The sequence below is a fragment of the Lupinus angustifolius genome, chromosome LG19 (genome assembly GCF_001865875.1).
Source record: "Lupinus angustifolius cultivar Tanjil chromosome LG19, LupAngTanjil_v1.0, whole genome shotgun sequence".
NCBI classification, from domain to species: Eukaryota; Viridiplantae; Streptophyta; class Magnoliopsida; order Fabales; family Fabaceae; genus Lupinus; species Lupinus angustifolius.
This window is the reverse complement of record NC_032027.1, coordinates 14,817,117-14,961,295: the sequence shown is the minus strand read 5'-3', so window position 1 is coordinate 14,961,295 and position 144,179 is coordinate 14,817,117. Positions and strand designations below refer to the sequence as shown.

General features: G+C 32.9%; 7 protein-coding genes and 1 long non-coding RNA gene across 12 annotated transcripts; 3 read left to right on the top strand and 5 right to left on the bottom strand.

Annotated features, from left to right (window-relative positions):
* On the bottom strand, positions 26,653–38,264 carry LOC109334875 (allantoate deiminase). 3 transcript variants are annotated; one of them, XM_019570862.1, is made up of 13 exons: positions 38,044–38,264; positions 37,111–37,202; positions 36,683–36,786; positions 36,526–36,610; positions 36,297–36,413; positions 35,744–35,853; positions 35,560–35,665; positions 35,370–35,456; positions 34,450–34,692; positions 34,199–34,324; positions 33,793–33,954; positions 33,678–33,710; positions 26,653–26,777 (listed from the first exon to the last, which is right to left on the bottom strand). In XM_019570862.1, the coding sequence occupies exons 1-13, from the start codon at positions 38,159–38,161 to the stop codon at positions 26,688–26,690; spliced, it is 1,473 nt and encodes a 490-aa protein (XP_019426407.1). In that variant the 5' UTR covers positions 38,162–38,264; the 3' UTR covers positions 26,653–26,687. The 3 variants fall into 3 exon arrangements, with proteins under 3 accessions (XP_019426407.1, XP_019426406.1, XP_019426408.1); XM_019570861.1 differs by lacking the exon at positions 26,653–26,777 and having other exon boundaries at positions 33,502–33,710; positions 38,044–38,262; XM_019570863.1 differs by lacking the exon at positions 26,653–26,777 and having other exon boundaries at positions 33,502–33,710; positions 37,111–37,155; positions 38,044–38,125.
* LOC109334129 (polygalacturonase QRT3-like) lies at positions 64,249–66,366 on the top strand. The gene is made up of 3 exons (XM_019569701.1): positions 64,249–64,422; positions 64,806–65,033; positions 65,335–66,366. The coding sequence occupies exons 1-3, from the start codon at positions 64,249–64,251 to the stop codon at positions 66,364–66,366; spliced, it is 1,434 nt and encodes a 477-aa protein (XP_019425246.1).
* LOC109333645 (choline-phosphate cytidylyltransferase 1-like) lies at positions 79,523–84,815 on the bottom strand. 2 transcript variants are annotated; one of them, XM_019569173.1, is made up of 8 exons: positions 84,578–84,815; positions 83,700–83,813; positions 82,831–82,926; positions 81,982–82,024; positions 81,454–81,609; positions 81,277–81,357; positions 79,977–80,087; positions 79,523–79,832 (listed from the first exon to the last, which is right to left on the bottom strand). In XM_019569173.1, exons 1-8 carry the CDS (start codon positions 84,715–84,717, stop codon positions 79,677–79,679), a joined length of 897 nt encoding a protein of 298 aa, XP_019424718.1. In that variant the 5' UTR covers positions 84,718–84,815; the 3' UTR covers positions 79,523–79,676. The 2 variants fall into 2 exon arrangements, with proteins under 2 accessions (XP_019424718.1, XP_019424719.1); XM_019569174.1 differs by lacking the exon at positions 84,578–84,815 and adding an exon at positions 83,966–84,054.
* On the bottom strand, positions 87,386–92,918 carry LOC109334770 (protein TRIGALACTOSYLDIACYLGLYCEROL 4, chloroplastic). The gene is made up of 5 exons (XM_019570700.1): positions 92,502–92,918; positions 91,005–91,251; positions 89,819–90,182; positions 89,066–89,400; positions 87,386–87,716 (listed from the first exon to the last, which is right to left on the bottom strand). Exons 1-5 carry the CDS (start codon positions 92,759–92,761, stop codon positions 87,519–87,521), a joined length of 1,404 nt encoding a protein of 467 aa, XP_019426245.1. The 5' UTR covers positions 92,762–92,918; the 3' UTR covers positions 87,386–87,518.
* LOC109333818 lies at positions 94,351–96,944 on the bottom strand. The gene is made up of 4 exons (XM_019569395.1): positions 96,729–96,944; positions 95,541–95,608; positions 95,284–95,434; positions 94,351–95,115 (listed from the first exon to the last, which is right to left on the bottom strand). The coding sequence occupies exons 1-4, from the start codon at positions 96,832–96,834 to the stop codon at positions 94,409–94,411; spliced, it is 1,032 nt and encodes a 343-aa protein (XP_019424940.1). The 5' UTR covers positions 96,835–96,944; the 3' UTR covers positions 94,351–94,408.
* On the bottom strand, positions 99,180–120,571 carry LOC109334639. Of its 2 annotated transcripts, none has more exons than XM_019570520.1 (3): positions 119,827–120,571; positions 119,108–119,297; positions 99,180–99,541 (listed from the first exon to the last, which is right to left on the bottom strand). In XM_019570520.1, the coding sequence occupies exons 1-3, from the start codon at positions 120,480–120,482 to the stop codon at positions 99,506–99,508; spliced, it is 882 nt and encodes a 293-aa protein (XP_019426065.1). In that variant the 5' UTR covers positions 120,483–120,571; the 3' UTR covers positions 99,180–99,505. The 2 variants fall into 2 exon arrangements, with proteins under 2 accessions (XP_019426065.1, XP_019426064.1); XM_019570519.1 differs by lacking the exon at positions 99,180–99,541 and adding an exon at positions 115,933–116,395 and having other exon boundaries at positions 119,827–120,570.
* Positions 105,814–119,098, top strand: LOC109334640. Its single transcript, XR_002106126.1, has 3 exons — positions 105,814–106,267; positions 107,013–107,016; positions 117,545–119,098. It is a non-coding gene; the product is annotated as an uncharacterized LOC109334640 (long non-coding RNA).
* LOC109334016 (uncharacterized protein K02A2.6-like) lies at positions 135,312–136,310 on the top strand. The gene has a single exon (XM_019569588.1). The coding sequence runs from the start codon at positions 135,312–135,314 to the stop codon at positions 136,308–136,310; it is 999 nt and encodes a 332-aa protein (XP_019425133.1).

The window sequence follows — 144,179 nt, the reverse complement described above, 5'->3', positions numbered from 1 at the left end:
GCCTTCTCTCCAGGAGCTTATCATTATCAAATCTCTCAATGTGGATGTCAACTACCACAAAGCCCCATCAATTATTGAGGTCATGTGGTTCCCTCCAACCATAGACAGAATTAAAATCAACTCCGATAGTGTGGCTCACAGTGCTCCTGGTCCTGCAGGGGGTGGTGCAGGGGGTGGTGCCATCTTTAGAGATCACAAGGGTGATTTTTTGGACTCTTTTGCTGTTTTTTTGACAACAAGGATGCCCTTTATGCTGAGTTGCAAGCTACTATTCAGGCTATCGAGTTTGCTCATACAAGAGGTTGGCATACAATTTGGCTTGAGAGTGACTCCACCTCGGTGGTGGACATCTTTAAAGGGAACACTCAACCTCCTTGGCAACTTCTAAACAAATGGACTCACTATTCCAAGCTCCTTTCCTCAATGAACTTCATAGTCTCCCATATATTTAGGGAGGGAAATGCTTGTGCGGACAAGCTTTCAAATTATGGAATCCAATCTAAGGTTTTCACTCTTTGGAATGATGTTCCAACTTTCATTTACAATGACTTCAATAGGAATAGGCTTCTCCTTCCTTCTTACAGATTCAACTCTTTGTAACAATATTCCTTTATTAATATATGGTTTGGTGTAGTTGCACCATTCGTTTAAAAAAATAAAAATTAAGTACATTTTCTATTGTTTAGTGTGGCGAGAGTTTACAGAGGCTTTAATCGTTCTAGAAAAACGATACCACAACACAAAATCAAGTGGACTCATATAAATGTATTGGCACAAATCATCTCAAACAAAATCAAGTGGACTCATTTAACTAACGTTATACATATATGTTTACTCCATTTCCCCTTGCCAAAAAAATGAGGTAGATTTCGGCTATTACGTGCTGAATTTCATGAAGGAGATCATTCAGCAATGACCAACTAATGAAATCAAGTTTGTTGGTAAATCATATATAGATGGTCAAGTCAACCAGATTAGAGAACATTGGTCAAAGTTTGTACTTAGTTGTGTTGGCCATTAGGTATAGTAGATTTTTTGCACAGATTGTGGCTTAGGGAATTCAACAATGTTCAATGTAATGTATATGATTTGGTGTATGTAATATATGTTTAAATAACATTAAAATGTAATTAATGTTCAATATATAAATTCAATTGTGTTTATATAGTTATGATTTGGTGTTTCTGTATCCATTCAGTTTATTGTTCTATTCTGTTTCTGTATGCATTCAGCTTATTTTCTGTGGTGTGCTTAACTATGTAGAATTAGGAATAATGGTCTTCAACAACGCTTTTCTACGAATGCGTGGTTGTTATACCTATACAACATAATTTTTTAACAAAGCATTGTTGATATTATTTAATTCAACAACGCATTCGTAGAAAATCACTATTGAATACTTACATTCTTTATATTTGAGTGGGGAGTTCGTCCATAACGTTTTTTTATGAATACGTTGTTGTTATAACTATACAACAACGCTTCTTTAACAATGCATTGTTGATTACGTTTAATACAAAAGCGCATTCATATAAAAGCACTATTGAATACTTACCTTCGTTATATTTAAATGGGTAGTTCTTCCACAATGCTATTTTTAGGTGGTGTTGTTGATTAGGAATCATTGACAGCGCTATGTTCATTATGCGCTGTTGAATATGCTATCAGGCCCTAAAAAATTAAATTGTTCCAGCAATATTCTCAAACATTCAGCTATCCCAACACTCATTTACTCAATAGCGAAATTTATTTACTCTCAAAATCGACATCGACAATTATTCAATCTCATTATCATTCAACACCAAATTTCGAATATCATTCACTCATTCAATGCCAAATTCCTTCTTCGCTGATTTCAAAAATCCTTCACTCGTTTAACCTCAAAATCAGCTTTCAAGCATTCAACACCGAATTGAAAGTGATTTTTCCTTATAATGATTTCCCTTTTTAATTATATTATATTTATGTATTGAGTTATAAATATTTTTTGTATAAATGAGTGAAAGTGATTTCACTCATTTAGCTTGTATTGAATTGGGTTTCTGACCTCTTTCACTTTAATTATATAATAATGTATTTGCTCTGCTTGGTGAGCTTAACTCCAAGCTTTAGCTTAAGGGATTTAATCTCATTATATCTTTTGTTAATAGAAAATGGATCAAAAATATATGAGTGTCAATCGATTGAAGAAGGGGTATGAGGAATGAGTGAAATCATTTGTTAGGCTTGCAATTGAGAATGCTGAAAATCCTAATAGAATTGTATGTCATTTCTTAAGTTGTTGTTACTCAAGCCGAATTACTCCAAATGAGATAAAAGTTCATTTAGTGTGTCACAATATTGATCAAAGTTACACATGTTGGACAAGACATGGTGAGAAGAGAGACGTTGTGCATTGGGATGATGAGATGAATATGAAAGACAACTACACAAATGCATATGAAGACTACCATTTTGAGGAAATGGCAAATGTTGTCGAAGAGGATCTTCAGGATTGTCCTGAGATGTTTCAGCGGTTGATAAGTGATGCTGAGAAACCATTATATGATGGTTGTAGTAAATTCACAAGATTGGTAGCGGTGTCAAGGTTGTATAAGTTGAAATATGTTAATGGATGGACTGATAAGAGTTTCACCGACTTGCTTGCACTTATGAATGACATGTTGCCGGAATATAATGTGCTCCATTCTCGAACTTATGATGCAAAACAAATGTTATGCTTCATTGGCATGGACTACAGTAGGATACACGCTTGTGAAAATGATTGCATCTTATTTTTTAATGAGTATGCTTCATTAAAGTTCTGTCCTAAATGTAATGCATCACGATATAAGGAGGAAGACTCCAATCCTAGAAAGGTTGTAAGGTATTTTTCCATCAAATCAAGATTCAAGCGTATGTTTAGCAATGCCAAAGATGCAAAGACGTTGATATGGCATGATAAAGAAATGATTAAAGATGGCAAATTTCGGCATCCTGCAGATTCTCCTCAATGGAGAAAAATTGATCATGACTATCCTAGTCTTGGTCAAGAATCAATAAATCTATGCCTTGCATTATCAATGGATGGAATTAATCCACATAGTGTTCAAAGTTGCTCCCACAGTACATGGCCAGTGATGTTGGTGATATACAACCTACCTTCTTCTCTATGCATGAAGCGCAAATATGTGATGTTATCTATATTAATTTATGGGCATAAACAACCAGGAAATGACATAGACATATATTTGGCTCCATTAATTGAAGACTTGAAGGAAATGTGGGAGACAGGCATAAATGTGTATGATGCATATAGGGAAGAAGTATTCAACGTGAGGGCTTTGTTGTTCGGCACAATTAGTGATTTCCCTGCCTATCGTAATCTATCTGTATATAGATGGACATGAATTTGTAGCAGATACCCTAATAAAGGGGCATAAATTTGTACCGGAAACCTTATCAATGGTGATTTCATGGACATTCCAAAGCCTCAATATGCAAAATAAAACATTTGGTTAACGTATTTTTGGGAATGAAATATTGACTATAACAAGAACCGAATTGGAGCAAGCGCACTTATATGTTTTACATAATACCAATGAGGTTGATCCATATTTTGAAATACACAAGGAGATGCTAAGGAAGTCTTACCCAAGTAAGAATGAAAATTGGATTTCCAAATAGCATAATCGGTGTTTCATAAAGTGGCTAAAAAATCACATTGATGAGGAGTTGAATATAAATGCATATTCGATTTTCGAAAGATTGAAATGGTTAGCCAATGGTCCAAGTATTCATGTCTTATCCTACACCGGTGACCTAATTAATGGGTTCACATTCTATATGAAAAATAAAGATGATCAAAGTAAAATGTAAAATAGTGGTGTGATTTTTGTTGCTCAAACTTTACACATGTCAAGTGCAAAAGATAGAAACCCAATATATGTGAACATGTCAAGTGCAAAAGATAGAAACCCAATATATGTGAACATATCATACTTTGCAACAATGACTTCTGAATTGATGATTTAGGGTTCATGCAGGTCGATCTTAATAGGCCAGGATATAAAGATGAGTCATTTATTCTAGCATCACAAGCTCAACAAGTATTCTATGTTAGTGACCCAGTGATGTGAAATGGTCCATTGTTCTTTTAACTAACAAAATAATCATCAATAATATTGATAACCTAGAATTTGAAGATATTGATGAAGATGATCCTTTTTTTGGGACATATCAGTCACGTGAGTGCAGACCAACTACAGATGATGATTTATATACAAGAGGTGATCATGATGAAGAGCTTTGGGTGAATCAATATGTTCCTCCAAACAAGGATGATCTTACAAGCCAAAAAAAAATCAAAGAAAAGGAAAAGGTAGATGCAAGTAGTATTTGTATAATTATAGCTTAATTTTGATTGTTTGTAATTAGTATAACTTTGTTACTTTGTAATTTGCTTAATTTTTTATTTGTAATTATGCACTCTGTTAAAACATAATTGACATGATATTCATTGTTTGTATTGTATTGATTTAATAAAACAAACTTCTAGCCTGTATTAATGTGTCTATGCTGTTCAGAATGTATAAATGTTATGTTGTTCAGAATGTTTATTCTGCTAATAAATGTATATATAGGTATTAATTTATACAAATCAACAACAAGTTTTATGGGAAGACCTGGGATGCGCTGTTGTAAAGGATCAATACAACAACATTTTTTATAGACAGTGTTGTTGTACATGCTTAATACAACAACACAATATGTGTTGTGCTATTGTATTAAGGTGTTGTTTTATGAATAATACAACATCGCTTTTATGATAATGCGATGTTATATATATGCACTACAATAGCGCAATTATAAGTGTTGTTAATAATACCTATAAAATGCGTTGTTTATGTAAGATCTATATGATAAAGCTTTGTGGACGATGCGATGTTGTATTTATGCACTATATGACATCGTTTCTTGTATGATGTGTTGTAGTGTATATTCAATACAACAGCGTTTGAGAAGCATTGTTAATCATGACAATATATTATTACGGTCAAACTGAAAGTGCATGAAAGTGCTTTTATACATCTAAAATAAGCGCTAATAAACTACAACTCTGGCGTAGTGCATGTTAGTCCCTACCCTTAGAAATCAATGTTAAAAGTTAACCAAAGTGCATATATAATTGCATTGTTAAGTGTGTGAGATTGAATCTTGTAGTTTCCACCATGTAATGATTAGGTGGGCTCTACCACATAGATAGAGTAACACAATAATCTTCTATCGTAAATTATGTTCATTGATACAACATTGTGTTAGAAAACTTGAATTGTTGGGAAGATGCTGCAACACTTGAACAACGAAATGGTTGATGGATATGCACATAAAAACCTCTGAAATGTGTGTTACCACACTAACCTTTAGGTTCGATTCGCCCCTCACCAATTTAAGTATATTAGATGCAAATGGATCAATAGAAAATCTCCTTCCAGATACTTTGGAAAACCTTGATATGTTTTGCACAAACACAACAAGCGTATCTTTCAATGATAGTTTACAAACTTATATTTCCTAAACTGATGATGCCATTATGCCTTCAAATGTCTCTCTATTTCTAGAGAATTTCATAACACTTAGTGGAAAGAAACACTTTTGAAATTATACATGAGTTGACCCAATATGTAACATAATTGTTCAATAATTATCCAAACTGGTATGCTGCTCCGCAAGTGCATAATCGGTCTTGAACCTGCAACCTCAAGGTTGTAGACAAACAACACAAGCACTGGACCAAATCATATAATGTTACATAAATTATCAACAATATGTATATACTAATTCGCGAATTCAGATATTTTAGAAATATCTTTCAACATTGATCTCTAACTTTTTTCTAATTACTTCGTCTATGATATTTCTTGACATCTCTTTATCTCTAGAAATTGTACTAACATTCTTTTGATCTACACTACTAACAAAGACTAACCACTTTTGATTTACTCTTTTTATTGTGACGTCTGACGGTCGTTTTCACATGCTCAAACCACTTAAGGCGTGATTCTACAATCTTTACTACAATAGGAACTACCCAATTTTCTCTCTAATACTTTCATAGCTATATATCTTGGTTATCTTATTTGCACTTTACGTCCACCATTTTAGAGTATAAATATTACAAAAACATTTTGAAAAAAGAAATAACATATTCCCTTTTCGACTAACGTTCATTACACCACCTGTGATTTTAACTTTTCGTTGTAAATCAGGAAAAAATCTTATATGGTTCTGGACTAATAGTTTTAATCACATTTTCATAATTAAGTATGGGACGATGCAATAATTTCTCGTAAATACAATGTTCATTTTTCTATCTCCTTGTTTTGGACTTTTTCCAAAATGCTTGACACCTTTTCTTTTGTTTTTTAGGGTTGATGGGCTCTTTCGTTTTCTCCTCATGTAGGGAAGGGAAAATTATTCATAATCTCATAAATAAGTAAATAATATAATTGTATTAAAATACATAATGCTTAAACATTAACTATAAATTTCTAACCTTCATATATTCCTGGAATAATTATATTACATATTTATGATGCACAATTGTTACCTTTATCACAATCAAATATGATTAGAGCATGATAGTCATCACACTATTATATTTGATGATAAATCAAAATTTGATTGAAAAACACCTTTCAAATTATCTTTTTGGAGTATCAACCAATGCCATTTCATAACTGCCAAAACCATGGTCGTAAACTACAATGAGACCATATGCTTTGAGAAACGTTTTATGTTGCTCTATGTCTTGCCCCAAAGCTTATGACCTCAACGTGATTAAGGATAATCAAATGAACGACATGAACTGGGAAACTAAATCTTGTGAACTCCATCCTTTCATATATGCTAATTTATTCCATGCAAAAAATTGGATGCTATAAGCCATTTGTATACAAATAATGAGGTCTAGGTAAATTATGTTTATAGGTTGATGGATGTAGTTTCTGTTTTGTTAGATAATTTCTGTTTATTGTATCAAATTGTAGATTGATGTGCCCCCACTATATCAAATTGTAGATAATTTCTGTTTATTATATCAAATTTTAGATTGTGTCACAAGATCTGTACTATTGCAGTTGGGATGACCTTCGCAACTGCATCAGCTCACAATTGTGATGTAACACCAATCACAATGATGAGAATACATCAGATCACAATGCAACCACATTTGAGCTGCATTTGGACCGCATCGGCTACATCAAATTCAAATACATTTTCTAATTGCGATAAATTTATACTGCAGTCGTAATAACCACAACCATGATCGAAATAGTAGTAACTATAACCACAATTTAAAACACTATTCTACACTGTAACTTTAAGCTCAATTACAAAGCTATAACGAGACATAGGGGTTGTTTGTGAGTTAGTTTTTGGAGGGCAATGGAGGGGAGGGAAAGGCTTAAGAGCAATGGAATACACTTGTGAGGTGGTTCTCATAAGAAACTATAGAATCGGTTGAACTATGAATAAACTCTACAAATGTACCTACTAATTACATGTTATAATATCTATATTAGTTGACAATTTACACAGTTATTGCATATTCTCCAGAAATGACAAGGTTGCTATACCAGCAGCCCAAACATCATTGTCTAGAACATGTTCTTGTGGAGAGCACTTATGCCTCCACCGCATCGTACAAACAGCATTCCCACATGTTCAAAATTGCATTCAATGTCATATTCTGCAGGTTAAATTACATATCAAAACCTATAATAGATTAATAAGATTTGTGACCTTAGTCAAGTGAGACATTGCCATTGCATCATGCCCGACTACTCTAATTAGTGTTGGCACCTCGAACTCAATATCTCCTTCCATTCTCAAACCAATGAATATAGGATAAAAGGAAGAACAGTATCTAAAATTTATTCCAAATGAGGAAGATAAAGCTGTAGGCTCTTGTTGAAATGCAGACAATATAGTAAAATTTAATGCATTCCAAATATAAAATGTCCTAAACATTATTCTGCCATTAACATTAGCACAAGCATGAAAATATAAGCTTTATCATGATTTGTCATCCCAAAATAGTTAACTTTGTTGTCATATTAGAATCCAAAAATATTTTACTAATATAATGTCCCTTAAACAAAATGCAATAATTAAAATTAGCTTACCAACAAAATTAAGGTAAAGACTGCAAATGTATTCAGACTTGTAAAAATTCAGTAACAAATGGACAATGTCATGTAAGTATGTATAACAATCAAAATTTGTCTATTGAAATTTTCAATGTTGCTTCCCTAATATGGTCATATTTTGACCTAATCTACAATAACAATCTTACATGGAAATGTGAAAACCAAAAAGGAATTATAGTCAAGTTCTTTAAACCCATGTTTATAATAAAATTAGGAATATTTTGTTTAGTCAAGCATATTATCATTCTAAAGACATTGCCCATATGTCATTATCTTCTTACATGTTCCATTTATACAATACTCTTTACCTTTAATATCATCGTTAAAGTAATTTTCTATGTTTAGTGGATTTTGTTCAAAGACAATTAATGAGCAAAAATGATGGTGGTTCCAATTTGACGTTAAAGTTAGCCATAATTCGGATGACAAAACAAGGTAGAGCCTTTATGGGTGTATTTGAAGAACTATGGGGAATGACACTTCTTCAACTATTTAAGGTTATAGAATGACAAGGCTATATACATGTCTTAAACTAGTGTATATAAAAAATAATTTATTCAAACTTATCACATATTTGTATAAGCAAGCAACTATTATACAATTGTAAGGGCTCCTCCCATTTTCTTCAAAAAGTACTATTATATAAATTCTTGTTTTTCGTGTTGCATACAAATGTAAAATATTCATTGACTTACTGAATATAGTTTTGTTATAACATGTTTTTGTTGTGTCATCTCCAAAATGCTGCAATAGAGGCTTTATAAAACAATAACCTAATTATAACCACTTGAGGATCCTCTCATTATATGTATATAATCAACTATAATTATTCATACCTAATAGTAAGGGTGAGAATTGGTAGGGTTGGGACGGGTTAAGGCTTGTCCTTACCCGGCCCTAAATATTGGTCGGGTCATTTTTTTGAACCTGAACCCGGTCCTAGACCCGAAGCTATCCTGACCCTAAATATTGACTATGTCAGCCTATAAACCTGACACAGCCCTAGACTCGATTAAGTATAATACATACTCATTTTAGATAAAGTCTTTCCAATATTATTTATTATTATGAATATGTAATTTGACATATAAAATGATATAGGTATATATATTATCAATCATGTATATATGATGAAAAATTATAAAATCAATGATATTTTCGACCAAAAAAGTGACATTACTTTGTACACATTTGAACAGAGAGACATACAAACATGATGAGTGAATGACCATGGGACAGGTCAAGATGGGGCATGTTTGTGCCATACCCGACCCTAAATATTGACCAGGTCTATTCTTTACACTCGAATGCAACCCTAGACCCGATGAGACCCGGCCTTAGACCCGATGAGACTTGACCCTATTCGGGACCGATCATGTTCGGGCCGTACTGGGTGAGCGGGTAAGGTCGGGACCTGATCACCCCTATCTAATACTTCCATTGGCTTTACCTAGAAGTTATCAAAAAGTAATAGTTCGATTCCTGTGAACGACAATCATACACATTGTTCCTTATCCATGTGATGAGAACAAATATGGATAGAACTTTTTATGAGATTAAACCTCACACTGACCAACCTATCAACAAAAAATTCAAATAATTTTAGCATAAAAGGAAATACAAATATGATTGTAAATTATTCTGAATAAAGAATTATAAACTATAGCATGTCTTCAATACAGAACAGCTCACACATTTCAGTAGGGAACCCACCAGACCAAAAATATAACATATGTAGATAGGGAGTTATGAGCAAATGAAAACAAAATTGTAAAATATATAAAAGTGAGGAACATCTAGCACTAACGAAGAAACATGCATATTATAAACTTTAAAATAAAGTGATAAAAATAAGTTTCTCTAGAAGCTTAGATAATAATTATAAAGAAAAGCAAGAAAAAAATCATAAAATATGAATAAAAAAGGCAATAAGAAAATTCATAAAATATGAAGAGAAAATGCAATACAAAATTCATAAAATATTCATTATCTTATGCCCAAATCTTTGTATAAAATCAATAAACATAAATATAAATATAAGCCTAGAAAAGGAAAAAATTTAAATAGAATAAGCAAAAGAAGTTACCTTATTCTTTGACCTCATTTTGTTGTTCCATGCACCAAAGTTGCTCCTTTACCGCACAAGTGCATTTTGATTAGTAGCATTACAAGTCTATTTATATGTAAGTAAAAGGATTAAAAATTTGATTAGTAGCATTAAAATTTATTTTTTCTATGTGCGGCATTTATTTATTTCTATCATTATGGAATCTCAATTGTTAAATTGACAATCATATTTCAATATTATAAATTTGTGTGGGTTCTGCTTGCATAGCATTTCCGGTCTACTTTTATTTTTCCATTCATGTTGTCAAATCTTAGCAAGTTTTTCAGTCCATCAAATAAGATAAAGTGAACTTCGGGCCCTTACCAAGTTGGACACCACTTTCTCCGCCAATTATCGTCCTACCATCCCACTCCAAGACCGTGAATACGTATGTCAACATTGTAAATAAACACCCTATAACTAGAATAGGTATGTCATCATATTTTATCACCATAAGAACAGTCAACCAATATAATGTAGATCCAATATCCTCACTCATTGTTGTCGTATCCTAGAAGAAGAGACCAAATCTAATTGTGTCTACTTAAAATATTGTACTTCCATATTTATAGAACAACTTTAGAGTTCATATGCAAATCTTAACTCACCAAGAAGTAGCCTCCCGTAACATTTTTGCATTCAACATCACTTTGCATTTGCATAATTTTGTGTGGATTGAGTCATGAGGACTCACTAGGTTCAGCATAGGCCTAACGACTCTATGACTCTTTATAAAGTACATGCCAATGAGGTGGTCACACCAGCAATAAGAATCAAAGTCACAATCATGTGTACCATGAGTTGAATACTTACCACTTGACCCATTAATCAAACCACAAACTATGAACTAATGCTTTCACATATTCAATGACTATCCTCTTATTAAAACGTTGCAAATTGCTACTTAGTATATGGAAAGTCAAACCAATCTTATAACGAGTAAAGCCCTACTTCATTCCCTTTAGATTTTTGAGCTTACCTTTCTATTTGCCCAAAAATTGGAAAACTTACTTCAATATCCAAAGAAATATATCATGACAAAGGATGGTAATGGGTACCTAGACACACAAGAACCCTAGGGTAATATCTGCAACGGATCTGGTACAGATCAGTAATTTTTGAACCCTAAATAATTGGGGCCAAAGATTATTTAAAGCTACTACTGAACAAGATAGATCTAGTAATACGCTACCCACATGGTATCCTGACCCATAAATGTACAAATTTAATTCCTAAATAGCTTCTAAAACCTAAAAAGAAAAATACTGAACAATAACATACTAAAACACAACCACAAACTCATAGTGACTCTCAAAGTCTCTTCATTCTCACTACCTATCTCCCATGCTCCCACTATTTGTGTCTGACACTCCAACCATCCTCTCTTAGTTTCTATTATGGACTGACAGACACACGCTCATGTAGTCTTGCACTCTCGCTCCATCCTTATGACCGTCTCTATCAAGGATTCATGGTCACAAACTTCTCCCTAGAGCCCAAGCCACCATCGAGAATGGTCTTTGTCTAAGTTGTCATCGACCATAACTATTATCTCCACCAAAGTCACTATGAATTTCTAGATACTCATGGATCTGCTGGATATCCAAGGACCCAGAGTTAGCATACCAAACGGTTATCTATGCGGGTTCAGGGAAAAATTGAGTGAACGAGACATATCTAAGCAGTGCATTATCCGAGCCCACACATACCCATTGTCATGTGTAGCTATGACTCATCACTATGCCATATATCATAATAAACAACGGTCATTCAATAACATAATTTTGAACAACGTTGTTGAAAACAAGGCGGGAGAACATCAATAGCGTACACTAATGCAAACATTGTCAATGTGTGTAACTTCAACAACGCATTCTTAAAACATCGTTGTTGAACATCAGTAACGTTAGCGTTGACTTGAATGAGTTATGTTTAACAGCATATTTGACATAAAGTGTTGTCAATGTTAATAAATTCCACAGCGCATAAATAAGAAAGCATTATTGAAGATGACATAATAATAGTGCTTTCTTAATTATGTGGTTTTGATTTTATACGAATTTTTAAGTGTTAGAGATATTAATGGTTGAGTGGTTATGCATCTCTTCGTTTATTGAAATATTAATGGTTGAGTGGTTATACGTCTCTTCATTGTTGAAATATTAATGGTTGAGTGGTTATGCGTCTCTTCGTGTGTTGAAATATTAATGTCGATCATCTATAAATATTGTGGTTCACTTCATGTTCTATTTCATCAGTAAGATTATTTGTTTCTATAGGAGTATGTTCAAGAAGATAGCAGACAACAGATCGAAACAACTTGAAGTGTTAAAAGTGTTAAAGTTGTGTTTCTATTTACGAATCATGTCAAGGAGGTCTTTAACATATTTTGATTTGGCAAAAGGACCCAGATTTCATAAGGAAAGTTACTATTATACCAGATTTTTTTTAGATGAAGATTTAATCTACATATTATTTAGTTCATTCATCTACCAAATCTTTCAGTTCATATATTTCCATCATTGTAATCTACCAAATCAAGATTTAAGAAGGAAATTTAAGTGACTGTTATACAAGATTTGCGTGAGATAAAGAATTAATTTTTAAAATATTTAGTCCATTGATTTTCTTCATTCATTCAGGTCATCAATTTCCTTCATTGAAATCTTGTCAATGAGGTCTTTAACATCTTTTGATTTTCAAAACGGATCCTAATTTCAGAAGGAAAGCAATTGTTATACAAGATTTGCATGAGATGAAGATTTAATTTGGAGATTATTTATTTCATTGATTTTCTTCATTCGGTTCATTGTAATCTACCAAATCATTTAGTTCTTTATAAAGTATTTTACCTCTTTGAATGAAAAATGAAGAATTATTTTGGATGTTAATTGCTATATTTTTGTTATTTATTTGAATGATTATTTTCTTTAATATTTTTGCAGTTCCATATTAATAAACACAATAAACAACTTAACAAAACTTAATAAACACAAAAAACAAATTAACAAAACTTAATGTTTAATATTTTTGCAGTTTCAAATTAATAAACACAATAATATGGTAATCTACTTCATGGTAACTTCATGTTAATTAACGTATATTCATGTTGTATATATTTTGACCCGTAATATAAAATATTAATTTAACAGCACATTATTATGAATTCGCTGTTAATTTGGAAAATGAGTTCAGTTTAACAGCGCATAATTAAGATAGCGATGTCAATTAGATTGTATTCAACAGCGCATAGTTGAGATAGCGCTGTCAATTAGATTATATTGAACAACACATAGTTGAGATAGCGTTGTCCATTAGATTATATTCAACAATGCATCATCTAGGAAGCGTTGTTGATGTGTTCATGAAAATGAGTAGTAAACAGTTGGATACAGAATAATAACGCAACCCTTAAGAAGCATTGTTGAAGATGTCAATACAACAGCGTTATCGTTAATATGCAATGTTAAAGATGCAATACAACAACGCTATCTTTATTATACGCTGTTGAATTGTTACTACAGTTTAAATATCTAAAAGATGAATCAGTTCCCTCTATGTACTCAAACTTAATCGAAAAGAAATCCTCATACTCTCAGCAAACTCTCATACTCTCATACTCTAATAAATCCTCACACTCTCAGAAACCTCAAAAAACTTCATCAATGGCTTCCCAAAGTGGCGATAATGGTTCTCACAGTGGTGACGAAGCTACACTGACTCCACAAGACAAGCAAATCATTGCTCAAAAATGAACTCCATGTAGACTGACTTCCATGAAGAATGTCATTCGGGCAAGAAGTAACAATGCGAGGATAGAAGTTCAATGGAACTCAAAAGGCCAACCATTAAAATCGAAGGGTGGCAAATCATTGGTAAACTACATTGGGGTTATAGTTAGGCAGAATGCGAAGCTAACATTCGACAAATGGACTAATGTAGGAAATGTCGTAAAAGAGCCTATTTTGAATGAAATAACATTAAGTTTATTTTTTAGTTTTTGTGTTTTCATGCAATGTATGTATATGTATTTTCATACAATGTACGTATATGCATGTGTTTGGATGCAATATAGTTAATGTATATGCGTTTTTAGTCAACTTTTGATGTTGGTGAGGAGCATAAGGATTATATCCTTAAATCAGCTAGCAAGGCTCTCCGACAATTCCTAAATATGCTGGAAAATTACTCAGAGATGCGGATGGCAATGTCAACCTAAAACCTCCAAGTAAATATGCAAATATCATTGAAGAAGAGGATTGGAACACTTTTGTCACCCTACATACACAAGACGGATCTTTCTTGATAAAATCATATTCTTTGTATTGACTTTTGTATATATGCTTTTGTATATACATACATATATATATATATATATATGATTGTTGATATTAACGTTGTTTGTTGTTTCAGAAATTAAGTAAGGAAAACCACAAGAGGGCATCTAAGCCTTTGTATCCATACTGAGCTTCTCGAGTGGGGTATAGAGGAAGCGAGGAAAACATTGTAAGTATTGTTAATTTGTAAGTACATTATTGGTTATTTTTTGTATGCATATATATCTAATTACATTATTATTGGTTATGTTTTGGCAGTTGGACAACAAAAGCAATACACATATGACTCCACATGGAGTAGAACTCGATGTTCTATGGGTGGATGCCCATAAGAACAAGGATGGTGTCATCGACAATGATCAAGTTCAAGTAGCGGTAAGACGTGTTCTACATGCTCATTTTTTAGTAATACTTAATTTCCATGCTTTATTTATCAAAATGTGATTAATTAACATTATGTTTTTTTCTTGATTTGTTAGATTGCCCTAAAAGAAAAGGAGGCACAACCGGATAGTCGCATAATACTTGATAAGACACTAGGACTACCTATCTACCCTGGCCTTATCTGAGGTACAGGATTTGAGGTTAGCCAACGAACATTTGTACCCCATCCAAAGCGTGAAACCAAAGCTCAAATGAGTCAGGTTCAAAATCAGTTGGGTGGTGTCATGCAACGATTCAACGAATTTGAGAAATTAATAAAGGTAAAGGAAGCTGAGTGACAACAACTAGCTAGTGTTGTTGGCACTGTTCCTTCAACCATCAATGAGAGTTGCACACCTGCACCTGACAACATTCACATTCCGATTCACATTCTTGAGGTAATTTAGTTAACTTATTTTAATTTATTTGCCATTTAGTTTCTAGTCGTTGACTAATTATATGTTTTAACTTACGCACGGGAAATCAGTTCTAACAAACATTTAATGGATACCCCAACTAGCCGAGTTGTGGGTGTGGAGAAAGTGCACAAGACGGTCGATGTTATGTTGTATATTGCACGTATCCCACACCATCACGTGAAGATCTCAATTGATGTTACAATCGGTGATGATGCGTTGCTGTTAATTCCTTTCGATGAGGATATCTTCAAAGTTTGAGGGGCTATAGGCACTTTTGTGGCTTGGCCAGTACACCTTGTACAAGTAATTCCTTCTACGGTATGATTTTTCACCTTATGATCACTCGTATTATATATATATTCATCTATAATTGATATTGTTTTACTGAATATTTTAGGAAAATATACATTCCACCCTAGTAGCACCCAAAAGACTAAGCCATCTTCGAGGGATGTGAGTTCGATCCCATCTATTGGAGATATGAGCTTCAAGAAGACTACCAACTACTGTACTCAGTTGTTTGAGCATGTACAGAAGTTGGGAGATGATATAAAACCTATATCAATTCTCAGGGAAGTCTACGGGATTGATGCTGAAGAATATGTTAGCATCAATGAAGTCGATGAATTAAATAATCATGAATGTATAGGTGCAACTGCTATATGTGTATATATGAGGTAAGTTATATTTTCTTAACTTCTCGCTTTTGCATGGCGTTGTGTTATAATTAACTAATATTTGTGTTATATATATTAAGTATTTGTATGAAAATGTTGTTTCGGTAAATAAGAAAAATGTGATGTTCATATCCCTACATGTTACCACTTTGGTGTCGATTGACAAAAATAAGATTGGGGAACAGACAAAACAAATTGCAGATACTCTCCTCATTCATAAAGAAGCTGCAAATTCATTTCATGCACCTTTTAATATCGGGTGAGCATTTTTAATTGTCTTTTATATTTCTATCTTTAGTTTGTTTATTGTGTTTAACATTTCCTAACCATGTACATATGTTTTTTAGACATCTTTGGATTTTGGTTGCCATCAATCGGGTCAATGAAGAAATATACTACTTTGACTCATTGGCACATGGTGATCCTGACAAGTACCACGCTATGAAAAAATTGTTTTCTAAGTAAGTGGACTACTCATTTAAAGTTTTAGTTACACTTTCACTTTCCTAGTTGTTTCGTAATTAAGTACATTTTCTATTGTTTAATGTGATGAGAGTTTACAAAGGCTTTAATCATTCTAGAAAAACGATATCATAACACAAAATCAAGTTGACTCATATAATAGTATTGGAACAAATCATCTCAAACAATTATATGTGTAGTGTATTGTTAAAAGGGTAGTTCGGTGTATTTATTTTAGTTGGGAGTTTTCTCCTCTCAACAAATCGTCCTGACAGTAGTGTCAATTTGTTGAAAGATTAATACTCTCATTTTCTTTATGTTCCTTTTATAAGTAAGAGAACTCGGTTTTAATCTTTGTTCGCCATCTCGGCTTTGTTGAAATAAATTTCAACGCCGGTATAATGGTTTCAAGAATATTCCAGTTACAACTTAGTTTCTTAATAATCATGTGAATAAGTCATTCCTTCTTTGCCCCATCTCGGCTTTGTTAGAATAAATATCGAAGCAATTGCCTATTACATAATTATTAAGTACATTTGCATACCATCTCGATTTTGTGGAATAAATTCCAACATCGGTTTAATGGTATTCTAATATATTAAAGTGATGAATAGTTAGTTGTTAGATACAAATAAATAAATAAAGAACAGAAAAATAATAAATTTCGTGACCTTTTATTTATTTACTCCCTTTCGGGTTCATTTTATTAACAAACCAAACTTCTTCCTTAAGGAAGGTTGGTATTAAAGAATAAATAAGATGTGGAAAGTAAATAACAATAAATAAAAGTTAGTAAGTTAGTTTCATCACTTTTGTATATTAAAAGGTGTTTTCAAGAAATAAATTTATTGATAACACTTTACTATTTTACAATTTACACCTCTTTCAAGATTCAATTGTAGTATAGTATAGGGTTATGTCGAACCACAAAGAATTGCCTAGTAAAATAAATCATGTAACATGTCAAATTACAAATAATGGTTTAAACATTTTTTTGCTGGTTTTTCGGTTTGATTTGCACATAAATAAATCAACAAGAAAAATAAACTAAGTATTCACAAATTCTTTAGGAGACAAAATCTTTTTGAATAGGGAAAATAAATTTCTCAACAAAAATATAGTTCTCAACTTCTTGTGAGTTTGAACTAATTAGACATGTTCTTATGTTTTACTTTGGTTAACCCCAAACACCAAGGTCTGAAATCCTCCTTTTAGTGTATATCCTAAAATGGTAGAATCATAAACACTTATATTCATCACTTAAACAATACTACGACCATAAAAGAGATTAGATGACTCTAATATTGAATTAGTGATGAATGTAAGATCTTAAGAAAAGCATGCTTAACTTGGCAAATAAACTAAGTAGTACAACTACTCCAAAGTTTATTTGTTAAGTGTTTGAGACAAGTAGTTTTGACTTGCTATCATTTTTTAGGTGATCAATCTAAAAAGAGCATTAAGTTCTTCTCAAACAAATAATATTAACCAAAGCACCAACTTGAATGATTGAAATTCAAACTTTTGTAAATTAAGAAGAAGTAGAAAACACATAACCTTGTTCAAAAGAAAATGTTTAGGAGCACGAGCTATCCATCCAAGGATTGCATGCTTTTGAGTTCCAAATGAGAGTACAAAATTGATTTTTGTATCTCATTTGCCTTCTCCTTTTCTCCTCTTGAATTCTAAACTACAAATTACAAAACTTACTTGAAAATGAAAACTCTAAGCTAAGAAAAAATTCAAAAATGAGAGAATTCTAGCCTTCAAGTATTTTTTAGGGAATTTTATGAAGAAATGGTGTGTTACAATCTGTTTTGCTCGAAGGAAATGGCCTCTATTTATAGGCTCCACTCCAAACCGCTGAGCTGCTGAGCTGGACCGCTCAGCAAATGACCAAACCCTTCAGCATGGGTTTGGTCCCTTGACCAAGTAGCTTAGTCACCTCCTTGTGCATGACTCATCAAAGCTAGTTATGGGCTATGAGACCAGCTATTGTGAGCTACTTCTGAAAAGTCTATGGTGCACTACTTGAGGTGAGGTCATGGATGACTTCAAGGTTTGCTTGATGGTTAAGTCAAGTCTGGTAAGCACCGCCCAGCGCACCTGCTTCACCGCTGAGCTGCTTGTTCATCAGCTTCTGACCGTGTTGACTGGTACGTGGCTTGGTGCTTGCCCATCTGGCCAAGAGTCTGGTTCTCCGCTGAGCAGCTTGGTTGGACCGCTGAGCAGCTTGTTCAGCAGCTTGGTATTGTGCCAGACTTGTGTCTGACCGTGTCAAGCATATTTCTGACCGTGTCAGGCCTAGTCTGGTGCTAGGTTGAGCGGCTAAGCAGGTCCGCTCAACTGCCTGGTTGAGCAGTTTGGTCCCGGTCAGGCAGGTGACCAGGTCGGGCAGGTGGCCAGGTCAGCTCGGCGGGGCTTGTTCCACGCTCAGCTGCCTGGTTGAGCACCTTGACTTTCTTCACTTTTGTTGCAAGTATACCAAATTGTGATATTTTATATAAAAAGTATTGTTTTAAGTTGGTTTTTCTCAATTATGCTTAAGATAAGTGCCATAAAAGTGTATGATTTTTTAGGTATGTTTGGCACTTATCATGTATTCATATTTCAACTAAGGTTATACTTATATGTTTACTCATATTGCAACTACGGCTATTACATGCTGAAATTCATGAAGGAGATCATTCAGCAACGACCAACTAATGAAATCAAGTTTTTTGACACATCATATACACATGGCCAAGTCAACCAGATTAGAGAATACGGATTGAAGTTTGTACTTAATTGTGTTGGTAATTAGGTATAGTAGATTTTTGCACAGATTGTAGCTTAGGAAATTCAATAATGTTCAATGTAATGTATATGATTTGGTGTATGTAATATATGTTTATGTAACATTACAGTGTAATTAATGTTCAATATATAAATTCAGTTGTGTTCATATAGTTGTGATTTGGTGTTTCTGTAAGCATTCAGCTTATTTTCTATTGTGTGCTTAACTTGTAGAATTAGGAATAATGGTTTTCAGCAATGCTTTTCTACGAATGCATTGTTGTTATACCTATACAACAACGTTTTTTTAACTATATGTTGTTGATTACATTTAATTCAACAGCGCATTCGTAGAAAAGCATTATTGAATACTTACCTTCTTTATATTTGAGTGGGGAGTTCTTCTATAACGTTTTTTTATGAATGCGTTCTTGTTATAACTATACAACAGCGCTTATTTAACAATGTGTTGTTGATTACGTTTAATTCAAAAGTGCATTCCTATAAAAAGCACTATTGAATACTTACCTTATTTATATTTAAATGGGTAGTTCTTCCACTACGCTATTTGTAGGTGGCGTTGTTGATTAGGTATCCTTGACAGCGCTATGTTCATTAAGCGTTGTTCAATATGCTATGATACCCTAAATAATTAAATTGTTCTCTCAATATTCTCAAACATTCAGCTATCCCAACACTCATTTACTCAACAGCGAAACTCATTTACTTTAAAAATCGACCTCAACAATCATTCAACACAAAATTTTGAATATCATTCACTTGTTTAACCTCAAAATCATCTTTCACGCATTTAACGCCGAATTGAAAGTGAGTTTTCCTTATAATGATTTCCATTTTTAATTACATTATATTTATGTATGTTATAAATATTTTCCTTATAAATGAGCGAAAGTGATTTTAATCATTTAGCTTATATTGAGTTGGGGTTTCCGACCTCTTTCACTTTAATTACATAAAAATGTATTTGCTCTGCTTGGTGAGCTTAACTCCAAGCTTTAGCTTTAGGGATTTATTGTCATTATATTTTTTTTGTTAATAGAAAATGGATCAAATATAGATGAGTGTCAATTGATCGATGAAGGAGTATGAGGAATGAGTGAAATCATTTGTTAGATTTGCAATTGAGAATGTTGAAAACCCTAATAGAATTGTATGTCCTTGCTTAAGTTGTTGTTACTCAAACCGAATTACTCCAAATGAGTTAAAATTTCATTTAGTGTGAATGGATCGAAAATAGATGAGTGTCAATCGATTGACGAATGAGTATGAGGAATGAGTGAAATCATTTGTAAGGTTAGCAATTGAGAATGCTGAAAACCTTAATAGAATTGTATGTCCTTGTTTAAGTTGTTGTTACAGAAACCGAATTACTCCAAATGAGTTAAAAGTATACACATGTTGGACAAGACATGGTGAGAAGAGAGACGTTGATGATTGTGATGATAAGATGCATATGAAAGACAACTACACAAATGCATATGAAGACGATCATTTCGAGGAAATGGTAAATGTTGTTGAAGAGAATCTTCAGGATTGTCCTAAGATGTTCCAGCGGTTGATAATTGATGTTGAGAAACCATTATATGATGGTTGTACTAAATTCACAAGATTGGTAGCGGTGTCAAGGTTGTATAAGTTGAAATCTATTAATGGATGGACTAATAAGAGTTTCACCGACTTGCTTGCACTTCTGAATGACATGTTACTGGAAGATAATGTGCTCCCTTCTCGAACTTATGATTCAAAACAAATGTTATGCTCCATTGGCATGGACTACAGTAAGATACATGCTTTTGAAAATGATTGCATCTTATTTTTTTAATGAGTATGCTTCATTAAAGTTTTGTCCTAAATACAATACATCACGATATAAGGAGGAAGACTCAATTCCAAAAAAGGTAGTAAGGTATTTTTCCATCAAATCAAAATTTAAGTGTATGTTTAACAATGCCAAAGATGCAAAGACGTTAACATGGCATGATGAAGAAAGGATTAAAGATGGCAAACTTCGGCATCCTGCAGATTCTCCTCAATAGAGAAAATTTGATCATGAATATCCTAGTTTTGGTCAAGAATCAATAAATCTACGCCGTGCATTGTCAATAGATGGAATTAACCCACATAGTGTTCAAAGTTGCTCCCACAGTACATGGCCAGTGATGTTGGTGATATATAACCTACCTCATTCTCTATTCATGATGCGCAAATATGTGATGTTATCTATGTTAATTTATGGAATTAAGCAACTAGGAAAATACATAGACATATATTTGGCTCTATTAATTGAAGACTTGAAGAAAAATGTGGGAGACGAACATAAATGTGTATGATACATATAGGGAAGAAGTATTCAACTTGAGGGCTATTTTGTTCGGCACAATCAGTAATTTCCCTGCCTATGGTAATCTGTCTGGATATAAAAGGGATAAATTTGTACCCGATAACCTAATAGACGGGTATAAATTTGTATCGGATACCTTACCGATGGTGATTTCATGGACATTCCAAAGCCTCGATATGCAAAAAAAAAACATTTGGTGAACGTATTTTTGGGAATGAAATATTGACTATAACAAGAATCGAATTGGAGCAAGCGCACTTATATGTTTTACATAATGCCAACGAGGTTGAGTCATATGTTGAAATGCACAAGGAGATGCTAAGGAAGTCTTACCCAAGTAAGAATGAAAATTGGATTTATTTCCAAAGAGCATAATCGGTGTTTCATAAAGTGGCTAAAAAATCACATTGATGAGGAGTTTAATATAAATGCACATTCAATTTCCAAAAGATTGAAATGGTTAGCCAATGGTCCAAGTATTCATGTCTTAACCTACAATGATTACCTAATTGATGGGTTCACATTTTATACGAAAAAACAAGATGATCGAAGTAAAATGTAAAATAGTGGTGTGACTCTTGTTGCTCGAACTTTACACATGTCAAGTGCAAAAGATAGAAACCCAATATATGCAAACATGTCATACTTTGGAGTGATTGAACGAATATGAGAATTTGATTACACAATGTTTCGGATGCTGGTTTTTTGTTGTATGTGGGTTGATAACAACAATAGCTTCCAAGTTGATGAGTTAGGGTTCATGCAGGTGGATCTTAATAGGCCAGGATATAAAGATGAGCCATTTATTCTAGCATCACAAGCTCAGCAAGTATTCAATTTTAGTTACCTAGCTGATATGAAATGGTCCATTGTTCTTTTAACTAACAAAATAATCGTCAATAATATTGTTGACCAAGAATATAAAGATATTGATGAAGATGATCCTTTTTTGGGACATATCAGTCCCGTAACAGCGAACCAACTACGGATGATGATTTATATACAAGAGATGATCATAATGAAGGGCTTTGGGTGAATCAATATGTTCCTCCAAACAAGGATGATCTTATAAGCCAAAAAAACAATCAAAGAAAAGGAAAAAATAGATGCAAGTAATATTTGTATAATTATAGCTTAATTTGGATTGTTTGTAATTTGTATAATTTTGTTTCTTTGTAATTTGCTTAGTTTTTTATTTGTAATTATGTACTCTGTCAAAACATAATTGGCATGATATTCATTGTTTGTAGTTTGTATTGTATTGATGTTAATAAAACAAACTTCTAGCCTGTATTAATGTGTTTATGTTGTTCAGAATGTAAAAATGTTATGCTGTTGAAAATATTTGTTCTTGTAATAAATGTATATATAGGTATTAATTTATACAAATCAACAGCAAATTCTAGGGGAAACCATAACATGCGTTGTTGCAAAGGATCAAAATAACAACGTCTTTTATAGACAGTGATGTTGTACATGCTTAATACAACAGCGCAATATGTATTGTGGTGTTGTATTAAGGTGTTGTTTGAGAATATTTATGAATAATACAATAGCGCTTTTATGATAATGCGTTGTTATATATATGCACTATAACAACCCAACTATAAGCGATGTTAATAATACCTATAAAATGCGATGTTTATGTAAGATCTATATGATAGTGTCTTGTGGACAATATACTATTGTATTTATGCATTATGTGACAGCGCTTCTTGTATGATGTACTGTGTATATATTCAATACAACAACGTTTGAGAAATGTTGTTAATCATGACAATATACTATTATGGTCAAACAAAAAGCTCATAAAAACGCTTTTATACATCTAAAATAAGCATTGTTGAACTACAACTCTTGTGTAGTGTATGTTAGTCCCTACCCTTAGAAATCAGTGTTGAAAGTTAACCAAAGTGCATAATTGCACTGTTATGTGTGTGAGATGGAATCTTGTAGTTTACACCATGTAATGATTACGTGGGGTCTACCATATATATAGAATAATGCAATCATGTTCTATGGTAAAGTATGTTCATTGAGAAAACATTAATCTCTAACTTTTTTCTAATTATTTTGTCTATGATATTTCTTGACATCTCCCTATCTCTAAAAATTGTACTAACATTCTTTTGATTGACATTACTAACTAAGACTAACCACTTGTGATTTACTCTCTTTATTGTGGCGTCTAACGATCATTTCCACATGCTCAAACCACTTAAGGCGTCATTCTACAATAATTTCTACAATAGAAACTATCCAATTTTCTTTCTAATAAATTCATAATTATATCTTGGTTATCTTATTTGCATTTTACGTCCAACATTTCAGAGTATAAATATTACAAAAACATTTTGAAAAAAAGAAATAACATATTCCTTTTTCGACTAACATTCATTACACCACCTGTGATTTTAACTTTTCGTTGTAAATCTGAAAAAAATATTATATGGTATTGGACTAATAGTGTTAATAACATTTTCATAATTAAGCACCGGACGATGTAATAATATCTCGTAAATGCAATGTTCATTTTTCTACTTCCTTGTTTTGGACTTTTTCCAAAATGCTTGACACCTTTTCTTTTGTTTTTTAGGGTTGATGGGGTCTTTCGCTTTTTCCTCATGTAGAGAAGGGAAAATTGTTCATAATCTCATAAATAAATAAATAATATAGTTGTATTAAAATATATAATGTTTAAACATTAATTATAAATTTCTAACCTTCATATTTTCCTGAAATTATTATATTACATATTTCTGATGCACAATTGTTACCTTTATCACAATCAAATATGATTCGACAATGATAGTCACTAGGGGTGGCAAATGGGTGGATTTGGATGGATTTGAATTTGGATGCTAATGGATGGATAGAAAGTCGTTCATCAATCAATATAAATTCATTTAAACTATATTTTAAGTTATTCAATTCATCCATATCGAATGGATTCCAATCCATCCAATTCATCCATGACTCCATTTTCATGGATTTTATCCATTTAATTTTTATTATAGGAACTAAAAATACTATTGAAAAAAATCACTATTTTAAAAATTATTATCTCAACTAAATATTTTTCAAATCACCTTTTAGAAAAACACTTCTAAAATCATTTATAAAACACTTTTAAAAATCATTTTTTTAGAAAAAAAAGTGATTTTTTGAACTTTTATAGAAAAAAATTTAATATTCTATATGCATGTGATGTTTAAGTTTCTACGTGTAAAGTTTTTTAAAAATACTTATAGAGTGTAATATCTATGCACTGTGAGTGTAAAGATTTATACATAATCACTACATACCATTCATTTAGATTACTTTTTTTGAATAGTCAACTATGATTAAATATAAATTCTGGATGATACTGTGATATCGTATAAAACTCATTCATTCTTAGTGCATAAATTTTTCTCATACTTATATATGTTATATTTTCCTACTATATTCTCCTATTAATTTTCATACCCACAAGAGAGTGACATCAATTATAAACCAATCAATAATAAATAAAATATGACCTTGTACATATGTCACTTTCATCTAGATAGATAGAATGACTAGTTGGAGAATTTATTAGCCGAATATATAATTTTCCATGCCACTAATGCTTTGCGTTAGGAACTGTTTTGTTGACATTATTTGTTCAGTACTTGACTTTCAGAAAAGGTGGGAAGTTTAGTGACTAGTTAATAGCATGAAATATGCACCCCAAAAAAAAGGATGCACCAAAAAAAATAGCATGAAATTTCAATCCTAGTTTCTCTACATATCTGCAAATGTCTGTTATTTAATAAAATAACGTTATTATTTACCTACACATATCATATAATTACCATCAATTTAATAAAATATTGAGAATGAGAATCATGGATGAATTTGTTTGAATTTAGTTTTTTTAAATATTAAATGAAATTCCAAAGCAAAGAAATTTCTTTTTGAAAATGGATTGGATATTCATCCAAATGGATATATCCATGGATATCCATTGGATATAATGGATGGATTCAAATCCATCCATTATCAATATTATTCATGAGATTATATCAATTTAAATCTACTAGCTCTAATGGATGGATATGGATGGAGTTAATTTGGATGGATTATGGATTATGGATAATTTTGTCACCTCTAATAGTCACTGCAATGCTATATTTGATGATAGATCAAATATTGATTGAAAATCACCCTTAAAATTCTCTTTTGGAGTATCGACCAATGTCATTTCACAACTGCCAAAACCATGGCCGTAAACTACAATGAGACCATATGCTTTGAGAAACGTTTTGTGTTGCTGTATGTCTTGCCCCAAAGCTTATGATTAAGGGTAATCAAATGAACTGCATGAACTAGGAGACTAATTCTTGTGAGCTCCATCCTTTCGTATATCCTAACTTATTACATCCAAAAAAAATTGGATGCCATTAACCATTTGTATACAAATAATGATGTCTACGTAAATTATGGTTATAGGTTGATGGATGTAGTTTCTATTTTGGAAGATAATTTTTGTTTCATTGTATCAAATTATGGACTGCATCATGAGATGTGGTCATACTATTGTAGTTGTGGTGACCTTTGCAACTGCATCAATTCACAATTGTTATGCAACACCAACACAATGATGAGAATATATCCAATCACAATGCAACTACATTTGAGCTGCATTTGGGCCGCATCGGCCACATAATATTCAAATACATTTTTTAATCACAATAAATGTATACTGCAATCGTGGTTACCACAACCGTAATTAAAATAGCAGTAACTGTAACCACAATTTAAAACAATTTTCTACACTATAACTTTAAACTCAATTACAAAGCTATAAGGAGACATAAAGAACTATAGAATCAAATTAAACTATGAATAAACTCTACAAATGTACCTACTAACTACATGTTATAATATCTATATTAGTTGACAATTTACACAGTTATTGCATATTCTCCATAAATGACAAGGTTCCTAAACCAGCAGCCCAAACATCATTGTCTAGAACATGTTCTTGTGGAGAGTGACTTATGTCCATTGAGGATGCTATATAGAATTGAGGGTATGCAAATTCACACCCTGGACTTTTAAAAAAAATAATATACTATCTACAAGGTATTGAAAAAACATTGGAAAATGTAGAAATTCTAAGTGGGCAAGGTTTGAATCAAAAAACTAGTCTCAAGTGAGCTATTGATACTCGTTGGTTTCATATTATGCAACTTTGATAGATTTTTATTGATGTATTTGTTATATTTGTTGTTGTTGAAATTACTAGAGAACGGATTAATTCCGGAAAATGAACTTGGTTAAAATCGCAAAGCAATGATTAGAGATTATGAGGGATGATGGATGAGAATCTTTATTGCAAGAGGTAATCTTATTTTGCAATATGCATGACATTGACATTGACATTCATGATATGGATGTTGACTTTTATCCTTATGGTAAATCACGACATGGAAGCAGAGAGCGTATGCTATCACAATAGAACATTATTATTATGTTGAATTATTTTATACTATTGTGAATGTGCAACTTAAGGAACTTCATGATGAGTTAAATACTCAACTATTTTTTTGGATGTATTATTTTAGTCCAGCCAATTTGTTTTCTAGTTTTGATAAGACAAAACTGATTGAATTTGCAAAGTTCTATCCACATGATTTTTGTCCAACTGATTTAGTGATGTTTCATAATCAACTTGAGACTTATATCATTGTTATGCATTGCAATGTTGAATTTGCATCTTTGAAATGAATAAATAATATTTCACAGAAGTTGGTTGAAAGTGGAAGACACATTGTTTACACATTAGTTTATCTTCTTTTGAAGTTAACAATTATTTTACCTGTTGCCACGACGATAGTAGAAAGAGCATTTTCAGCTATGAAAAATGTGAAAAATAAGTTGCATAATTGAATGGGAGATGCATTGATGAATGACTGTCTAGTGACTTATACTGAGCGAGAAATGTTCAATAACATTGACAATAAGCTCATCATTCAACGAATTCAAAATATGAAATCATGTAAAGATCAATTATGAAATGTGTAATTTATTTGATTAAAAATATTTAAATATTGTGATTTTGGCATTCATGTTTTCATTTTTTATATATGATGATATATATTATTTTTATTTTAATATATGTTGCACACCTTACTCCCGGGTCTTAGAATCGTCACTGCCCTCCACGGCATCCCACAAACAACATTCCCACCTGTTCAAAGTTGCATTCGATGTCATATTCTGCAGGTTAAATTACATATCAAAACCTATAATAGAGAAATAATTAAGATTTGTGACCTTAGTCAAGTGAGACATTGCCATTGTTTCATGCACGGCTCCACTCATTAGTATTGGCACCTCCAACTCAACATCACCCTCGATTCTCAAACCAATTAATATAGGATAAAAGGAAGAACAGTATCTAAAATTTATTCCAAATGAGGAAGATAAAGCTGTAGCCTCTTGTTGAAATGCAGACAATATAGTAAAATTTAATGCATTCCAAATATAAAATGTCCTAAACGTTATTGTTATTCCGCCATTAACATTAGCACAAGCATGAAAATATAAGCTTTATCATGATTTGTCATCCCAAAATAGATAATTGTCATATTAGAATCCAAAAATATTTTATTAATATAATGTCCCTTAAACAAAATGCAATAATTAAAATTAGCTTAACAACAAAATTGAAGTAAAGACTCCAAATGTATTCAGACTTGTAAAAATTCAATAACAAATGGACAATGTCTTTAGCTTGTAAGTATGTATTCCAACCAAAATTTGTCTATTAAATTTTCCAATGTTGCTTCCTTAATATGGTCATGACCTAATCTACAACACAATCTTACATGGAAATGTGAAACCAAAAAGTAATTATACTCGAGTTTTTAAAACCTATGTTTGTAATAAAATTAGGAATATTTTGTTTAGTCAAGCATATTTTCATTCTAAAGACATTACCAATATGTCATTATCTTCTTACATGTTATTTAGTGGATTTTGTTTAGTGACAATTAATTTTCTATGTTTAGTGGATTTTGTTCAAACAATTAATGAGCAAAAATGATGGTGCATTCCAAGTTGACTTTAAAGTTAGCCAGTTTTGGGATAACAAAACAAGGTAGAGCCTTTATGGGTGTATTTCAAGAACTATGTGGAATGATACTTCTTCAACTATTTAGGATTATAGAGTGATAAGGCTATATACATATCTTAAAGTAGTGTATATAAAAAATAACTTATTCAAATTTATCACATATTTGTATAAGCAAGCAAACTATTAAACAATAGTAAGGGCTCCTCCCATTTTCTTCAAAAAGTACTATAATATATATTCTTGTTTTTCGTGTTGCATACAAACATTGACTTACAGAATATGGTTTTGTTGTAACATATTCACTTACCATTCAAATTGTATGCAATGTGGTTTTGTTGTGGTATCTCCAAAATGTTGCAAACAAGGCTTTATAAAACAAGAACCTAATTATAACCACTTGAGTCTCGTTATACGCATATAATCAACTATAATATTTATACCTAATAGTTCCTTTGACTTTAACTAGATAGAACTTACCAAAATGTTATAATTTGATTCTTGTGAGCGACAGTCATACACCTCATTTCTTATCCCTCAGATGAGAAAAAATCTGGATAGAACTTTTTATGAGATTTAACCTCACAATGATCAACCTATCAACAACAAAAATCAAATATTTTTTGGTTAAAATGGAATACAAATATGATTGTAAATTATTTCGAAGGAAGAATTATAACCTATAGCATGTCTTCAATACAGAACTTCTCACACATTTCAGTAGAGAACGCACTAGACCAAAAATGTAACATAAGTAGATAGGGAGTTACGATGAAATGAAAACAAAATTGTAAAACATATAAGAGTGAGGAAGATCTAGCACTAACGAAGAAACATGGGTATTATAAACTTTAAAATAAAGTGCTAGAAATAAGTTTGTTGAGAAGCTTAGATAATAATTATAATGAAAAGCAAGAAAAAAATCATCAAATATGAAGAGAAAATGCATTACAAAATTCATAAAATATTCATGATCTTATGCCCACATCTTTTATATAAAATCAATGAACATAAATATAAATATAAGCATAGAAAAGGAAAAAATTAAATAGATTAAGGAAAAGAAGTTACCTTATTCATCGACCTCATTCTGTTGTTCCATGCATCAAAGTTGCTCCTTTAGCACACAAGTGCATTTTGATTAGTAGCATTAAGGGTTTATTTATACGTAAATAAGATGTTTAAAAATTTAATCTTAGACGGTGTAGGACTTTGAATATTAATACAAAACTTTAATTCATTGATGTGCTTTTTTATTTTTCTATGTGCGGCCATCAGATCTATTTATTTGTATCATTATGGAATCTCAATTGTTAATTTAACAATCATATTTCAATATTGTAAAGTTGTGTGGGTTCTGCTTGCATAGAATTTCCCATCTATCTTTATTTTTCCCTTCATTTTGTCAAATCTTGGCAAGTTTTTTAGCGCATCAAATAAGATAGAGTGAACTTCGGACCCTTACCTAGTTGGCCACCACTTTCTCCGTCAATTATCATTCTACAACCCCACTCCAACACCATGAATAGATATGTCACCACTGTAAATAAAACATCACATAACTAAAATAGGTATGTCATCATATTTTATCACCATCATAACAGTCAACTAATGTAGATCTAATGTCCTCACTCATCGTTGTTGTAGCCTAGAAGAAGAGACTCAATCTAATTGTGTCTACTTAAACCGTTGTACTTCCATATTTATATAAATATTATAGAGTTCATATGAAAATCTTGACTAACCAAGAAGTAGCCTCCTGAAACCTTGTTGCAATCAACATCACATTGCATTTGCATAATTTTGTGTCCATTGAGTCACGAGGACTCACTTGGTTCAGCATAGGCCTAATGACTCTATGATTGTTTATAAAGTACCTGCCAACGAGGTCATCACACCAGCAATAAGAATCCAAGTCACAATCATGTGGACCATGAGTTGAATACTTACCAATTGACTCATTAATCGAACCACAAACTATGAACTAATGCTTTCACATATTCAATGACTATTAGCTTATTAAAACATTGCAAGTTGCTACTAAGTATATGGAAAGTCAAACTAATCTTATAACGAGTTAAGACCTACTTCATTCCCTTTAGATTTTTGTGCCTACCTTTCTATTACCAAAAAATTGGAAAACTCACTTCAGTATCTGCAACAGACACACGGTAACCATTTGATAATATCTGCAACAGATCTGATCCAGATTAGTGATTTTGGAACCTTGGATAATTGGGTGCACAGATTATTTAAAGCTACTACTAAACAGAATATATCTAGTAATACAGTACCCACATGGTACCCTGACCCATAAACTTAAATATTTAATTCCTAAATAGCTTCTAAAACCTAAATAGAAAAATCTTGAACAATAACATACTAAAACACAGCCACAAACTCATAGTGACTCTCATAGTCTCAATTCAGTCTCTTCATTCTCACTACCTACCTCCCATGCTCCCACTATTTGAGTCTGACACTCCAACCATCCTCTCTCAGTTTCTACTATGGACTCACAGATACACGCTCATGCAGTCTCGCACTCTCGCTCCATCCTTCTCACCGTCTCTATCAAGGATTCATGGTCACAAACTTCTCCCTATAGCCCAAGCCACCACCGAGAACGACCTTTGTCTAAGTTGTTGTCGACCATAACTATTATCTCCACATAAGTCGTTATGAATTTCTAGATACTCATGGATCCGCTTGATACCCAAGGACCCATAGTTAGCATATCACACAGTTATCCATGCGGGTCCAGGGCAAAATTGAATGAACGAGGCAGATCTAAGCAGTGCACTATCTAGCCCACACATACCCATTATCATCCCTAGCTATGACCCATTTTAGTCCCTACCCTTAGAAATCAGTGTTAAAAGTTAACCAAAGTGCATCCTTGCACTGTTAAGTGTGTGAGATGGAATCTTGTAGTTTCCACCGTGTAATGATTATGTGGGGTCTACCACATAGATAGAATAACGCAATAATGTTCTATCTAAATTATGTTCATTGACAAAACATTGATCTCTAACTTTTTTCTAATTATTTCGTCTATGATATTTCTTGAAATCTCTTTATCTCTAGAAATTGTACTAACATTCTTTTGATCTACACTACTAACTAAGACTAACCACTTTTGATTTACTCTCTTTATTGGGCCGTCTAACGGTCGTTTTCACATGCTCAAACCACTTAAGGCATGATTCTACAATAGGAACTATCCAATTTTTTCTCTAATACATTCATAATTATATCTTGGTTATCTTATTTGGATTTTACGTCCAAGATTTTAGAGTATAAATATTACAAAAACATTTTGAAAAAAAAGAAATAACATATTCCCTTTTCGACTAACGTTCATTACACCACCTGTGATTTTAACTTTTCGTTGTAAATCTGGAAAAAAATCTTGTATGGTTCTCGACTAATAGTGTTAATCACATTTTAATAATTAAGTATGAGACGATGTAATAATTTCTCATAAATGCAATGTTCATTTTTCTATCTCCTCATTTTGGACTTTTTCCAAAATTCTTGACAACTTTTGTTTTGTTTTTTAGGGTTGATGGGGTCTTTCGTTTTCTCCTCATGTAGAGAAGGGAAAATTGTTCATAATCTCATAAATAAATAAATAATATAATTGTATTAAAATATATAATGCTTAAACATTAATTATAAATTTCTAACCTTCATATTTTCCTAGAATAATTATATTACATATTTCTGATGCATGATTATTACCTTTATCACAATCAAATATGATTAGAGAATAATAATCATCACACTACTATATTTGATGATAAATCAAAAATTGATTGAAAAGCACCTTTGAAATTATCTTTTTGGAGTATCAACCAATGCCATTTCATAACTGCCAAAACCATGGCCGTAAACTACAATGAGACCATATGTTTTGAGAAACGTTTTATGTTGCTCTATGTCTTGCCCCAAAGCTTATGACCTCAACGTGATTAAGGATAATCAAATGAACGACATGAACTGGGAAACTAATTCTTGTGAACTCCATCCTTTCATATATGCTAATTTATTACATGCAAAAAATTTGGATGCTATAATCCATTTGTATACAAATAATGAGGTCTATGTAAATTATGTTTATAGGTTGATGGTTGTAGATTCTGTTTTGTTAGATAATTTCTGTTTATTTTATCAAATTGTAGACTGTATCATAAGATGTGCCAGCACTATTGCAATTGCGGTGACCTTTGCAACTCTGCATCAGCTCACAATTGTGATGCAACACCAATCATAATGATGAGAATACATTAGATCATAATGCAACCACATTTGAGCTGCATTTGGACCGCATCGGCCACATCAAATTCAAATACATTTTTTAATTGCAACAAAAATTTATAGTGCAGTCGTAGTAACCATAACCGTGATCGAAATAGTAGTAACCATAACTACAATTTAAAACACCATTCTACATTGTAACTTTAAACTCAATTACAAAGCTATAACGAGACGAAGGGTCTGTTTGCAAGTTGATTTTTGGAGGGCAATGGAGGGGAGGGAAAGGCTTAAGAGCAATGGAATACACTTGTGAGGTGGTTCTCAAGCCTTCCCTTCCCATTCTTTTCCCTCCAAAATCAAACTCACGAACAGACCCATAAGGAACTATAGAATCGGTTGAACTATGAATAAACTCTACAAATGTACCTACTAATTACATGTTATAATATCTATATTAGTTGACAATTTACACAGTTATTGCATATTCTCCAGAAATGACAAGGTTGCTAAACCAGCAGCCCAAACATCATTGTCTACAACATGTTCTTGTGGAGAGTGACTTATGCCTCCACGGCATCGCACAAACAACATTCCCACCTGTTTAAAATTGCATTCAATGTCATATTCTGCATGTTAAATTACATATCAAAACCTATAATAGAAGAATAAGATATGTGACCTTAGTTAAGTGAGACATTGCCATTGCATCATGCCCCGCACCACTCATTAGTGTTGGCACCTCAAACTCGATGTCGCCCTCCATTCTCTTGAGTGCAGAAGAAGCTGCGGACTTGAGCTGTGAGCTAAGTTTGGAAGCACAAATCACAGCACCAGCATCATGCTGAGGTGAACAAAGATAAGTCATTGATTATATGATCCATAAAAATTGTTATTTATGGTTCTTTACTCAAATACTTCCGCGACATGCTGATATGAAACTTTTAACACTTAACAACCAGAAGCTTTTATTAGACTAGATACCTTATTAGAATAAGCAGGGGGTTGTAAAATAACATTATCAATGGTTCTTTACTCATAAACTCGACTAAAGTCGGACTTTTTCACTTAACACTAGAAGACCATACCTTGTGTTCAATAATGCATGAAACTGAACGCTTGTCACATATTTGATAAATTCGTTTGGATAAATCATAAATGACAGCCTCACGTCCAAGGTCGTCAATTGCTCTTATATCCACAGTATATGTGACCTGAAAAAGAAATCAAATCATTATCAACAATGAATTAACTTAAAAATAATAAAAGGAAAAAAGCACTCCCACTTGAAATCTTGGATATATCAAGGTCAGAAGCACTTAAGAAATTCATCTCTTACCTGGCCTGGAATGACGTTACTGGCACTTGGCCATGTTGATATCTCTCCAACAGTGCAGACTAGAGAACTGGAAAGTGATTTGAGTGTTGAATCGCTGCATTGATAATCATAAGAAAGGTATTTTTCAGGATTTTTACATAGGCTCTCCATAACTAAAATTAATTCAGCAGCAGCAACCATAGGATCCTGGCGCATGGACATTGGAACCGTTCCAGCATGACCTTGTGATCCTCTAACTGTAACCTGCAAAACACCAACTACCATCATAGAAGGCTGAATACTACAGAAAATTAGATACATCATGCTGCAAAATGTAGTTTGGTAACAAGTTCACATCTTGTGTTTCACATGCACAAGAAAAATAAAGCTTTGTTTGCAAGACCTTTAGGATAATCACAGTTATATCCTCTTTGGTCTACATGAAAAGGTTTAAAATGATAGTAAACAAGCTCAACTAATCAAAGTGACGAAGTGATTTAAAATGCAACATTTCAATGCGAGGGAACAGATTATACTTGATGTTTCTACTACATATAATATCAAATATATATGTATATATGTATGTATGAGGTAGAGTTTACTTTGGTTTATTGAGATTCTGTTTGATCAGACAAGGCTGAATCCTAAATACAAGGTCACAGCCTGGTTCTGCTTATTTACCTTGAAAGTTAAAGGTATAATTTTGGTCTGCATTGAATCTTGACTACTTCTGTTACAACCTTGTAGTGTTGTTTATCGCTTTTCAAGCTGAACGTAGCTTAACAATTACTAATGTAAAATTAGACCATTAGCTTCTCTTTTCAGAATCCATCTATACCTTTTTTCCTTTCTGCTGTTATTTTTACTTTACATTCAAATAAACACGTGTATTGTAACCCTATTCTAGTAAACACAGTTGAGATGAACTTAGACTTTTTTACCTTCAATCGTGTCTGCCCGGCAATGCCTTTAACCACACCGAGTGGGAAACCAACTTGTTCTAGCACAGGACCCTGCTCAATGTGAACCTGCAGCATGTGACAAACATGCATGTAAATTTTCATGAGCCACATTGCTGAAATTATTGAGCCAAATAGAACTATACATGAAGAACGCAAATGTTTGTCATACCTCGACATAACCCCAAACTGATTTCGGATCATATTTGAGCTGTAAAAAACTTTCCTCTGTAACTTCTATTGAGTTCTCCTTAAGAACACTTTCTACTGTTACATCCCTACAAGAGATCTATAAGTAAATATATTGATTATGAATTTTTTACTATAGCCATAATCAGAAAGTTCCTTGATGAAACCTCTTATCAGATACTCCCAATGTTGTAGCAGGAAAAATTCCAGCTACAGCACCACTTCCCAAGAAAGTAGTTTGAAACCTGACACCCTCTTCATCACTAAATGCAATCACCTGCAGGATTAGATTTTAGGGAATGAATAAGATGACATCAATAAAACAATACCACAGTCCCAACGTTTCCATAAACATTCTTTATCGGCAACCTTTTCTCAATGCATATCATTATAATGAAGGGAATAAACCAATGAGCAGAGAGCACAAACCATTGTTCTTGTATTGAATGTAATTGAATAATGCAGTACAAATTTTTATTTCGCAGAATTATGCTGCAGACCAAGAATGCATCAGGTAAATTATGTTCTGGCTCTAACAAGTCTCAACATGTAAATAAGTTGATAGAAATGAGTTTTCAGCTAAACCATGTTCATTGGATGCCAAAAACATTGAAGTTAAGTAGGTTTTAACGTCAAATGTTTGTTTCATGGCAAGTGCAAAAGGGCAAGACACTGAGACAGTATCATCCAAAAAGTTACATTTCGAGCTACTTGACTAACCTCAACAGGGCGCCTTAGCTTTTGCAGCTTTCCGTTGATAAACATAACCTTTAATGCAGATATTGCAGAGACTATTCCAAGTGATCCATCAAAAATCCCAGCATCAACAACAGTGTCCTATCCAAAATAATTGTCCATCATTATATGGATAGTCACTAAAATCGTCCATCAATTGCCAAAAGAAAATTTCAGTTTTATATAAATAATCGTGAGGATGTAAATGCCTCACCATGTGAGATCCGATCAATAAAGCCTCGGCATTTGCATTTGCACCGTCAGCTCGACCATGTAAATTTCCCATGTGGTCCACCCATCTGGAAAGAATATAAGCATCAGTTAATCTATCAGAAAAACTATTCAGAGTTGAAGAAGTTAGAATTGCTAACGTTCTCAAACCAGCGTCTTCCATCCATTTACGGATAACATCAATTGCCCTCATGGATGCAGGACTCAAAAACGTCCTCTCCAGATAGCCACTAGCATCACTGACCTGTTCATCCAAGAACAGCATTAACTTCTAAGAATAAATAATTTCAGTATAATGAATGTGTTCAGGCTGAAATTTCGAAATCTTGGTAACACATGATGGCAGATTTTGACAATGTTAAAGACGTTGAAGTTAGCATTATATCAAAAGAGTGAAGAAAAGCATAGATACAGACTCCAAATAATGTAGGTAACTAATTAGTGAAGCATTTTTCTGCTAAGGATTTGGAGAATGCAGTAAAGAATAAAATTTCATCTGTGCATTATTGTAAAGAAGAAACATAAAAGGAAGATTATCAAAGTAAAGCTGAGTTTTTAGGTTAGGTACCTTCCCAAGGTCATAGAGTCTTGCCACTGCTTCATCTCTTAGAATCTGTGGAAACAAATCACCACTATTTTCTAAATCTACAGTTCCATTACCTAATAGTCATTTCAAATAGGAAATTAGCACATCCAAGCAACCATAGAAAATTACCAATGAAGAACATATTTTTATTTACTTCTTCAACAAAGAGCCAAATTCTGCTTAATGTTTTCCTTCCTCTTTCTAAATTTAATTATGCAGATATATACACTATAAACTATCAAATTATACCAATCTTCAAAAATAAGATGCTCAATCATTATCTCTCTCCTATGATAATTATCAAAATCTGGTCAACACAAGAAGTAACATGTCACCTCCTACTAACATTCTTCTCATATTAAATAATTAATCATCATTGTCAACATAAATATTCCCTTTAAACTAATTGTTATAATCATAAATTGACCCATTTCGCAATTTTCTGAACTACATATATGATTCCTATCCAAAATACATAATCATACAGAGACCAGAATACTAAATGAAACAATTCCATCTCAAAATTCATGTGTATGAAAAACAAAAAAGAAAAACACCCTTCGTCATCATATTAATCTCTCACACATCACAATATGAAATAATCTAAAAAAATATTTATTTCTTTATTCACACAAATAAAATCTCCATTTTTAGAAACAAAACCCTTTTACTTATTTTTCCTTTGCTGGGGTGGCGTTTATTCAGGTGCTTATTTTCTGGGATTTATTATAATAAAAAAAAAGTGGTGTGTTGCATTAAAATCTGAGAGAAGCAGAAAGTGAATCCTTAAAAAGGGTATCTTTGCTTTGATCCAGGAATCAAAAACTCAACAAGACAACAACCTCTTTCATTAGCTTTTATCATAGTTTCTGTGTTTTAAGTTTTAACAATAAAATAAAAAGGAGAAGAAATTACCAGAAAATATAGAAGAAGCGCGTGAAGAAGGTGATAGGAGACAAAAGAAGAAGAAGCAAAAAACAATAGTAATGGGTTTGAAGCTTGAGACAAAGGTGGCAATGTTAGAAGAACTCATATTGAGAAGGTAGTGGCTATGGTTATGAGAATGAGAGTATATACGAATACGAATCTAGAAAGAACAGAAGACGTGAAAAGAAAAACTAAGGTTGTGTTTGTGTGATGGAGGTGTCAGCTATTTACTACTAAAACTCGTGACATGCACGAGCATTGTTGGATATGGATGCATTCGTGGGACCCTCTTTACAGCATAGGAGTTCTTGGTTTTGATTTGCAATTCTGCCATGTTTTCTGTAGCTTAATTATGATCATTTAACTCTTATTGATTTGATGATTACAGGGGATGAACAAAGATGTCCTAGACAAATACTTACTTTTTTTCTTTTAATTTTAATTACAAAAGTGTTATTTTATCATAATATTTTTTCTTTATTTTTAAAGTATTTATCTCTCTAAGAGGATCATTACTCATATTAGATGCCAGTAGGCTAGAAGATCTAGTTTCATGTATATGAATTTATTTGTTATTAATACTTTCCTAACTAGCTGTTGGTTCAAACCCACTTTCCTCTCCAACTATTTTGTTTTATAATCCAATTGTGGTGTGTAAAAAAATAATATAAATAAATGTATATAAATACATTAATCATATATAAATCAATAAATTTACAGTATATAAATTAAAATTTAGAGCAAAAATATATACACGTATTATATTACACACATAACATTATAGCTCACTATAATAACTTATTGTTGATAATAATATGTTTATTCCTAAATTTATTTTAATAAACATTTTAAATACTATATTTCTAATTGGGGAAGGTATAATATATTTTATTATTATTTAATAATGAGTTTTAGTGATTAAGTAATACTTACTTTATTTATGTAATAATTATTTATATATTGGTTATCATAAAATATATGAATATGTAGTTAAATATAAATTTTTTTGGATACATATTAATATTATGAATAAAGTGTCATCATATCATGAGATAATTTATTTTCTTAGAAAAAATACATTATTATTAGAAAAAATAAGTCATATTTCATAAAAAATAAGACATATACCAAATAATAAATAAACTTAATGAGGTAAGTTATTAAGAAAATAAATGTAAGGTAAGCACAACGCACTAGCAACTGCTCCATGGTCATCCCTAGTTGCGAAAGGGAAGTAACATCCTTTTCAAGTTTTGTTGACAGCTATATTAATTGTGCTTCAACGTATAGTCTATCAGTTTAATATTCATGTAATATTGTTGTACAAACTTTTCCATCATTAGTATATCATTTATCGTTTATAATTATATTAATGATAAAATATGTTAGTGATGTATAAAATTTTGCTATTATTAATATATAAATATTTAAATAATATTCTATTAGTAAATTTTATTGACATATATGTCTCATTGGGTATATATCATGTTGTATATAATATCAATCATGTTATTTGTAAAAGCACAGGTGAGGATAATGTATGGTAAATACCATCTTCTTTAAGAAAGAAAAAGAAAAATAACAAGAAAGATAAATTATATGCTCATCATTTCTTCCACTAATAGGTGTCTAGCTTTAAGTATCACTTGTGAGTGTACAAATAATATTTTCATATAATATGTTAAAATAATATCGATGATAAAAAATATTGATTTCTCTTTAAATAAAGTCTTGCAACTAATTTTGCTATAGAAAATAGGTTCTCAAGAGTTTTCTTTTTAAATTGATATTTTTGTATTGATATGGGTTAACTTACTTCAACATATGACATTCAAATAATAAGGTATTTAAGCATATTAAAGCATAAACTCTAATATAGAGATAAAAATTGAGCATCATATTATAAATTACTATATTTAGATATTGAGGTTAATCTGATTGCCTCTATAAAATGACACTTAAAATATCACACTGATATTTTTTATCAAAGTATGGTAAGTTTGAAAACTATTTACAAAATTATACTTTCTTTTCTGAAAAATGTCATAATTGGGTGCATTTTGCCACATCTTCACTAGCGCGGATCCTAATGCATAGTTAATGACTTAATGAGACCCTATTTTTTATTTACACGAGTAATTTTCATTTTCACAGCTTTTATTTTTATATAAAAAAATCTCATCATTGAGAATATGTATACTCTTGCATTTTATTATTTGTTACACTAAGTATGAATTGTTTAATAATTTTTTTGATATTTTTATTATATGATTATAATTGATGTATAATTAAATTGAGGTGTGGTGGATGAACCGAATATAAGATCATTCAAGTTTCATTAATAATGAAACCAAAATAAAAAATATGTTGGACTCCCTAATGAATGACAAAAATAAATCAGCAAGGAAAATAAAACATATCATATACTCTTATAATTTTCATGTAAAATTGTTTTGAAATAGTTGTGAAAATTATTTGAAATAATTAATTTTTTATAAATAGTGATTGCTCATTTTTTCTACGTGATTTGCTTTAAATTTTGATTTTCATTTAAATTTTCACATATTAATTTCATTTATTCTCTTATTTTAAATAAGGATTCTCATTTTTTCCCCGAGCAAGACCTATACAATGTTAGGACTGATCCTATTCGTCACCACCATATTTTTTATTTTTTATTAGAATTTTAAACCTTTTTATCCATCCAAGATGTACCACGTGGCAGCACATACAATAGCTCCTTGCACCACATAGAATAAAGGCGTTTGGATGGTTAAAAACCTTCTCTAATTATTACAAATTTTGTGAGGTGTATTTGTTGATAACCAACTCAATATAATTTAACTTTTTATAATAAAAATATCAGCCTTCTAAATTATTCAGTTTAGTTTTTTTATACCTTTATTACAAATTTACAACGGACCAGAAATTTGACATGTTTGGATGTCTCCTAATTAACTAGAATCTTGTCATTGATGAATCATGGAAAGCCTTATGATAACCATAATATTAATCATGGCAAGGGATAAAAAGAAACATCTAAAAAGAAAATACTAATGATACTTTTTGGTATTATTAAATGTAGGTGGTGTCCAAATCAGCTTGCATACATCTTGAGTGATTCAATGCCACTACAATGAGATACAAGTGACCCACACAGGGACTAGGAAATTGACATAAATATTTTGGGTGTCTGAACGGAAAAATATTAATGAATATTATATTTAATTAAGAGTTTCTTATCTGCTGTTTATATATATTTATTTTTATATCAAAGTTAATGATAATTAAGACTTGAAAGATAGACAATATAAAAGGGCTCTTACATTATATAAACTAGTGTGTTGAGAGACAATTTATGTTTGCTGACTCACATTTTGTTTTCTAGTATTGAATATTTAATTTTTATATATTTGATTTTAGAAAATTATATCATATTTTTTGTATTAAGTATATATATTATTACAATTTTGTTTGAATATTTAATTATATATGATATTATAAAATTTTGACTATGGGAATGAATATAAAGTCTCTATAATATAAATTATTATAAATGAAATATCTTTCAATAAAAAATAAGCTTTTAATCTTTGATTTAATTATATTTTAACCCTTATTTAAATGTGTGAATATGAGATAATGTTTAGATATAGAGAATAAAACATAAAGATATTAATTTTTTTAGTTTTTTAGTGTTTCAAACAAGCTAATATGTTTTTCATTTAAAGTTAAAGCAAAAGTGGTAGAAGAAATTAAAAAATTGTAATTACAGTTTTTGTAATGAGATTCTTTGAATCTTTATCAAATTGGATCACTGAGCATGCATGGTCACGCCTACTCCGATAGTCACTCTGTTGTCTTTATCCTGAGATACCATTGGACCTACCAGACAAGACCCTCTTAAATGCTGCTGCTCTCATGTTATTCAACAGCTACACGACAAATTCTATTAAAACTTAAAATCTTAAATAGTTAAGCTGACAGTTCAAAAATATACATTTGTTTGAACATATACCCATATTACCTCTTATGAAAAATGAATGTTTGTTCAGTGTTCCAATTTTCTATATGAAGAAAATTATATTATAGAACTAACTTGACATAAAATATTACCTGTTGGATCTTGTGATAATTAAGTACATAGAAGTATGAACCATAATATTTTGCAATTAACTTAATTCTAATATATCTTATAAGGAAGAGAATCATCTAGTACTTAAAGAGACAAATTATTACTTTTACATTTAAATTAATATTATTTTTGTAAAAGAAGATAGAAGATAGAAGTATGAGAAGAATGTAGAAGAATGTAAATCTTTATTATTTTCAATGAATGATTATTGCACCATAGTGTTCCTTATATATATGGTGCCTTGTTAACCAAGTAATGAAACTAACTTAACAAACTCTCCTAAAAACCAAAAAGCACATGCTTTAAAACAAATAGCCATGTGTTAAATGTGTATTAAGAAACTCTACTACATACATCATTCATGACCTAAGTGAATTGTAAATGATCTTGCAAAAATGCCCAGCCAAAACTGATTCAGCCCAAGGCCTGGTCCATCGAGCCAAGATGTCCAAGACTGTGCTCTGAATCCTAGACCGAGACTGCTCTGTTTTCTGCATCAAGCCAAAGCATTCTGATGCATCTGCCCAAGAATTATGGTGCATCCTGTCCAGGCAGGTTTGGTGCATCTGGCCAAGTCTGGTGCATCTGACCAAGTCTGATGCATCTTGTCCAGACAATTCTGATGCATCTGGCCAACATCAAGTTTGATGCATAATCTGCAGGCAAATAAAACAACTAAAAGCAGTATGTGTTCACATGAATATTAGAGTAATTTAAATGATATAATTTAATATCCCCCTCAAGCTGGAGAGAGGATATTTACCACTCCAAGCTTGGACAATAAGTGGTGAAATAAGGAAGGATCCAATGCCTTAGTTAAGATGTCTGTTGTTTGTTGTTCAGAACTAATAGGAAGTAAGTGATAGAGCTTACTTTGTAGTCTTTCCCTAGCAACATGGCAATCAATTTCTATATGTTTTGTCCTCTCATGGAAGACAGGATTGGCAGCAATATATCTTGCTGAGTCATTGTCACAATAAAGGAGTGCAGGGTGCTTAAAGGGAATGTGAAAATTAGTAAGTAAATAGGTAAGCCATTGTACCTCACAAGATGCAACTGCCAAGACTCTATATTCAGCTTCTGAGGAAGATCTTGATATTGTGTTCTGCTTCTTGGACTTCCAAGATATCAAGGCATCTCCTAAGAACATACAATATCCAGAGATAGATCTTCTTGTATCAGGGCAAGCTGCCCAGTCTGAATTAGTAAATCCTTTAAGATGAATTGTAGATGTTGCTGGATAAAAAAAGTCCTTGACCAAGGTTGCTTTTGATGAAACGAAGAACCCTTGTCATGGCTTTGTAATGATTCATAGTAGGGGCAGCCATGAATTGGCTGAGTTGTTGGATTGAAAAGCTCAGGTCTGGCCTAGTATTGGTTAAGTAAATAAGCCTTCCAACAAGTTGTCTATATCCAACAGGGTCATGGTATAAGTTGTTGTCATTCTGGTGCAAATGAGTGTTCTTGATCATTGGAGTTGCAACAGGTTTTGATTCCAAGAATCATGTGTCTAGTAATAAATCTAATGCATATTTTCTTTGGCACAAGGTTATGCCTTGCTTAGATCTTGCGACTTCCAAACCAAGAAAATATTTCAAAACACCCAAATCTTTGATTTTAAAATTTTGATCCAAATGTTACTTAACAGAGTTTATTTCAGAATCATCATATCCAGCCAAGTTTAAGTCATCAACATATATCAATAAGGCAGTAAAGTGATTATGTATGGATTTGGTGAATAAAGAGTAGGGGTGGCAATATGGGCTTGGCCCGACGGGCCAGCCCGTTCGGATGGCTATTTTTAGCGGGACGGGCTAGGGATTTTAGCCCAAAAACCCATATTCAGCCCGTTTTTAGACGGGCCAAGACGGGCCGGGCCGGGCTGACCCGACGGGCCACTGTTAAAAAATAAAAAAACTAAAGTGTGTGACACTGTGCTGTGCGTGGGGCGTGGCAACTGGTTTCTTCTTTAGAATTTACAAGTTATAAGCTAAGATGTTAGGTTGTTATTGTAATATTGTAGACTTATGTTTGTGATTTTTTGTTTTAAAATACATCTATCAAGTTTGTTGATTATTTTTTGTCTAAAAGTTTTAATTATGTACATTTTGGAGGGGAAAACGGGCCAGCCCGTTGGCCTGCCAGCCCTGCAAAATATAGGTCGGGCTGGCATTTTGAGCCCTTTTGACAATACGGGTCGGGCCAGCCCTTATTTTGGCGGGCCAAAGGCGGGCTGGGCCGGGGCGGGCTAGCCCACATTGCCACCCCTAATAAAGAGTGATCATGTTAGGATTATTTGTATCCTAAGGCAATCAAGGCAATAGATAGTTTGGCAAACCATTGTCTACTGGCTTGCTTTAAACCATATAGAGATTTATTCAATTTGCATACAAGATTTGGCATAGAACAATGAACACCTTGAGGTAAAGACATGTAAACATCCTCATTCAAATCACCATGTAAAAAAGCATTATTAACATCAAGTTGTTGTAGGGACCAACCTTGACTAGCAACTAAGGCTAATAGAAGTCTCACTGTGGTAAGTTTGACCACATGAGCAAATGTTTCATAGTAATCCAAACTTTCTGTTTGGTTGTATCCCTTGGCAACAAGTCTTGCCTTGTGCCTTTGGATACTACCATCAGAGTTAAACTTGAGTTTGTAAACCCATTTAGACCATATAGTTCTTTTATCAGGTGGTAATGGGACCAATGTCCATGTGTTATTGTAGGTTAAGGCTGCAAGTTCATCCTGCATAGCCTGAGTCCATTCTCTGGACTTGATGGCTTGGTTGAAAGTCTTAGGTTCTATGTGAGAGGAAATGGTGAGGCAATGTTTTAAGTGTGAGGGTGAGAGAGTTTGATAGGATAAGACATGATGCAGAGGGTGTTTGATGTTATGACTAGGGTGAGGGTGTCTTTGACTTAAGAGATTGCAGTGATAATCTCTTAAGTAGGTTGATGGGTGAGTGACTCTATGAGTCCTTCTAATGGGAGGATCTAAGGGTAAGGTGTGATTAGGTGGTGAACCTAGTGAATTTGCTAGTGCAGGATTAGTCTCAAAAGTATGTGGTGTTGATTGCCTTTCATCAATGGTAGGTAAATTAAGAGGGAACTCATAATAAGGGTTAGGGTGACTAATTGTTGGATCCATAGTGGTATGAACATTGGGAAGATTATAGGGAAAAATGTGTTCATAGAACACAAAATTTCTAGAGATATGTATGCTCCTATTAGAAATATCAAGCACTATGTAGCCTTTTGTTCCTGATTTATAGCCAAGAAAGGAGCACTTCCTTGCTCGTGGATCCAATTTGGTTCTTTGAGCAATCAGGGTTGAGGCAAAACAGAGGCTGCCAAAGACCCTTAGGTGGTTAAGACAAGGAGTTTTGTTGAATAAAATCTCTAAATGGGACTTAAGTCCTAAGGTAACAGTGGGCAATAGATTTATAAGGTAAACAACATGAAGCACAACATAACCCCAATAACAAGTGGCTAAGTTAGAATGAAAAAGCAGGGTTCTAGTTATATTGAGAATGTGTCTATGTTTCCTTTCTACTATAGAATTCTGCTCAGGTGTTTCAATGCAAGATGTTTGGTGTATAATGCCTAGCTTAGAATAATACTCATGCATCATGAATTCTTTGCCATTGTCACTCCTAATAGACATAACTTTATGTCCAAACTGAGTATGCACCATTTGTATGAATGTATCTATCAGATTCCTAGTGCTACCCTTGGTTGGCATGAGGAATATCCATGTATATTTACTAAAGTCATCAACAATGGTAAGGAAATATTTGTCACCATGTATGGTGGAGATATGTAAAGGAAATATTCATATGGATGAGTTCAAAAGGATGTGTAGTATAAGCATTTCCTTTTGGAAAAGGTAATTTTGGTTGTTTGCCTAGGTGACAGAAATCACACACCTTATTAGGATCAAACTTCACATAAGAAAAATGTTTGCAAATATTATCAAGAATGACATTTGAAGGGTGTCCTAATCTAAAGTGTCAAAGATCAAAGCAAGATAAGTTTTCCTTTTGTAAAGTAGTAATAGTATGTTGAGTGTCATTAGATTGAGGGTGCTTGGCTAATATGTAAAGGTTATTCCTTATTTCAACATGTCCAATCATCCTCAAGGTAGTCATATCCTGGATGAGACATAAAACCTCATAAAAAACAAGCTTGCATCTAAGAGAAGAAGCAAGCTTATGAAGTTTTGTATATATTTAAAACCAGGAATATACAAAACATCATGTAAAGTAAGGTGATTAAAAATAGTCACAGTTCCTAAGTGTTTTGCTTTAATAGTGACATTATTAGGAAGTTTGACATAAATGGTTTTGATGGTCTTATAATTTGTGAAATTTGATAAGTTGTTAGTAACATGATCTGTAGCTCCACTATCTAGGATCCAAGTTTGGTTAGATAGAGCATTACCTGATGTGTACCCAAGCTCTGCATCAGTGGACTCATGGCTAATTTGATTGATCATATCGTCATGGTTGATGCTCAATTGAGCATGTTGTGTGTGACTTGTCCTTACTGAATTCTCTGCATGCTCAACGTTATCTTGATTGTCCTTGTGTCCCTGATCCACTAATTGTAAGTTGTTGACTGCATTGGTTCCTTTTGATTTGAACTTAAAATTTGGAGGGAACCCATGTTTAAAGTAGCAAGTCTCTGTGGTATGACATTCTTTACCACAAAACGTGCACAATTTGCTGTTGTTGGGAGCATTACAGTTTCTTGAATTGTATCATGCATTTGTTTCAAATCTCCTACCACCTCCTCTGTTATTGTAGTTAGGCCCAATTCTCATATTGTTTCTGTTGAATTGTGGCTTCCATGGTTGTGTAGCTGTAACATTGTTTAATATAGCTTTGTGTTGCCCAGTCTTCACTCCTTCTTATTGCCTTTCTTGTTGAATAACCAAGGAATACACCTTGTTGATGAGGGGCAGTGGTTCCATTAAAAGAATCTGAGTCTTTATTGTGTTATATTCATCATTGAGCCCCTTCAACACACATATCACATACTCAGAATCTCTATAATTTATGATAATCTTCACAAAATCACAGGTGCATTTATTGGTGCAAGTGCAAGTAGGCATTGGTCTCAAAGAGTCAAGTTCTTCCCAAAGAATCTTGACATCAGTGAAATAAGTGGAAACATCTTTCTCCCCTTGTTTGATAGAGTGTAGTTCTTGAAGTAAATCATAAGTTTTGAAATAATCACCCTTTGAAAATCTTTCTTTGAGGTCTTGCCAGAGTTCTTGCGAGTTGTCTATGTATACTATGCTCTGTGCTATTTGTGGGCTTAAAGATATTGTGATCCATGAGATAACCATAGTATTGCATCTCTCCCATGCATCAAATATAGCATTTGTCTCTTGTGGAGTCCTTATCATCCCACTAACAAACTTGAATTTGTTCTTTGATGAGAGTGCGCTCCTCATTGTTCTACTCCAGCTATGATAGTTCATGCCATTCAGTGGTGGTGAAACCAATACTGCTCCTGGAGTCTCTCCAGGATGAAGATAGTAAGGACTGCTTGGATTCTGTGATGTATCAACGCCTTGTTGTGAATGTTGGGTTTGGTTTGATTCTGCTTCCATTTTGTTGGTTGTAGTAGGGAATGGATGCAGTTACTTGAACTTTACAAAGATCAAGAATGATGGTGCAGCAGAGCTCTCAATTTGAGAGCTCTGATACCATATTATTTTTGTAAAAGAAGATAGAAGTATGAGAAGAATTTTAGAAGAATGTAAATCTTTATTATTTTCAATGAATGATTATTGCACCATAGTGTTCCTTATATACATGGTGCCTTGTTGACCAAGTAATGAAACTAACTTAACAAACTCTCCTAACAAACCAGAAAGCACATGCTTTAAAACAAATAGCCATGTGTTAAATGTGTATTAAGAAACTCTACTACATCCATCATTCATGACCTAAGTGAATTGTAAATGATCTTGCAAAAGTGCCCAGCCAAAACTGACTCAGCCCAAGGCCTGGTCCATCGAGCCAAGGTGTCCAAGATTGTGCTCTGAATCCCGGACCGAGACTGCTTTGTTTTCTGCATCAAGCCAAAGCATTCTGATGCATCTGCCCAAGAATTCTGGTGCATCCTGTCCAGGCAGGTTTGGTGCATCTGGCCAAGTCTGATGCATCTTGTTCAGACAATTCTGATGCATCTGTCCAGCATCACGTTTGATGCATAATCTGCAAGAAAATAAAACAACTAAAAGCAGTATGTGTTCACATGAATATTAGAGTAATTTAAATGATGTAATTTAATAATTAAAGTATAAAAATATCATATCATTATATATAATTTAAAGGATCATATATTATTTTTAATGTACGTGACTCTATATTAATATAGAGAATCCTAATTTGACCTATGGTAGTGTATAAGGTACTACCTATCTAGAACAGCTTATAGGTAGAATCATGGAATACGCAATATCAAGTGGATGCATTCCAAGCAATAGATTCCTACGCGTTCCACTCACCCTATTGATTATTTTAAGCCTTTGATTAACATTTCTTCAAGCGGTGCTACTAGGGGAGTGCTTAGCTCCATAAATAAGATGGTAAAGTTTAATATTTATATTTCATCCGTGCAAAAAAATATTATTTGATGAATATATTATTTATCATTAATATGTATTATTTAATAGTTTGTGTATAAATGGTAAATCATATACTAATAATATAAAAAATTTAGATATTGCCGAGTTACAATTTTTTTTTCTCTTCTAAATTTCGATACCCTTAATTACTAAAAATATGTATAAATCAATCAGAGAATAAAAATGAGGGCATCTACAATAATAAAATGGACTAGTTTAAGATAAAACCATAGCAAATTAATTACTCTCCGATCAAGGAAGCATATGTGCCAAGCCATGAATATGGATAATACTCAATAGGTTTTACCTGTTTAGAGTTAGGTTTTGGAATGAAAGGAAAGAAAGTAAAAGAGTACTTAAGATTCATGAAATGTACTTGTGTAATTGCTCGAAAGTTCTTTATTACCCTCCAAAACTCAATTTGTAAATAGATCCAAACCAACCCAAGTGCTAGTTGGTAACTACGCATGTAATATTGTTAGTCAATAACTCAATATCCAAAATACAGCAAATACTACATTAATCCTTATTACTATAAGATATTCTCAATTTTAAATTATGCATGCAATAAATAGTTATCTTTCTTGTTTTTAAAAGTATTATAAAATTGTAATTTTGCCCTCATTTAATATTACACACTAATTGGTAGTCTCAACCACAACCACAAAAAATAGAGATAATCAGAGCATTCACTAAGAACAAATAAAGAAAAATAATAAATACTAGATAAAAAATATCTTATAAAATGAACAACTAAAACTTTGAATATGCTATATAAGTATTAGGAGGATTACATGTAAATGCTCTGATCAAAAGCATGCGATGGATATGTACATTCCAACAATCAGAATATACCAGGAGGGATCTCAACTCTCAAGTGCATAAGATATGCTTTAGCAACCACACGCCACAACATTGTGGTATATAAAACAGAGATCACTTGTTTTCAATGGTGTTCCATTTCCGGATCCGAACCAATTATCTATTGTTACATGAATATAACAAAAATTTTAAAAACAAAAAAATTTATTCTGATTGTTAAAATAGTTGATTTTTTGTTAGTTGGTTAGTTAGTTTGGTTAGGATAGTTAGTTTTTCTATCCTTTATATAAAAGATTCAATGTAATTTTGCTTTATCATCTAGTTAATATTCAATGAATAATATTCTTTTCTCTCATCTTTCTTGATTCATCAAGAAATCTTTTTCATGTCTCCTACCATTTTAACATGGTATCAGAGCAATAATTATGCCTTTTATGACTTCCGCTTATGCTTCTATCCTTTCCTTTTTCCTTTCATCAACACATTCTCATGAGTTGTTTAGGCTTTTGTGTAGAAGATAGCATGCATAAGGCTGCTGAAAGTGGAGAACCGTATGCGGCAAGAAACTTTTGCAGGAAATGATGAATTTTTTCTAAGCTTCTAAATATTGCTTTTGAAGATCCTACTGACCATAGCTTTAAAAAAATGGTTAAGGTTTGGAACCAGGTTTTCTTGCTTGTTAATATTATTTGTTATTGCACTTTCAATCATATATTTTGATGCACTTCAAAACTAGTGTATCCGGAGGATGTATTCTTTGCAAGATGTGATATTTGATTCAACTTTATGCTTGTGCTTGCAAAGAATCTCAGTGTCACTCCCACTTGGATCCACAGGCTATTCTTACATAAAATAAACCATTCTAATTTATTATTCTTAGCCTTCAACAACATTACTTCTATTGCTGCAGAATTTTACATGAAAGATTCTCATTGCGTTCTAGTTCTTCAGGTTTGGCTTCTTCAAGATTCTCATTAGTTATTTCATCCAAGACTCTTCTATCAAGTTCTTGGTAGTCTTAGAACTTGAGGTTGAAGCTGAAAAGAATATGTTATTTGAGACTTCAAAGCAATTGTCATCTTTATCTTGTAATGGTTCTTTGAGGTCACCCTCTAGTTCTAGTAGCCACCCACTTCTAGTTTCTGAAACCAATAATGCCTCAAAGCCTATCAATGTTCAAGACCAACTCATTCCTAAGGTTCTGAATCACACTTCTTCATATGACTGCAAGTATAGCAAGGATGAAATATAGCTTTGGTGCTTATGAATTTTTTTCTTATTTTTTATCATTTACCCTAAATTATCTCTTTTCTATATTGCTCTATTTTCTTTACCCCTCTCTCTCATTAAACACGCAACGTTTTTAAAGTGTGTACTTTTCTTCTTTATAGCAATATATTGGGATCAAGATTAAGGTCTATTTTATTTTCTCTCTTTCATCCATTATGGTTGGTTTGGTTGGTTAAGCTTCTGTCAAAGTAGATGGTTAAACTTTGGATGAAGTTGCTTCTGCCTATGGTGGTTAAGTGTCAGTGTTGCTTCACATTCAGATTTCAAGACTGAGAGATGAAGATTCACTCACCAGCAAGAGTATGTATTAGAGTATATCATTGTGTTCAACACAATTATTTCAAGCTTGGAATGCTTAATACATTCCAGACTGCGGGGGAATGTTAACATAGTTGATTTTTTGTTAGTTGGTTAGTTAGTTTGGTTAGGATAGTTAGTTTTTCTATCCTTTTTATAAAGGATTCAATGTAATTTTGCTTTATCATCTATTCAATATTCAATGAATAATATTCTCTTCTATCATCTTTCTTGATTCATGAAGAAATCTTTTTCATGCCTCCTACCATTTCAAGCTTGAAATGCTTGACACATTCCAGCTTGAGGGGATGTTAAAGTTGTTAGTTGATTTCAGTTTGTTAGTTGTAATATTGTTTTCGTTAGTCAATTAAGAGTTTAATTAATCGATTACCTAGTTAGTTATTAGTTAGGCATTGTACTATATAAATGGTGATTCTCTTATTCCTTGTAATTCATTTTTCAATTTAATAACATTTTCCCATTCCTTCTTGTTCATCAAGAAGATCTTTCTTATCCATGGCTCCTACCATATTAATACTGATTGATTTAGGACAGAAAATAAGACATTGTTGAGAATATGTAATAGTATAGTCAAATTGATGTTTTCTACACTCAAATGACCCAATGATTAATATTTTATATTCTTGAGTTTCAGGATGATGAAATGAAACTAATTGAAAATGAAAGGAGTATAATAGAATATGGGTTAACTTTGTATTGTTTAGATGGGTTTGAGTTCATTTTTTATGTTTAATTGTATTTTTAGTCCATCATCTTTTTTTTATTGTGTAACTTTTGTGTTTCCATTTACCCTACATTATTTATAAATATTTTTTATTGTGATCCTTTATTTTTTAAGTTTTTAGTCCTTGCATTTTAGTCGATTTTTATTTTAGAGTTCATCACCAACTTAGATGAAATATGGTAACCTGGAGGGACTAAATAAACATATAAAATATAAGGACTAAAAGCAGTGCAATTTTTGTCCCTACATTCATGGCTTACATTGATTTTTAGTCCCTGTTTTTTAACGATTTAGCCCCTTCACGTTAATATTTTTTTTATCTAAAGTTGATGTTGAAGACTAAAAAATAATAAATAACTAAAATTGCAAGGGCTAAAAACTCGAAGAAAACACATACTAAAATAGCACAAACCATAAATGTAGTGACCAAAGTCATATTTAACCCTTTATTTTTTATAACTTTTAGTCTTCTACCTTTTCATCTTGTATAAAATAGTACTCTTGCCTCTCTTAAGTCAGAAAATTTGCTTATGTGACGAAGGATTTTTCCACATTAGTATTTTGATCATTAAGATTGAACTAAAGACTTTATTCCACATTACGGCTCTTATATAATTAAAATAACATCATGTAATTTTTTATGTAAAATATATGGAGTATAAATATGCGATGTGTTACAAGGCCAAGAGCAGGATAAGGTTATGATAAGACTTACTAGAGTCTTAAGAAAAAATCTTAAAAAATGAATAATTCAAGCTTAAGAATATTCACATTATACCTAAGACTCAAGTATTAAGCGAAGAATTTACTTCAGATTATCATAAGACTAAGGATTAGGATGCCTTTAGAAGCAACGAGTTAGCGTCTACACGACCTCCTAAGAAAGGTGATAATTTAAAATAATGTGTATTGTATTTAGGGTAAGGCCTAACATTTTTTTTGTGCCCGGTGCAAAATAAAAATGGATCCCTTAATTTATGGGAAACTTCAAATACTAAATTTTTAATAAAAAGATCAATTTATGTAACAAAGTTCCTTGCGTGATATCATTCCCAAAATAAGGCTAGAAAAAATGGCAAAGATACTAAAGTTGTATTGAGAAATATAACAAATTTACTAGTATTTATGTGATATCATTCCAAAATAAGAATAGCAAAAAGTTGTTCCCTTCCACCACACTCAGAAATTTGAGTTAAGTCATACAACAACAACTATCAATCACTTGTAAACCAAACAAGCACATATATGATCATGTGAAACATTGTCTTCGTGATTTTTTAATACAAAATAATTAATAATAGTCTCACTATTAAAAAAATTCAGCACATCATTCTCAATACATAAAATAGATAGACAATTTAATATTTTTGTGGCATATCCTTTTCTTGTTGAAAGATTATTTGAGGTCATCTATGCCACAAAATCAAGAGTCATTCGTAAAGTGAATAGGATTCAATAAGTAATTAAGGCATTTGGTATAAAATGAAGAGATGTTTTAACAAACTCAAGAATCTCAATAGATGACGTTGATTCATTTTGCAAGTGTATTTACAACACTCTTAGTTCAACATTTGATTCAAATTGTTGTAACATTCTCTTAGTTAATTATGTTCCAAAAGACTTTAAAGTTTGTGAACTAAACAAGAATCCAAAAATAATTTCAAATATCTTCAAGAAAAAATATGTATACATAGAAAGTGTAAGAGTTTCTTACATCACCATTCTTTATCCACCATTCATTTTTAACCATCGTTGACTTTTCAAACAAAGTAATCCAAATAAATGGCGGATGATGCACTGACTGTGTATAATTCGTTACACTGTTAGTACATAGATTTAAAACTCTATCTTCAGTTGCTCAAATCTATTCTTCAATTAGGCAATTGCCACATCTATCACAATTAGGAAGTACTTAACTCTAAATTACCCTTGGCATATTGCTCTTTGTCATTGTGATCCTTTTCATTAAAAAATTTCCTAAAAATATGATATTTTGTAGGCCAAGTAGACTCTATCCATATTAGATCCAAGGTCAATGGCAAATTTCATGCAAGACACAACCCCTTTTCTCATATTTATATATACAAATATTTTCCAATTGTTTTGTGGTAACATCTATGCACACATATTCAAATTACAACTTTTTACTTACCGTGTGAACATAAGATACTATGTCATACAGAATAACCTCGTTAATTATATCCTAAAATGTGCACAAAAACTATTATGTACTAAATCAACAAATAATAAAAATACAAGTGCCTAATTTGTATGATAAGATCATTATGGAATAAATATAAAAATCAAGAAGGAGAAATAATAGGAGTTGACAATAACAAATACAATAAATATATTAAAATTTATATGATATAAAATCAGCTGGGATTTGATATATATATATAATAACATAAAATTACAATATATGACTATGCCTTAACATTTCCTTATTTAGCTTTATACTCAGAAGTATATATAAGTACAAAAGGATTTTGTATGTTTCTTAATGAACGTGTGTGCTTGTTCTAACAAAACAAAAACAAATAAAACTTGTATAAAAAAGTTACTTGGGTTCCTAACAGATTGTCCTTTGGAAAAATTAAAGCAAATGTTCGAAACAACTACTCAATAAACTATAAGTGAAGATTTAAAAAAAGTCCAGGAATAACATAAAAGTAGTATTATGAATAATAAAGTATGCATAACGTAGTAAATAAAGGATTAAAATTTAATAATACATTTTGTAGTAAATCCAATTAACACATGCATAACGTAATAAATTAAATCATATATAATGATGCCATAAATTTTGCAATTTAACACTATACAATAACGTAACACAATAACCAACATATATTAACATATTATAATTATTATTATCATATGTTTGAACTTTGATGTAAAGAATAATATTTATTTTAAAATGATTAAAAATAGCGATAATAAAATTATAAGAAAATAATTTTGATCACGACACTTGATTAGAAAAGGATGAGCGAATGATTAGGCAAACAAAACTATGAAAGATGTTAATGTGATATATAGAAATTTCTTCAATTTAAGAATTAAATGATTTTAAAACTATTCCTAATAATTAGTTTTAGAAAATGTGAATCAATTATGTAAAATACATCAATAAAATATCAATGGAACTTTATGACATGTCCAGGTTTTAGTGGCATTTGAACATATGAGAAATCAGAAATACTAACTTTAATCTTTCACATATACTTAGAATCATTTAAATCTTTTATGTTGTGGGATAGACAACATGTTTCGATTAACCTGCAACAATACTACCTTAGTGACTCAATTGTCATTACAGGTGTTAAATATTGGTCATATCCATATAATTTTGTATGCATTGTTGTGAATATGGTTTGCCACATAAGTTCTGTTATTGTTGACTATGATTGATTCATCTCTTAGTTAGTTTCGGTTATGATAGTTAGGTTTGTGTTTACTTTAATGGTAGTTTTAGTTTCAAGCAACTACCAATTTTTCCATTATATAAATTCTTGCACTTTGCCTTGAATTCTAATAATGAAAGTTGAATATTTTTTTTTTTTGCTCTTCAATTCCCTTCTTTTCTTTCTTGCATGGTTGTTAAGAAACCAAGATGGTATCAGAGCCAAGTAATTAAGTCTTCCATGATATTGCGCCCTTTTTTATTTTCATGGCTTCAACAAGATCTTCTTGAAGTTCATCAAAGAATATTCTACTCGCTTGAGAACTTCAAGAATTTGTGCAAGTACTCCATTGGGTTCACTTTCATCACTCTTCAATTCAGCAAAAGATTTACAATTGAAACCAAATTGCTGACAACTTGAAGAAAAAGAAATTGCATCTTTCCATCCGTATCATATTATCTTGGTGCTTTAATAATGAAAATGTGTCCCTCGTGAATGCAAACATGCAATGAACAGACAAGGAAGAAGTATCCTACCATTAAAAAAAAGGGAGGAACTCATGAATGGTGAAATTTTGATATCTTGTATGGAGATGTTAATTCACTACAACTTCAACAAAATGTATTGGTTGATCTTTATTTACCATTCTCTTTTTCAATCTTTATATTCTCTATTTCTCTTATTTCTTCTCAATATTCTTGAGGCAAATATTGCCCATATTATTCTCTTGTTATTCTTGAGCAAAGTTGCACAAATTTCATCTCACTTTTCTCTTGTTATTCTTGAGCAAAATTGCTCATATTTCATCATGCCAAGAAACCAAAATGGTATTCTACTTCAACATTGTTTATATTTCTTCTACTGATTCTACTAGCACAATCTTTCTAGTTTCATGTGCTATATTTTAAAGACTTTTGAAATTTTTGAGACCCTAAAAAACATATTTGGGCTCATTATTTTCTTTCTCTTCTTCTCCTTCGTCCTGGACATTTCTTGTGAATTTTTCGGTGCACTATAAGATACCAATCGCATTGGTTTCCACGAGGCCTAGAAAAACTGAGTCTGCTCTAAGGGAAATTGGTATAAGGGAGATTGGTATATTGGAGACAATTTCAATGTGATTGGAGCAGTTGACAAAGGAAAGTTTGATCCATAATATTTATGTATGCTGCTCAGCTTCTGAATTTCATACCAAAGAGGTGCATTGTATTTGGAAACTCAAACCAAACAATCAAGGTTATGCATGATGCATGTATGAAGTGTGTGGCTGTTGCTAGCAAGCATTTGGTCTGTGTTGAAGGTATTTGTGGTTGTGAGAACACAATCAAATCAATCATCTCACTATAGCAAGTTGTACAAACATTGTTCTTAAAGAAAAGAAACAATTTTTCTTTCAATACTTTGGTGATTCTTTCAAACTCCAGATCCAACTTTTCACATTTACTATCTTCTATTCAAGCTGGGAGTCAATGGTATTCACTCTCCAGCTTGAGGGGCGTGTTAAATATTGGTCATATGCATATAATTTTGTATGCATTGTTGTGTATATGGTTTGCCACATAAGTTCTGTTATTATTGGTTATGATTGGTTCATCTCTTAGTTAGTTTTAGTTATGATAGTTAGGTTTGTGTTTATTTTAATGATAGCTTTAGTTTCCAGCAACTATCAATTTTTCCTTTGTATAAATTCTTGCATTTTGCCTTGAATTCTAATAATGAAAGTTCAATGCATTTTCTCATTTTTTTTGCTCTTTTAGTTCCCTTCTTTTCTTTCTTGGTGAATTGCCAAGAAACTAAGATGGTATCAGAGCAAAATATCTATTCTTCATATTTTTTCCCTCTTCTTTCATTTTCTTGGTGTTGTTTTAGCTGCAATGTTCAAAAATGATGTTAATAGTTCCATTTTTAATTTCAACAATATTCTTAGCAAGAAACATGCTCCAAAGGAAGACATGCACAACAACGTCCATACGTCACAGGGTTTGAGGGGCATAAGGGTGAGATTGTTCATCAAGATCGTATGGAAATTCTTTAATCTTCAAGATACATTAAGGTTTGATAAGGCCAATAACACACTTGACTAGCTCTTCAACAAGTCCAAGAAAGCAATGAAAGAATTTGCTAGAAGCAACAAAAAAAGTAGCAATGATATTAATGCAAATAGCTTCTCCTATTTGGTTCCAGAGTGTGAAGTATTTTCAATGATAAATCAAGATTCCATTGATGCTACTCCAGAAGGTGTATTGATAGATTCAAAAGGGTACTAGCATTGTAGCCCAAGAACCCTTCTTATTCTTCTTGGTTACTCTCTTTTTTTATCACTCTCTTTTACAATCTTTATATTTTCTATTTCTCTAAATTCTTCTTGATATCTTTGAGCAAACTTTGTCAATATTTCTCTTAATTCTTCTCAATATTCTTGGGGCAAATATTGCCCATATTATTCTCTTGTTATTCTTGAGCAAAGTTTCTCACATTTCATCTCACTTTTCTCTTGTTATTCTTTAGCAAAATAGTTCATATTTCATCTCATTTTTCTCTTATTATTCTTGAGCAAAATTGCTCATATTTTATTTCATTTTTCTCTTGTTATTCTTGAGCAAAATTGCTCATATTTCATCATGCCAAGAAACCAAGGTGGTATTCTACTTGAGCATTATTCTTAAAAAAATAATTATCTTCCAAACTCCATATCCGACTTTCACGTTTTCTACCTTATACCCAAGCTGAGAGTTAATGGTATTCATTCTCCAGCTTGAGAGGGGATGTTAAGGATGAAGATGACTCGTTTTTAGATAGTTTTCGGTTATGGTAGTTAGAATTAATTTTACTTTAAATTGTAGCTTGAGTTTCAAGCAACTACCAATTTTCCTTTGTATAAATTCTTTGCATTTTGCCTTTGTGCATAATTCAATTCCAACAATGAAAGTTCAATATTTTCTTCTATTTTTGCTCTTCAATTTCCTTCTTTTCTTTCTTGCATGGTTGTTAAGAAACTAATAACAAGCAAAGTATAATAAGGATTAAAATTAGAGAAAAAGAGAAACAAAATAACAATTATCAAAAGGTCCCCACAAGTATAAGTTGTGCAAAACTGAAACAAATGAAACTTGTATAAACAAAATTACTTGGATTTCGGGTAGATTGTCCTTTGGGAAAATCAAAACAGAACTGTGAAGTGGTTAACTCAATAAACTATAAGCGAAAATTCAGAAAAAGTCCAGGAATAATATAAAAGTAGCATTAGGAATAGTAAATTATGCATAAGGTAGCAAATAAATGATTAAAACTAAATAATAAATTATGTATTAAATTAAATTAATATATGCATAATGTAATAAGTTAGATTATGCATAATAACACCATAAATTAGTAATTTAGCAATATAGTAGCGTAAGGTAATAATCAACCTATTATAATGATTATTAGGTTATGTTTGATGCAAAGAATAATATTTACTTTACAAAGATTAGAAAATAGTGATATTGAAATTATAAGAAAGCAATTTTAATTAGGATAGTTGATTAGAAAAGGATGAGCGAAGGATTAGGCAAGCAAATCCATGAAAAATATTAATGTATATAGGAATTTCTTCAATTTAAAAATGAAATGATTTTAAAACTATTCCTAATAATTGGTTTTAAAAAGTGTGAATTTAGGTCAAATATATCAATAAAATATCAATAGAACTTTATAATCGAGATCATAAAGTTCATACCAAAAGGGATAATATCTTCTGTGAGTCCTTCACTAATTAAGTTATCTATTTTCCAAAGACGTAACACTAAATAAGCTTCCCTAAATAACTTAAAAAGGAAAAAATGGTTAAAACAAATATATTCTTGCAAATATTACAAACACCAAATATATTCTTGCAAACATTATAAAACACAAATGCATTAAAAAGGAAAATAAAATAATATAATAATCAAGTTACCGAGGAATTAGGATATGGTTTTATAGAAAACCAGTAAGTTATCGTGCAGTCATACATGATGGTATTTTTTGTCACATAGTTAAACACATTACATAATTAAGAGTACACATATTACACATGTATTCATATTGTTAATAACATATTTGTTATCCATGCATTCTTGTGATCAAACCTTTACAAATACGTATGGAAAATAAATGACAATGATGTTATGAAACTTCCTATTCAAAATGTTACAAAGAAAATACCAACTAAAAAAAATGTCATAAACTCCTCTATGATATATTCCAAAAGTCATATACTTGCAATGTCAACACCGTTAACAACCATATAACAAAACAATAAACTTCATATCCACTCTTTCCGGATGAAATTTCATACCGTTAATAGGATTATTATGCAATCAAAACTCAACATGACCTTCAGTAAGAGAGATATAGGCAGAATTGTGATGCTAAAATATATGAAAACACGAACTTCTAGGATTGCTGAATAAGTAATTTTTGATTGTGTAAAGTAAGACAACAAGTAATATAAACATGATAGTTATTGAATTAAAAATTAGAGATTATTAACATTTAAATATATGGTGTACATAAATAATACATGATATATTTTTTTCTTCTAAATTTTATCTATTTATCATAAATAAGAATATGAAATAATATTGATCTCTCCCATAATTATGTTAATTAATTAAAACTTTAAAAGGTTTGAACGTTGTAGTAATTTTTCATCTTTGTTAATAACATAACATATCACATACTCTATATACTTTTTTATTTATAAAAATATACTTTATACAAAAGTGATTCTATAGTGTGGGATATATGTAGTAGTGTCATGGAACTTTTTAGAAGAGAAACAAATTAAAGAGAAAGTAACATATAATAAGTAATCATGTGGAAGAAGTTTAAAATGAAATATTTTTTAAGAGAATGGGATAAATTGTGAGGTAGTGCATTGTAAGTATGTGGACTTGTTTGGGTGAGAAAAAATTACACCAACATTTAACATGTGTCCAATTGTGACATCATTTTTTTTATTATATAGTAAAATAGCAGTGTATGGTATAAAGTTGTTTATGAAATTATTAGGAATGAGTGGTTTGAGTTGGTGTTTTTGTTATGGGCCTGAACCTACCATGACTCAAAATAAAACTTTACTTACCAATTAAAACCATTATAGTACCTCATTTCACGCTATACCTCATTACTTAGGAATGAGTGGTGAAATAGTGCCAAATAGTATCTGTTAACACTTAGGTACTTACCGAATACAAAGGTGATTCTAGGTAAAGTATATGACAAGTTATTCATCTTTTTTCTATAATAGCATTAAGTTTTATTTATGGGCGACAAATAGATAAATTTTGATTATAATGGATGAAAATCCATTATGGATCCATATAAATTCATTGAAGAAAATCATCTTTTAATTTCCATTATTTAATAAAATCATTTTAAAAAAAAAATCACTTTTAAAAACGATTTGTTTTTTGAAAAAGTGTTTTTATTTTTTTTAAGAAACATTTAAAAAAAATTAAATTTATTATTTTCAATATTCTACAAACATGAATCGTTTTATGTATAAAGTTTCTAGAGTAAATTACACTGAAACCCCCTGAGTTTTAGAGAAATTACACAAACCATCCAGACCTTTTTAAAACCTACACAAACCACCTCTATTTATACATATATATTACATTGACTACCTCTGTAAGAGATATAAGTGTAATTTCTTAAAAAAAATAGTGACGAGTACAATTAAGTCAAAACAAAATATGTTATATTGTGGAGACAAGTCCAAATAGTATAAACTTGATGTATATTCATTATTTTTTATTTGTTACAAACTACATCAATAAGTCTAAGGAGATGTTTAAATTACTCTCATATTATATTGTAACTAACCAACATAAAGAATAAACATCGACTTTTATACTATTTGGATTTGTTTTCACAATATATCGTATTTTGTTTGACTTAATTACATCTGTTACCATTTTTTATTTAAGAAATTACACTTATCTATCTTACAGGGGTAGTCAGTGTAATGTATATATATAATTAGGGGGGTTTGTGTAGGTTTTAAAAAGGTCTGGGTGGTTTATATAATTTCACTAAAACTCATGGGGTGTCAGTGTAATTTACTCAAGTTTTTAACATGTATTTATATATGTTATGTATTTAAGAACTACTATCTTTTAATATTAACGTATATGTTATAGAATTGATCTCAATTTAATAAAAAATTAAAGTGAAAGTCAAAAACACTACACCAAAATAAAAGTTGAGATATTAAATAAAATTGAAAAGCAAAGAAAGAGCACTGTCCATAAATAACCATTATTTTTTATGTTAGGTTATTTGTTTTCTTATTATGTGTCTTCTTTTATATCTTTTACTTCAAATGTTTTGTGGAATTTTGATGAAACATTGTAATTAAGACATAATGAAAATTCTATTTATCCTATGATTTAATCACTTTATGGTTTATATTTGTATGGAATCATGTCATAATGACACTCAGGTATTTAATTTTTTTTGCCATATTGCCATACCTAGTACCAATTCTTTTATTGGTACCATGTCAGTGCTGCTTATGTCTCCATAGTTCCATTACCTATTATTATAAGTTCTCTATTTGTTATTAAAGAGAAATCCACTTAAACCTATTTTTTATCCTAGTTATTAATTTTAGAAAAATTTAATAGTTTGAATTAATAAGCAAAACGAAACCATTAAATATCAATAAAATTAATAGCTAGGATGAAAAGTAAATTTAAAAAACTTACTCTTAAAGTAAGAAGTGATTCCCTCTTTATTATTTGGTGTAAATTTGAAGAAAGAAACAATATGAAATTTGAAGAAAATAAACAGTCTGGTCACTTAGTTATTAATTAGTAAGAGAAGCAAGTAGTCTCATTATACAATTTTTCAAAAGGACTCCGTAAATAATAGATGTCAAATTTATAGAGTATCATTTTTTTTGTTATTCATCAGCCCAAATAATTTATACGTAGATAGTAGATATATTTAAATTTGTAAATTGTCCTATATGAAAATGAAATTCTCAAAGAGTCCAATAAAATAGATGGGGTAATATCTTTGTTAACGAAAAAAAGAAACAAAAAAATAATGTGAAACAATCCTCTAAATTGTGATAAAAGTAATTCTAAATACTCATTAAATTATATTAAAAAAGTTAAGAGTACAATCGTAGGAGCGATACTTGTCAGGGAGACAATCACAGATCCCAAACAAACATAATTCTTTACCAATAAGGTGAGGAAAAATACTTTTACTTATACCAAAAACATGTAAAATAGGAGAAGTTTTACTGCCCCAGTTTTTTCCTTATTCAATTTTGTGCCGCTGATTATGTATTATTGTACAACATGATGTGGCTGATAAAAATTACCTTTAGGGTTTTTTATCTCTAAATTTAAAAAAAATTAGAAACTTATTAACCAAAAAAAATTAGAAAACCTCAACAACACTTTTGTTTTTATTAATTTTCAATAAAAATGAAATTATCTTTATTTTTAATTTGTTTTAAAATTAATTTTTTTGTAGTGTTAATGAGAAATAAATAAATAAAGAATGTGGGTTGACATATATTTTAATGTATCCATCAACACCCTAATACATATACAAACTGAGTTATATGTTTTTATATTTCTAAACATTAATATTGAATATATATACCCCTTTCATATTCCCTTTAAAATAATAATTTGATACATTTTTAAAATTAGTCTAAATCTTTTTCTACTATGTAATAAAGATTGTATATATCTTTACACTGTTTAATCATAATATTAGAGGGTTGATCTTTTCTGTAAAAAAACAATTATGTTATAGGTGCATTATTACTGATTTCCATATAATCTCTCCTCAAAATAAATTAGTTTTTAAATGTTGAGAAAAACATTTAAGTTGGCAAAAGGAATATATTAAATTCATTTACTTATACATTTCCATTCAAACACATTTCTTTTATTTAATATTAAAGGAAGAATTTTAAGAAGATCTAGCATTGCTTATTTTGAAATGAAACTGTTCAACAACTTGGGAACATTACAAATCTTTTTAAAAGCTGATATGTAAGTAATAAAGACCAGACACTTTGATAACCTTCACGTATCAATGTCTAACACGTATCCAATACCGATATTATTTGATATTTCATCGATACTCATCTATAGTATATGAAATTATATTTTTGAAAAATAAATTTATATATTCAATACTTTTTGCACTCTTCCCAATACTTTTAAAATGTTTTCCGATAACACATATGCATCCAAAATACCACACAATAACAATTTTAAAGAAAGAAAGATAATAAAATCAATTAAGCAGAAGATAGAAATATAATATATAATCACAAAGTAATAAGAGAAATAAAACAAATCATGCCTATTGTATAGAGAAATGCATATGCATAATTTAATCATCGATTAACATGATTAATCATCTTATAACAATATGAATTTCATTTTATATTTAGTGATGTCTACAAAAACATATTCTTTATTTAGAAATTCATATCAATAATAATATGTTTATTATTGATGTATAGATTTTATGGACATATTGTATACGTGTACCTAAAGAAAACCAATGTGTATAAACATATCAATAATGTATCGTATCATGGCTTTTAAAGAAAATGTGTATAAACATATGGGATTCTTGAATTGGTATTGGTGCGCAATGAGAATATAAGAAAACCAATGAATTTAGGATAAAAGGAAGAAGAGTATCTGACACAGGAGAAGGAAACAGTTCTATCTTATATCTGCTTTCTTTACTAACTTTATAATATCATTCTTCCTTTGGCTATGTCTATCTATCTGCCTTTGAGAAAACAAATTCCAAGCACTAAATATGAATTATTGCCCAAAACTATGAGATTCTCTATCTTAATATTAGCTTTTCTCTTATTATTGTTGATGTTTCAAGTAACTACTTCCTCCAAGCTTCATATTCAGATATCTAATTTCAGGAACAAACTTGAGAAAAAAATTGCCTCTTCCCTTTCACAATCAGATTTAGCATCAGAATCTGCGCAAACAAAAAGGGTAAGTCACAAGGTTTTAATAAAGCACTATGTTAGTGTTTCCATAACCATAATAGTGTTAAAAATATCACGTGTTGCTCTATGTTAGTGTTTCCATAACCATAATTGTGTTAATTTGTGGGAAAATGTTCCCCATGCCAATTGTGCAGTTCACTTAACCATCACCATAATTGTGGATATCATGTTATTGTAAAACTTCTGAAACTGTAATATTATGGTCACAATTACGGTTGCTGATTACAATATAAATAAGTGTGTCATGTATAAACAATTGCGTATTTTATTTATATGTATCTTTTAAAATTTACTAGCATTTATCTGCAATTGAAAAGAAACTAATAAATCTGTATGTTTTCTGGTTTATATTTTGAATATGTGAAATAGAGTGTTAGGGTTTTGTATCCAGCTGGGTATGGTGCAGACCCTACAGGAACAAATGACAGTAGTGATGCCATATTGAAAGCTATAGGTGAAGCTTTTGAGATGGAGAGTGGGGTTGAGTTGATGCCAGGAGTGAAAGATCTTGGAGGTGTTGTCATTGATCTTCAAGGTGGAAATTACACAATCAGCAAACCCATTTTATTCCCTTCTTCTGGTGGTGGCAATGTTGTGGTTAGCATCTTCTTCTTTTCTTCTTGCTCTTTCCTTTCATATGTGAGTTCTTGTTTTTAGTTTTAATTTACTGACAAAAATATTATTTTATTACGTCATAGTATTTTTTTAATACTTGTTTCCCTAATATTTGAAATGATTTTTACTCCATTCTAAAATGGTTGATTGACTTTATTTAAAACTTTATTATTTTTTTGACTTTTCATAGATAAAAATAAATTTTGATTAAATTCAAATAGAATGCATTAAGAAAAATATGACAAACTTGGACATTTCTAATTTTTCATGAATGGTTGATTAGGTAAAAGAAGGAACCTTGAGAGCTTCTGATTCATTTCCTACTGATCGCTACCTTGTTGAGTTAATTGCACCAGCATCCATGCATAAGAATCGCTACTCCAATAGCATAAATCTTCAGCAAATTAGAGAAATTTACTATGAAGCCATAACATTTCGTGACATCCTCTTCGACTCACGGTATCGGGGTGGAGGAATTTCAATTGTTGATTCAGCAAGAATCAGGATTAACAATTGCTTCTTCCTCCATTTCATCACTGAAGGAATTCTAGTCCAACGTGGCCATGAGACCTATGTATCAAACTGTTTTCTTGGGCAACACTCAACAGTTGGCGGCGACGAATGGGAGAAGGAATTCTCAGGCACTGCTATTGATATTGCTAGTAATGACAATGCAATCACAGATGTTGCAATTTTCTCTGCAGCCATTGGGATTGTTCTAAGGGGGCAAGCTAACATGATCACTGGGGTGCATTGTTATAATAAGGCCACAGTTTTTGGAGGAATAGGCATTTTGGTTAAGTTACCAGGATATTCACAAACTAGAATTGACAATTGTTACATGGACTATACTAGCATAGTCTTGGAAGATCCATTTCAAGTTCATGTCACTAATGGATTTTTCTTGGGGGATGCTAATATTGTTTTGAAGTCAATTAGAGGACAAATTTATGGTTTAACAATAGTTGATAATATGTTTAGTGGGGACCCCAATGCTAATGTTCAAATGGTAGCATTGGATGGGGAATTCAGTAACATTGATCAAGTGGTGATTGATAGGAACAATGTTAATGGCATGAGATTGAAATCAACGGTTGGGAAGTTAACTGTGGAAGGAATTGGTCCAAAGTGGGTGGCTGATTTTTCAAACATTATGGTATTCCCTAATAGGATAAATCATTTTCACTATTCATTTTTCTCACAAGAGGGCCCAAAGTTTTTAACACATTCAGTGACCGATGTCTCAAACAATGTTGTAGTTGTGGAAAGTGAGAAACCTGTTAAAGGTGTCGTTTCCTTCTTTGTTGAACAATAATTTATTATGTAGGTTGCTTAGCTGTTTATCTATTATAAATAAAAGTTTGTGTCTTATCATATATTTTTACATACACAACTTATATATTATAAATATGCTAGTATTCTTATTTCTTTTTAAATTCGTTGTGTTATTATTGATTATTACTCTAAGCATATAGTTTCACTCTATAATTTTGTGGTCATTGATATGAATAAAAATTGAAATATGGGTTGACATGAGATGAGTAAAATATAATACATTTTAAGGCTCATTAAAAAGTTGATCTCAAAAAATATATTGGACTGAAGGCCCAAAAACAAAGTATATTTTATGCAATCACAATTTGTCTAAGATCTATAATTTAATTTTAAAATAATATAGTTAAATTCTTTTGATATACAATATGTATTTATTTTTACTCGGTTTCATAATTTGTTTTTGCTCTAAATTTCATTCAAATTTTGATATAAATTGTTTGCATGGTTAGATTTTTTTTATAATATTTGGGTCCAATTTTTTTTCCCATATCAGACTTATAATATATCAGGACGGGCACTATGTCCGATAAGAAACGAAAATTGTCCACATAATTTGCATTATATTTAAACAATAACATAGGATTAACTTCTAACGTCATTCTTTCATTACAAAAGTTTTACATGTTCGCATGCATCATGTTTATATGCGGTCAAGTATTCATTCGTGGGAAGCAAACACGTTGATAGATTACATGGCAAAAGTTGGCATACCATCAACGAGTGATCTTCAATATTGGGAAATAGCCTTAGGAATTGCTGAGATTTTAGACATGTATATTTCCCATTAGTTTTGTTTGTTTTCTTTTCCAAGGTAACATGTCTTTCTTTTATTTTTTTTCCATGTTGTATACATAATGTATTCATTATGTCACGACAAGATTTTTCTACACAGATTTGATGTCTTGAGATGGATGTTGTCGTCATTTTCCATATAAAACTCTCTCTATCCTAAATTTGGAATATGTTGGTCTAATAACTAAAGTTGTGAGCTCAAGAGTTTGTTACAAATTAGGAAAATATTAGTATGTTGTTCCAGTGTATCTCCCTAACTGCATGTTGGATTCTGATTTCTCCCACTAATTGGGCCATGAAACCTCTCCATCTGCCTCTCACTTTATTATCAAGGATGTCACTAGAGACATTTCAACTTGTTGTCATCAGGTGACATGTTCATCTGTCTCTCTTGTTGTGTGAGAAGGGAAAATACCTTATTCATGGTAGGGAGAGACTCCATCAACATTATATGAGACTTGACCATAGAGTATTGATCATTGAGCCCTCTCAAGAATGAGATCACATACTGATTATCTCTATATGTCTTGATGGTGGGGATAAAGTTACAACTGCATCTAATTTCACATGAATAGGAAGGAATGGGTGTAAAGTTGTTAAGTTGTTCCCATAGTCCCTTGATTTGTGTAAAGTAGGCACCAATAGACAGGTTGCCTTGTTTGACAGAATGGATTTCACCTATCAATTCAAAGATTCTAAACACATCACCTGAGTAGTATCTCTCTTTAATATCCTCCCAGATTTCTTTGGCCGTTTCTATCCAAAGAATGCTTTGGACGATTGAGGGATTGATGGACTGGTTTAGCCACGATACTACCAAGTTATTACATCTTTTCCAATAAGGAAAAAAAGGATCATTACCAGGTGGTTTTGGTAGAGTTCCATCTACAAACTCCATTTTGTTCTTGGTGTCAAGTGCCATACACGTAGCTCTTGCCCATGAGTGATAGTTCTCTCCATTTAGCAGTGTTGAAACTAATGATGCTCCTGGATTTTCATTTGGGTGGAGATAATAGGGACTTCCAGGGTCCAAAACAAGATTCTACAAAGAGATTTGATTCGCTATCTGAACAATTTGATTTGTGTGAGGTTGAAGATTGTTGAGGAGGAGGAATCAAGAAGAAGAAGACTTTTGCTCGAGGATCGGAGATGGTTATGTGCGGAAGGGTGGCAGAGACACCTTCACTGAAGGTGCTCTAATACCATGTGAATTTTATCACCTCCCATGGTTAATCGGCAATGTTGAACAAAATATGCAAGAAGAAGAAATTGTAGTGTAGATGATAGAAAGAAACGAATGAATAACCTTTTGATTCTTATTATTGAATGTGTAGTAACAAATGATAATACTTTCACACTTTTCTTCTTGCTTTAATGAGAGAAGAGAAGAAGCTATATAAAGAAGAATGCTAAAGGCTTAAAATAGGAAATAATAGAAATAACAGAAGTAACAAATTTTAACAGTTTTCCTCACTAGAAGCTTTTTCTTCATTGCTTGGGTTTTCCGTTTGAGTGTGAGTGAGTTGGGCTTGGTTTGGGCTAGTAGTGTTATCCAACACTGCAAGAACTAATTTATGCTCAAAAAAATTTCTTTATTTCTTTTCTGAAATAAAATATTTTTTTAAGTTTTTGTCTCATAAAAGAGCTTATCTTGCTCCTACAACCCCTAAATAAAATAAGGAAACCGAAACTACGTAGGTATAGACAAAAAATTATTTAATTGGTTGGGTATTTTGAATATTTTAAAAAATGGAAATGATAATTACGTCTCTTCAAATGATGAGCTGAGGAAATATAAGTGAATCAACATGATCCATCATCCTAAATATGATTTGAGATTAATTATGAACTAGATTTATATTTATTTGATTTTATATTCATGTTATTCATTAATTAAAGAAATTATTTTTAGTATCACCATCATTATTTCAAAGATTTTATATTTTTATTCTTTATTAATTATTTATATTATAATAACAAATAATTTTTATTTTGTACTTCACCTTTTATTTTTACAAGGAAATGAATTTTTACTCACGATTATTCAAACGAAGATCCAGAAAAAATAAGCAAGTTTTCATGACTTTTCCTCTATCTTCAATTACTTTTATATATTTTTAATGTAAAATTTTAAACAACAAAAGTGAGTTATCTCAATGGTTTTAAAAAATGATCTGAGTGAAATAAGACATCATTATCTTCCATCCATCTTTATTATACTTTATTTTTTTTAAATTACTTTTTTTTATTTGAATTGAGATTTGTTACTCATCATTTATTAAAAAATAATTATTGAATTTATCATTATCAATAAGGTTCAGTATTTATACTTTTTATTAAATAGTAATTATGATAAAAAGTTTTTTAGTTTTTAAAATGATTAATTTCACCGATAGAATCGATGAATCATAAACGTTGGAAGGATAATATGAAATAAAAAAGAAGTGAATATCTTTAAAAAATGTTTTATGACTTATTAGATTTATATTCTTTGTTAAATTCTTCTAATTAAAAATATTCTATAATTACTATCAATCTCAACTAACTACTAATTTAAAAAATAATGTTATTTGTATTCCTTAGCCAAATATGTAAAGAGATCAAATTTATTATTTATGAATCATTATTTAATTTTTATTATTAATAAGATCTACTCGTAGAAAATTACTAAATTACCACAACAATGCATAAAACTATATCTTTATTTGGCTATTACTTAATTATCAAATCATATTTTGTATTACTTAATTAAACATATTACTATCAACACCAATATTATTAATCTCAATTTTATTATTATTTCTACTATCATATATTATTATAAATAAACAGAAGATAAAATAAAATGAAATGAAAATAAAAGAGTAAGAAGATAGGTGGCAAGTACCCAGTGGCGGATCTTGACATAAAGTTCAGGAGGGGCAACAATGTTTGATTGTAATTTATAATTAAAATGATTAATAGAGTAACAAAAAATATAAATAAATATATAATTGTTTTAAAGTTTCAAAATTACATATTAATTTTAAATAATAATAATTAACAATTAAAAACATTAAAGAAAAATGTACATTCATTTAAAGTGGCAGCTCTTGATTCTTTTAAAGACTTAAACTCATCGATTATTAAATTATAGGTAAAATTTCAGCTATTTTCTTCGTCGGTAAAAAAATCATCTTCTATCTTACTACACGATTTTGTTTGGTTATCTTAGTTGTTAAAAATGATATTTCCCATATTGTAAAAGTTGCACTTAATTTAGAGATTGTTGAGAGTTTTTCGCACAAGAATGACTAATGATGCCAATAATAAAATATTGGAATTGACATCGAAAGTTAATTTTCTCTTTTCATTGAAATCCTTAGGATAGATTTTTACACAAAATACATGTTATCAATATTAAGTGATTTATAAAAATTCATACAATCTTAAGACTTTTGCAACAAAGTTTGACAAAGATAATTTATGATCCCATAATCTATTTCATATGTGTAAAATTACTATAAAATAATAGTATTTATAAGCAATATCAATATCTACATTTATAAGACAACTTGATCTATTATCTTTAACTTTTAGAAGGACTACATAAAATTATATAAGGTAAAAAATATATTTGAAAAAAATTAAAAAAAAGTATCAGGGGGGCAGTTGCCCCCACCTGCCCTTAATAAGTTCCGCCCCCGCAAGTACCTATGATGATGGTAGCCGAAAATAGAGGATAAAATATTGATGGCCAGAGGAGACATGTGTCAACACCGCACAAAATGATAAGGGTAGAGGCGACTCTAATAGACAATTGGACTCTAGATTCAAGGTTGTGCTTATCTGACACACAATTTTTTTCTTTAGTTTAAATGATAAATTTGTCTTATCATAATAAATATAAGGGTATAAATATAAAAACATATAATATTTTCTTTGGTTTTTGGCATTACTTACTCTCATTCCTATTTTTGGTGTTTCTAGTGTCCTTAGTGTATCTAAATTGTCACTAAGGAATATTTTGTGGATAAGCTATATTTTAGATAGTGAAAGAAGTTGATGAGAATTTGTTATATTTTTAAAAATGCGGGTAAAAGTTGTTATATTTTAAAATGTTATAGTATTTGTCATATTTTAAAATGTTGATAGTGTTTTTTATATTTTAAATATTGATAAGATTTGTTATATTTTAAAAGGATAGAAATTGTTATATTTTTAAATTCTAATCAAATATTCATTTACTCTCACGTCTTGCTCTAGTATATGAAATAGGAGTAACAAAATTAGATGTAAACAAAATTTTACAAATCCAAGTTAATACAATACGCACTAAATTCAGTGCAAATATAAATATTAATGATAAAAAGCTGATAAAATTTAGATTTTTTAAGTGATAAATAAGGGTTATACATACAAGTTATAAAATAATTGTAATAATCAGTTGAGCTATAAAGACAGTGTTAAGTGTAACATTCCTTGGAAATGATTAAATCAAAATATTTTGTTGATATTTATGATAAAGTCATTGAGTGAAATTTATGTCATATAATAACAAATAAAATATATTTTTAAGGTGCACTTGTTTGCAAAAAATATTTATAGCATATTTCTAATATATCAAGGTTATGATAAAATAGGTTTAATTTATTAATAACATATAGAGATAAAATATAATTTTAATTTTAAACATAAGAATAAGAAACCAATCGATCAGAGGTTAGTGAACCTTAGGGTCAGGTAGTAGCTTAGATCCTAACCCAAATAGAATGGGGACAATATAGCCTCTGAATAAAAAGAAATAAAGAATTAAACAGGAAGGAAAATTATTATTACACTTTTATTTCGAATAAATATCGTTATCTATCGATTTTGTTGTTAATCTCTTAACAAGTTTTTTGTGTTTATCATTTAAGATTTTTCTTAGATTAGTTTGTTAAATAAAGTGATTAAGTGAGTCCTTTTATTTTTTTTATTTTTATGTGAGCATGAAACAACATGTAGTGGTTGAATCATCGAAAAATAGAGATATCTTATATGTTGGAAATCTCAATATAAATGATCGTCTCTTAAACTATTTTCCAAGTTACATTGTAATTCCTATATTCTCTGATCAAGCTCAAATAAATGATTTGGAATTACAATTAAAGTATGCTATGAAAACCTTCAAATATATGAAGTGAACATATATCATAATGCAGCATATGAATTGTCTAAGAGAGAAAAATAGTTCACTGCCTTCTACACATTTAGTCACTCACATCTTGCATATTGTTTATATCTCAATTGTTGGTGAGACAAGGATCTAACTTGATTCTCGCGACAACAAAAATGACCTAGATATCATGCATAGGATAGAATTTGTTTAAGATCTAGTCGATGAAGTCTTCAAGCATAAGAATGAGCTAATAGAACCTTCTGCATCCTACGTACAACACAACAACAACATCAAGATTCTGCACCTTAGTTGTCAGATATCGAACCTACCAACTGAATGATAATGGAGAACTGATGAGTCTTCAAGTTTACAAAACCACAAGAATGAGTGACCTTGAGACTATAAATCAAAAGCTTTGATATGGCATTATGGTTATCTCTAATCGTCTAGATTATATGGACATGAATGACGATAAGTTGGAAACATTTTAGAACTTCTATATTTTTGTTTGCTTGTATGTGAATTGTTTCAGTCATTTGGGTGTATGTTCAAATTTTACTTCTATGACATTCAAATTTTACTTGCTGTAATCTTATCTATTATTGTGTGTGCTTATCTATTAAAAAATCTTATCTATTATTGGGACTTGTGTATGGTTATGGTGAAGTGTGTATGGGATTGGTGTTTAGTTTATACACTTCTTCACATTCACAATTCATACATTACATCATGAGAAACATCAGACATAACATACTCTCAAACATTCACTCATTACTTTACAATCATCAAACCAAGCTTTCTCGGTCCTGTACCTCGAAGTGCAATATAAACTTTTCGGGTCTTGTACCTCGATGTGTCGGGTCCTGTATCTCGATGTGCAATCTAAGCTTTCCGGATGATGTGTCTCGAAGTGCAATTCAAACTTTCTGGGTCGTGCACCTCGATGAACAATCAATTCAAGTTTTTCGGGTCTTGTACCTCGATGAACATTCAATTCAAGCTTTTCGGGTCCTGCACTTTGATGAGCATCTAATTCAAGCTTTTCGGGTCCTATACCATGATGAGCATTTAATTTAAGTTTTACGGGTCCTACACCTCGATGAGCATCCAATTCAAGCTTTTCGGGTCTTGTACCTCGATGAGCATTCAATTTAAGCTTTTCGGATCCTGCACCTCGATGAACATTCAATTAAAGCTTTCCAAGTCCTGCACCTCAATAAGCATTTAATTCAAGCTTTTCGGGTCATGTACCTCGATGATCATTGAATTTAAGCTTTTCGGGTCCTACACCTGTTAGGTATTAGTGGACATAACACACCGAGAAGGAGAGGTTGAATAGGTGTCGCGATTACCAATTACCACTTTTTGCACGGAAGCCATATTCTAGAGGAAAAAAACCAGTTAATCGATTAACACTCTATCTTAATCGATTAACTCACAGAAAACAGCAAGTTGCGAAATGGCTTATTGCACAGCCACTCACCGATAATCAGATACATATAAAGCAAATATACTTGAACAAAATTAAGCTCAATATAGCACAGTTTCAATATCCAAATTATCAGCTAAAATTAGGCAATATTACAACTTGAAATGTAAAGAGATTAAAGATAGAAAAAGCCTGCAACAAGGAATCTTATCCTGGTTTGTTTGCGGATCCACTTGCAAACTACATCCAGGCCTCCCCTTCTGATCTCGGGAGATTTTCTTCACTAATATTGAAACGAATGTATTGTTACATGCACACTTCCAATACAAAAACTTAGGCGCTCCTTCTTGAATTCAAGAACCCACTTTCTTGGTTTGACTCACCTAATCGCCTAAGAAAACCTTTCTTACGATCTAGCCCCAACCAAGAAAACGTTCTAAACTCCATAAATCTAAGTCTTAGTGAAGACTCACCGAGTCTCTTATGTGGTAAGACACCAAGAGATGACTTCCCTTATTACAACACAAAAACATTACAAAAAATAGATTATTATCAAGCACAATGTAGCTACTAAAAACCCTATACAAAACTCACAAGTTAGCATGAATATGTATGAGTTTATTAATGTGCAGAAACAGAGAATTTCTATCCTAGAATTCTTCTAAAGAAATGCAAGAATCATGCAAGAAAATATAACAAAGGTTAACACATTAATCACATGCAATTGGATGACAATTAAGCCCTAAACATGATATTATCTCTCACTATCTCACAATGCATTTCTCTCTGCCTAAATGACACAAATGAGCACGAAAAATATGCAACAAGCAGTTCTAAAAATGAATGATATGATGTATGGTGCATGACCTAAAAACACAGTTTATATAGAAAACATTTCCAAGACCCAATTAATTGATTAAGTACCCTTTTAATCTATTAACGAACTGTTGAGAATAACTGTTTTCAGGTTTTCAGTCATCTGTTAAAACCAAATTCACGTTAATCGATTAACATCTTCCTTAATCGATTAATTGGCATATTTTCAACTAAATGATTAAATGGTAAACTACCTATATGTTATGCTTATCAACTATACATTTTTACCAATATATTATGCCTAAGCTGCATAAATAACATGTATGATTAATGCATGAACATATAATAATCTAGATGACATGTCTCATGTAAATGATTTGATTATTTTTAAGACTTGTGAGAATTGCAGCTAGGTTTACCTAACCTAGACTCAATATCTAAGATACACATCTAAGACTCTAAAAGTGACTCTTGTAAAAACCTAGTCTAGGTATGAAATCCTTGAGTCCATGGCATATTGATTTGTTGAGTCATCTTCAAGCTTTTAATAAATCCTTGTCTTCATCAAAACATAGGCAATCTAATAGTGCAACACTTTGACACTTTCAGCACCTCAATGAGCATTCTACGAGCATTCAATTCAAGATTTTCTGGTCCTGGACTTTGATGAGCATTCAATTCAAGCTTTTCGGGTCTTGTACCTTGATGAGCATTCAATTCAAGCTTTTTGAGTCTTGTACCTCAATTTAAGCTTTACGGGTCCTGCACCTCGATGAGCATTCAATTCAAGCTTTCTGGGTCCTGTACATCGACGAGCATTCAATTTAAGCTTTTCGGGTCCTGCACCTGGGTGAGCATTCAATTCAACATTTTTGGGTCTTGTACCTCAACAAGCATTCAATTCAAGCTTTCTGAGTCCTGGACCTCGATGAGCATTCAATTCAAGTTTTTCGGGTCCTACACCTTGATGAGCATTCAATTTAAGCTTTTTGAGTCTTGCAACTTGATGAGCATTCAATTCAAGCTTTTCGGGTCATGTACCTCGATGAGCATTCAATTTAAGCTTTTCGGGTCCCTCACCTCAATGAATATTCAATTCAAGCTTTTTGGGTTCTGTACCTCGGTGAGCACCCAATTTAGGCTTTCCAAGCCCCGTGCTTGACAATTTTTATATAATTTTGAGGACCATGTGCTTGACGACCTCAAATTGTACTTTTGAGGACCATGTGTTTGACGACCTCGAAGTCAATCTTTCCAGGCTCTATGCCTGGCGTTTTTAAAATTTGAGGGTCTCATGCTTGACGACCTCTAAGTCAATCTTTTCAGGCTCTGCGCCTGGTGTTTGTAAAATTTGATGGGGCATGTGGTCGACAACCTCAAACAGAAAATCTTTTGTACCTCACCCCTTATCCCACCAACAAAAGTTCTTTTGTGCCTCAACAAAATTAGCGTTCATTTCTTTACTAGTTATTTATCATGACAGCACTCAAACCTCAATTTGTGTGTTATCCAATAAGCAACAAGTAAAGAGGGACAATTGTGAACACCCAATTTGTCTGACCCAAAATACATTTCCCTATATATATATATATATATATATATAATAGACTTAGAGGCCCAATATGAAAGAATGGATAATCCCAACTTGAATTTTCAAAAGGATTTGAATGAATTTCTTAACCCATAATGAAATGAATATTTTCTATTGAAAAATAACAATTTTTTGAGTGTCCCAAAACAAAAATATGCAAATTCGAATTAATGATTATTTTTTTTAAATTTAAAATTATTATAATGGTTAAAATAAAAAGATAATAATAAAAAATAAGATTTCAATTGTCCAACGTTGCCTTAAGATGCAAGGTCCATTTTGGTTAGTTTTGATTGTAAATACAAGAGCTAAATAGCCTAAGATGATTGCATGAATTTGAAATTATTTAACAGTGTAGCAATTCATGAGGCTGAAATACAAAAATAGTAACATTGGTAATACAAAAATAGCCCATAATAATGTAATTAAGTGTTACTCTTTTAAATTAATTAAAAAAAGATTTGTAACATTGGTAATACAAAAATAGTTTTAAGGGGAATTCAATAATGAGGTTATGTCTCGTGTCACATCATTATTTTCGTTCGAGCTGAGAAGCGGTTGCAGTCATTAGTATTGTCTCTGTTATTTGGAAAGAGGGTAAGCGACCAATGTCAACTCTTCGTCTATTAATTCCCCTTCAATCAACTTTAAATAATTCCTAAGTTTCAACTAAAATCAACCAACAAACAACTTTCTAGTAGAACTACGTAGTCTTGATTTCTCTATTGCACCTAGAGATACGTATGAGCAAGATGAACTCTTGTCAAACACAAAAATAAAAAATAAAAAATTTGTTTCAAGTAATTTAATTTTATTAAATCAAGGGTATTTAATTGATGCAATTGGCAAGGATACTGTTTTATTACGGGCGAACAGAGTGCTAATACTTCTCTTGATTCGTAATCGACTCCCGAATCTGGATATCAAAGTTCAAGACCCAATGTAATTGGCCAAAAGATTTTTCTACATTTTTAATTGAATAAATGTAGTGACAACTCTAATGAGGTCGTGCAGCCGAAAATCGGGAAGCGACACCATACAACAACAACGAAATTTGAAAATATGCATATGACGCATAAGCCCTTATGACTATGCGTGAATAGGCATTGTGAGAGATTATGAACATAGGAAGAAAGTAGTTACACATACTTTTGAGCAATCTCATTGGGATTCTCTTGTTTTTCTCTATTACTTTTATGATTTTCTCACTTTTGTGTGTTTGGGATGTGATTTTGATATTTGTTGGGTATTTTTTATATGTGGCAAATTTCCTATTTATAGTGGGAATTGCACATGATTATTTAGAAAATCAAATAAATCACATAATTGTTTTGAATACAATTAAGGGAAAAAATGTCTCAACAAATCAAATCAGATTTTTATGTATAGAGAAAATCAAAAATTGGGAAGTAGGTTGACTTTGAGGATATATGTGACCACTAAAGTCATCTAAAATCTTTTTTTATATGAGTGAGAAAGCTGATATTATCTAGTTTCTCGCATTGTTTTTTAGACCAAAATCACTCTTTTATTATTATTTTTTGAATCAAATCTAATTAAAATATTTGTATTATGCTGATTTGTTTTTATTATATGTTTTTGTTTTTTATCGTGTTATAAAAAATATTATTTCAAAAATTATTTTTGTAAATTTTTTGGGCCAAACAAAATTGATTGCTTGTATATACGATTTTACCACTTTGGACATTAAGAAACTTGACATTATTTACATTTATTATTTTAGTGTTGACACTAAGATGCTAGTTTATTGTCCATATAAGCAATTACTAAAAACAATCTAGGTGATGTCTTAAATTTGTATACCTTAAAAGTTGAAGAACTTTGAGTTCTGTAATTGCATTTTAAGATTTTGGACTTTATTGGTTTTTCTTTTAGAAGTAATATTGTGAAACCTTAGCTGGATGTCAAACTGAGAGAGTTCTCGTATTTGGTTTAATCGGTTTAAACGGTTAAACTGTCCGGTCTGACCAGGTGATTCCGTACATAATTAATAATTTATCTATAGATATATAGTTATATATAAATGTAAAATTTTCTGTAATTAATAACTATGTATAATTATATTGAAGTAATATCTCTTCATTTTTTTTTGGACCATAGTAAAACAAAATATTAAAGCAGTTTCCATTTTTTTCTTATTTTTAAGTGAACCGTCCAGTTTACTTCCCGGGTTAATCCGGTTTAAACAAGTTTAACACGGTCGAATCGGAATTTCTCCGGTTCAAAACGGTCCAACTCTCATTCGGTTAAGACGACAGACCAGAGCCGTTTTCAAGTCCGGTCAGCAGTTAGACCAATCGGATCGCTTGGTCCGGTCCAGTTCTCACAACGCTAGTTAGAAGTTAATTTTGTGATTGACATTATGCTCATGTTTTTTATTAAATAATGATAGTGGTTATTGAATTTTTAATGAAAGCTGAGTCAATTGGTCCCATTAATGATTTATTGGCCTAATGCACTAACCGAGTCGATAGCCAAATTGAATTTAATAACATTGCCTATTTGAATTCACAATATTTATATTTTATGAAGAGTAATGCACATCTGAATTCAAGCTTTTTGGTATTTACACAATATTTTTTGTAACAATTATGTGAATAGCCATAAAACTTTACTTTGAATTATACGACTTTGATGTAACTAATTAAAATAATGACTTTAATACACTTAACATCGCACCTATAACCCAAAATTTATAATATATAATCCTATACTCAGGTTTAAAGACCATAACTAAAAGTGCCAAATGGAATGTCATTTTCAGGCTACCAAACTTTCAATCCTCAACTTTCTATCCTCTATAAAACTAATGAAAAGTGAACAAATGTGTTCAGAGACTCTAACCTAGTGAGATTTGGATAGAATAGGTATACTTGCGCTAAATCTCGCGTTTAATAAAACCATTGATATTAGTTAACTTCCTTAATGCTCATGAAAATACTGAGAAGATTCCTATAAAATAATTCCTATGAAAGGGTAACATATTATCATAAGCTGGCTACTTCATTGTATATCCAGTACATTTTATAAAACATTTATATTATATTGCTATTAATTAACATTATTCACTTCTTAGTTCTTAGCAAAACTTGTCATGTGAATACCCTCCTAGTTAATGTATCCCTTTTCATGGTGGGAAAAAAATGAAAATACACAAAAAGGTCTTCCTTCCAATAAAGTCTACCCTAGCTTGTATCAAATGGAGATCATGTCCTAAAACCATGTATCTTCTAATGAATTTTTGATACATAATAAAATATTTATATATATTATATAACTTTAATTTTGTTTCTCAATTTCCATTCCTGCCATCTATTTTAGGAGATAAAAAAGATAATAGATATCAAATCAAACTAAATATAAAGCAGACAAATAATATACAAACCATCTTGCATGTGTGGCTTATCCAGAGCATCTTTGTAGTACTCTTTAGTACATAAAGGATAGCTTAACTTTTAGGAATGGTTCAGAGTCAGGAAATATACAAGCTAACTTGTCACTTTAGTGACTGAAATATCCTAAAGATTGATCATCGGTGTATAATAATTCATCGTCCTCATCATCATCACCATCATCATCTTCCCACACGTCGTAAAGAAGAGCTTTTAGCTGCTGCGTCCTTAGTCGTTCTTGGATTCTGTCTCTGATTGCTGTTCCCTGGTATATCAGTAAACCAAAGAAATTAGTTATTCATAATATTTACAAAAATGGAACATCTAGCCAAGAATCAACAAGATCACTTGAAAAAATCATTCATATGCTGCAGTAAGCAAAATGCAAGAGAGGTAATGGAAATGTAACCATTTTGTGGCAGCTTTCTTCAAACATCTCCAGAAATCCAACAACCAATCGATCCGCATTTTCGACCCATTCATCACGGTGCATTCCAGCAGTTTTTGCCACAGTTTGTATCTGAAAAAATCATATCTCTGTCAGTAATGTGCATAATTATCGAGCCTGTTAAATGTAAAATAGAGAGAGAGAGAGAAATGAAAGTACTTCAAATTCAAACAATTATCCATAAATTCCAATCAAATAAACTATAAACTGTAAGCTAGAAATAAAACATACATAACTCGAAAGTCTCAAACAAATAAAGTCTACTGAGTACAGGTTCAAATCATCCTAATTAGAGCTAGGAGTAGAAAATTGACTAATTAAAAGTATATATTGAGTAAATCATGTATTTATTTGTAATGGAAAGAATAAATGCATAAGATATATTGCCTCTAATTTTTGTTGTCTTTTTTACTTTTACCAAGATATTGGGATTTGGGACATAGGGAGTATTTAATAGACAAATAAGGAGTTTAAAAGGAATAAGGTCTAGCATCAAAAGAAATGGAAATGAATGAGTTAAATCTACAAGGTAATAATGATATTGCAGTATCTTCAGGGGTTCCCTTAGTTTGAGACCAACCATTTAGACCCTTTTTAGTTGTAACACTCCTAGGAATGACTTTTACAACTTAAACTACAATTTAACCTATGACCACACATGAGCCAAGTATCAAAGGTAAAAAAAGTTCCATGATATAAGCAGCTGCGGCACATATCGGCAAGTTTTGCTTATTTTCTCATTAGTGTCAAGGATCAAAATAATTTAGACTTTCTCAGTAATTATTTATATCCGTTAAATTTCTCAACCTCAGTCACCTATACAACTTCTGAGATTATTGCAGCTCACACAACTAAGATAAACTCAAAGTTCATCTCCAGATTGAAGTGAAGAAGCATCAATTTTGAGCAACACATATCAGTAAATAATGACAGCAACCAACTTTTCTTTGAGCGCCTTAAATTTACTAAAATTAGAATATCCACGTCAAGTTTGAACAGAATAATGAAATATAGGAAGATTGAAAATTAATTAGTTATTGCAAAAGGGTAAAAAAAGGCAGCTCAGTGTATAAGGCTGCCACCCTGTGGAGTCTGGGGAGGGTGGATTTATATTGTAAAAAGATGAAATCAAGCTAAAATTGATAAACAAATAATCTTTCAGAGAAGTTGTGAATTTGCTCAAACAATTATGTACAAACAGCTATAATATGAATACGAAAGGCTAATAGCTAATAAAATAATTCATGACAAACATTGTTACCTTCATTCCCACTTTCTCTTGCTGTTTCTTCACTCTTTCACGCAATTTCTTAAATCCCATGTTCATTCTCAACCTCTTTTCCTGTGAATAAGAGATCGTGTAACAGAGTTAAGTTGTCCTACTACATAAGAAAATAAACCAATTAAGCAACTGACAAATAACACATGAAGAACAAACCTTGACATAGCTGACACCTAGATCCTTTCTTGTATAACCACGGTCCAAATTACGCATTACATACTGGTTATAATCTCTGATAATTCTCATTATCATATCTGAAGTAGAAATTCCTTCAGTCCGCTTTGTTTCCTTAAATTTTCCAATATACTTAACCTACATTAGGAATTAATACACATAAGATCATCAATGCAGCTGAAAAGTTAAAGATATCTACAGCTAGTGCTAATTCGATATAAAATGCCAAAGCCAAAGGTGAAAAAGTAACTGAGAAAAATATTGAAAAACTAGAAGTCAGCAAGCTATTGGCCTACATGCACGCGCACAAACACAAATATATATATATATGGGTGGGGAGCAAAGAAAACGCCTAAAACAGAATAATAGAAAGGCTTAATATAGTCAAATAGGAATAATAAACATGAACTATAGGGAAAATAAATTTGAACGTCACCTGAAGAGAGAGGAAGAAAGGACATTCAATTATGTGAAAATAAATTAGAATATAGTTCAAGAAGCCAATCTTACAAATTCATAGACATCCTTTCCAGCTCCACTTGCATCAGCATAACTATGGTAATAGAATAAAGAAGGAAATATTAACAGAATTCACAATATACAAGAACTTGGAGTCTCGTCTCTTTTTTTAAATATAGATTAATTATGCCGCAAGGAGGACAGTGTCACACAGATATAAGGATCACCAAACAACATGGAGAAAAGATGATAATAATATAATAGCAACGATAATATCCCTACTCTATGGGTAAGGAACTAATCCCTTCAAGGTGTGTGGTTACCACTCCCTGCAAGTGTTGCTTCCGGATAACAAACATTGGCCTTTGGCCTTGTACTACAGCTCGGGAACGGGACCTTACATCATAGGATCAACTCCTTGTTGCTAAAAAATGAAAACATATAAACTCATCCAATAGGCCAGCATAATATCAATTTGAGAAGCTATAATAGATGTAAATAAAAACAAAAAGAAAAAAACAAAGCATCATGTATATATTTCGAAGTGTGAGCCTTTAGCACAAGCCAAAATTTATGTTGACAATTTGTCATAATTATAAAAACTCGTACTCACTAACGCATGGGACATGGGGTTCAAATTCTATCTCCCATTACGTGAATTCCGATTAATGATTGTGAAGGGAGAAGAAGAATACAAGAGGACAAGACATTCTCATAAAAACACAAAAATGATTACATCGGAACTATGCAACAGAATCATGTGACAAAACACTAAACTTTTGACATAACAGCTGCAATTATGCCTCCAAATACATCGTATGTAAACTTAAATACGCTGGTGCTGATAACATCAATCAAATGCAAAGCTAAAGCAGTTAGACTGGGGCTGGTTAACCTTACGGAAGAGAATCATGTGCCACATAGTCAATTTGATGCTTATCAATGAACTCCTGTGTGATTACCCATGGTGCATCTGGAATAACTTCGTCAACCCACCTGCAGAAAGGACAAATCAACTGCTTCATGCACTCTAATACCACTATGAAAACAATTAAGTGAATTTGAATATGAAAAGGTCCAATATGCTGTATGAAGGAAATTAAAAAGAATCCTCTGAATATATTGGAAATAAAAAGCATCCTCCAAAATATAACAAAATCTAACAGTACCACAAGTCCAAACACAACCATAAACAGATACAATGAGGATGTTAAAAACCAATATCTTGATCAGACAAGCTCGGTATAAACTCAATATCTGAAATCATCTATAGATGGAATAAACCTAACTAAAAAGGCTTCAGCAACAAAATATGAGAAAGTTAACATAGATTTCTATAGCCGCAAACGAACCAAAGAAATATGGCATTACAAATTGGTATATTATTGTACTTGATTAGCCAGCTATTGAGTCCACAAACACTAGCTTAAAAAATGGAGACAAAATGACACGCACGATTTGTCTAAACCACACTCTCACACGTAGATATTCATGGTTCCACAATCAAAATACATCGAACCATGATAGTAACTTGTCTTTTTTGGTAGATGCTAGTTACTAGTCTACAGAAGCATCATGGTAAAAACCAATAGTATCATTTTTCCAACAGAGTGTAGTGAAACAAATAGCAAGAGAATTTCAAACCCAACTCATCAAACTTTACACAATCAATAAAAACTTAACCTGATGCAACTATTTTCCTTGGTATAAAAATTTTAACTTTCAACTATTTTCCTGGGAACAATATCATCAATGAGTGAATTTTAAACCTGCAGTGGCGAAGAGACTCGTAGCGTTCCTTCTCATTCATAACAGTTTTGCCCTTATACTTGTAGGTAATTTCATCATTGCAGCATCCAACAAGGAGATAAGTATTTTGAAATCTTCATTTAAGAAAAAAACAGCTTAAAGATTAGAATAAACAACGACATGAACAAGTTCACTCAATCAACAAATACAGCAATTTGCATAGACCCAAAAGAGAAACAAAAAAAGAAGACAAAATTGATAGAATAATTCAACAGGCCAAACAAACCCCAATTCATATTTTAGAGAATCCCTCCTTAATTGATGGAAAACCATATTAAACCTTTGGAAGGTGATCCATTAAATATTATTCATCTTTCCAAAGTCTTAGAATTATTCTAAGACTCATGAAGACAATGAAGTTCAACCTTAAAAATTGAAGGGGAGCAAATCTTTTGTCCATAAAATGCGTCATGTGTCATTTTATATGATTTGTTGGAAAAAATATATATTTAAGTTCAAAGTTTAATAATTAAATATTTTTCTGAAAAAATTGTAAGATTTGTGTGATAGAAGATGTGATCCGAAATTGAAGTTAACATTGACGGTTGTTTTTTTACTTCTCAATTTGAGTAAGTTTTTCTATGTTAAAATTGTCAATGAATTCTTTTACTTTTGCTCTAATTTATTTGTGTTTTACCACTCAGGCAAGTGAGTCACACAGAAGTACTAGAACTGATTCTGTTTTACCAAAAATGAAAAATCCAATTTCTTCAAAGTAGGAAACTAACTAAAACAACAAAAATGATGTGGTTGACCGAAAATCATAAAAAAAAGGTTTCTTTTGAAGGAAAAATGGAATTTTGGAAAATGGGTAATGAGAAAAAAAGACAAAGTTTACAGTTTTTTGGCTTGCTCAAGAGAACGGGCATGGCCGAAGTGAAAGAGATCATAAATCCCATCTGCATAGACTCGAGCAGGTTTTTCCTTGAAACCCTTTTCGGCAACTTCACACTCCTCTATGAGAATTTCATCTTCCATACTCTCTGCTTCTCTCTCTCTCTCTCTCTGTGTGTGTCAATGCGTGTCAAGTTTGAAGGAAAGAATGAGACTCGAAGAGTGTTTGTGTGCGCCCAAAAAGCTGCCAAGTGTAACTGAAAATAGTGATGGCAAAATGTCTCCATAATAAAAGCCAGTTTTTAGTTTGTTATCCTCTCAGCCTGTCCATAATAAACTAATTACTCCTGCTTTCGTGGTTTGACTGAAACTAATTATCGCTATCAAATTGTATATTTGACTTTTTGTTCCTTTTGAAATCTAATGATCTTACACCACTTGTTCTTTGTCAACTAAAAGGATAAATTAAGAGGTTAGGCACATGTATAGATAAATAATTAAAGAAATAAAAAATTCATAAAACTAAATAAAAAGAAATTAAACCAAGAAGTTGATAAGGAGAAAACAAACAAACTTTTATATGTTACATAAATTTAAACAAATCATACTATATCACAAAATTTTGAGATATTACATTTAATTTATTTGAACGCGGACAAATGATCATTGGCATTGTCTAATAGAAATACTCATGAATAAACAAACTAAATAAAACAGACAAAAATTATGAGTTATATGGGACATGCAGGTTTGCATACTTGCAACCTGTTTTGCGAGTTTACATGCTTTGTCTTTTAGATTTTATTATTATTTTTATATAAATATTACAAACTGAAGAACCAAACTGTAAGAGTAATTGCGACCTTATAATGTGTGACAATGTTAACTACAAATGGAAGTCTTAATGGCATCACTAAGAAATTAAATTCAAGAGGAATTTCTTTCTAAGAAAAAATAAATAAATATCATTTTGGGATTGTTTTGCTGCACTTTCTATAACATTATTGGCGTTTTCATTCTCATGCGGGCAGTGAAATTGAATCAATAGTAAACTTATTAATGTTTTCATCTTTCTTACATTGATGCTTTCTATAAGCTGAGGTACAAAAGTGTTGGGTTTCTGACTCTCTTCTTATATGGAGAAATCCTCATTTTTTGTAAATCTACGTCTCTCACTGAAGCTAATGGAGAAACGTCAAATTATGGCATTGATGGTGTTCAATATGGCAATAGAGGCAAGAGAAAAGTGAGAAAAGATTAAACAAATCTTGTTAGAACTTAGTGTAGTTGTGGTTGATTTTGTACAGAAGATTCACAGCAATTAGTCCTTCATTTTGAACAATTGGATCACTGAGAAATTATGTGAGGTGAGAGAAATTGGGCAATATACATTAGTAAATATTTGGGTTTTGTCTGATATATTATTAGGGAATGGAGTATCTCCTCCTACCAGTGAAATCATGACATGTATCATGTTTCATCATTTTCTATAAAAATATTTTTAAAATAAACAAAATAGCACACATGTCACATTTTTACTAGCTAGAGGAAATAAATTATCTCCTGATTTGAGAAGATACATTATGTGATTTGAGACACACATATACTCTTATTTTGATCATAGCAGACTTGATTTATTAATAACTTATGATTATGATTTTTACTTCTCATATTTAAAATATTTTCCATATTGGAATCTTGGTGACCATTGTTTGTGTGATGAGTGATCTTTACATGGTGCAATTATTTGTTATCACTTTTCATAGATTCTAGTAAGTTAAGGAAATTATTATTGTGCATATTATTTTGAGCTAAGTTTTGATGATAAACAAAAGTTTATGTTTTATAGCATATGCAAAACACGATGTAATTAACTCATGAGGATATGAGTATATATTTATATGCTTTCATATTTACATGATGATGTCATGTTTATATGATTTGTGATGATATGCTTATATGTTTTTGTCATTTGATTAGTGAGGTGTTTGAGTGTTTATGTTCATAGTGAATGAATATGGAAAAACACTAAGAATCAATGGGTAGGAGTGCAAAATTCATATATTAGACAGTGTCCAAAAAACTTACGCGTGCATCTAATGCTTAAATGTGTCCACAAGGCACAAAGCACTTTAAGGACTTAAGTGACTAAAGACTAGTGCATTCAATAATTTAGACTTGTACGTCCAACACAAACCCTTCCAAAGTGTATAAAACACATCCACTGCTTTATGTGTAGTATCTTTTCAAAACCCAAAATAATCCCCAAAATTAATTTCAAGTGAATCAAACTAGCCTTTTTTAAAATCAAATTAATCTTTGTCAGATATTGTAAACAGATGTTACAAAGAACTAATTTGACCTGCATTAAAAAAAATTGAAGACCATTTAGGGTTTTTAAAATTTTGATGCACCAGAAAAGGATAAGAAAGTGAAATAAATATTTACTCTATTATTTATGGACAATTATTTATGGACAGAAGCTCTTCACAAGCTCTTATGATTGATTTACAAATTTTACATATAATATTTACTCAGGATGTTTATCTTTTAATATTCAATATATACTTGACCATTAAATATAATGTTTCTGCTAAAAGAAACCTTGCAGAAGCTAAGTGCTGTTTTGCATAAGATGCAGTTTTGTTCTTTCCTATAAAAAATTCACACGTTAACTTTGCAATATACACACAATTTTTACATGTCATTAATGTTTTTAATGAAATTAGAAAGCTCTCTTCTTTCACTTCCATTTCCACAACAATCCCAAAAGCAATAGAAAAACAAGATAAATAACCATCTGCATTAGACATTGACAAACACAAATATATTTATATTAAAAAATTGTAACAAAAAATGGAACACTTAACATCTTGCTTCCATGACCATAGTATTTTGCAATTCAAGAAGCATAGTGTATATATTTCTAGCTAAAAAAATGCAGCTTATGTTTCAAAAAAGCGAAGCTCTGTCATAAACTCTTGGCGCTTGGGGCAATACCAAGCAACTGCTTTTGCTGAACCAAGTACTTGCAATGCATATTCAACAGCAAATACAGGTTCCTGTGCCTCTATAAGCTTATCAAGGTTCTTCAGATCAACTTTAAATCCTGAATCAACTCTAAAACTGACAGGACCAACAATCTGTAAGATGTACACAAATAAATGTCTTGGTTAAAATCAAAGCAACATTAATAACCAAATGCTTGAACAAGTTTAAGTGCAGGTAAGATTGGAAGAGCGTGTATAGAATAGATGGGATCACGAGAGGCAAGATAATGAAACTTAGGCTAAGAAGTTCAATTTAACAATAATCATAACATGTGTTGCACCAACACAGGTACGAACCGGTTACAAGATTCAACATTTTCTTAACAATAATCATAACATCTCATTCATTGTCACGAATTCTTACTCTCCATCTCCCCCTACGCTGCACGCCATCCATGACTCTCACATCACCGCCGCTGTTCACTTATTATCGCCGTGAAGCAGCCACAATATCCCTCCTCTCCCATCAAACACGAACTGTTGTCGCCACAAAAACCAACAATGGAGGAGGGTAAGGGCTTCAATGGAGTCGGGATTGAGCAGGGTAGGGGCTTCAATGGAGTTGCAGCCTTCGTCCTTGAATATAGTCGTGTTGCAGTGGTGCAGGCAGATCCTTCAATGAATCACGATAGAGGAGGGATTTCAATGGAGGAGCAGTTGTTTTTTTGTGTGCGAGAGAACGTAGATAGGAAACATCCAAAACGACATGGTTTTGGCCATGATGAACCCCAAATATGAACCCACAATATACCCAAGCCGAACCCACAATGTAGCCAGCACAAATTTCCTCTTTTTGTTTTGCTGGAGCAGTATGAACCGGGTACGTTCCCAAGTGTACCCATCTCATACACATACGCGAGACCCAAATGCACATACCCATGTAACACAGATCATATAACTTACTATCACTTATGAATAATCAATAGGAACCTATATAAATGTCATCAACAACTTATATAGGCAGCCTACTACATGATACCCCCACATGGTAGGGTAGATGAACACAACCTTACACCTGCAAGCTGGGAGATTATTTCCAAAATTCATGATCTCCAAGTCACAAGAGCTGTTGCGCCAAGGCTCACCCTCCATCAACGTATATATATCTTTTGAATATACAGATATGGCTATAACAGAATTTCTATTATTGATATTAACAGCTACTCTAGGAGGAATGTTTTTATGCGGCGCTGATTTAATAACTATCTTCGTAGCTCCATAATGTTTCAGTTTAAGCTTCAATCTACTATTTGGGTATATCAACAAAGATGTATGATCTAATAAGGCTAGAATGAAATATTTACTCATGGATGGGCCAAGCTCTTTTATTATGGTTCATGGTATTTCTTTGGGCGAAAATTGTCTTTTCAGGAAACTTACTAGTCAGGCAAAACTTACAAAACTATGAAACCACTTGAGTTTGTGAAAGAATTGTGAGATACCTGCTGCTGAAGAGATAAGGTGACATTAGGGCAAATCGCCTGAACAGCTTCTAAATTGGGCTTTTGAGAATTGAGAAGATCCTGTGCTACACTTGTTGCACCTGAAAGAAATCTGAAACCAGAAGGAAAGTCCAACCGCGCCTGAAATCGAGTAAGATCTAGAAAAAGCCTTTGGAAGTTGCCATGTTGAGCTGTAAATGAAACAGATCCAAATAAATCTGCTAGAAAGGAAGACTTAATTCTAGAAGCCTCAAGAAATAATCCTCCAGATCCTTGTCTATCATCTACTTGTGCTCTTACTGAATTATCCCCAAAAGCGGTGGTCGCAGCAGCACCTTGCCATAAAGAAAATTAAAGGAACAAATAAGCACATGATTGAAGCATCTACAATGTAAAGTAACATGGAAATGCTCAAGTGATAAAATATAGTCATGATCAAGTAACTTATACAACTTGTTGACTCACGTTATAAGTTCTTACTCTAGTTCCACTCCACCATCTGCTACAAAGCCTACTATTCATACGCAATCGATACACCTTTTGCCCCCCGTTACCTCAAACATACATCCCTAAAGCACATCAACCCCTTCCATCTAATGACATTAATATGTTTAAGAATTGAGACAATAACCGAGTTTCTTCACTACTTCACTGAGCAAAAGAATAGCTATCTAATGTTCATAGTAGAATATTTTTTTGGTCAGGACTATATGGAATGTTTGCAAAAATGTTACAAACAAGGGAACAACATACCAATGATCCCTGAGGCAGACACATGAGGACTTGAGAGAAAAATGTCATATGGCTGCACCAACCTCAACTTAGCAGCTTCACTTCTCCAAATATCAATGCTCTTCCTATAAGAAAAGGCACTTTTGAAGGCCAAACCTGGAAGAAGTGTAGGTGGCACTCCAGCACTTTGATTTTGAATATTTTCAAACAGCTCAGGTGACCCTGAGTTGTAGTGTCCAGACAAATGATAACTAAAAGAAGAGTCATTGGTAGTCACAGAAGCAAGATCAACTGCCAGTGAAAGTGGTACATCCCAGTAATTACCAATCTTGTCAACAAATAGACCAGGATAAACTGCCTCCACTGTTAGATCGTGATGTGGAAACTACAACCACACACAAAGTCACCAATAAAATTTTGTATTAAAATAACAACCCCAAGTCTAGTTGAATCCATGTCAAAATTTAACTACTGAATAAAAAGAAAATAATAAAAGGAGTAAAGGAGAAAGTTAATGTGGTTTAGTTTAAAGATCAATGTCCAGGTGGATAGCTAATGTAGAATTTATAACCAACTCAAAATTGCAAAAGTTATGTCCGGGATCCAAATATATCCCAGAGAATGGCAATTATCGATATGTGTATGCTTAGTTTTTCAGTGATGCACAAAAAATGTGAATATAAAACCAGAAAGGTCCACTTAAAGGACCACTTCTCATCCAAAATAATTGACAGAGTTCTAGAGCACTATACTTGTTGTACAACAACAACATCCAAGCCTTAGTCCCACTAGATGGGATTGGTTATTTGGATCTAACAACGCCATAATACTCTATCATAAATCATGTCCATTGACAAATAATTGATCTCTAAATCTTTCTTAATTGTTTCAAATATGGTTTTTCTTAGTCTCCCTCTGCCTCTAGAAATTGAACTAACATTCATTTGATCTACTCTCCATACTTTACTAGGGCTTCTTCCCGTCTCCATCACACATACCTAAACCACTTAAGGCACGAATGTGCGATCTATCATCTTTTCTACAATAGGAGCTACCCCAATTTTCTCCCTAATGTATTCATTTTCAATCTTATCTTGTCTAGTATGAACACTACACTAGCAGTAGATATTTAAACATCATTGAGAAAGAAAGCATTGCAATTTGCAAGACACACCTAAATGTTAAAAGGATATAGACTAATGCTTACCTTGTGATGAAGGACTGCTTTACCACGAGGCTTATCAGTATAGTCATATGCATCTAAGCCAAAAAGTATAGTATCATCCGGTGTTAAATGGAACTCTGAACAGAAGCCCAAGGCGTATAAGGATTTCTGCTTTAGGTGTCTCTGAAAGGTTTTTAGCCAAGAGGAAAGTCCCACTTGTATTTCCTTGCTGCTTTTAATAGAGGAAACAAATTTCTGAAAATTGAACTGACCCAGAAGAAATACATTCCTGCAAAACGTTTAGACTTCAATATCAGGCAACATAAACACTCCTTGAGAATTTAAGTAGTCAATTATCATGAAGGCATCGCTGATTATATGAAGAACAGAAGAAATAGATAATTACTAAACACGGACAGGTATTGACTTGGTAAATCACTTTTCATGAATGTCTCACATCATCGCAAATTACTGTAACCTGAGCCACATTCATTTTATCACTGCATATTCACATTTTCGGAAGAGAAAGGGGGTTTAAACTTTAAACCAACCTTTTACTACAAAAAATAAATACATATAATCATAGCTCCTCACCCTCAAACCTTAATGGGTTCATGAATCCACACAAATCTTAATAGGTACCAAATTCCACAATACTAAATGTCCAAAATTAACATCAACAATTAAATTAATGCAAACAATTATTGACTGTTTTACGTAATCATTTTCATCAAGTCAACCTCACGAATCCACCCTCAATGAACTCATTAATCCACTCGCATTGTAATCAAAGTCCACAGTACTGCATCTCTTTAAATTAGAAGTAACCATATCCACTCCTGCTGTCTCAGAACAGCAACATGATCAGCTAAAATGCAGCAAATCTATAAAAATGGCAAACTTCATCACACAACATTCTGCTACTCTTGTCGAATTATTGAAATACGCTAGTTATGCAGCAACCCCATTACAGAAAACCAAAGTGCACCACTTCAACCCCTGCTCGAGGCTTGTGACATACATTGCCTTGGAATGAGACAATTGAACAGCAAACAAAGCATAATCACATAAACATTAAAATTCAAACTAAAGCAGTGTCTGCTGATGTGAAGGCTAAGAGCATGATTTTTCTTAAGCAAAACTCTCCTGTTTGAGCATCACGAATGGAAACAATAAGTGTTTTAAACTTTACCCCTTAAATGGTTCTTCCCAGCTCAACTTAGATTAATCATATTCCAATATATCTTCCTAATACCGAAACCAAATATCATTCAAACTTCGTCACAATGATGAAAAAAAAGTACAAAATGCAAACTTTTGGGGGTAAAAAAATTGAGAAAGGGAATGATCTAAAATGCAAAAAAACTCATAAAAATGGCAAATATCACTCCAAATTCCATCATCTCCTTTCTCCAGCTAAATTATTGATCACATCACAAACCAAAAAACATATGCAACAACCCCACAACTAAAAAACACCCAAATGCATATAAAAACTAAAACTTTCTGACAAAAAAACAAAAAAGATGGAAACTTTACCAATTATCAGAAAAGGGCAAGGTAAGAACTCGCTGGAGAGTGAATCCAAGAGGTTTAGCAAAAGTAGGGGTTAAGTGGGCATGCATGAAACGCTGCATGAACTCAATTTGTTTATGTCTAGAGAGCCTGGTTCCACGTGATAAACCCAAAGGAAGAGGATTATCAGGAACAGGAGAAGCTAAACCATCAAGGGTTTTTGGAGTTGAAATGTCCAAATCCCAAAACCCTCCTCCATCCATTACCCATCTTAGTTTTCTCATTTCTTCTTCTTCTTCTTTCTTTGTTTCAAAGCAGTGTAGTGCAATAATTCTTTGACAATGCACACTGTGGTATTTGAAACTAGTTCGTTACTCAATCATCAACCACCACGGGTCAGACTCGGTCTCGATCAGCTACCATATGAGAGGATAGGATTTTGTTTTTTCATTTTTTGGGGAAAATATTTGATGAGGGAATAAAAGATAAATAAAATAATAAGTTATTTTCAAAAGTTCTAGAATGTAATATGATGTTTGATGGAGTAGCATAAATATTTATACACGATTCAATAGATACCATACATTGTTGAATTGAATTTGTTTCAAATTTATACGTTATTAGTGTAAAGTATTTTATTTGTAGTACATCATTCACCATTGATTTGTGTTACTTTTGTTTTGTTTTGAGAGTGAATTATCGTTAACATATAAATAGTAGATAATTTGCTGACAGTATAAAAACATTTATACTGTCGGTAACATTTATACTGTCAGTGACATTTATACTGTCAGTGTATACATATTAAATCTCTATTAAAATAGATAATTATAGTCTATAAAAAATAATTTATTGTAGAAGACATTTTTGTGATCTTTTATTTTGAAATGAAATAATTTTTGGTATTGATCCTAGAACTCTACACAAAACTTAAGGGAAAATAGTTCATGGATTTATAAGTTATTTTGATTAGCTTATAAAAATAAATTATTCTCTTATTTCTAAATAAGTTTTCTTATAACTTGTATGTTAGTTTAAGTGGATTGAATATGTGTTGTTTAAGTATAAGTGTGTCAATTTCATCTTATAAAAAATACATGTATATCTAAAATATTAGGGGAATGGTGACAAATGCTTAAGGATAGTTGTTAAGGATTTCAAATTAGAAAATATCTTTAAGACACCAATGCATCCAATAATAATCTTGAACAAGGACGATAGGAATAAAAGGTTTTACATTGGATTTCTTTTGTACCTCACTACATTCTGACCAGATATCATATTCAGTTAGTAGTATAGGACTATAGGTTTATGCTTCAAGAAGAATGACAAATACAAGTTAATTGGGTTTTGTGATATTGAATGTACTAGAGAGAGAAATAATAGACATAAGTACTAATTGATGACACTACATTTAAGCCTATTTGTCTAGATACAAAACAATGTCTCACTATCAACATGTGTTGCAAGTTGCTACTCTCAAAGAAAGTTCAGTTGGAGGACTACAATGTGATTGTTAGCTCAATCTCACTTCTATGATAATACTGTTACAATCAATATGTCAAAGAATCCAACACTACATTCTAGAACAAACATCATGTTATGACAAATCATGCATAAAAAGGAACCATCAATATCCAATTCATGGATATTGATCATTAATGAGTAGATATCTTTACAAAACTTCTTACTGATGACAAACGCGTATTTATCAGAAAGCATATTTGCATGGTACATATAGATCATGATTATTTGCATCCATTGCAAGTGTGACATAACTAACATATTTGTGATAATCAGAAGTATGATATTTCCAAGCCTCTGCGCATACATAAATAGATCTGTCGCGCTCTAATTTTCGGTACCCGGCCACATCAAAATACAACTATCTAGTTCATATTCACATTTTTGTCACATTAAATACTATAATGTCAATCATCACTATCACTGATAGAAAATATAGAACCCTTAATCTGAGACATGTACTCTAGTACTTTTCCATCTTTATATCTAACAAAAGAAAGGGTAGGACTATTCTTAGAAGCAGAAGCCCCAAGACTCCTTGAAGCTACAAGAAGACGTTTCCCAACTTTTGATCTACCAATTTTGTCCCTTGAATTATTCAAAACCAAGTTAACATCTGATGGAGCATGCAAGACCCGTGGAGGTGTTTCAGAAGAGGACTTTGGCAAGGAATGAATTTGTTTCTTAGAGAAACTGTGTGATTTGGCCTTTGATTGAACTTCAATCTCACCATTATCAACTTTAGATGTAACCTCTGAGATTGAAGGGCTGTTAAAACTGTCAACGCCATTAGAGCCCATAAAATATTTATTGATTATGCCTGTGACTGATATTGCTTCACTGGGACTGACTTGCATCGACTTAGCGCTTAACTCGGCCACATTTTCACATTTATTCTCAGGCGGAGGCATCACATGTTGACTCTTATTGGCTGCACTCTGCATGTAATTTTTGTGAGAATTTTCATTTTCCGTAGTCTGCTTCGTTGAAATAAGATGATTAGCAATTCCATGCTCTTCAAATAAGTTTGCAGGGGACTGTAATCCTTCCATCTTCTTTTCCTCGTTGTTGCATCTTGCCTTATCCTCATTATTGCAGGTTAAGTCCTGAGGTTCTGAATAGGAAAGAGAATTCTTATGTACTTTTAGAGTACTACTACACTAATCCATTAAGAACGTGACATATGGCACACACAAAAATTGCATGCTATTAGATTAAATTTAGAACATTATATAGCAGGTTTGAAAAATCTGAATCTTTGAGAGTATTACTCTGATAGTACCTAAGCGTTTCTCCGCAACCTGGGGCGAAGTACACGGGTTCTTTAAATGCCTTACTTCCACATGAAGAAACCATGTGCTTCTCTTGCCAGGGAAAGCATACTTTAAAGGTAGGGAATCAGGCAGATGGTAGAAGTAAGATTTCCGCTTGACCTGACAGAAAGCATGGTAATTTGTTGAGAACAAAGTCGACAAACTCAGTTTGCAGAAATTCATCAATGATACGCGGATGCTAAAACAGAAATTACGTAGTACATACCATTAATCCATTAACTTGAATCTCTCCTATGTTTGGTAAACATGTGAAGTGGACTCTTTCGAAGTCTCCTGCAGAACAATCATTGCACCAATTACTTTTCATGCTTGAACCTACTTCACTCAAGATTGAACTGCAATTTCATCAATGTTTTACTCCTCTTGTTTTCTTTACAAAGTTCGTAGATCATCATCAACGTTGAAGAGTAACATTGTTTTAAAAAATTTATACACTCAACAGTAGAGTTCATAAATGCTTGAATGTGAGTGTAAAGTAAGATTTGAGTCGAAAAAATAAATGCGAACAAGATACACATCTATGAGGAGGAGACTCTAAGCTTGCGCAAAAGATTCCCAATACAAACAAACATCTAGAAGAAATCATTTTAAAGAGATACAACTCATAAGAGTAAGACATACTCCTCTTTTCTGGCCATATAAACATCATATCACGCAAAATCTTAATAATCAGTGAAACGAGATGGAATCGAGTAATGATGTTGTACCATTGTTATCAGAAAATTAGAGACGTATTGAATGTAATGGAAGATAATCAAGTTACATTCCATTTCAGGGCGGGTCACCCACACTCCAATTGTCTATTCACACTCTTCATTGACCAATCACAATTTTACAAAAACAAAAACCAGATCATTGTTTGTTAGGTGTGAATGGACAAATTGGATTACAAAATAGCCTCACATTCCATTCCAATCTATTTTAAATAATCCAAACAAGGCAACCTAATATCATTTTATTCCACTTCCATCAATCCAAATGCACCCTATATAACTCAGTCTCATCAAACAAAATGAGAAGTTCTAGCAATAACATGTGACTTAGAAAAATTAGAACCTATTTGCAACAACATATGCAGGCAGAAGATACATATCAAACCAAAACCGCAATATCTAAGAGAAATAACGTATGCATCAACAATGTACAAGGAGTTTTATACAATGTCACAACATCATCCAAGCATTCATCATTAACATTTAATCATAAATGAATAGTAGATGATACTGACAGTGTATAAATCTTTATAGTCACAGTACATATATATTACATATTACACTCAATATGTAAACAGAATCATCAAAATTTTCATAAGGGTAAGATATTAAAAACCAAAATAATAATAATTTGCCGACCCTTTTAAAGGAAAAAAATGAACTTTATTTTTTATTCATACTTTTGAATGCAGAAGCTGTAATATCAAGAGGGGTATTGAAAGCAATGCGAGTGTCCAAGTTGGTTTGAGCAAAGACAACAACTTGAACTTGTTCATCAGCCGCCATTTTATCAGTTCGGAGTTCCTAAGAAAACAGCATCATCGTGGGGCATGTGGGAAAGAGAAGAATGGGTATGAAAATTTGAAACTGTTTTGCTTTGGTATTGAGAGAGAGAGAGAAGGGTAGTGCGGGGTTTTGTGTTTCCCTTGTTTTGTAAGTCTTTTCGGTTCATCAAATCCTTCTATCAGTGAAACTATTATATATGTCATGTTTTATCATTTTTTATAAGAGAAGAAATATTAGTTTATTTATTTTCAATTGTTATTATCACCTCATGGGAAAATTATTGGACTAATATTTTTCAAAAAATATTTTCAGAAATTATCAGAAAAAAGTATTTCCCAAAATCCATCCGGTGGGAGTTACAATTTCTGATCAAAACAATTATTTGTCATAATTTCAATTTAAAAGTAGTATAGAGATGGAATCACATATGTTCTCTAACTTTATGTATCATTATTTTTTATTGGTTGAAAAAATTTATTTAAAAGAAATTATATTTAGAAGTCATGTTAAGTTATCATCACTTTTGAATTACAAATTTTAGAAAAAGATTATATAAAAGTTATTTTGAGTCATCATGATTTTAATTTTAAAGAATCTTTTAATTTTATTCTAAAGTTGTATGGAGTTATTACTATATTTGAATGTCCTAATTTTAAAAGAAAATATGTTAGTTCATCAAAAAATTTGAATATCCAAATTTTGTAATAAAACTTGATTGTCTTCTATTTTAAAAATCTATTTATTTTATTTTAATATTCATTCGTGACAGGTGAACATAACTTATTATGAAGTAAAAATTCAAAAGCTAATTTTAGGAAATAATCTTTTGCGCGGATTTTTCGAAATATTTTTTGAACAGAATATTATTCCAATAACATTCCCTCACTTCTTAGTATTTTAGATTAGAATCCAAAAGATAACAAAACCCTATGTTTTTATTAATTGAAATAATTGTATGTGGTTCACAAATGAAATATGTAATAATTTGAAATTTAGAAAGTCTTAAGTTGATGCTAAATTATTTTAAAGATGACTTTTGGGGTAATTTAGTCTCCAACTCTAGTAAGAAGTAGATAACTTTAAATTTTATGTTTTTTAACGATCAAATGTATATGTTTTTTAAGGATCAATTTAGGTTTTTATTCTTTTATTTGTCCTAAAAGTCTAAAACAACTGTTATTTAGTTTCTAGTAAATTACTTGATTACTTGATAAAAAAATTAAAACATTTGATGAGGTGAAAATGAACTGACATTTTTAATATAAAAAACCATTACCTTCGGTTTTCCACAGTCCAAATGAAGTATTTACCATTTAGATTGCAAACCAAAGAAGGAAAAGGTTACTTGGTGCTTCAAAAAAAAGACAATTTCAACCTATGACATAGTCTTTTTTGACATCGAAAATGAAGATTAATGAACTTTCCTACCCAAAACAAACCTTCACTTGTTGTATTTCTTAACTAGTAGAACTTAAATAGATTAAAATCTAAGGTTGATTACAGATTGGAAAAAAAGTTGACAATATATTTTCATAAAATAAAATTCACTTGAATCCAAGGTTAGTTGGGTTAAGTTATTAGATTCAACAAGTACTTGCATAGGTGTGAGTTATATGATTCAACATATACTTATATGGGTATTTATAATTTATGAATGAGATCTCACTTAGTAGTATAATTGGAACTCTTTAAGGCTTGTTTGGTAGACATGATAGAAAAGATGATAGGAAAGACAATAAATTATTGGAAATTATAAAACTCCTCCAACTAAAAAATTGGTTGGTGAAAGTTAGCAAATCCCTTCCTCCCCACCCATACTTTAATTTTTGAAAAAAATGTATACACGGACCAATAATGTATAATGTATGAGTTTTATATATTGTCACTATATTATTCATCATTAGTATTTATCCATAGATATTACACTCAAGGTATGATATATGAGTTTAAAATTTGTGGACAGACGGTGTAAAGTTTTTCACACTGTCACCACATCATCCACCATTGATTTGTATTACATTTGTTTAAAAGTCAATAGTGGTTAATAAATCAATGAGGAATGATTTGCCAGTATAAAAAATATTTGTTTAGGGCTGGTTTATCTGAAACACACAATACAGATATAAATGTCTAATGTTCTTTTTGACTTCAGGTTTCAAGCAAACCCTTTTAGCTTCACCAAATCTCAGTTGAACAATTAAAACACCATTAACTCAGCTAGTCCTTCTCATTCATCTTAGCGTACAACTGATAAGATTCATTTATCAAACATAGTCGTGATCAATTTTTCTTTTGACATCAAATAGGCTCTTAAAATCTTTGTTTATAATTTAAGCAAACAAGTGTGAGCGAACTAACTCAGCTTATTAAAAAAACATAATAATTGACCCAAAATATTAAAAAAAGTATACCAATTAACAAAACATCCTATATCCCAAAATGCATTGGACTGCAATATCTAGTTTTAACAGCAAGTACAAAGTTCAGAACATAATGAACATGAAATCAAGGAAGGATCCTGCCTCTTCGGCGATGAATTTCCCGTCTAACATACATTTTCTCTGCCGAGTTGATCCATCAGGCATGCTAGCAAGTTTCCAGCCTCCACCATCTCCATGCTTCCCCCGAGGTCCTATTTTCTCTACAGTAGTCCACCCATCTGAAGGGGTCGTCAACTATACCTGTGACTTTTAACTTCTCCCGCGAACTATGCACAACCAAAAACACATTATTCAGTAAGTTCCATAAACAAAAATATAACTCACAGCAGTGCAGCACATGGGACAATAAAGAGGCTGAGTATGGGTTGAAGGGAGCTTTACACTCATTGTGGATCCTCATCATAGTAGTTAGAAACTTAGAATATGTATACATCAATCAACAAAAATATGTAATAGTATTACATTAGACCACAACCATAATCAAGTACAGCAAAAATTTGTGTAGGAAAATATTTTGATTAAAACAAAAACAGGAAACCCAAAAACAACCAAGTTTTTATCCCAAGGAGGGCTATATGGATCAACCAATGTTATCGTACTCGATTAAAAAAAATTCAGTAAATCCATCTAGAGCCATGTCTACGTTTAATGGTTTCTCCTAATTTTTCTTAGGTCCACGTCTACTATTTTAATCACTATCTTCCATTGGATTCACATTTCTTACTAGAGCCTCTAGTGGTCTTCTACCATGAATAAACCACTTCAATAATTTTCATAACCTAACCCAGATATTTGCCTTCCTAATCTTATATTTTCTTCCAAGTTCAATCCAGTTTAGCATTCTAATTTCAAATAAAACTTTGTTGGTCTCTGAACTGTTGGATAATAGTTTTTTCCTTTGGAAGTTTGAATTATACAGGTACTTCATAATCACAAATTATGACCGAAACATTTGTTCGACCAGCTTTAATTCATGTGAAATCCCGATCAGTCTACCCGGTTACTTTGAGGGATAAAACGTACTTAAAACATGCAACTCACTGTATGATTGATAACACCGGCACAGAATTACAGAAAAAGAAGAAGGAAATTTCACAATCGATTCGGAATCAATTTGATTCCGAATACTAATACCTCGTTTATTGCTTGAAGAATGAAGAAGATTACAAGATGAACCCTAATTGATTCCCTGAATCAATTGCAAGTTACAAGATTAATTCTTTGAATTAACCCCTCTCCTCTACTCAATTCTCAAAAGCTACCAACAATAACCCCCTATCAACTATTTATAGCTTCTGCCCCAAGCTACCCCTTCTCCTACGGCAGTTACACTAAACTGCTATGGCAGTTAAATCTGCCACATCAGACTGCCACGTGGCTGCCACGTGGCCTCCTCCGGTACACCCGCGTGATGGGTGGTCTCCCCCTCATCCTATCAATACGCCCTTCCAAAAGACTCAACTTGTCCTCAAGGGCAAATTGAGGAAAAGCTTCTTGCATTTGAGCCGCTGACTCCCATGAATTTTCACACTCCGGTAACCCTTCCCACTGTACCAACACCTCAACATCTCCATTCTGATCAACACAGTGTTGTAGGAGTGTAGCCGGTTGCACCTTCAATTCCAACTCTTCTGACAACATCAATGGAAGAGGTTGAGACTGTTGAGCCGGTTTTAGAGCTTTCTTCAACAAGGAAACATGAAACACGGGGTGAACCCGCGTATACTCCGGTAATGCCAATCGGTAAGCTACCGGTCCAATGCGCTCTAAGATTCGATAAGGCCCATAGAACTTAGCTGCCAGTTTGGCCGAAGGTCGAGCAGCTAGAGTCCTCAACCTGTAAGGCTGCAGTTTCAGGAATACCCAATCTCCAACCTCAAACTCTACTTCTCGTCGATGTTTATCGGCCTGAGCCTTCATCAGATCTTGGGCCCGTAACAGATTCTGCCTCAACTCTTGAATAACCTCATCTCGGGCAACCAAGAGCTGATTTACTTCCTCAACCTTTGACGTAAAAGTACACCCCTTAATCAAGGTTGGAGGATCCCTCCCATACAAGGCCTTGAAAGGAGTCATACCTGTAGAAACGTTATAAGTAGTGTTAAACCAAAATTCTGCCCGTGGAAGCCATTCAACCCACTTCCTCGGCTTAGGCCCTGCAAAGCATCGAAGATATGTTTCCAACCCGCGGTTCATGACCTCGGTTTGCCCATCCGTTTGAGGATGGTAAGTCGTGCTGTACTTCAATTGAGTACCTGCCAACCGAAACAACTCCTGCCAAAATTGGCTCAAAAAGATCTGATCCCGGTCGGAAACTATCGACGTCGGATACCCATGTAGCTTCACCACCTCTCTAACTAACAAGGAAGCTACATCCTTGGCCGAATAGGGATGGCCAAGAGGATAAAAATGGGCGTATTTCGTGAGTCGGTTCACCACTACAAAAATGATATCCTTACCGTTAGACTGCGGCAATCCGGATATAAAATCCATCGAGATGTCTTGCCATACCTGAGTGGGAATGGGTAGTGGTTGCAAGACCCCCCAGGTGCTAAAGTGGAGTATTTTTGGCGTTGACAAACATCACACGCCTCGACATACTGCTTCACATAACCCCGCATGCCGTCCCAATAGAAAAAACTCGAAACCCGCTTGTAAGTGCGGAAGAATCCGGAATGACCCCCGGCCACACTATCGTGGCACTCAGCTAAGATCAAAGGTAACTTGTCAGATGTCTTGGGCAGAACCAACCTCCCCTTATACAACAATCGCCCTGACTGAAACTGGAACCCCGGATGAGACTCGGGATTTTCTGCCAAATCCTGGACCACCTTCCTCCACTTCGGTTCCTGCTGAACCTCTTGGAACCACCCCTCAGCATCTCCAACATTAATCATTGAGAGTGCCGAATAATAGGCCTTCCTTGACAACGCATCAGTCGCAGAATTCTCCCGTCCAGGTTTGAACTGAATCTCAAAATCCAATCCAATGAGTTTGACTGCCCATTTAAACTGTTCCTCACTGAAAAGCCTCTGATCCGTAAGGAATTTCAAACTCTGTTGATCCGTTTTAATAACAAAAGTGGCGACCCAACAAGTAATGCTTCCACTTCTGCACGGCTTGAACCAACGCCATCAACACTCGTTCATAAACCGACTTCTGCTGGGAGCTAGCTGATAACCCCTTACTCTAGAAAGCTAAAGGGCGACCTTCTTGCATCAACACAGCCCCAATTCCCCTACTAGAAGCATCAGTTTCTAACACAAAGGTCTTCGAGAAGTCGGGCACGGCCAACATCGGTAAACTGACCATGGCCCCCTTCAGGGTCTGAAAAGCCTGAGTGGCTTCTTCGGTCCACACGAAGTTATCTTTTTTCAATAAATCCGTTAGAGGTTTGGCAACTCTCCCATACCCTTGCACAAACCTACGGTAATAACCTGTGAGGCCTAAAAATCCCCTTAAACTCTTCACATCACGGGGTATTGGCCATGAACTCATAGTGGCCACCTTAGACTCATCAGCGGCCACTCCAGAACGAGATATAATATGTCCCAAATACTCTAAACTGCGTTTCGCAAAACTGCATTTCTTCCGGTTGACTTTCAACGCATGGTCCTGCAACGCGGTCAACACCTCCCTTAACTGCCTTTCGTGAGATTCCTCATCAAGACTGTAAACCAGAATATCGTCGAAGAAAACCAAAGCAAATCTCCGCAAGTATGGCCGTAATATCTCGTTCATGAGGGCCTGGAAGGTCGAAGGTGCATTCGTGAGACCGAACGGCATCACAACAAACTCATAATGACCTTCATGGGTTCGAAAAGCAGTCTTCTCCACATCCTCATTGCACATCTGAATCATATGATACCCGGATTTCAGATCTAATTTGGTGAAAATTGTGGGCCCTCCAATCTCATCCAATAACTCCTCAATAATCGGGATAGGGAATTGATTTGGAATGGTCACCCTGTTTAGAACCCGATAATCGACACAGAATCTCCAACCCCCGTCCTTCTTTTTCACCAAAATGACAGGACTGGAATAAGGACTGATGTTATGTTGAATCACCCCTGACGCCAACATCTCCCTAACCAAGCCTTCGATCTCAGTTTTCTGGTAGTGAGGATATCTGTAAGGTCTAATATTGGGGATAGTTGCCCCCTCAATCAGATGTATGGCATGATCCTGCCTTCGTACCGGTGGTAAACCTGTAGGATCGGTGAATAACTCTTCAAAATCCTCGAGCACTTGCAACATACGGATCGACGTGCTCTCCATCCCACCCTCTCTCGGATCTGATGATTCACAACGCATGATCAACCCTTCCCCCTATGCTCGAATGACCTGCAACAAAGCACCATATGAGACCTCGGTTTTGGCTAAGGCTGGATCTCCGGTAATACGGATCGACTTCTGGCCTTGCTTGATCGTGAGTTCCAATTTACCAAAATCAGCTTGGACCTCACCCAATCCCGATAGCCACTCCAAACCCAACACCAGATCAACCCCTTTGAGACTAAAGAGGTAAAAGTCTTGGGTCACTTCTAGATTCTGTATCTGGAAAGATAAGTGCGGGCACTTGCCCCTACATTTCACCTTACGCCCATCTCCTACCTCCACCATATAAGAGGGAGTATTCTGAACCAATAATCTCAACTCCTGCACCACCTCATAAGCTATGAAGTTGTGAGAAGCCCCGCAGTCAATGAGGACAACCACCTTTCTCCCCTGTAACACCCCTTCTACCTTCCACGAACGGGTCGTAGTGAACCCGACATAGAGCACAACGACAACCTCAGATCATGTACCTCCGACACGTCTATACTATCTTCCCCTATACCGTCCTCATCGTCCTCCTCTTCCTCCAAAATAAGCATTCTGAATTGCTTATTTTTGCACCGATGATCTCTAGTAAAAGGCTCATCACAACGAAAACGTAGCCCTTTTTCACGCCTTTCCCTCACCTCAGCACTGGTCAAATGCTTGAACTCTCCCCCTCTTGGCCGAACTTCACTGATAGGTCTCGGTGTAGAGTGCCCAACCGTGTTACTTCCCCCGAAACTGTTCTGCTTCCCTTCTCCCATCTGTTTTGATTCCACCGTTACTGTTCTGGAATAGGGGTTTGCCCTCTGGTTCCCTCCGGTCCGGCTTGCATACCCAAACGAGCCTCTCTTACTCAAGATGGCATTCTTCTGCTCAATCAATAACACCTTATGGATCACATCGGATAAGGATTGTAACTCATACAACTTTACTTCAGCACGTAGCTCTTCTTTCATCCCATTCAAAAATATTCCCCTAGTGAATTCCGGATCGATGCTCCTCAATGCCCCAACATACTTCTCAAAATCCTCCACAAATTCTTCCACGGACCCGGTTTGTTTGAGGGCTAGTAACTGCTCAAACGGATTCTGAATCATCGAAGGCTGGAACCTTCGAACCACCACAATCTTGAATCCTTCCCAATTCGGCCCTGGGTTGCACTTCTCCCACCAATGGTACCAACTCAGTGCCTTCCCCTCGAGTGCCATCACTGTGGCCTGCATCTTCTCCCCCTCGGTAAGTTCCTTCAGCTGGAAATACCTCTCCAATCGGTGAGTCCATCCATATGCATCTTCGCCGGAAAAAATTGGAATTTCCAATTTCCTCCAGGTTTCCCGCTTAAAATGGTTATCCTCCCTTATAAAATCACCTCCACCTTGAATTCCTCCTCTAAACTCATTTATGCCGCCTAGAACACCACCACGGGTCTCCTTCCCACTGTGACTGCCCTCCCGAAAACCATTTCCGCGACGAACACCACTGCCGTAGGGTTCCTCTCTGTTTCGCGCCTCACGTGTTAACTGTTCTCGGCCTTTTCTCTCGTCGCTTTCGCGGCGGATTCCTCCATTCACTGAACTCGCGGCGTCGCCGCCGTGTTCGGCTTCTGCGCTGAAAACATATCGGTCCATTTTCGCGGTCATTTTCGCCATTTGTTCCTCATGTTTCTTCACCAACGATTCTGCCAATTCCAATCTCATTCTCATCTCTTCTCTTTCTTGTTCTCAATCCTCTCCGGAACGCGACATACTTCGAGTCTTCATGAATTTTCGGCGTAACAGCAGCGGTTTTCAGGGCACCGGAATCGGTGCTCTGATACAAGTGATAACACTGGCACAGAATTACAGAAAAAGAAGAAGGAAATTTCACAATCGATTCGGAATCAATTCGATTCGGAATCCTAATACCTCGTTTATTGCTTGAAGAATGGAGAAGATTACAAGATGAACCCTAATTGATTCCCCGAATCAATTGCACGTTGCAAGATTAATTCCCTGAATTAACCTCTCTCCTCTACTCAATTCTCAAAAGCTACCAACAATAACCCCCCTATCAACTATTTATAGCTTCTGCCCCAAGCTACCCCTTCTCCTATGGCAGTTACACTAAACTGCTATAGCAGTTAAATCTGCCACATCAGACTACCACGTGGCTGCCACGTGGCCTCCTCCGGTACACCCGCGTGATGGGTGGTCTCCCCCTCATCCTATCAATGATGTATTCAACTCCAAAACATTACTAACGTGTTTCTTGATAAACGTGGATTGGACGTCCTCTTATTCCTCCCACTTAATTGAAAACTCTCGATTCCACACCTTCCCCCCTCAACTAAAGTTTATAATCTAATCATTCTCTCAACTCATCAACTAGGACTACATAATAAGCAAAAAGAACGAAATTAGCAACAACTTTTCGACTTGCCGAGTAAGCACACCCAATATCATTGGATAAACTATAAAGGTATTGACTTAAAACTACCTGAATGCAAACATAAGTTAGTTGTTGCAGAAAAATATTGTTATACACCTCAATGAGCTCACATACTAGTTGTTGTGGCATTGCCCCATCATATATATATCCTTTACAGTTTAAATCCATGCAATGCAAATTTCTTTCTTCTCTACAGGCTTCCTCGGGAAGGAACCTATCATAGGCTATTTCTATATCAATGTGTAGATTTTCTTTTTCCTTGGTGTAGTCCTACAGTTATAGAGAAATCTACCAAAATGATTGCTTTTCTCTACTTGCTTCCGTAAACAAGTGTTACCGATTGACAAATTGTAAAATGGCAAGCTACTGAAATTTGTAAAATAGCTTTGTCCTCCGCATTAGCATCCCTCATACTATATTTTCAATATAAACCCTCATACTCCCTAGATTCGCTACCTATATGACCTATTTGGATCCCCATATAATATAATTAGAAGAAATAGAGTCTTGATCACCGACTCACTGTTTGTTAATAAGTGATACTAAGCTCTAAACTACATTAACTTATGTAATAATGTATGCTGTTCAGTGGTCAGCATCAGCATCGAATAAACTATTACGGAGGCTACCTATAATCAATGAGAACATAAGTCCCACCAATATGTCATGTCAAGCAATCTCCATACCCCATTTATTTTCTACAGAGCAAATATCCAATTTCATCTCTTTCATTCAGCATATACAAAACTAGGACAACAGTGCAATTTCTACTACTCCACAATAATACAATAAGAGCGAAGGAACTGACATAAGAATAAGATATCTATTAAAATGTATGCTCTTAATTGGAAAAGCATAGAACAGTGGCCCAGGGAACTTACTTTCTTTTTGTTGAAGTACACGGGTTCTTTAAATGCCTTACTTCCACATGAATAAACCATGTGCTTCTTGTGCCAGGGAAAGCATACTTTAAAGGAAGGGAATCAGGCAGGTAGTAGAAGCAAGATTTCTGCTTGACCTGGCAGAAAGCATGGTGATTTGTTGAGAACAAAGTCGACAAACTCAGTGTGGCAGAAATTCATCAATGATACGCAGATGCTAAAACAGAAACTGAACAGTACATACCATTAATCCATTAACTTGGATCTCTCCTATGTTTGGTAAACATGTGAAGTGGACTCTCTCAAAATCTCCTGCAGAAAAATCATTACACCAAAAATTACTTTTAATGTTCGAACCTACATCACTCAAGGTTGAACTGCAATTTCATCAATGTTCTACTCCTCTTGTTTTCTTTACAAAGTTTGTTGATCATCACCAATGGTGAATAGTAGGAATTTTTTTTATTTTATAAACTCAACACCTAGGAGAAATCATTTTAAAGAGATACAACGCACAAGAGTAAGACAGACTCCTCTTTTCTGACCATATAAACATCATATCATGCAAAATCTTAATAATCGGTGAAACGAGGTGGAATCGAATAAAGTTATTGTACCATTGTTATCGGAAAAATAGAGAGGAATTGGAAGATAATCAAGTTACATTCCATTCCAGGGTGGGCCGCCGACACTCCAATTTGTCCATTCACACTCTTCATCAACCAATTGCAATTTTACAAAAACAAAAACCAGATCATTGTTTGTTAGGTGTGAATAGACAAACTGGATTACAAAAAAACCTCACATTCTATTCCAACCTATTATAAATAATCCAAACAAGGCAACCTGATATCATTTTATTCCACTTCCATCAACCCAAATATACCCTATATAACTCATTATCATATCCAACAAAATGAGAAGTTCTAGCAATAACATGTGACTTAGAAAAATTAGAACCTATTTGCAACAACATATGCAGCCAGAAGATACAAATCAAACCAAACCAAAACCGCAATATATAAGAGAAATAACGTATGCATCAACAATGTACAATGAGTTTTATACTATGTCACAACATCATCCAAGCATTCATCATTAACATTTAATCATAAATGAATAGTAGATGATATAGTATTTATACTCACAGTGTATATATTACATATTACACTCAATATGTAAACAAAATCATCAAAATTTTCATAAGGGTAAGATATTAAAAACCAAAAAAATAATAATTTGCAGACCCTTTTAAAGGAAAAAAATGAACTTTATTTTTTATTCATACTTTTGAATGCAGAAGCTGTAATATCAAGAGGGGTATTGAAAGCAATGCGAGTGTCCAAGTTGGTTTGAGCAAAGACAGCAACTTGAACTTGTTCATCAGCCGCCATTTTATCAGTTCGGAGTTCCTAAGAAAACAGCATCATAGTATGTGTTAGCATGTGTGAAAGAGAAGAATGGGTATGAAAAATTGAAACTTTGTTTTGTTTTTGAATTGAGAGAGAAGGATGATGAGGGGTTTTGTGTTTCCCTTTTGTTTTGTAAGTCTTTTCAGTTCATCAAATAGTGATGCACTTCAATGAACAGAATACAATGGGCTTTTACTATTTAGTTTATTTATTATTAATCAATTATGTAAAAACTGTACCGTACTAGCCGGTTCGACTGGAAAACTGGTGAACCAGACTCCTAACTTTATGGTCAAGTATCAAAATCAGTCAAAAACTGGTGAACCGGCCGGTTTATACACATATTTTGTTTTTAAAAAAAACTTAAAAACTCATTATAATGTGACCTATCTTTCTCATCATTCTTTATCGCTTCAAGGCACATAGTTTCCAAGGCATACTTGCATTACACATATTTTGTTTTCTGAGTGACATTTGTTAATCTTCAAGTACTATCTAAAGATAGGATTTGGTGCAAAAATATAATCTCGATATGAGACAATTTTGACTAATTGGTGTTAAATGTTAAAACTCCAAATTTTATTTGTTTTGTAGAGTGAGTTGTGAACTTGTGTCATTTATTTGTATTTTGTGGTTGTTAAGTGATACTTTTGGATTGATATATGTTTTGTAATTTAGACTTTGAATTTATTAAAGACTTCAAATTGTTTGTTTATGTGAATTTTGAGTAGAGTATGAATATGGATTATAAATTTGAGTATCTACCTATTTGAATTAGTTTTTGTTATAAGTTTATATATAAAAATATAAGTAAATATGTCTGGTTTGACCGGCATGTGGTTTAATTACTTGAGTATCTAACCACATGTTTAACACTGCAGTTTCAATTGTTATTACCTCATGGGAGAATTGTTGGAGTAATATTTTTCAAAAATATATTTTCAGAAATTATCAGAAAAAAATATTTCCTAAAATCCCTCATCGTAGTGGGAGTTATAATTTCTGATTAAAACAATTATTTTCCATAACCTCAGTATAATATCATGACTTTTGAATTGTCTAATATTTAAAAAAATATATTTAGAAGTTGTGTTAAGTTATCACAAATTTCTAATGACCTAAAAAAAATATTGTTCAATGTGGTCATCATGATTTTAAAGTGTTTTTTTAATTTTATTCTGAATTTGTGTAGTTATCATGACATTTTAATGTTCTATTTTAAAAAAGAAATGTTTGTTTATCACGATTTTTGAATATCCAAATTTTTTAATAAAAATTTATTGTTTTCTATTTTAAAAATTTATTTATTTAATTTTAATATTCATTCATAAGTTATGGGCCAACCTAACTTATCAGCTAAAAATTCAAAACCTAATTTTAGTAAATAATGCTTTGCGGATTATTCTAAATATTTTTTGAATAAAACATTATTCAAATAACATTCCCTCACTTTTTAGTATTTTCTATTCGAATCCAAAAGATAACAAAATCCTAATTTTTTATTAATTGAAATAATTCCTTGTGGTTCACAAATGAAAGTCTTAATTTGATGCTAACTTTTTTTTAAAGATGTCTTAATTTGTTGAAGTGAAAATAAACTGACATCTATTCTATTTATTAACTACTAGTGTGTTGAATCCGCTTTCATATCGTTTGTAATGTATAGTTTGTATTTTATAAATTCAAATATAATTTTTTGCGCTAAATTTACGGTTGAATTTATTCAATTGGTCTAATATTCAATTTTTAAATACACTTTTAAAATAAGAAGATAATAACGATAAAATAATAAAATAATATTATATGGTTTTTTGGTAGAAATAAAAAGATATTGAGGGCAAAATAGAAAAACACAAATTACACCATGATGGGAGGTTATTTTATGTTTTCCCTTTATTAATAGTATAGATATAAGAAAAAAAAAGTTTTTACATCATAACAAGTGTTACGTGTTACACTTATAATAAAAGTTTTCCCGCTCAAAGAATTCACCACATCATAACATTTGTTATTATCCCTTAACACATCTCTTTATTTTTATTCTTCTTCTCTCTTCCATATTTTTCTCTCCCATTTTATTACCAAGCAGGAATCACATCTCTCTATTTCACTCTTTCATTTCATTACTCTTTTTTTCTTCAACCATTCTTTCTCTCTTCTTGGTTTATATCATTCTTTCATTTCAAATTTTTTTATTTTGAAATGGTTTTATGTATGTAGATTATGCATTGATTTTTTTCATTGAAGATATTACATTAAAATCCTTTTTTTGTTTCTTTTGTAGATCTATTGTTATTGTTGGACAACTAGGGGAGTGAAATGTCTCTAATGATAAAGGCGTCGATGATAGTTCTATTCAATCTGGTGTCTCTTATTGTTTGTTCACCCTTAAAACATAATTCTAGGTTAGTTTTTTATATCTCTTTGCATATCTTAATTTGTTTATAAAATTTTCTATTCAAAATAATTATTATTGAAATGTTGAAAATGACATCAACAATAACAAGATGGTAGAGAGGAAGAAAATAAATAAATAATCACTGACACTCTGCTATTTTGATATTTCCTCTTAATTTTGTAAAGAAATCATTGTTTATAAATTTTGCTACCCAATATTGAGCCAGAAGTAGCACAATATTGATTCTATGTTTTTTAATTTTCGTTTTAACTTGTGATTCATCTATTTTGTTGTGCAAAAAGAATTAACTATGCGAATCATGTTGAGATTGATTTTATTTATATAAACTATAGAATGTAATCCACAATCATTAACTCTTTATCATAGAAATAGATAAATATAATGGAAACTCATGTTATGATTCATCAAATTTCACTCTATTCACCAATAGGAATGTGGTTTTCCATTTGTTCATTCCCTTTCTTATTCATTCATTGTATTTCATTACATAATTTAATCTTATGATTGTCATTTGTTGTATTGTGGTAATATTGATAATAATTTGATTGATTATTGAATTAAATGATATGATTATATTTAAGTTAATATTTGAAATAATTTTGATAAAAATTATTGTGTAATGACATGTGAGTATTAATGTAATATTTATGAGCAAAATTTGATTTCATTCACTGCAATTTAAATATGAATAAATAGGCAATAACTTAATTTAATTCTAAGAAATTTGCAAGTGAGGATTAATGCGTCATTGAAGATTTGGAACAAATTAAAAAATAATTGGAATCATTTTATGTTGAACAATAGGAAGGTGACTTTACATCTGTTCCTTCCATTTCTTATTCGTTCATTATGTTTCAATCCATCATTTAATCTTATAGTTTCCGATTATCGTCTTATAGTAATAATGATAATAATTTGATTGATTATGAGATTAAATGATATGATTATCTTTCAGTTAAATTGATTATATTTCAGTTAATATTTAAAATAATTATGATAATAGTTGTTTAACAATACGTGAGCATTAGGGTAATATTTATGGGCAAAATTTGATTTCATTCATTACAATTTAAATGTGAATAAATGAACAATAACTCAATTTGATTAAAAAAAAATTCAAGTGATGATTAATGCATCATTTAAGATTTGTAACAAATAAAAAAATAATTGGGATTACAATAGGAAGATGACTTTACATTCGTTCATTCCATTTCTTTTAAATTCATTGTGTTTCATTCCATAATTTAATCTTATAGTTTCTATTTGTCTTATTATAGTAATAATGATAATAATTTAATTGATTATGAACTTAAATGACATGATTAACTTTAAGTTAAAATTTGAAATAATTTTGCTAATAATTGTGAAATGATACGTGATTATTAAGTAAAATTTATTAACAAAATTCGATTTCATTCATTGCAATTTAAATGTGAATGAACAGTAACTCAATTTGATTCTAAAATTTTTGTAAGTGGGTATTAATACATCAGTTAAGATTTGAAACAAATAAAAAAATAATTGAGATGGTTTTGTTTATTTTTCTCACTTAAATTTGTAAATATATTCACCTATATTTTTAACTATGCAACTGCATCGGTAACATGTGTATTTTTTCATTCCATAATTTAATCTTATGTTTGTTATTTGTCATCTTATAGTAATATTAATAATAATTTAATTGATTAAGAACTTAAATTATATGATTATATTTCAATTAAGATTTAAAATAATTTTGATAATAATTGTGTAACAATGCATCAATATTAACATAATATTTATGAGCATAATTCAATATTCTTAACTCATCTTACCTCATTTTTATTAGTTGCATTTTAAATCGCCTAAATTCTCTCATCTCATTCATTCTTCTTAAACGTTAGATTTAAAATATATATACATATATACATAGGGAGCTACTAACCATCCATGATTGGTTATAAGGTCCAGATTTATTGTTTTCACAATTTTTATATGAGAATTATTCTCACTTGAGTAGTTCCCTATATATATAAAATCTTAAATAACAGACACATATATGAGTTACATTTTTAAGGAACATGAGTCACATGACATGATCACATGATCAATGAACTATGATGGTGATCTTTGCAAGCCTTACTTTTCTTTTGTCAGAGATGGATGTCTCATTAAACCAAAATTTTGGCAGTTATTTATGTCTGAAAAAAAATATAAAATATATATAATAATTTAAAAAATAATGTTATGGTTAATATTATTATAATATGGAAAGATATAAATGAGCTAAATTACTATTATATTATTTTTTAAGATGTTACATTACATGTAGAAGTTAATTACATATTAAATAAAGCTTATACATTAAAAAATTATATTTCAAATGAAATTTTTAATAAATAAATCAAGGAGAAGAAATATATTATAACTATTTTATAACTTATAATTGATTGAGAGGGGAAATACATTTTTAAAATAAATGAATCAATATAAAATTAAATGACAAATAAAAATGTTCTTTAAAGTGCATCTTTCGTCGACTTTTGTTTATTTTGTAGATTTGTTCTTTTGTTATAGATCAGTTCTCATTTTTTATTGATTTTTTTGTTTATTTTTTCATAGATTTATTTATTTTGTAGTTACACAAAAAAAAATAACAAACTAAATTATAACAAACATTGTTTGGAAATCTAAAATACATGAAATATTTAAATATAAGCCATTGAATACACTTGTTTTACTTTATTTTGTTTCTTACATTTGTTATTAACATTGCAGAGATAACAATCGATTTATATATTTTGATACTTTGTAACAATAATTGTGAAACTCATGATTTTTCTGACCAAATTTTTATTTATATCATTTGGGTTCATATTATGATGGTAATAATAGTTTGTCCTCAATTATATATTGTCATGCCTTACTATATATATCTGATTAATATGTTGTATGCTTTGCCAATTTATGGACGACTAATATGTTATCGTGTCTTACTATGTGACAAAAGTTGTGAAGACATTGTGTCGTTACATGATAGAAAATATATTCAATAAAATTAATTCACAATGCTTGTGTTTCTATATATTTCATTTTATTTTATCAAATTATGACACAATATTACTAATATATATTTAATAATATTGATACTGGTGTGTTTCTAAATATTCGTCAAAATCAATTTGTCTCATGTGAATGCTCGAGTAATATGGATATTCTTAACCATATGAATGCACGAGTAATATGAGTGTTCTTAATCATGTGAATACACATGTAACATGTGTGTTTCTTAATCATCAGAATGTACATTTAACATGCGTGTTCTTAATCACACGAATGTACACGTAACATGTATGCTTCTAACCATACGAATGCACAAGTAACATATGTTTTCTTAACCATGCGAATTAATGCACAAATAATATATGTGTTCTTAACCATTAGAATGCACAAGTAACATGTGTGTTATTAACCATTAGAATGCACGAGTAACATGTGTATTATTAACCTTACGAATATACGGGTAATATGTTTGTTCTTAACCATATGACAAAAAATTATTGCACTGTGTGAATGCACAGATATCTTACTAATTTTTAATATAAAAAACTATTACCTTCGCTTTTCCACATTACAAATGATAGTATTTAGATTACAAACAAAAGAAGGAAAAGATTAATTAGTGCTTTAAGCAAAACAAAAAAAAGAAGACAATTTCAACCTATGACATAGTCTTTTTTTGACATCGAAAATGAAGATTAATGAACTTTCCTTTCCAAAATATACCTTCACTTGTTGTATTTCTTAACTAGTAGAACTTACATAGATTACAATATAAGGTTGATTGCAGATTGGAAAATAAAGGTTGAATTGCTAAAAACCATGAGTGTGGATTTAAATCATGGCTGACAATATATTTTTATAAAATAAAAGTTTCACTTGAATCTCCAAGGTTACTTGGGATAAGTTCTATGATTCAACATATACTTACATTGATATTTATAGTTTATGAATGAGATTCCCATATTACTAACCTAATTCAAACTTTTGATAGGGGAATATAACTTTTATCTAAAAAGTGTTACTTTAGATTTCACTTATTTTGATTACTCAGAAAAACATTTTATTATTAATTTTATTAATTTTTTAACTTAAATATTTTTTCTTTTTATAAATCAAATAAGTGATAAATGGAGTGACAGAATAAATATGCTATAGTTTGATTGATGTAGTAGGAAGGACAAATAGTTAGTGGGAATTATAATGATTAGAAAGACAAGAAGTTAGTGGAAATTATAAAACACCTCCAACTAACCATCCTCCTACACACAACTTTTTGTCTCTATGGAGTGTCTGAAACCTTAAAAAGGGACATTTATATCATTAAAGAGAAAAAATATATGTATCAATAGTATAAAGGTTTTTTTTTCTTCACTTTTATTGTATTTACCATTCATTTTCCATTATCATTAACTCTTACCTAAAAGTAACATAAATCAATATTAAATGATGTACTGATTTTGTATAAATCTTTAGAATATCAATGCATAAATATTACATTCCTCATTTAAACAAGAGAATAAAGTGTCTTCTTATATTAAGAGATAATTTATCTTGTTAAATTCATTAAGTGTTTACATTTATCTTATTTTTATAACATTTTAAAATAAAAACTTCTTGAATGAAGGAAAATAAAACATGTGTCAAATATTGAGTGGATTTAAAGAGATAAATTATCTCAGATACTTTATTCTCTTTAAATAATATAACTTCAAGTTTCAACTTATTTTAATTCAAAGAATAAAGTATCTCTTCATTATAACTTATCTCCTTAAATTTATTGAGTGTTTGACATGTTTTATTTCACTTCCTTCAAGAAATTTTCACTTTAAAATATATTATAAAAAAATTAACACACATGTTAAACACCTAATGGATTTAAGGAGATAAATTATCACAGCCACTTTGTTCCCTTTCATCTATACAAATGAATTTGATGAAATATTTAACCAGTCACTAAAAAAATTCAGAAATATCTTGATCGATTTATCAAAGGTATGATATATAACAAGCTTCTTAGTGCTGGTTCATTAACACACAATACAAATATAAATGTGTAAAGGTCTTTTTGACTTCAGGTTTCAAGCAAAACCTTTTAGCTTCACCAAATCCCAGTTGATCAAATTAAAACGCCATTAACGCAGCTAGCCTTCTCATTCATCAAAGCTAGTCGTGATCAACCTTTTCTTGACATCAAATAGGCTTTTAACATCTTTGTTCAAAATTTAAGCAAAAAAGTGTGAGCTAACTAACTCAGCTTATTAAAAAAACATAATAATTGACCCAAACAATAAAAAAAAGTATACCAATTAACAAAACATCCTATATCCCAAAATGCATTGGAATGCAATATCTAGTTTTAACAGCAAGTACAAAGTTCAGAACGTAAGGAACATGAAATCAAGGAAGGATCCTGCGTCTTCGGCGAGGAGTCTCCCGTCTAACATACATTTTCTCTGTCTCATTCAGTGGCCGGGTTGATCCATCAGGCATGCTAGCAAATTTCCAGCCTCCACCATCTCCACGCTTCCCCCGGGGTCCTATTTTCTCTACAGTAAAAGTCCACCCATCTGAAGGGCGTCGTCGACTATACCTGTGGGTTTTAACCTCTCCCGCGAACTATGCATAACCAAAAACACATCATTCAGTAAGTTATAAACAAAAATATACATCATGGCAGTGCAGGCTGTGCAGCACAAGGGAATACAAAGGGGCTGACTATGGGTGGAGGGAGCTTTACACTCATTGTGGATCCTCATCATAGTAGTTAGAAACTTAGAATATGTATACATCAATCAACAAAAAAATGTGATAGTATTACATTAGACCACAACCATAATCAAGGACAGCAAAAATTTGTGTAGGAAAATATTTTGATTAAAACAAAAAAGGAAACCCAAAAGCAACCAAGTTTTTATCTCAGGGAGGGCTACATTGGATCATCCGATGTTATTGTACTCGATCAAAAAACAATTTTTTGATCACTATCTTCCATTGGATTCAAATTTCTTGCTAGAGCCTCTAGTGGTCTTCTACCATCAATAAACCACTTAAATAATTTTTCATAGGTGCCAGTCCAACTTTAAACCAACCCATATATTTCCATTGCTGATCTTATTTTCTTCAATGTTCAATCCAGTTTAGCATTTTTTTGAACATCACTTCCCAAGATTCACTATCATAAAACTTCGTTGGTCTCTGAACTGTTGGATAATTTTTTTCCTTTGGAAGTTTGAATTATACAGGCATCTCATAACCACAAATTATGCCCGAAGCATTTGTCTATTTCATTCAACCAGCTCCAATTCATGTGACATCCCCATCAGTCTACCCCGTTACATTGAGGGATAAAATGTACTAAAAACATGCAACTCAAGGTATGATGTATTCAACTACAAAACATTCCTAATGTGTTTCTTGCTAAACGTGCATTATACGTCCTCTTATTCCACCCACATAACAGGAAACTCTAGATTCCAAACCTTCCTCCCATTAACAAGTAAGCATGCTCAATACCATTGTATAAAGGTATTGACTTAAAACTACCAGAATGCAAGCATATATTAGTTGCTACAGAAAAATCTTTTGATACACACCTCCATTAGCTCACATGCTAGACGTTGTGGCATTGCCCCATCATATATATATATATAATATCCTTTACACTTTAAATCCATGCTGTGAAAATTTCTTTCCTCTACAGGCTTCCCAGGAAGCAACCTATCATAGGCTATTTCTAAATTCTAAATCAATGAAGTTCATGTGTAGATTTTTTGTTTCATTCTGTTTCTTCCCATCCACCAGTTTATTTATTTAGTCTCCATGATTAACCTACCTAGCATAAAAGGTAAAACCAAATTGGTTCTCTAATATGCATGTGTGTTGTATCAATCTTGTCTCACTTATTCCTAGCACTAGCAGATAGGTATGAATGTGCTCCTCTGCAATTTGCACTATTTTCCCTCACTTTATTCTTGTAGATGGGTATTAAAATGTTTACCCTCCATTAATATGGCATGTTCTTACATATCATTTAAAAAAGAAGGAAAAAGGACCAAAACCCAATTCCTTTGTAAAAGACTTTCATAAACAAGCAAATGAAGGACCAAAATGAAAATTAAACTGTAAAAGATCACTACATAAGCATTAATCATGATCCTTAAAAAAATCTGGATTTCTTGAAGGTCATAAAATATAGTTTTTCAAGATTGTAAATGCCTTACTAGGGCATGTCATCTGCGCTTTAAAAAAAGGACATTATTATCCAGTAAGTTATCAATCTATCTCTTCACCTTCAACTCCACAACTTTCCCTTTCAATATATAAATTTCACTTGAAGGAGATTAAATTGGGCATATTGTGCACCAAGTAGTAATACAACTAAGAGCTATCGCTATCCGAACAATCACTAAAGTTCGAATATCCTTTTATGTTGCATAGATAACCAAGGGAAATAGTAGATGATAGTTTACAATGACAACAATAAAACAATTTTCCACCAGGTGGAGTCAGCTACATGAATCACACTATGCCATTTGTTTTCTACCATAAACCATGTCTTTCGAAATGACATTTAAATCTAAATCATTTTTAATGGTTTCACCTATAGTTTAATAATCTTCCTCAACTTCTAATAGTTACAATGGTCTTCTACTGCAAAAAAAACATATATTGTAGCACGGGCTACTAGATATACTCAGCAAGCACATTTAAGACCAAGACAAAAAGATAGGGACTCAATCATCCTTGGTGTAGTCCTACAGTTATAGAGAAACCTACCAACGTGATTGCTTTTCTCTACTTGCTTCAGAAAACAAGTGTTAGCAATTAACAAATTGTAAAATGGCAAGCTGCTGAAAATTTTAAGATAGCTTTGTCCTCCGCATTAGCATCCCTCATACTATATTTCCCATATAAACCCTCATACTCCCTAGATTCGCTCCATATATGACCTATTTGGATCCCCATATAATATAATTAGAAGAAATAGAGTCTTGATCACCGATGCACTGTTTGTTAATAAGTGATACTAAGCTCTAAACTACATTAACTCTATGTAATAATGTATGCTGTTCAGTGGTCAGCATCAGCATCAAATAAACTATTACGGAGGCTACCTATAATCAATGAGAACAAAAGTCCCACCAATATGTCATGCCAAGCAACCTCCATACCCCATTTATTTTCTACAGAGCGAATATCCAATTTCATCTCTTTCATTCAGCATAAACAAATCTAGGACAACAGTACAATTTCTACTATTCCACAATAATACAATAAGAGCAAAGGAACTAATTGGAAAAGCATAGAACAGTGGCCAAGGGAACTTACTTTCTTTTTGTTGAAGTTTATCTTCTCGACAAATTCTCGATAGAGCATGTCATCTTCCTTTTTGGAGATTTCATAATGAACCTCGTCCCTATCTTTGGTAATGCCATCCCATCCCTCAGGCATAACCTTGAAGTCAGGTTTGTAAGGGAGGGATGCAACATGGAACTCCCTATCATGGGAATTAAAGAACCTAAAACGAAATCAAAGAGACTATGAGAGAGTACGAAGAATAATTACTACATACACAATTATTAGAGAAACAGACAAGCATGCACCATGTAATTTCAATACCAATTAATTATGCATTAGACTCAAAACCAAAACCATCAAGGGTGAGCCTTGGCGGAATGATAAAATTGCTGCTTAATGACCAAGAGTTCATGAGTTCAAATCCTGGTAACAACCTCTCCACTCGTGGGTTAAGGCTGATGTGTACTTGTACCATCCTCAGACACTACTAGCTGAAAGCTTCGTGCACTTGGCTGCCTTAAAAAGACTCAAAACCAAATATTTTTTCGCCCTATGGCAAACTATGCACTCTGAACCACTGGATAATGCTAGAAAAATAGATTTCATGGATCTTTTCTTTCAACATTATATAATACTCATCTTTCAATTTCACATCCATATCTGTTCTACTCATAAAATAGACCAAACACACAATAAAAATCATATAGAGATGTAACAAATGCTATAAAAACCAAGCGAATGAAACTCACTCGGGGAAACTGTCAAGCAAAATCTCAACCGAATCATCGAGGGGGCAACCGAGTTTCTTCTCTTCCTCTTCCTCAAGCTCCTTAAGCCAAAGAATAGCATGAACTCTCTGCCTCATAATCCTATAATCCTTAGCTAACTTCTCAACAGTGTAAACCTGAGGATCTTTCTTATGCAACCGATACATCTCAGCTTTCTCAGAATCCTTCAGATAAGACCCTCTCGCACCGGGTTCCTGAACCTGCTTCAAATACGTCGCCGTTTCGAGCATTCTCTCTTTCCAACCATCAACGAAGCCCTTACTCTTTCGGTTCTCCGCTTCCAGCTCCTTCAGTTTGTCTTCTGTCTCTTGTAAATCGGATAAGACTTTGTTTGGTTTGGGAGAAGGAGCAACGGCGGCGGAGACGACGGCGGTGGTGGGGGAGGGGGAGGGAGTGGAAGGTTGGCCGTTGAAGTGGTCGGTGGCAAAACCGGTTGTCCAGGAGGAGGGAGTGTCCCAACCGATGTCGTCGTCGTTTAACGGCGGAGGGAGATTGGGATCGGAACCGGAGGAAGAAGAGGAGAATGTTCTGGAAGGTAGGGTGATGAGGTGGAGTGGGGTTTCATGACGGAGAGAGAGTTTTCTGGTGGAGGAGATTAAGCGGTTAATGGTTTGCATTGTGACGGCGTTAGTGGCTGCGACAATGAAGAAAAAAAGGAAGGGAAAGTGTTGGGAGAAGAGTGAGAGGCTTTCGAGGAGAAGAAATGAAATAAGAACGCTGTGGTTAGTGTGAACCGGTATTTAGGCCCAGTGGAAAATATGAACCGGTTTTTAGGGTGTTGGATTAGGTTTTGTTTAATGTATTAAAATATAAAAAAGAGAAGAGATGTATACATTGATAGTGTAAGAGTTTTTTATACTGTTATTGTCTTATCTACCATTCATTTTAAGTGCATCAATATTATACTCATAAAAAAAACTAGATAGTTTGATTTTTTATTATGCAGATATGAAGTACTTTCATGAAGACCCATTCGACATGCGAGAGAGTGTATTTATATTGTTTTGTCCAAATATTTAGGATTAAATTTTAATTAAAATTATTTTTTAATGTTTATCAAAATTTTATAGGTTGTTTGTATATAGAAATAACTCCACATAGCGAAAATTTTGTACAGACGTATAGACGTAGGTATAATTAATAAATATTACAATATATTAAAATAATTAAAATTATAACACCAAAAAAAACATAAATGCCATTATATCCAAATATGATGTATTGGATATGTCTATATACAAGTTTTTGTTTCCTCCACACAAGTCTTTCTCATGTAGATAATAATAGTATACTAACTCTGTAAGACTAAGATGACAACTAATAGGAGAGGTGAATTAGTTGTCTTAAATCTATGACAAATTTTTCTGCAAATTTCAGAGTTAGTAGCAGCAGAAAAGTTATGTAGAAAAATATCAAGTAAATTTAAGGAGATAAAGGAGAAGAGAGTACTTAGAGAATTTTATAATGATTCACATTCTTGTCCACCGAAGGTTACGTCAAGTACTCTTGCAACACAAGAGATTTCTTCACTAGATATTAATAGTAGTAATTATAAATTCTCACCCCGAGACTTCCTTGTACCTTACTCTCTAATACCTATATCACTCTTTGGAAAACAACATTTCCAAGTGACTCTATCATCTTTCTTATTACACTCTTGTGAAACAAAGTAATTCAACAAATTGAATGAAGAAAACTTTAACTATGGCAATGGTTGCCTTTACAAGATTTGGAACTATGAACTCTTGCAATCCAATAACTCTTTATTCACTTAATAATAATGCTTACAAAGTTTAAATAACTTTGAAACAACACTTAAAAGGTCACTTCATAAAATATATTTTGAAAGTTAAGAACAAGTTGCAAAAAGCGTTGAGCAAGTATTTCAGAAAAGTTTAGATTGTGTATATGAGTTGTGTATTATGAATTATGAGTTTCAATGCCCTTAAATAGGCTTTCCAATCAGCCATAACACCTCTATGAAAAGGTAGGATTCGATTGGAATGAAACCATTTCAGTTGGGGTGAAAGCTATACAATTTGAATCTGAAAATTGGTGCAACAACTCTTAGTAATCGATTATCCAAATATTTTGTCCAACTGAGTAATTGATTATCAAACAGTGTAATTAGTTACTCAAGGTATGTAACCAATTACTCAATTATTCTATCCAACTGAATAACTAATTATCACATTGTGTAATAATCAGTTACTCAAAATGGTGTAATCGATTACCCTGTTCAGTTTTTGTTGGGTAACTCGTTTCTCACTCATGTAACATGTTACTTAGTTCTGGTAACCTGTTACTTAGCTATGGTAACATGTTACTTAGTCACAGTAATTTGTTACTTAGATCCAGTAACATGTTACATAGTATTTTTGAAAATTGTTTTTATTTATACTTGTAGTTTTCAATTTTCTTTTAAAATACTTTTGAGCATTACTATTATTTGTATATTATATAGTATAAGGATAGAAGTACTTGTAGACTTAGACTCTAATTTCTTGAAGCTTTATCTTCATAAGTATTCTTCCTCTTCTTCTTTATGTAATGTTAGTGCCTTCATCAAAACCGTGTCAAAGTTAGGAGCACGATTTTCTTCACAATCTCCCCCTTTTGATGATGATAAACTAATATCTTATTGACAATGTAGTTTTATGAGAGTAACATACTTTGTGATATTTTGACTTGACTTGAGTATGCTCCCCCTATATTGTATGTTCCCCCTTTGATTTGAAGTTATGTGCCTGAAAGATTACTAAACAGAAAATATATTCTCCCAACTTTTCTCCCTTTTGACTTCATCAAAAAGAAGAGAAGTCAAGAGTCCAACACACATACAATATGTATATAGAAAACATAAAGGTAACATAGCATAGTAGAAAACATAAACATGTTCATACATTATGTAAACATAACCAGAAAAAACAACAAAACAACAATTTGTCCAAAATCACGTAACATTACAAATAGAAATCCTAGACAACAAATGTTCTAAGACTCAGGCTCAGTGCTATCGTCATCAAGATCCATGTTATTGATCTTATAAGAAAGACGTTGAAGCTCAAATTGGACTTGTTGATTTTGAGAATCAAGAGCATCCATATGGTTAGAGATGTAGCCTCGAAGAGAGAATAACTCATTCATGATTATCTGGACATGGCAATAGATGAAGAAGACTCAATATGAAACTCAGAAGGTTGATGTTCAGGAGGGTTAGCAAAGACATTTGGATCAATATGTACAACTTCTCTATCACTTTGATGCTTATAGATTTTGTCAATGGAATCTCGAAAGAAGCCCATTTTGTGGATCACATCCACATCGATTTTACAATCACTTGCATCAAGTGTGACTTTAGATTCATCAGTAGTGGATACACCAAAATGCTCAAGTACTTTGGTAATAAAGATTGCATAAGGCAAAGGGTTGTGAGTCTCTCGTATAGACCACATTTGTCTCATTATTGTCGAAGCCCAATTGATTGAAAGGTTACGCTTAAGAGCATACATCAATTTCAGTTCCATGTCATTAATTTGAGAATGATTTGAAAAATTTGGAAGAATGACATAGCTCAGAAAGTAATAAAGGAAACGATCTTCAAGATTGAGATTTCCTAAAGCAAGGATATCTCTACTCTTTACAGTTTCACCTAATGCCAGTTGCTTACGCATTTCTATTTCCCGTTTAGAGAATCTACACATAGAGTAGTTGAACTCTTTTCTATCATAGTTATCTCATTCACATGCAAGACCGAAATCTTTTATGCTACCTTTATAAGGTATATTACAACATATTGAACTGAAGGTTTTAACATCTAAAACAATTTCTTTTCCTTTCACATTGGATGTTAAACGATTCTTCCTAAAGTACAAGGTGCAGTAAAATACTTTAACAAGTTCATGATAATATGCATTTGATTCTTCATAGAAATAAAAAAGATCTTGTTGCCTAAGTAGAGTGGGGAAATGGAAATCTTCAAACTCAAAGTTACTTACATTGCCATACTTAGGAGCAAATATTGAGCGTCCAAGAAAATGCTATGAGAAAATTTGCGTTGTTCATCATTGACGAGAAGACGTGCCAAATCTAGAGGGTTGGCTTCAAAAGATGAAGTACATTGCTTTTTTTGAGACACACTGGTACGTTGTTTCTTAGTCCTTGATGATGAAGCCATTGATTGAGGTTTTTGAAAAGTTAGGTTTTGAGGTTTGAGATATTTGAGGATTTTTTATTTAGGCCATTAAACACGAAATCTATGGAATGAGAAGTGTTTAGAATTAAAAAAATTATATGAAACGACTCAAAAATCACACAAATTGGATAAAAACGAAGATTTTAGAAGAAAGCTAGGGTGAATACGAAAAGATGAGTTTGAGGAAGAAGAAGAAGTGTTTAAAAAATGAGGAGGAAAACTCAAATATTGGTCATAGTAATCGGTTACTCAAAGTGAGTAATCGGTTATTTTAACATAGAAAATTCTCAGATTTAAAACAACAGCCTTAGATAATCGATTATACAAATGTGTAATCGGTTACTGAAAGATCCTGCCTAGTAAGAATATGAAAACTTGTGCAACAACTCTCAGTAATCGATTACAGCATTGATGTAATCGATTATCCAAACATTCTGTCCAATTGAGTAATTGATTATGACACAATGTAATCAGTTACTCAAGGTATGTAATCGATTACCCAAGTATTCTGTCCAACTGAATAACTAATTATCACATTGTGTAATCAGTTACTGAAAATGGTGAAATCGATTACCCTATTCAGTTTTTGTTGGGTAACTCGTTTCTCACTCATGTAACATGTTACTTAGTTCTAGTAACTTGATACTTAGTCACAATAACTTGTTACTTAGATCCAGTAACCTGTTATAATATTTTTGATTTGTTTTCATTTATACTTGTAGTTTTTAATTTTATTTTAAAATACGTTTGAGCAGTACTACTATTTTTATATTATAGAGTATAAGGATAGAAGTACCTACAGACTTAAATTCTAATTTCTTGAAGCTTTATCTTCATTGTCTTCATAAGTATTCTTCATTTTTTTCATCAAAACTGTGTCAAGGTCAGGAGCAAGATATTCTTCACAAATTCTCCTATCATGTAATAACAAGTGTATTTCACAACTCTGAAGTCTTTCTTTTTGCTCTATTACCCTCATACGATCAACTCACAAACAAATCTTAAATCAATTGTGTTGTATTTCCCCACCATAGTTGCATTCCTTACATCCTTATTTTCCTCAATTCACAACGATTAACCATTTCCTCTCACAATGGATATGCGTTAAATTAGGGAGTGAAGATGACAATCTAATCCAAACATGTGGGCACCCATATAAAATCAACTCGAATTTAATAGGGAAATTTATTTGACTGAGTTTGGGTTTTTTCCAATTTCAAATATTGAGTTCGAAATCATGTATCATATAGGTGATATTTGACCTTAAACCCGAGTCAAACTCAATTTATATAATAAAAGTTGAATTATAGAACTATCTTATATATAAATAATATATGTATAACATTAAAGGGGGAAATACCCATTTAAATGATAAGCATGATCACTAGTCTACATTGACCAAGGTAGTTTTAGTCAATAAGGTAAAAAAATAGTTGAGCATAAGTAGAACCAGTGATACACCTCATTGAACCTTGATAGTCATTGAATATATTCAATGATTTAAACACCCAATTTTGAGCGGAGGTAATTTAATTGATAAGAAAATTTATTTTTGACTGGGGCCTCTTTGGCCCAACCAGAAATCCTAATCCCCATCCCCTTATTTAAGCCTAACTTAGAAACTAGGAGAACCCTAACTAGAAAATTGAGAAAAAAGGCAAAGGAGGCAGAAACCTTTTATTCAAAACAAAAAAAAAACACAGAGAGAGAAAGGAGTAGTCACAAAGAAGGGAGTTCTTCCTCCTCCTCCTCCTCCTCTATTTAAGCCTAACTGAGAAACTAGGAGAATCCTAACTAGAAAATTGAGAAAAGAGGCAAAGGAGGCAGAAACCCTTTTTTCGAAAAAAAAACACAGAGAGAGAAAGGAGTAGTCACAAAGAAGGAAGTTCTTCTTCTTCTTCTTCCTCTTCTTCTTCTTCTTCATCTTCTTCTTCTTCTTCTTCTTCTTCTTCTTCTTCCTCCTCCTCCTCCTCTTCTTTTTATTTTTTTCCGGTTGCTTTGAGGAAGGGGTTACTGGACGGTGTCGGCTCCGCCTTAAGCCACCATCGTAGCCCCGCCACGGTGAGGGAAGGTCTGTACAACAGGCATGGAGGGTTGTTTGTTCCAGCCGTGCTCAAAAGGGTTGGACCGCCCTATCTAGTGGCAGTCCCTGCGGTTGGCTATGCCGTCGCAGCCCTGGATGGGTGGTGGTGCACCACCGCGGCCAGTGGCACAGCACTGGCAACCATTGTCCCTTCCAGCCACCAACCACTTGTGTTGTCCCTAATTTAATTTAACCCTAAACCCCCAATTTAATTTAACCCTAAACCTCCAATTTAATTTAACCCTAAATTCCCAAATTGATTTTTTTTTAAAACCTAAATTCCTAAATTGATTCCCTCTAACCCTAAATCCCCAAATTGACTTGTCTCAATCCTATGTGACGGCAGTCCGAGGACCTAGAGGAAGTCTATTACCACTAAATTTTACATATATGGACATTAGAACTTCACCCAATGGTTTGGCCTTTTAGATCCAACAAACCTTGTAGGATCAAACACCTTTATATAGGACACGAGAGTATACATTTTTTACTGTATTTTACTATTTGGCAAAAAGTCGGGAAAACTTTTATCCCGCAATCATAAGTGACTCACCGTCACACAAACTTGAGTGAATTAGGGTACCACTGCACTTTGGTAACCTTATGCTATGACGGAAGGCTTTTAAAATATAATTGTTTCATCCACGTGCATACCATGCATTCAAATTTTTTTATGCAGTATCATTATCATACATATCATGCATTAAAAAAAATGTGTGTTGAAAAATACTTACATGCATATCATACATACAAAAAAGGGAAGATAATTTTTTTTACTCGACATGCATATGCATCACTCGTTGATCAAGTCAATAGATGCATCATTTACGCGTATGTAGATAAAAACTAACATTGTCTTATATTTTTTAGGATATTTAACCAACAATGTCTTGTTCTGCACAGTCAGAGGCAATGGATATGCAACCCAGTGCTAGTAATGCTAAGGTCAAGAAAGGGGTAAAGGCTGATTTCAAGGTAGTTAGACTTGACAGCCTCAGGGTTTTAGCTAAGAAGATTCCCTCTGAAGTTCAAGTTGAGTTCCTGGAAGAATACGAGAGACTGTACAACTTATTGTTTGTTGATGTCAATGTTGCAGCCCTCAACGCGCTGACTCAATTCTAGAATAGTGACCTTGGTGTTTTCGAGCTGCCTCATCTAGACACCACCCTAGTGATAGAAGAGTATCAACAATTACTTTTGGTTTAGAGGGGTCATGGAATCTATATCTCGAGTGGTGAAACTCTAATTAACGCAGTCAAGAAAAATATTGGATTGACTCTTATGGATCAAGTAGAGTGAAGGGGCCATGAAGGTTGGCTAGAAAGTGCTTTAGAGCGCCACTTGAAAAAATCAATGGATTAGGGAAATTGGGCAGTTGTCAAGCCTGTCTTGGCCCTCCTCATTTATGGGTTGATGTTGCTCCCTTCCATTCCCGGATCAATCAGGTACAAGGCTGTGAAAGTGTTTTACAAGGTATTCAAATGGAAGTCTGACCCCGTGGCAGAAATCCTAGGAGATACATTCATTGCCATATCCAATTATCATCGGAAGGGGTTCATTGAATTCGTTGTTGTGCTCACTTATTGTATGTATGGGTGGCCACACATGTGCACGCTGTCAGGTATCAGGCCCTCGCCAACCGTGTTATGATGGATTTCAACAACATCATACTTGAGGAAAATAGAGTGGATTAGTGGAGGGTTACTCTTGAGCGTCTTGTACCAAATAAATACAGGTGGATGTGTTACTGGTGTCTGCAAAAGAGCATGATAACCTAATACGGTTCGTACAGTAATGTTCCTCTACTGAGCATCGATGAATGTTTTTTCTACACACCAGAACTGGTATTTTGGCAACTTGGACGAATGTAGATTAGACCGAGTAACAAACCCAAGACTGTCATACGCCTCTATGAGGATGATGATGAGTTAATAAGGAAAGTCAAGGAAGCTTGGGATAATCTTGTCGTTAGAGAGGATCAACAACGAGAGGCGACAAGAGTCTGTAGCACACCTGAGTACGATAGTTGGAGAGCGGCCAGGGTCGGAAAGGTAACCATCTCTCCACCTTTTCCAAGAGAGGAGAACTTATCCTCAAGGGAGAAAGAGCTTGAAGGTGTGATAGAAACTCTCTGGGAGTAAGTGAACATTGTTGATGGCAAAAGACAAGATACTTAGATCGAAATAATAAGAAAAAACCACGAGAATGAGAAGCTGAAAAGGAGCTAAAAATATAAAATGAAGCATTTGTTCCAGCCACTCTTAAAAAGGCCAAAAGTAAAGTGTCCGTTGAGATCTGTAAACTGAAAGAGCAATTGGAAGCCCAGAGGCGAGTTATGGAAATAGACTCTAAAAAAGGGCTAAGTTGAAGGACGAGTTAAGGGGTTTCAAGAGGGTTGTCCATCTCAGAGATGTGAGGATTGCCGAGCTTGAAAGAGATCTCAGATTAAGCCAACAACAAACAGTTATAGTACAAGACCAAGTCGCTCGTTTGACAGAACAAGTCTCGCATCTGCAAGATAGGCAACAAAAGATGGATGAGTACCGAAATGCTTTATCCAAAGCTAAGAGCAAAACAAAATGGTACAAGCAAGGGGCAAATGAGCTAGAATCCAAGTGCAATAATATGGGTCTCGAACTTGGTTCGAAAGAAGAGGACAAGTAGAAAGAGTTGGAATAAATCAGGAGGGCCACAGAAAAGGTCGAGAGGTGCAAAGAAATATGGAGGCATATGTCTATATCTCTGCTAGGACATTGTGAGACTATTAGCTATGATTGGCTCCAAGACTTCGACGATGTGTACAAGGAAGGTGCAAAAGTGGGGGTCAAATTGCTGTAAAATATCAAGGTTACTTCAATAACTATCAGAATACAATCTAAGGAGTCAAATATTGGAGGGAATCCATGGGATGGACGAACCCCGAGCCAAAGGATGAGCCAACATTCATGGAGGAAGACTCAGAGGAAGAATACTCAGAGGAAGAATTCTTAGAGGAAGAATTCTCATAGGAGGAGGATGTCATTGTTCTAGATGATTAGAATGAACTATTTGATTTTGTATAAAAGGGGAGGAGAAAAAAACGGGAATATTGTAATCTACTCCTTTCAAAAAATGATAAATAAATAAAACATTGAATAAAGTCCATTTTACTGGTTTTGTTTCCCTAAAAATCCCTGTAATTCTCCCTTATGATGATATGTTGTAACACAAATTCCGAAGTCAAATCGGGCAGAACGCAAGCTTCAATATATCATTACTAGTATGAAGCTAAAAAATGCAATAATACTATGGAGCCCTTTGTGCTCTTTCTATGGTTATCATTAACCGCAACACGATCTAATGGGGTTATAACCTTAGAAAACGGTTGCAGGATGGTCGTCAAGCACTATGCGTACATTTCATCGTAGGATAAAAGGAACTAATCTTATATAAGTTGATCTTAAGAAGCAATGACTTAATGAATTTTTGAAAACAAATGTAGGACTTTCACTAGGAACCATTGCGCATACTCAGAGTCACTTATATAACACCAAATCACGAGTAGGAATTTTGGGTTGGAAATTGACGAGGTCAAAGGGAAGATAGATGAAATGGCTAAGGCACAAAACAGGATGGAAGACTCGTTGAAAGATATCAAGAATGTTCTCACCCTTCTAGCTGCCAACTAATAGAAGTGAACGTTGGAGGTCAACAAGGGAATGCTACCCTGATTGGAGAAGGATACCATCCTATTGGAAATGCCCGACAGGAGGGAGAGGGCTCCAACGGGGCCTCGCTTTGAACAGCCTAAAAGGCCCATATTCGATCCACTAAATGAGGAAGGGAACAAGACGTATGAGGAGTGGATTGTGAAGGTAGAAGAGCAATTAAAGACTATTCGGGGGTCGATGCCCATGGGTCCCTCCGAATTGAAGAATTATGTCATGCCACTAATGTAGTGATCCATCTAGTAAGTTATGCTGCAAAGATGGTCATGTGGTCAAATAAGGACAGTTTAATCATTTGCTTTTTCAACGAGAGTTTGATTGGCCCGACACTAGAGTGGTACTTAGAGCTGGATTTGAGTCACATCTCTAGATATATTGAGCTCGCTAACTTGTGCATGGATCAATATAAGTTTAACGTGGAATTAGCGTCGACTCTTGAGCAACTTGGGGCAATGCAAAAGAAGGCGGAATCCTTTAGAGAGTATGCAATGAGGTGGAGGGGTTTAGCAGTACAGGTGCAACCCAAAATTACCATACTAGAAATGTGCTCGTATTTTATGGGGACCTTGGGGGGCCCTTACATCGGAATAATGGCAGGGGTTGCATACAAAGATTTTCGGGAGCTTGTGGATGTTGGTGACAAGATTGAGATGTTGACAAAGGCTGGAAATTTGTCAGTAAGATAGGAGGATGGAAATGGTACTAAAAAGAATGTGTCGTCGAGGAAAAAGGAAAACGAGGTGAGTCAGGTACATCAACATCAATGGAGGTCCCAACGCACATTTTATGATCAAACACCAGCCTACCAAGTAAGTAATTTACACCAACGCTATAATTACACTCGCCCATAATACACCAACCAACCCCAACCATATATATCCAACCATACCAACCCTCTATACCAATCAAACCGCCATGGACCCGCCAACACACAAGCCCAAACAAACCACCGCCAAAACATGTTTTCCTTAACCTACCCCCTTTTCCAAAACTTGTTATATCCAATGCTGAACTTTATTGCAAACTAGTTGATCGTCGCCTATTAGCACCATACCTCGTCCGACCTTTTGATGACAACTTGCCTTCTTGGTACGATGCAAACCGCACATGTAGCTATCATATGGATGTGGCGGGACACTCCATTGAGGATTGTGAGTAGTTTAAATTGGCGGTAAGAAAACTCATTGCATGTGGGAAGCTTGAGTTTGAGGATGATGCTCGGCCAATATCAGTAAGAATCTAATCCCAAACCACAATCATGGGGTAAATTTTGTCGACGTGGATAAATTGCTAGTAATGAGGGTGTGTGACTTGAGAATGTCAATGCAACACCTCTTTGATGCTTTGAGGAGGATTAGCTATAACGTAGTTGCACCAGCCTTAAATGTATGTGATGAGAGGGGTCAGGATCCGGAATGTCATTGAAATTATCATCATGGCCATGTAGGACACTCCATATAGGACTATTGGAGATAGAAGGCAAGGGTGCAAGTCTTGCTAAATCTTGGGATCATTCATCCGAGAAAGGTTGAATCTAATGGTGAAGAAGTTGATATGGTTGAAAATGTCACACTCAAAGTCCCACTCCTCAAAGATTCAAGTCCTGAGAGAGTGACTCTTAGGGTGAGAAAGCCTCATCCCTTCACATATGAGAGCACACATATTGTCCCATGGAGTTATGAGGTTAAGGTTGACGCAACTGGGAGGTCCCTGAGGTTCAAGTGTCGAAGGCGATCATGATTGGTGAAATCACAAGGAGCGGAAGTTGTTATGGTCCACCGAAGGGAGAGACTCGGAAAGTAGGAGAGAAGGTTGGAGGAAAAGATGACATGACAGAAGAAGTCACTGAAAGGGAGGAGGAAGAATTTCTAAATATCATGAGACAAAGTGAGTATGATATGGTGGAGTAGTTGAGGAAAACTCCTTCTAAGATATCTTTGTTGGGTTTGGTATTATCTTCAGATTTACACATAAAGGCGTTATTGAGGGTGCTTAACGAGGCTTACGTTAACCCCGATGTCACGCCTAGCAAGATGGTTAACATGGTCGATATGGTGAAACCTGTTAACTTCATAACATTCTTCGATGAAGAAATGGTGAGGAGGTCAGATAAAATACCTCGTGCACTGCTCATTACTGCCAAATGTCGAGGCCATATTATCGGAAAAATAATGACTAATGGAGGGTCAGCTCTGAACATCTTACCAATGCCTACCTTGGTGTCTATGGGGGTTAGCAGAGATGAAATTGTTCTGAGGCAGATGATTGTGCACGCCTTCGATAGAAATCAAAGGAGTATTGGGTGAGATCATATTGCCATTGGAAATTGGATCTAGTGTCTTTCAGGTTCTGTTATGGTCATGGATGTGGATTCTTCATATACAATGTTATTAGGAAGACCCTGGATTCATGAAGCAGAAGTCGTACCATCCACTCTACATCAGGCGGTGAAATTTGTCAAAGATGGAATGGTGATCACGATACATGGAGAAGAGGACGTCGTAGTTTCGAAACGGATTTCGGTACCTTATGTGGAGAGTACGAGGGATGGCGATGATTTCTTGCATAGCTTTGAGGTAGTTGGGACCCAACAGCGTGAAGGGAAGGGTCATGTGCATGATGTGAACCAGGTGGTGACCCGAATCATAGCTACAAAGGGATATGAAAAAAGGAAATGTTTGGGCATGCATCTACAGGGTATTCCACCGTTCATCTCAGTCTTGGAGAAATTTGATAAGTTCGGGTTGGGGTATGAAGCTTCACAGGAGGATATGGGTATATGTGTGAGTCAGAGCAAGCAGCATGGGGAGCGTTGGAGAAGCTCATTCCTAATATCAGCGAAACATTTCCAAGTCTTGTTGGAGTGATTGCATCAAATGACTTTAGTGAGCAAAACATCCATCTTTCTATCAACTTTCTGAAAGAAGACAGTACACTTGGGGCCAACAATATCTTTCCCAATTTGTATTGCTATTCAACATTTTACCTCATCAATTCATACCTCACCATTATCATAATTATTTTCTTACTTTCTTCTACGAATTTGTGTTTTAATCTCCATTTTCATCTCCCAACATTTAATCAATGAATATAGGTACTTAAATTTGATAAAAAATTTATCCAGTAATACGGTAATTGAAAATCCATCAATTAATTCGTCTACGACACTGGATGATGAACCTATTGATTCAGATGAAGAACAGGAGGATGTGGGGGCATTTTCAAAGATGTTAGAGCATGTCGAAGGGGAGTATGTCGTGAATACTGAAGAAATTGAGTTAATCAACATGGGGGAAAAAGAGGATAAAAAGGAGCTGAAAATGGTAGACAACCTGGAACGCGTTGAAATGATAAATCTGTTCTGTAAGTATATGGATGTGTTTGCTTGGTCTTATGAGGACATTCTAGGGCTGGATCCTAACATAGTGTCGCATAAGATTCCCTTATATCCGGGTGCCGAGCCTAAGAAACAAAAGTTGAGAAGGATGCACCCAGATTTGTCATTAAAGGTGAAAGAGGAGGTGACAAAGCAGTTGGACTACGACTTCATAGAAATGTCCAGGCATACAGAATGGGTGGCTAATATAGTAATGGTACCCAAGAAATGAGAGAAGCTGAGGATGTGTGTGGACTACGGAAATCTTAACAAGGCAAGTTTAAAATATGATTTTCCCATCTCTTACATTGATGTTCTGAGCGACAGCGCGGCCCAGAGTCATCGGTTCTCTTTCATGGACGGATATGCGCGGTATCATCAAATTCTGATGGACGCCAATGATAAGGCGAAAACCACTTTTATCACCACGTGGGAGACCTATTGTTATAGGGTCATGTCTTTTGGACTAAAGAATGCAGGAACAACGTATCAACATGCTATGGTGGCCCTATTTCATGATATGATGCACAAGGAAGTGAAGGTATATGTTGATGATATCATCGCCAAATATAAAGAGGGGGACAATCATTTCGCGGTCTTACGAAAGTTATTCGAAAGGCTGAGAAAATATCAAATGAAGTTAAATCCTAAGAAGTGCACGTTTGGAGCATCTTCGGGGAACATGTTAGGATTTGTCGTCGGTAGAGAAGGCATAAGGGTGGACCCCAAGAAGGTAGAAGTGATACAAGATATGCTAGCTCCAAAGACTGAGAATGAATTGAGAAGTTTTCTAGGCAGGGTGAATTACATTGCAAGATTTACTCCCAACCTAACCAGCACCTGTGAGCCCATGTTTAAGTTGTTGAAGAAGAACCAGCCAAGCAAATGGGGTACGGATTGCCAGGAGGCGTTCGATAAAATAAAGGCTTATTTGGTAAATCTGCCTGTCTTGACACCGCCAACACCAGGACACCCGTTGATCTTATATATGACGATGTTTTAAACTTCGATGGGTGCAATGTTGGGACAGTATGGAGAAACGGGTAAGAATGAGTAAGAAATCTACTATTTGAGCAAGAAGTTTAATGAATATGAATCTCGATACTCGACGATAGAAAGGACTTGTTGCGCTATAGTGTGGGCATCCAAAAGGCTCTGACAATACATGTTCTACTACACTACTTGTTTCGTCTCCCGAATGGATCCTTTGAGATATATGTTTAAGAGTCCTCATGTTTCTCTGTGAATGGCGAAATGGTAGATGATGTTGTCCGAGTTTGATATTAAATATGTTACTCAGAAATCTGTTAAAGGTGGAGCAATCGCAAATCAATTAGCAGAAAGCCCTATAGACAGGGAAGACGAGATATTGAATGAGTTCCATGATGGTAGAGTATATGGGATAGATGAATTAGAGGAAGATGTTTGGGAGATGTACTTTGATGGAGCAGTTAATATGCATGGGAGCGGTGTTGGAGAAGTAATCATCTTGCTGATCGGTAAGCAGTACCTAGTGGCAATCAAGCTAGACTTCGAATCCACTAACAATATAGCCGAATATGAAGCATGCATCAATGGAATTCTCTTTGCATATGAGCTGAAGTAAAGAAGTTGAGGGTGTACAGAGACTCTGCACTTATCATTTATCAAGTCAATGGCGAGTGGCAAACTAAGGATACAAAGCTCATTCCATATTAGAAATACTTATCTTCGTTAGCCAAGAAATTTGAAGAAATTTGCTTTTCCCATGTGACTCGAGACAAGAACCAATTTGCGGATGCTCTAGCAACTTTGGCTGTAATGACTAAACTGGAAGTACACGCTAGTGTTCGCCTAATTCAAGTGACTGCTCAAGATGAACCTTCTTATTATTGTGCTAACTTAGAGGCTAATGGCGAACCTTGGTATTACGATATAAAAAGGTATATCCAACATATAGAGAATTCTGAGGGTGTGAGTGATGTGAACAAAAAGACAATTCACCGTCTGGCGAGGACGTTCTTCCTGAATGGTGAAGTGTTTTAAAAAACGAGTCATGATGGTACACTACTCAGATGCGTTGATACAAGAGAAATTTAATTGATCATGACTGAAATACACGAGGGGATCTGCGGAACTCATGCAAATGGCCACATGATGGCGAGAAAAGTTATGAGAAGTGGCAACTATTGGACCACTATGGAGGCAGACTGTGTAGGATACGTTAGGAAGTGCCAAAAATGTCAGGTGTACACGGATAGAATCAACGCATCCCCTTTCCTATTACAGAGTATGGTCGCCCAATGGTCTTTCTCAATGTGGGGAATTGATGTGAATGGACCTATAAATCCCAAGGCTTCCAATGGTCATCGCTTCATTCTTGTGGCAATCGACTACTTCATCAAGTGGGTAGAAGTTGTATCATACAATAGTATCACTCGCAAGGTATTTGTTAGGTTCCTCCAAAGAGAGATCATTTGCAGATATGAGATGTCTGAAAGGAGAGTCACAGATAATGGCACCAATCTCAATGGTGGCGAAGTGGAGGGATTGTGCAACAAATTTAAGATCAAACATCATAATTCGACCTCGTATTGGCCAAAGATGAATGGCGTAGTTGAATTGGCCAATAAGAACATCAAAAAGATGGTTGTAAAGATGATGGAGAACTACAAAGATTTGCATGAAAAGTTACCCTATGCTTTGCATGCATATCGCACCAACATTCTATCAAGTACTGGGGCAACCCCGTTCTCACTAGTGTATGGGATGAAAGTTGTCTCTCCAATTGAAGTAGAAATTCCTTCGCTGAGGGTCCTGATGGAAGCAGAACTAGAAGAGTCTGAATGGGTCAAGGCTAGGTATGAGCAGTTGAACATGATCGAAGAGAAAAGATTGGCGGTCATTTATCATGGCCAGTTATACCAGGGAAGGGTGGCAAGAGCTTTCGACAAGAAGGTCAGTCCTAGAGAGTTCGAAGCGGGAGACTTGGTGCTAAAAAAGATCCTCCCAAATCATGAAGATGCTTGCGAAAAATGGGCTCCAAACTATGAAGGTCCTGATATTGTCAAGAATGTTTTCTCAGGAGGTGCTCTGATCTTATAAGACAGGATGGAAATGTTTTATCTAGACATGTAAACACAAATTTCGTAAAGAGATTTTATGCCTAAAAAATAAGAAAAAAAGAAAAAGAGAGTCTGTTAGGTTGAAAACCCAAAAGGGAGGCCTAAGCAAAAATTAGGATAAGAATAAAAAGCATGTTAGGTGGAAAACCGCAAAGGGTAGCCTAAGCAGAAATTAAGGCAAATATATAAAATAAAAAAATGCATTTTTTCTCACAAGTTTACCATATCAGGGGCAAATCAAGATCCTCCATGCGCTTGTGCACGTAGTAGAAACCATAAAAGTTGCAAGAAATATGGGGAGGAAATGGGAAGTTCTCAGAAGAGTCATGTTAGCATGGTGTTATGGGCTAGTTACTCAACTGTCGCGGAAGATTGGTGGATGGGTTAGCAATTACTTTATACTGGGGCAAAAGATTTTGCAAAAATGTTGTAACTTGTAGCATATATGCTCTCAAACCTTCCCATGTGCAACCTTTTGAATATCAATAGAAGAAAGTTCTTTCATCTCCCTATTTACCTTTGTGCATGCATGTTTCCTTAGATAAATCTCAAGTCATATAAATATAATACTCGAACTTCATGATCAAATAACTTTTATGGTAATCTATTTCATCAAGTGATTCATGATAATGAAACTCATCGAAACTTAACCCCAATGCATATGTCATTAGAGAAGTGAATGCTACATCTCCAATTGACGAAAAAAAAGAGGTCACCCAAAATGGATCCGTTAATTTATGAAGAGGAGGAATGAAAGGGTGACAGATTCTGATTGGATTTGTTGTTGTCCACCGATGAAGCGTTATGGTTTCCTGTCAATCAAACTTCAAAATGATAATTAAGTCATTCACATATTTGTAATCCATTATTCATGCATCATCATGAACATCTTTGCATTACTCATGCATCATTAGCATCTATACTATCATATACATTTGCACTAGAAGTTTTGACTCGAAAATATCCTTCTAAGTTTTGACTCAGAGTCCCTTGTTATTCGTGTCTTCCCGTGATTCCACTTGCACCCAGACCCCTCAACGGTCGTGTGGTCGTGCTTTGACCCCTCAGTGGTCTCTTTTATCCTTTTGCACCCCGACCCTCAGCGGTCGTGTGGTCGTGCTTTGACCCCTCAATAGTCTTCTTTATCCTTTTGTACCCCGACCCCTCAGCGGTCGTGTGATCGTGCTTTGACCCCTCAGCGGTCTCTTTTATCCTTTTGCACCTCAACCTCTCAGTGGTCACATGATCGTGCTTTGACCCCTTAGTGGTCTTCTTTATCCTTTTACACGCCAACCCCTTAGCGGTCGTGTGATTGTGCTTCGACCCCTTAGTGGTCTCTTTTATCCTTTTGCACTCCGACCCCTCAGCGACTGCATGATCGTACTTTGACCCCTCAGTGGTCTTCTTTATCCTTTTGCACCCCCGACCCCTCATCGGTCGCATGATCGTGCTTCGACCCCTCAATGGTCTTCTTTATCCATTTTCACCCCGACCCCTCAGCGGTCGCATGATTGTGCTTCGACCCCTTAATGGTCTCTTTTATCCTTTTCCACCCCGACCCCTCAGCAGTCGCGTGGGCGTGCTTTGACCCCTCCCTAGTCTCTTCTATCCTTTTGCACCTCGAACCCTCAGCGGTCGCGTGATTGTGTTTTGACCCCTCAATGGTCTGTTTTGGTCTACCTGTGGACTCGTTAGCTCTTTATCCACTAACCTCGAGCTCAAGCTGTGTGCTTGAACTTAAGGCTTTTTCCTCCATGTGTTATTCCCTAGTCAAAATTTGGTCTTTTTTATTTTACTTCCTTCTCATCATGATAACTTTAGCAACATTTGTCGCTTCTATTATCTAATGAAAAGCAAGTAAATAGGGGCAATTGTAAACACCTAATTTTAACTGGGGTAATTTAATTGATAAGAAAAATTACTTTTGAAGTGAAGGTAAGGCGGGAAAATTTTTTGAAAGCGAGTTGGGCCTATTTGGCCCAACCATAAACCCTAATCTCCACCCCCTTATTTAAGCCTAACTTAGAAACTGGAGAAACCTAACTAGAAAATTGAGAAAGGTGACAGAAACCAATTTTTCAAAAAAAAAAAAAACAGAGAAAGAAAGAGAATAGTCACAAAGAATGAAGTTCTCCCCTAACCTTCATCATCTCCAAGCTTTCTTCTAGGTTCATTCACTACCCTTTTTTTTCCTTCTTCTTCAATGTATGTATTTTTATCATTGTATTTTTTTTGTGCCGGATGTTTGAGGAAGGGGCTAGTGGACGGTGTCGGCTCCGCCTTTAGCCACTGTCGTAGCCCCGCCGCGGCGAGGGAAGGACTGGACAACAACCATGGAGGGCTGTTAGTTCCAGCCGCGCCCAAAAGGGCTTGACCACCCTGTCTAGTGGCGGTTCTTGCGACTGGCTGTGTCGTCGCCGCCCTGGATGGGTGGTGGTGCACCACCGCGGCTAGCAGCCAAGCAGTGGGATCCGTTGTCCCCTCCAGTCACCAACCTCATATGTTGTCCCTAATTTAATTTAACCCTAAACCCTCAATTTAATTTAACCCTAAATCCTCAATTTAATTTAACCATAAACCCTCAATTTAATTTAACCCTAAATTCCCAAATTGATTTTAAAAAAACCTAAATTCCTAAATTGATTTCCCCTAACCCTAAATCTCCAAATCGAATTATCCCAATCCTATATGATATGTGAATTTCCTTTATCTTCCTTTATTATTCTTTTTTTATTCTATTTGCACATTTCATTCCTGTTTTCATTAGTGTGTATGTTTTTTTACTGTCTTATTTGTTATCTTTGTTTTTTTTTTGCTTTTGCTTTTATTTATTTATTTATCCTATACTTGCATGTGTGTATATATATATATAAATAAATAAAAGGATATGGTGAATAATAAATTTTTAAAGTAATATGAGGCAACTCACTATAGGCCTAGTGTTTTGTTGTGTTACCTTATGTTGTAAATTCATTACAATTAATTTTTTTAAAGCAATACGAGGTATCTCACTATAGAGCTAGTGTCTTGTCGCGTTATCTTATGTTGTTAATTCATTTCAATTAAATTTTAAAGTAATATGAGGTAACTCACTATAGGCCTATTGTCTTGTCGCATTACCTACTTTATGTTGTAAATTCATTTCAATAAAATTTTAAAAGCAATGTGAGGTAAGCCATTATAGACCTAGTGTCTTGTCGCGTTACCTTATTCTGTAAGTTCACTTCAATTAATTTTTAAAAAACAATGTGAGATAATCCACTATAGACCTAATGTCTTGTCGTGTTACATCATGTTGTAATTCTCTTTGAACATATCTTAAAGCAATGTGAGGCAACTCACTATAGACACAATGTCTTGTCGTGTTACCTTATGTTGTAAATTCATTTCAATTAATTTTAAAAAAAGCAATGTGAGGTAACTCACTATAGACTTAGTGTACAATCACGTTACCTCATATTGTAAATTCTCTTTAAACACATTTTAAAGCAATGTGAGGCAACTCACTATAGGCCTAGTGTCTTGTCGCATTACCTTATGTTGTAAATACATTTTAAATAATTTTTCAAAACAATGTGAGGTAGCCCACTATAGGCCTAGCGCCTTGTCGCGCTACTTTATGTTGTGAATTTCATAATAAAATGAAAAAAATAAAAATATACCACTAATCAAACTTATTTTCAAAAGAACTATGTAACCTTGAATTCTCTATTGCAGCTTGAGATATGCAAGAACAGATTTCCTTGTCAAGCATACAAAGTAAAAAAACTTTTTCTTTGTCTTTCTTTCTATGTAATAATATGAAGATAAAATTAATATGTTAAACGAATATCCACACTATTAATCTAGGTATTGTTTTTTTAAGGGGCGGTATGAGGTGCCTAACACATTCCTTATCCGTAACCAACTTCCGAACTCAATTTCTATTTTTGAGCAAATCAATCGTATTTTTCAAAATTTGGTTTTTCATGTTTTCCCTATAAAAAACATCGATGACGACTCCATTGCATTTTTTTGCACATTTCCGGTCGCGCCCACGAATGTGGGGTAGCGACAAATGATAACTAGAATATGAGGTCTAATATAAAAAGTTGAAGATAATATTTTCGAGATATACTGAAAATATGACAAACATTAATAATTCACCAACTCTTTATGAAAGAGATGACAGTGAGATGAGAAAATCAATGGAGAAAGTATTTGTAAGGAACACAATGGAGAGCAAGTAAGAGGATTGATATACAATATAATGTGAAACTAGTATTCCTAGTGAGAGACTAAAGAAAATTTGTATTTCATCCTTCTTAGGTATGTTTAATTATTATCATCTTAGATACACATTAATATTGTTCACTTCTTAATTTGATGAATTGTTTACACATTAAAATTAATGTTGTCTTCTATTTTTGCTCTATTTATCCATTGCCTCTTTCTATAAGAATCCATTTTTCATCCGAAGGAAAATTGGTTTTAAATTTTCGAATGTTACTCTTAGAAAGATTTGTATGAAGACATATGTTTGTAGAGACAATCAATAAAATCTTGACAACACGTTAAAAATAATTTAGTTATAAATGATGGCACCAAAAACATAAATACACTTATTTCCAAATATGATTTGTTATATATGTCTCTATACAGGTTTTTCTTTATTACTTAGATAGGAGGGGAACACACTGTTGACCCACTAGTTTGTGTCACTCCATATGTTAGGAGACATGATTAATCAGAAAATATTTAATAATTACAGTTTTAACTAAATAATTTTTTCAACCGATGAGAATTGGTAGTACATAGAGTGATACAAAAAATAGGACAACAAATATGCACCGAGATAGGAGGCATATTGGAATTCCAACTAATTTGTCTCTAAACATTAATTATTATAGAAATTGAGTTTTAGACAAGTTTTGAAGAATGATCAACCTACTATAACATTAAACATTTTGCTCTTCTCTTTGGGGCGAAATTATATTCTAGCTTCAATTTCATAGTGAAAAGTAGAATACACTTGCTATGTGCAAGCTTGGTTGATTTATAGAAGTTATTTGGAAGCCTTTGATGGTATTAATTATTTTTGTGAGGTTGGAACTAGTGATATGATGACCAAATTTTCACCTCTACTTTGGTAGCTTTTCGGGTTAACCTTGATGATATATTGGTTGGGTAATGAAACACTTACCATTTTAGAACTAGTAATTTGATAACACATTTTCTAGGATAATAGATATATATTCTGTTGTAACTTTTCTCCGTATTTAATTAGTAATTGTATATTGATGTATTCTTGGACAAGTTTTATCTGGATTAAATATGTATACAATAAGTGTATCGTTTGTTATAATTGGTTGAACGTATATATTTAAATTAAAATTTTAATAATCAAATATTTTTCTAAGTAAGAAGTGATATATGGAGTAACAAACTTTTGGGACAAACATATCTACTCCTTATCTATAAGGCTTATCTAATGAGTGTTGTATAAACTTATTGAATTTTTAGATCTAATTTATCATGATTTATGCTAGAATTGCAAAACAACAATACTTAAAATTGTCTTTCAATATTGCTTTCACACGCAGATTATGTAAGCACAATAGAATATATAATTAGATTCAATAACATTGTAGAAATATTTAACAATATTCACTCAAATAAATATAGAAATTGAAAATTAAACAAGGCTCACTCAAACTGTAAACAAGGCTCACTCAAACAATGAAAAAATAGTTTATTTTTGTTTTATTATTAATTAAAATTAAACAAGTTCACTCAAACAAGAAAAAAATAGTTTATTTTTATTTTATTATTAATTAAAATTAAAGACTTTAATTTTATATTATAAAATTTATTAAATATTTTTAGTATAATTTCAATTAATATTATTTTGATATCCAAAATAGAGTAAAGTATGTCAATTGTATTTAAAACTAAAAGTGGAGAGAAAAATGAATAACACTTTTGACATTTATGGTAAAACCACTATTTCTCCCAACTTTCTCACCAACTTTGGAAAATAATTTACGGTGGGTCTCACATATTAGTATTTGAGAAAAAATTACATCAGTCAATAATATAAATTTTTTAAATATTATTACTGTATTATTCATTATATATACTTAAATATATCATTAATTCTTCAAAAAAATAATCCAAATAATATATTAACCATGTTTAAATTTTTACACTAATGATGCATAAACATTCTTAATATTTTCTTCAAAGTTAATGATGAGGATGAAAATCATCACCTACAAAATACAAAATATGTAGAAACAAATATTTAAAAATAGTGTAAAATATATACACTAACCGTGTAAAAATTTATGCATATACATCTCATCATCTACCATTTATTTGGATTAAATTTTTTGAAAAATTAATAATAATTAATTATCAATGATGGATGATGCAATAATAGTGTATAAAACTCATACACTGTGCATACATGTTTTTCTCATTTAAAAAAGCAAGAGACCAAGATCAAAAAATACCCAAATGTAGGGATGGAGATTATTTTTTATCATTTTTTATAATCTTATATCAACCCAAATTACTTTTTAAAGTTATCTTAATCACTACCCTAAGAACGACAAATACTTGAACAATTCAGAAAGTAAAATCAACATTAAAATCAGTATATAATAAATTAAGAGAAAACATTTTTAGATTTCCAATATTGATTTTCTAATTTTAGGCAGTTTACTTGAACTTAACAAAGGCTTTATGCTGAAAGTAGCTCCTCATCTATTCAGCTTCAACGTCACTGCGTTTGAAGAAATGTGGGTAAATAATGTTGGGACTTGTAACCCTTCTCAAAGGGGTTTGAAGGCTTGGAACATTCTCGGAGTTGAAGAAGAACTTTGAGAAATCTCCAATGCACGTGTGTATATTGCTTTTGAGTGTTGGAAGAGGGTTGTCATCATAATATGGTTAGTTTACCTATTTATATTGCTGGTAGTGTGATAACATGATCTCATTATTTTTAGCATATGAGTTTGATAACAATGTTGTGGATTTTGATTACCTTTGTCGTGTGGGTAATGTGAACTTGTTCTTTACTCAGGTATTGTGGCCTTACCTTTCATGTGAATGATGATTTTCATGGTATCAGGTGATTATTTCTCTTTATCTTGTCGATGTCTTCATTTCCCTTACCTCTATCATGTGGATAATGCGAACTTGTTCTTTACTCAAGCATCATGGCCTTACCTTTCATGTGAATGATGATTTTCATGGTAGCACGTGATTACTTCTCTTTGTCTTGTCGATATCTTCATTTTCCTTAGATTGGTCAGCCTTTCTTACGATCAACTATTGTGTAAAACCAGATCTTGTTTAATCAGTTATTACTTATTAGCTACATTCCTAGTGATAGCCGGATGTTAACGTATCTTGACAATGGGATGAAGCACTAACAATTGAATTATGTCAATGGGTGGTACACAAATATTGAATAAGTAAAAAACCAAATATGTCCATTCTGCAGTGTACTTTTTATTTTGTTTGATTAAAAAATTGAAATTAAATATTTTAATTGAAACCTTTAATAATTTAACACTTTATTAACCAAACCTATAATATCTCACTAAGTGACCATACAAAAATCGAACCACATATATTTTCCCAAATTAATTATGTTAGCATCTGTTTGGCAACATAATTTTAAGCATATTTTAGGATGTAAGGTTAATTAATTTCTGGCATGGAAAGCTAAAAATATAGTTAAAAATCCCACTATTCTTTTCATCCGTCAGATGCCCAAGATTATTTTGGATTCTTTAATCCTCAACAAAATATAAATAAACCATTTTCTTGTTGTCAAACTTAAAAAATATTCCATTGACCA

Excerpts from the sequence above, each read along its gene's own strand:
- LOC109334875 (XM_019570862.1), bottom strand. The coding sequence starts at position 38,161 with ATGAGTTCTTCTAACATTGCCACCTTTGTCTCAAGCTTCAAACCCATT. Across the intron at positions 37,203-38,043 it reads CGCTTCTTCTATATTTTCTG|GTAATGGAACTGTAGATTTA; the intron begins GTAATTTCTTCT and ends AATGACTATTAG. Across the intron at positions 36,414-36,525 it reads TATTGATCGGATCTCACATG|GACACTGTTGTTGATGCTGG; the intron begins GTGAGGCATTTA and ends TATTTTGGATAG.
- LOC109334129 (XM_019569701.1), top strand. The coding sequence starts at position 64,249 with ATGAGATTCTCTATCTTAATATTAGCTTTTCTCTTATTATTGTTGATG. Across the intron at positions 64,423-64,805 it reads AATCTGCGCAAACAAAAAGG|AGTGTTAGGGTTTTGTATCC; the intron begins GTAAGTCACAAG and ends TATGTGAAATAG. Across the intron at positions 65,034-65,334 it reads CTGGTGGTGGCAATGTTGTG|GTAAAAGAAGGAACCTTGAG; the intron begins GTTAGCATCTTC and ends ATGGTTGATTAG.
- LOC109333645 (XM_019569173.1), bottom strand. The coding sequence starts at position 84,717 with ATGGAAGATGAAATTCTCATAGAGGAGTGTGAAGTTGCCGAAAAGGGT. Across the intron at positions 81,358-81,453 it reads TAGGTGTCAGCTATGTCAAG|GAAAAGAGGTTGAGAATGAA; the intron begins GTTTGTTCTTCA and ends TCTTATTCACAG. Across the intron at positions 80,088-81,276 it reads AAGAGAAAGTGGGAATGAAG|ATACAAACTGTGGCAAAAAC; the intron begins GTAACAATGTTT and ends TGATTTTTTCAG.
- LOC109334770 (XM_019570700.1), bottom strand. The coding sequence starts at position 92,761 with ATGAGAAAACTAAGATGGGTAATGGATGGAGGAGGGTTTTGGGATTTG. Across the intron at positions 91,252-92,501 it reads TTGCCCTTTTCTGATAATTG|GAATGTATTTCTTCTGGGTC; the intron begins GTAAAGTTTCCA and ends AACGTTTTGCAG. Across the intron at positions 89,401-89,818 it reads GTCTGCCTCAGGGATCATTG|GTGCTGCTGCGACCACCGCT; the intron begins GTATGTTGTTCC and ends CTTTATGGCAAG.
- LOC109333818 (XM_019569395.1), bottom strand. The coding sequence starts at position 96,834 with ATGGCGGCTGATGAACAAGTTCAAGTTGTTGTCTTTGCTCAAACCAAC. Across the intron at positions 95,609-96,728 it reads TACAGCTTCTGCATTCAAAA|GAGACTTCGAAAGAGTCCAC; the intron begins GTATGAATAAAA and ends ATTGTTCTGCAG. Across the intron at positions 95,435-95,540 it reads TTCAAGTTAATGGATTAATG|GTCAAGCGGAAATCTTACTT; the intron begins GTATGTACTACG and ends GCTTTCTGTCAG.
- LOC109334639 (XM_019570519.1), bottom strand. The coding sequence starts at position 120,482 with ATGCAAACCATTAACCGCTTAATCTCCTCCACCAGAAAACTCTCTCTC. Across the intron at positions 119,298-119,826 it reads TTGCTTGACAGTTTCCCCGA|GTTCTTTAATTCCCATGATA; the intron begins GTGAGTTTCATT and ends ATTTCGTTTTAG. Across the intron at positions 116,396-119,107 it reads TAAACTTCAACAAAAAGAAA|TTCGCGGGAGAGGTTAAAAC; the intron begins GTAAGTTCCCTT and ends GGTTATGCATAG.
- LOC109334016 (XM_019569588.1), top strand. The coding sequence starts at position 135,312 with ATGACTGAAATACACGAGGGGATCTGCGGAACTCATGCAAATGGCCAC.